Here is a 129915-nt window from a genome sequence, read left to right on the forward strand (position 1 = left end):
AGGTGCGTAAGAACAGCATGCACTGCAATGCAAATGGCATCGTCTGTGGTCTGTATGCATACTGATGCCTGTCCAAATTTGGGGAAATGCGTGATTTGATGTGAGATAGAACTGGCCTCTCAAAGCATTTTATGATTACTGGAGTGAGAGCAATTGGCTGGCAATCATTCATGCAGGTGACATCTGAGGTTTTGGGTTTGGGTTGGATTTAAAAGAGCTGGGAACAGTAGCCTTCTGTAGTGACATGTTGAAGATGTTTGTAAATACAGCACATGCCTTCAGTACCATACCTGTCACTCCAACAGGTCCTATGCTTTATTGCAGCTGAAATGAAGCAGCTCTTTTTTGACTTGGTAGTTTTGGAGAGTGAGTGGGTGTTCACTGTCCAGGGGGCAGATCACAGCAGATGGATGGAATTCTCATTTGGTGTTAGGACTGTCCTCGAAGCGAGCAAATAAAAGAATTCAGCTGATCGGGAAGAGATGGACTGACGGGAGCTGAGAGGGGATTGATCTGCTTGTATGAAATTTGAATGAAACAAACACAACTCACATTATAAAATAACAAAACAACATCATAAAATAGATCAGAAAATTGTGTATAATATGGGCTCTTTCAGTTATATGTAGATCATCAGTGGGGGTCACCTTTAATGACCCAGCATCAGCTGAGTTAGTATGCTCTCTAATAGTAGTAACAAAAGTATTAATATTTAAAATTCTGGACTGTATGTCAAAATCTAGCCTTGTCCTAATTTTTATAGTTTTTGATCCATAATGACTTTTTGTTGGCTGCTTTGTATGAAAGCTTCCCTTATTTGATTGTAGTAAATGCTAAGAAAACATCCAAGGCCACGCTGGCTTTACTGCTGAGAATGGTAGTAGAATCCGCTGCATCCACCTATACTCCCACTCATGTTTGCACAGTGGAGCGCTTCCTCATAGCGTCAGGGCTGCCGTTATGGCCAGGTAATCCGATCACGATGCAGACATAGCGATGCGTCCATATCATCAACGGAGAAAGACGTAACGGGATTGCAAGAAGAGGTGAGCAGAGCAAAAAAGTAGAAGTAGGCCTACAGCAGATGATGAGATAGTCTTGTCAATCAAATTACAGATCAATCATTTTAAGGTGGACCGCTTTGACCTAAAACCAGCTGGATTATATTATTGTTTGGTACATGTCTTGGCAATGCACTCAGCATCTCTACAGCACTGTATGGAGATAGATGTGTCTCGGCCTCTCTCGTGCTGGTCCGGTGTTAAGTGCTCGTATTAAGCCGTATCATGTATGTGCTGGGAGCGGCTCTGCGTGTGTCTGCGTGTAAGTAAGTGAAAGGGTCATAAGTGAGTGATGGATGGGCCATAATGCACATTTAGCCTGTCTCTGGAGAAAACGCGCGCGCTAAGATGTCTGGCCTGCTCTAACACATGTTCTGCCAGCAGGGTGGAAAGTAACTCATTACGAATAATCAAGTTACTGTAATTGAGTACATTTTTAAGGTAATTGGAGCTACTTTTAAGATAAGATAAACCTTTATTTGTCCCACTATGGGGAAATTACAGAGTTGCAATACAATGTTCTGAGAATATGAAACATGTTGGGATGTAACAATAACCGAAATATTGTGATATCGTATTGTCAGAGTTCTCACAATAATATCGTGGACCATCACAATATATCGAATTGCAAGTCTCTTTGCTTAAATTAAGAGTTATAGTGCAGCAATAGCTAAAAAAAAAGACAAGAGAGAACTACATAGACCATGATCCTTTGCTCCATTTCAGTGTAGACTACAAGAAGAAATAACATTTCTAAGTTTGTCAAGACATTATAAGAGGAAAAAGTAGCATATTGAAAGTTTTATTAGCCTCCACAAAATATCACAATAAATACTGTACTGTGAGATATGTATTGTGAAAATATCAAACCGAGATTTGGATATTGTTACATCCCTAATTGTGAGCCTCCCCACCATATCATGAGCTTTCCCATAATATAGTAATAAATATTGTACTGTGAGATTCATACCACGATGATATCGTATCGTGAGATTTGGATATCGTTACACCCCTAGAAACATGAAATCAGAATTAAGATAAATAACTTAAAAGACTTAATAATAGACATAAGATCTTTGTCAGTAGAGTGACTACAAAATGAATGTGTATAATAAGTGGCTATGACTATATATGCTATATCCAGTGCAGCATATGGACAGAATAAATAGCAGGTTGAGTGACTTGAGTGCATTATACACATGTACAGGGCGAGTGCTCATTTTACAGTCTGACAGCACAGGAAGAAAAAAAAAACCTCTCCTTCACAAAATAGAAGTAGAGTACACATACCTATACCTGTACTCAAGTATAATTCTAGCCCTATAATTGTATTTAGTTAAAATATAACTCATCACTCATGCAACTCATCACTTGCTCATCATCAACTTGTGGTTTAATTAATAAACTTAATTCAGATTTCAAGATCACGTTTTGTATAAAATAGCCTACTGAACTAAATGCTACTAAAACTGTGTTAAAAACAAACTTTTCAAGCCTACTTTTTACTTTTACTGAAGTACAATTTTGACAGCAGTACAAAACAGTCATACACATTCAAATAAGCTCCCACTCATTAAGTCCATACACAAACACCAAACGCTGTTTTACATAGTGAGGTTTCATAGTTACTCTGGTACATCTAGGATTTCTTATGAAGCGTCTCCCTTGCACTCTCTACCTCACGCCTAAGCTGTCTGTCTCTGGGTAATGGAGCTAATTTGTTTAGCGCACGAAGAGTGTCTGTCCATTAGTGCAGGCCTGTCTGTGCCAGGAAACATGGTGACAGATCACACAACATGTAACTGCAGCACTCTGAATTACAAGAGGAGAGGAATCCTACCAAAGGATCAGCACTTTAGATATGGGCTGGGTCAACAAATATGGACCTCACGAGTATATATTTTACTTCATTTACATGAACATTACATTACATAAAAAGGCTGGTTGGGCATCTGGTGTAAAAATCTTTTCCAAATAAAAATGTAAATACAGAAAAGCTCTGTAAAGCAAATGTAAAACTAAAACTGCATGGCTCTTCTGTATAAGATACTTGGTAAGGAGGAAATGAGTGAGCAGTGATGTTTGTGCCAATAGACCATTCATCATCAGTCAGTCCATCTCTTTATCCTCCATGATACTCTCTTTTTTGTCTCTGTCTCTGTCATGGTCATTGGTGACAAAACCTTGACCAAAAAATAATGGTCAAAGCCAACATACAGTTTATCATATACTCATTTATCTCATTCACAAACAGCTGCCATGATAAAGAGATGTTCTGAGTTAAGTTGTTTTAGCTGACTGGTATAAGCCACACAGTATTCACTTCACCCATGTGCCAGTAGTAAGTGTTTATATCACAAGACTATTTTCGCCCCATCTGTCGCAGTCTGTGTCTGTGAGGCTGGCACTAGAATGAATTAGGGTCCCTCCTCTTCTTTCTGTTGTCTGTGATGGGCAGAGCTGCCATGGCCAGGGTCATCTTCCATTTGAAAGACTGTTTTATGTCTCTCACCTCCCCTTGTCTCCCTGTTTCCCTCGGTCGCCCTCTCCCACTGTGTGCATGGAGGAACTGTCGGGACAGAGCCCCTGTTTTCCAACTGTCTGCAAATGTAATACAATGCCTGGTGGCCTTCACTGTACAATTCTTGACATTATAAATGTTTCAATCTAAAGTCTGGACAGATATGTTACTTCAGGAGGGAGTTCAGGGTTTGTAGAACTTCATAGGTTCACACTTTGTGATATAGTGTTATAATAATCTGTGAAATTGTAGATGGTAATAAATAAAAGTGTGCATGCAATACAAATTAAGATGAGAATAGAGATCATTTAATACATTTTACATGTATTTTTCTGTATGAACAAAACTTTGAAATCTAATTTTCAAATCTACTAGAAACTAGAAACCATAATCGTATGTACCCTAATGAGGTTTAAGTAATTTTTAACCATTTAATCAATGTGACTGATCCCATTGTCGAGTCCTGATGAAGTTGAGTTTATAGCCTCAGAAAGAACCATGAACTCGGAGAGTGCAGACCAGTGACACTGAGCAGCCCAGCCCTCGTAGCCTACAGGGTGGGGGTGCTGCATGTTGTGGTCCTATGCAGAGTGAAGAGAGGCAGTCGGGGGCAGAGCGTGCTTTGTGCACCAGCCCTTTCCCACACTCCCTTTCACCTTTTGTTGTATGGCAGCACCGGGGCTGTCTGACATGACGAATCACTGTGTATGCCCATAGCACAGCACACACCGCTGGACAGGAACAACTGCTAACAGAGGCCTAAAAAAGATGTAGCTCTTTTAATTGTGTCCAGTCTATTTCTCCTTCTGAGTTCTTTCACTTCTCATAAGCTGTCATTGTGCAGCGTGGAGCTTCACATGAGCAGATATCAAAGGAGGATGGAACAGTGCGAGTACAGGAGAGTATCATGGCTCTGCCCACATGCCAGCACCATGCACCAAGCTGCTGCCCAAAGTGTATGGCCTGTCACAATAGAGCCATTAGCACATGAGTGAGTGGCTCTGAATGGGGCGGGGGGTGTGGGTTTGGAGAGTGCAGGCAGAGGGGGGTGTTCTGTCATCACCTCTGCCCCCTGTCACCACGCTGCGCCTGCCAGTGCACATGGAGCCAACTCCTGCCTTTGCGCACACACTCACTTGTACTGACTTTCAAATGGGCTTTCCCCAGAGCTTTGTTTCTGGGCACTGGAAGACTGATACTCAAGTAAGTGAGCCAAACTTTGAAACATAAAAAAATAAATAAATGGCATATTTTTTCTATTATCAAATCAGTGTAGGTTTCACCACTATCTTGCCTAAGGTCCATAGTTGCTGAAAGGAGAGTGATGGAGGAGTTTCACTCCTGATTCAGTGCAAATCTGAGTTCATTCACTGAGCAAAGCACCTGGTATACACAAAATCATATTACTGTGACAAATATGTGTGTGTGTGTGTAAAGTAAGAGGCTAAAATGTAATATGTAACTCTGGCATCAATCTTATTTTAATGATACATTGAATTTGAAGTTTACTCTCAAAGAAGCCACAAAGCTCTCATAAATGCTCACAACACATTGTTGATCTCTATGCAAAGACTAGCATAGAGTTAAACCATTGTTGGCCAATAGGTTAATGAATGTCTCATTTAGTTGTAAAAGAGCAATAGTGCTCCTTAATGAGCAGCTGTGTCTCTACTGGCAGGGGGTCTGGGCTGGAATCTAAAAGTGAGGAGCCAAAATGGAAGATGGAGGAGGTTAATGTTTGACCTCAGCAGGCCACACAGGGTTAGAGGTGAGTTTTCTGAACAGGGAGAATGGCCTTAAAGAGAACTCCACATGCAAAAGGAGGATAGGAAGAAACGGCTTCCTTTTGCAATAAACAAAGACAGAGGAGGCAGACTTGATATTGTTGTGGGCTTTTGTCAGTGTATGTGAGACAGTCACGCAGAGGTGATGCTCTACACTGGCAGATTCACTCAGTCACACAGCATGAGCTGTGGGTACATGTTGGGGGCATGCACATGGAGTGTGTATGTGGGTGATGGGGCGAGCAAGCTTTAGAGTCACATTGTCACTTCTGGAATGCATGGCAGCCATGTTTTGTTAGGGTATGCATGAGTGCAGTGTCACCACAGCAGAGGGAGAACACAGGAGGAGGAAGAGGAAATAAGGAGTTGTATTTTAGCCCACTTTACATCTTCGCCCTGGAAATTAGGTCACTCAAGTATAAAGCCATTGCATAGAACAAATCATCATCATAATTGGACTCTTAACAAATGAGAGAAGGTGCAGGCAGCACAGACACACATGTAGAGCTGCACATAAGAGCCGCGAGCAGGAACATGGGACTCCAGCATAAATCACAGCACATGCCTGACACCTTTATAGCTCTTTCAGGAGCCTCATTTGGGACAGAAGCAAGATAGAAGAATGTTACCCGCGGTAAATATAATTGTGGTCATGATCTTTCCATAAATCAAGATGTGGTTGCATCACTTTTGACTGCTTATGCTACAGAGATGTCCTAAGGGATAGGTGACCTAGGGGCATCTAGTTGTCTCTTCATAGAAAAACAATTAGAAAACCATAGTCCATTTTATATATGTTTTAAATTAATACAAAGGCTACTCTTTAAGAATGGTCTGTATGGTTGTAGGATATTACACTGCAAAACGTAATATCTAGGTAAATTCAAATGACTCATTTAAGATTTTACTTGATTCGAGTAGATTTAACTTGACATGTAAAATGCTCTACCAACTGAATTATTACTTTTTTCTTAATATAAACAACATACTTATTTTAAGAGAAAAGAGTTCTTGATTTTCTTAACTTCAGTATCACTAGTTGTATTTTCCTATTTCAACTACAAAAAGTCTTGTTCCATTGGTAGATAATTTTATTTGTCATATATAACATCTTCTTAAGTCAAGTCATTTTAACTTGGCACAATATTAATTTTTGTAGTGTAGGTGCAGAGGAAACAGGGATTGGCGCCTGACACCTGACCAGATGAAGATGCACATCACTTCTCTGTAGGAAACAGATAATATGTTGTGGCAGCCTTGGTGTCAAACGCTATAGGAGGTAAGAAAAACTGTTCTGAACCACAGCAGCTTTCGTCTGAGTTATTGACACAGATTGACCTTGTATCTCGCGACTCTTCTGTGCTCATTTTACATGACAGAGTGCACACATCACTTATTCATGTCTGAAGAACAACAGGCAGGGCACATAAACACCAGAGACCAGTTTCATACATGGCATATAGGCTGAATAAATCTCCATACAGAAAATGTTATTGGATTCTCGTGTGCATGTCAGGAACGCTGCCTCCACCACATCAACCAGACTAAGACAGAAGGAAGCCCAGGCTGACACTAATCCTGTAATTGCCATGTCGCTTATCAAAATAATTGACAGTATTTTCCACAGTGATACGGGACTGTTTATCTTGACCATGGTGACTCTTAAAAACTAATGAGTACTGCTGGCTTTGTTGTGGTTTCTCAAGAATGGTGGGGCATGAGCGGTTTTGAAGATCACAACAGGAGATAAATAAAACAAATAAAAAGCGGTTTTAAGTTGTTGTTTTTTGTCATTATTTTATTCAGAATTATACTGTGGCCCAAATGACAGAGAAACATTTTAGCAAAATATTTACATGATTACTTTATTAATATCAGTTAATTAGGTAAATCAAGGCAAAAAAAAAAGGTCAGTACTGAAGAATACATTTTTGATTTGGCTACAAACAATGTCTTGTCCAATCTGCTTTGTGCATTGATTAGTCTTTACTGATTATGAAAATTTGCTGTAAAATATTCATATTTTGGTGTCAATTGTGATGTTAATAACTGACATAAAACAATATGTCTGTTATTTTTCCAAATTATCGTACGCCTACAGTAGCATGTGCTTTAAACTTTTAAATTGGGCACGGTTAGATTTTTTTTTGCACTAAATTAACAGTGTTCCAGATGGTTTCCAAATAATGATACAAATGCTTTACTTTTGTTGTACTGTAGACTATTTTAGGTCAGTGTGCCATGCAACCTATAGTATGACTTTCAAACAGCTCCTTTTGTAAACTCGATGCCAAACCGTATGATTGACACAACTTGGCTGAGCGCGGTCCCTCCTCTCGTCTCTTCCCGGCGTCCCCACCTCTCCTCTCGCCTCTCCTCTCTCTCCTCCTCTCCCTCCCTCGCTCGCTCGCTCTCGCTGCTTTCCCTACTCGTCAAACGCCGGGCTGCGCTCACCGACTCGACACCGCGGACCAGGGATGCAGCGAGGGCGCAGCGCAGCCTGAAAAATGGCACCGCCAACACCACCACGCGTACTGTGGATCTATCCCTCCTTTTACCTCTACTCTTTCCTGTTCGTTTCTTGTGGAGCTTTACGGAATTACCCAGACAATGAAGGTAAGGCGTGTTTCCAAAGTGTGTTCCCCAGGAGTGTGGCAGTTGTCACGGGGCGTAAGGACCTCTCTGCCTCGCTGTTTGACGACTCCCGCTAAGTGCTTGGGTTAGTTATAAAACATGCAAGAGAAATATAGTCACGTTTTTCATTTCCCGAGCATACCCCTATTAAAATTGCATGACATATACACAGAGCCACGCTGGATATAGCCGCTGCTCGCTTGTGTTTTCTTCTTTTTATAGAAGTAGTTCAACTTGTAATAATTAGCATAACGACATTAGCGCAGGACATGTGCGTCTTAATCTTGGATGCGTAAAGATTAAGTGGTGGTTTCCTGATTTGGATATATACTTGAAGAGGCGCAATTACGTTAAATTTGTCACACTGCTTCTGCGCGTCTCGGACTTATTATATTAACATTGATGCTCATCTTGGAACGAGGCAATGAATTTACTTATTAGCCTAACTATCCCCGTCTTGCGCGCACTGAACTGTTGTTGGTGATTAAGTTAAGTTGATCAAAAGACAGAAGATGCTATTACTGTTTAAACATTTTTGGCATGGAAAATGTGGCACTGGCACTGTTTAAAATGTGGATTTTGTGCTTATAGTGCCATGAGATGTGTCATACACTGAATTACATCTTTTTATGGCTCTATCAGTTAGGCTTGTTGGAGTGCACGCTATATCTCCACGGAGCAATTGCCAGTGGGAAAGATGCAGCGATCAAATCAAAAAGTGAGCACAGATGTGAGGTGACAGACCACACTGGGGCTGGCTAGGGCTTCTACCTCTGGGATAATTTAACAGTATAAGTCACTGTGTACATATAGACCATATACATCTGACTGAATGTGTGTCAGACAGCCCCCCCAGGAGTGGTAATAGAAAGACAAAGAGAGGAGAGGATGGAGAGGGACCAAGCAAGTATACTGTTGGAAGTAAGAAACAATGGATTTGAAATGTTGGTTTAAATAAGTGAATAGGTCTAAATTAGTCCAATAAAACAGAGAAACGTAATAAAAAGCAATTCACACAAGCTTGCACGCAATTTGTATTCAGAATTATTGAAATCTATCAGTCTCTCTCTTGTATTTCATGTCAGACTAAGTTTCAAGGTTTTAAGTAAACTACCTTTATAGCTTTGATCAAACTTACTATATTATAATACTTAACATCAGTTCAGTATTTGAAATTCACTGCAATTCTTTACTTGTGACTCTTCCCTCCCGGAGCTGCCACACTGTGTCACTTGCCCTTCTCACACACATTAATTTCAGTGTTATTTAGTGTTGATTAATGCTGATTTTGATACCTACACCAGATGCCCTTCCACCCATCTTAATTCACCCAGACATGAAACTGGCTCAAAAGAGAGGTTGCAGACGGATTATTTGAAGTTCATTTATACTGTTTAAATTCTTGCAAATGCACTGCTGCTTAATAATTGACATAATTGTTATAGCTATGATCAGTAATTAGTAGCTCTTAATGATTTTGATTAGCTTTCTCTGTGTCTTGCTGTTTCAGACTGGTCTAATTGGCACTTTGGAGGGCTCACTTGCTGCATGTGTGTTTAGCGCATGTCTCCATTGGGGCACAAACCGAATAACACCCCTTTGTGCCGAACACTTCCCACAGTGTTTTACCTTACAGCCTTCTATCTCGCCTTCACCTGCTGTGACTTCAACAGCTTCGAAGATTGCTCTTTTCTGCGTACCATCCTTTGTGTACGTGTGCCTATCACTGTGTGCATCTCCCACCCACTCCCTCCATGGAGCCTTGAGGCTATCTTATATCATAAAAAAGTCCAATATTTCTCTCAAAGCTCAATTAAGAACAAAAGGCTTTGAATGGAACAGAGAGGCCGAAAGTACTGTTAAGCTGTCAACAAGCCTGTTGTAGTTTACCAGTGCGGCTATTGATTGGGCACAAAATTGGTGACATTTTACAAAGAAGGCTGTTATGAGAGTTGGATTTGAGGTATTGATCAAATTTGAGAAAATTGCGTGTGACTGGCAAATCCATAGCGGAAACAGGCTTGTTTATTTGTTGTAATAAAGATGATCTACTGTATAAAAGAGATTAAATGAGTTGCGCCAGGGTGGTGGTGTAATTGTCTTGACCAGTAGAGGGAGCTCTCCACATCCCCAGTAAGCTGCCCCAGGCAGTATGATGCTCTCTGCTCTCCTCCAGGTCTCTTTTGTCACACTGTCCTTTCTGTTTGGATCTATTTTGGGATGCACAGTGACATCCTGACATTTCTTTTACCTCTACAGGTTTTGTTACAGCTATATTCTTTTCACAAGAAGTCCAGACTCAGAAGCAAATCTGGATATGTATTTTACTTTGTAAGGTCGTCAGGACCTGTGCAGAGTTACAATCACATACTATTACTCTTTATATTTACAACCCCAATACAAATACTAATGTATACTTTTCAAGGACAATAAACTTTCAAAAAGTCCACACAAAATTATATAATTTATGGCATTTTACTCTATTCACAGTGTCCAATGAAAATAGAAGAACTTGAGAGTACAGTATTTCCAACCACAGAGTAAAGCACATTACAGTGTATATACTTAATTTCTCAAATACATCTGATCTGAGATATAACAATGCTCTTACACAAGAGAAATTATGGCCAAAACTTTCTCCAAGGCACAGAGTGGATGCTGTCATGCAGCACTGAAATTCTATGCAAATGTTTATCTTAAGAATATGATTTTAAGGTTTAAGAAGAATTTAGAGCATTGCAAGTAACACAAATCATCATTGCAAGTCATACAAAAATGTAATTCCTTGAATACAACCACTACTGCCTCACCACTTGCTAATAATTCTACAAAAAAAATAAGCAGAAACTTTTTTTTACGCCTTCTATCAACAGCAATCAAGGCAACAAATAACTTAAATAATAGTCATCCATCCATTCATCACCTTTTGTATTTCTTGATTTAATTAAGAGTAAAGCAGAAAAACAAGAATGCCACAATACTGTAAAATCCTCCTGGGAGCGTGGCCTGTTTTATGGTCTGGGGCCTTACTGTAATCTGCACTTCATCTTGAGCCTACACATTGAGCTTTTCATTGGATTGGCCTCGGGGTGCTGCGGAGCTGATGGGTGCTGCGAGCAGGGGGCTCAGGGCTTATTGCTTGAGCAGGGTGAACATGAGGGTGAGCCGTTAGCGGAGAGTCAAACATATGTAAAGTGTGCCCCACGTCTTATGATTCACACAAGATCCGGACTACGTTATAATGTGGGGTCAGAGGTCGCCTTTGCTTTAATTGCTTTAATCTATAATGGTTGCTTGTAGTTATCGGCAGAGCTATACCTCATGTGTGCCTGTGTGTGTGCCTGGGAGATTGTAACAGCCATGACCTTGGGCAGAAGAGGATATAGATCTAGCTTCTCATCTGAGCGGAGAGAGTGGGCTGGCCGGAGCACCCTCTTGCTACTGCTTTATACTTAATCCCTGCCTTCATTGCGCCCCCCTGCCTCACTGCCTTCGATCTGCCCCCTGCTGAGTGGCCATCTCTCTGTAGTCCATTCTTAAGCTCTTCCTGAGATGTTTGTGGTCATGTTTTCTACCAAAGATTCTATAACTTTATAAACATAGTAGTTGCAGTACAATAATACAGTGCCACAGGAGATCAGCCACAAGACACAGTTTTTGACCTGTCCCAAGCTCGGAGAAATGGTGAGTCAAGCTTTGTGTCAAGAAGGGCCAGAGAAGGACAGGAAAAGAGTTCATGACAGATTTATTTAACCATCTGACTGTGTAGTACAGTTGTGCCAGACTTGGACTAGACGAATACCTCTCAAAGAGATTTCACAGGATGTGCTGTAGCCTATACACGCAGCCTTTTTCCAAGGACTAGTCACATTTTAGAAATCATGTCATCTCTGAACACTATAAATCAGATTTTCCTGGCATGCCAGTTTCATCATTGGCCTTAAATTCTGATAAACATCTCGATCTGAACTTGGACAATAGTTCAATAATCTTACAACTCCAGCCATGCAACTACGTGCCACATGCGCAAACTATAGAAATCTAATCTGGGAAAGGACATCTAAACTGTAAAAGCCGCAGTATGTAGATTTCTGCACAAACAAGACAACCTCACTTTCTGTCATGATAGTTTGTGAAATTCCTTCTCCTTTTGTTTTGCCCTTCCCCTCGCATGACCTTAAATAACAGTGTAACCACAGGAGCCATGCCTGCAGCCTCTGTATGTTTTCTGTAATGAGCTGTAGCCCGTATATATGCTTAACACAGGCTCATTCTGCTGCTCCTGCACACACACACACACACGCATGCAAACACACACACACACACCTACACATATCCTGGACTAATGTATGGCTGGAGGGCACTTAGGTGGTCTTGGTCCAGAGAGCAGTGTCACATATTCCCCCGGCTGCCTGATAGATGGCCTTATAAATACACTACAGTGACAGAGGGGGATCCTGCTACACTGAGCTTACCTAAGGATTAGTGAGTGAATGGAAAATAAACAATGATGAGAGGAACTGTTGTGTCTAATGCGATGCTAGGCCAAAGTATGTATTTTGGCCTGACTCAGACTTTATGACAAAAGCTGATATAGGAAAGGCAATACTTTCTCTTTGGTTGTTAGTATCCATTTAGTTACCCTTTTAATAACTGCACTTAACAAAGATTTAATAAAGAACAAAAAGAATGATTCAAGCCTGGTAACAACTTAATTAATACCCTAACCTTTACGCCTTAACCCTACCCTTTATTTAAGTCGTTACTAAGCATGAATCATTAATTAACTATTTGTTCATTATGAATTATTTATAAGTATTTGTTTCTGGTGTATTAAGGCTAATGTAGACGTGGTCAATATAAAATTGTATCATTTTTTGTGTATTTTCAAACTCAAAGTAGCAATCATTTGCTGGACTTAAAAATATTAAATGAATTGGGTTTTGTTAACCAGCATGTATGTGGTCAAATCCTGCTACCACTCATTAACTGTGTCCTCTTACTGTGACCTTCAACCAGGCACCAGTGGTTTTCTCTTTAAAAGCAAGGACTTGTATTTGTTATGTTTAGTGCTTGACTGATTTCTGTCGGGGTCCGTTTAGACACAGAGATCCTCAGCTCATCATGTGCAGTGCCTGGTAGAGTGAATGAAGTTGGATCAAAATACAGAGCCCCTCCCCCCTCCGCTCTGACCCTTACATCTGCTCACATGGTCACCAGGCCTTGACCACGCTGGTGCCCACTCACACACATCCTCCACCCTGACCTTTCATTTATCCAGATTGCACTGGGCCTCCTCACAGTTTCTTGGTGCGTTGTGTTGTTGTTTGCTTGGCGCTCCTCTCGTGCTGTGGCGCTGAAAGGCAGCATTAGACCGCTCGACAAACAGACCTGGATTTGGGTCAGATCTCCAGTGTTTGCTGACCAACGCTTCAATCTCTTTGTCTATCCTGATGAATGCCTGTGGAGGTAATAGAAAAGAGAAAGTCAGGGATTTTGGGGCACAAGTTTTATTCCTTGATGGAGCTTATACTCTAAACATTTTAAAGTTATTTTTTATTCAGTTTAAAGCAAGAAAAATAGTTATTTGGGCTATAGGCAATTTGACAAAAACAAACAACAACAAAAAAAGGATTTCTTTCCTTTTATTAATGAATTGCAAATTTCCATTTCATTCTCCCATGAAAAACAAATAAAAATGTTTTTCATTATCCTTTTATTGATACACACAATATACTTTAAATTTGCCTTTTAACATGAAGTCTTAACTCTGCTGGAACCAAATGCTTTTAATGACATCTGAAATTATACCTCCCAAACATATCATTGACAAGTAGAAATGACTGAATGCCTATTTCAATTAAAATACATTTAAAGCATATGTTACAACTGTTTATTAGACGTATTATTGATCTAAAACGACACCTAAAGTAAAATAAGTAAGTAAGTAAGTGTAAGTGTTTTTTGTGTGTGTGTTTTGGACATTCATTAACCATTGCTGTTTACCATAGTCCCACAGCAGCGTTGCTTGTACACATCTGCTTGTGTTTACTGTGCACCAGATTGGTTTATGTTTGAAGTGGTAGGAGCCCCGCAGCCTCCTGATAATTAGCCAAGGTGTGCTAGAGCTAAATATACGTGTGTCACCTGTCTAAGCACACTTTTATGTGACAAGTCTTTTCCTGGCTGTCAGCGCCACCTCACTACACTCCCAATATTCCACTCCAATTTTTCCTGCACTTCCAGCACCTGCTCCTCCAATCTCCTCAGTCCGCACATGCCATTGTAATTCATGTCTTTAAATGAATGATAGCATGCGTCACAGTTTGAGTGCAGAGGCTATGTGCAGAGGCTGTGTGCAGAGGCGTATGTGGCTGGCTCCATTTAGTTAGAGTTGTAGCAGGATTCTCAAGGTCGCAAATAGTGCAAGTATATTTTCGTGTTTGTTGCAAATGTATCTTATTAAAAAATATAGTGAGATTACTATAAATCATAGCAGCAGCACACACATATAAACCAAATAATTTGTACGTACTAGGGAAGGCTCTTTTCAAGTGGCATCCTTTTCAGTGAATATAGGCTATAAAGTTAACTAGACTTTCTGCCACATGTGTACAGGACAAATACGAAGCAAACATCATCCTCAATGTGTTACAAAAAGATAACATAAAATAATGGGGACATATAGTTCCAGCTTTTTATATTCCAATACCAATATCGATACTGTGAGTTTAAGTATCTGCTGATACCCAATAGCAGCTGGGGCAGAAACTGTAAATATTATTTCCTTTAAACACAAAATATGTATAAATAATTATCCAACTAAAGAACAGCTTTGAAAAACTCCAACATCAGTATTACAAGGTTTTTTGGACCAATACTGGTAAATAAATAAATAAATAAAAAACCCACCAATTTATAGACCATAATGGTATATCGATAACTTGGGACCAATATCCATTCCACCAAACTTTCCAGTATCTGATACCAGTATTGTATTGACGCATACCTAAAAATGTCTTATTAATTAATATTTTTTGCTTTTTAACATAAAACAGTTTGTAATTTTTTGCTAATTTAATATGCAATCTAGATGTTCATGTGGACAAATGCAACAGTTTCTAGCTGCAGAGGTAAATTTATAAAGAAATGTGTCTAAAATGAAGGTATGCTGAATGTAAAAAAGTGCTTGTTTGCTTGCTTATGTTAGGAGTGGTTTTACATTATAACCCAAACTCTGGAATGACTGAAAGTTGTTGTTTTAGTGGTTTGTGAAATCGCCAAAGTTCAGAGCTCAACTCCTTCACTCCATCATCTCACACTCTAGTCCACTGGTTGCCCCTGACAACCCTCAGAGTGATGGAGGAAGCTGCTCTCAGAGGAGTGCTGTGAGGGAAGGTCTGGCTGTGAGGGGGGTTGAGTGCGGCGCATGTGACCAACTTATGATTCCATGTCACAGAGACGCCGTATCGGGCAATCAGGAGGCAAGGCCCGGAGTGAATATATTTACTGTCTATAGAGGTCCATATGGAAAACACGAAGGAGAGAAGAGCAAGTTACAGATATAGATAGTATTGTTGTAAATGAACAGTTGAGCTGTGACTAGCCTGAGAAATATTTCACTTTCCACATAGAAGTTTTACAGGGAATAATATTATTATATTTTATAGCCTACTGCAATATTTTTGACCTTTTGGTAAGTGGGGGTTGTAATTTAGTATATATGTTAATAAGTCAGCAACAGATAGATTGGTAGATTTAGAACTATTACATAAATGTTGTTAGGGCTGTGCAGTTAATTGAAATTTAATGGCACTGAACTGATTCCAAATATGTAACGTGTAATAGAACATTTTATTCTGTTATAAATTAGGTGTGCGTTTGTTCTACTCCATAATCTGATCTTCAGTTGCTTTAAAACATGAACATAATAAAATATAATGAAATGTTCTTGTAAAGTTGACTTTTAACAGATTGTTTAAAAATGCACTGCGTAACTTTTCTGGTGGAGGATCCGTTACTTACTTAACTCCATAGAGATAGTACTGCTTTCCCTGGAATGTCTAGTATCTAGCATTTATTCATTATGGGTGTTTTATTGCTCAAAAATCCAATAATTTCTTCTGTGAATAGAGGTGACTCTGCACAGATCTGAACTGTAATATAGTGTAGTGTTGTAACCTGCTTGTATCCTTCGTGATAGATGGGTTTACTCTACACTGTCTATAAAGTACTATTATACAGACATGACTTAGGATAAAGATTTTTAAAAAGTTAGTTTTACTTGCGTCATAAAGCGGCATGCAACTAATTTTAAACGTAATAGGCTTTTATAATGAACTTGTTAGATATGGCCATGGCAGTGCTTTATTGTCTTCCTCTTCCAGTTTAACATGAGCTCATTCTGTAGTCACATATTGTGCGAGTGTGTATTCTAGGAGCGTCTTTGTGTGCCAGTCCGGCTGTTGGCAGCGCAGTTTGATTGTTGGCAGGTGGATCACAGCTTCTCACTGCTCAAGAAGTGGATGCTGACCAACAAGAGAGAAAAAGTGAGCGAGAGACAAGCCATTATGCAAATAGAAAACAAGAAAGACAAAAAAAGAGAGGAAGGGGTGGCAAAGAGATGCAGAAATGTTATTGAGCGGATTGAGTTTTCACAGCCCTGGTGGAGGAATGGTGCTGGGGAAAAGCAGGGCCTTCCTCCTCTGCTCCTCATCTTACACTCAGAAAATGTGAACCTGAGAAGCTGGATCAATAAGACAGTGTCTCTGTGTAACCCAACAAGTCTCCCACTAATCAGCACACATGATGGGAGCAAGGGATTCATGTATTTTTTTAATCTATCTATCTCACAAAGTATCTTTTGTTGTCACTTTAATCAAGTCTTCTTTCAAAATGAAGAAAAAATTTGATGATTGACTGAGTTGCTCTGTGCGACTGATCAAATTTTAATCAAGTCAAGTTGAGATCATTTTAAACTGTCAATGATCTGCTTGTTTTTTTGTTTTGGTTGTTTTGTTTTTTGGGGGTTGGGGGGGTCTTCAGCCCAACTTATGTTAAGAAAATGATATTGTTTGGTGCGGACTTCCAACTTTGGACTTCTGATAAAAAGAAAAAAAAGGAAAAGAAAATTCAATATGATGGAAAAAAAATGCTAATCTTTGGTTTTATTTTTTCCATATCTCTAAGCCTTATGATTGAGTTTGAGGAACATGTCCAAAACACCTTTGACTTGCCTCTGCGATTGATGAACCATAAGCTTACATTATTACCATAGTAACTGTAGTTTTGAGTGAACTTTATTTGTCAAATAGTGTCCGGGTAAGCAGACAGGAAGCTATAGCTGATACATTATGGATGAGGTGGTCCATTGATTACAAGTGATAAGTGGTATTGACAGGTGGTGTGAGGGGAGCAGAAAAAGTGTTGATGCACAGGTTTATGGTTGCACCGGTGTGTCCCTGCAGACCTACTGGACAGGAGCAGGCAGGAGCAGGCAGGAGCTCTAATGGCCTGAGTCACACATTAGCATAGGCCGCTGCTGTAGCACACGGAGCTGTGTTTTAATGAGAAACTCTGGGACCCTAGATGTAACAAAGTGGAGTCAAAGATTCACTTAGGCAAATTGAAGCACCTTACTCAGGGCTAACTGCTTTAAAACTATGTCCTAATGAAATGTAAGGCTGTGCTCTTAACACTGTGCTGAGCCACTTAAAAGAGTGGTGAGTGTTATTAAACCAAACCTTGAAATGTAAAATCTAAAATTTCACACACAAATATTCACTTGACTGATGTCTTTGTTTCTGTGAAATGAAGGACAAACTTTTCAGACTGCGTTAATTGTCGTATAATTACATTTGAATTAAAGATGTCGACAGGAGTTCAAAACATTGCATTATATAATCATTTAATCATTTATGTCATGTTTTCTTAATCTGTTTCAATATATGCTTTAAAGCAGATTTATCATGCAAAATGGACTTTTCAGAGCTTTTAGTTATGTTACAGTTATTTCCCCTTCTCATATCCCCTCTCAAAGTTGCATTTGGAGTGATTTGTGCATGTCTGAGTAATCTTTAATCACTTATTTTCAAGAGGGCATATTGGCGATTGACCCCTTTTTCACCCACTATTTTCTACTTACATTGTTTTCCAATTTTATTTTATTAAGTTGTGATACATGTAGGATTCAGTAGAGTTGCGTAGTCATTTCATTTCATTGGACACCGCGGAAACCTAACCTAATGTGGAAGTCAGCAGCCTTATTTCTTTTCATTTAGATGAATAATGCAATTCAACATGTGCAAATTATAACAATGATTCATGGGTGTCGTAAATTATAACTATATAGGCTCAAGCACTAAAGCAATATGTGTTCTTTAAACTGTTAGTTTGTGCTTCCCTTTTACACCATTGTCCATTAAATTTAATTCAGCTGCCAATCTCCATGTTTTCAACAATAAAATAATTAGTCCCCAGCTATCCCTATGTACCATGCTTTTGTGTTTATAGATTATTCAACAGTTTTACATGAGTCACTGTAGCTGTGTATCACTCAGGCAGAACTTTTAAATGTCAAAACTAAAGCCACTGAGAATGGAATGTTTTGTTCAATATTGTTGCAAAGCACTGTGGGAAAATTACCCAGGTAGCGAGAGTATGAAAGCATAATGGGCTGTGTTCGTGACAGACAATTTACCTAATTCAACAAACGCAATCTCTTTTATCTTTTTATCTGAAAATACTACCGCTCTCCATGGCGTCCTGAAATCATGTTATTATGCTATTATGTTCTGCTTGTGTACGCCACTCAAATGCCAATGGACTGAGTTCGCTCGCTTATATGACTGGCTCTATCTCTGACCTTTCGTTGTGCTACATGTCCCCCCGTATTTCCTGTTTGCATTATTCAATCTGGGCATATACCATTATTCTCACAAACATACCCTAATGCAGCATGACGTCGCCCCTCTCTATCACGGTGCAGACAGCCGTGGAGGGCCTATATTCACTTGTAACCACAGAGAATGAGAAAGACAGACAAAAATATGGGGCAGAGAGAGAGAAGGAGACTGCTGAATGTTTATGCTTTAGTTGTGAATACCTGCAGGCAGTGCTCAGCTCCAGAGGTGACTGTAAACATACAACTCTCAACTGCTTTCTATTAATTGATTAGTCTCATTGGAATGTGTGGTGGTTTCATTGCACTTATCCGGGTCGGTGCTTCTGTTAGCTCATAAAAAATGGATGGAATATGAAAGTGTAGTGGTTTAAATGCCCATAGATATACAAGGCTAATAAGGGATCAATAAAATATGCCATGCTCTAAAGTGGTGGGTGTTAAAGTGTTACTCTCAAATGAATTATTCAGACTAGAACAAAATGATGACTAGGGTTAGTTTTACCAGGCAGTTCTCTAAAGTTTAGTTCAGAGTCCAGTGAAAGACTGGAAGAAAGAATTTAGATTGGATTAAAATTTTAGACACTTTTTGTAATTTAACTTTAACTGACTAGAGCTACAACCACAAGTAATACCATCACTACTAGGGGTGTAATGGTACATGTATTTGTGCTGAACTGTTTCGGTATAGGGCCTTTGGTTCGGTGCAGAGCTGTGCACGAGATAATTCACGCAATTTAAGTAAGTAAGTGTTTACATTTCACCACTACATGTGCAGCTACATGGAAGGCTTGGTTCTTTAATATTCACGAGGGACGTCCGTGATTGGAGTAGCAGTGTTTCCCATAGCACTTTATAGTTAGCACAACAATTTGCCCCACTACACCGCCTAACCATGTGAATCCTTTATGGTCGTTTCCCCAGTCCTTTGCTGGCACAGAATCTCATTTATTTTATTTTCCCGTTTGTATAATTTAAAACAAATAGTTGGTTTCATAAACACACAAATAAACAACAAGCAAATGGTTTTGCATTTTGTTCCCATACTGTACCGAAAATGAACCGAACCATGACCTCAAAACTGAGGTATGTACCGAACCGTGATTTTTATGTACCGTTACTCCCCTAATCACTACACATATTATTACTAATAAACAAAAACAGGAATAAAATCCCTTTCTAGTCCTGAGGCATTTGTTGCACCCAATTCCTCACAGTGTAAGTATGAGTAACAAAATATGTTAAAAAAATGTTTTTTCTCTTGTTTTTCCTAAAAATAAACAAGCTGAGCTATGTAAAATTGTCGGCCTCTAGTGTTGCCGTGTCAACCTTTATTTATGCTGTTGATGTTAGTCTCCTCAGTGTCTGAGGAGTGTCTCATTTCCCAACATCTCTAATAGAAGAAACTAAAGAGCAGTCTGCAACAGTCTGGCTCAAAATCTATGCTCTGATGCTAATCTATACTGATACTAGTATTCAGTATTCAAAATTGAAATGAACAATGAGTTTTTTTGGTTTCAAAATTGAGTCTGAAATTTTAGTATCGTGACAACACCAACACCAAATCATCTACACTCACAGACCGATCCAATCTAAAACAACTCTTGGACAGACACAGGTGCAGAAACCTTTGCTCCTCTCTCCAAGCTGCTGTCCCAGTATGCCTCCTGCAGCCCGAAGCATCTCTCTGCTGCTTCCTGACTTTTCATTTTCACCTCCTCACAGTCTCCTTGTTCCTCTTCCTCCTGTCACCCTCACACTGCCAGCAGGAGACAGCCAGGGCAGCCCATGTGCAGGCACGTATGGAGGGTCACACTGCCTTATGTGAGCCTGCATGGGAGTACAAAGCAAATAATGTGTTATTCTTACTTGAGGCATATATCAGGAAGTGAGGGTCAAGTGTAAGTCAACAAACATTCAATGCATGTGTATGTTCACCTTAAACAAAAGGTCAAGTCATGGGCATTTAGAAAGATCAAGCAAAGAGTCTTGCTGCATTGGTTTCGGGGTAAATGCTGTATCCATTAAATCAGAAGTTCCCCCTGGTGGTGTGCTTCAGATTGCAGAGGGTCCACAGAGCTTTTTCATCATTAAAATTTTATCTGTTGATATTAATTTGCCAAAACAAAATGCAAAATCTAAAAATAATAGCTAAGTGTGCATAATTTTCTCAGGTACTTTCACTTTTATTTGATTGACATTATTTTTATTTTAGTTTCACCTCTGTAGTCTCGAGTATCTGTGAAAAGAAAAACTGCAAATTTTATGATCATCTATTGCTTTGACCATTTTGTGTGACTTTTTGTTCTCTTGGATCATAACAGCTGCGGCTATTGTAATCTAAAAGTGAAAATTATAGGTTTGCTAATTCTGCTGCTGTCTTACACACATACATCACAAACAAAGCGCTTGTATAAGTTTTCATAACAAAGTCTGGCCGCAGAAAAGAAGAATTAAATATGATTACAGTGTTTACATGGTTGCTTATGCCTTTGTTCTCTTCCTGTTTTTTGCAGTTACATTGTTGGATTCTATGTCCGCTCTGGCTGACCTGGGCTGGGAGGCATATCCAAATGAAGGGGTGAGTACACAGCACCGTACACTGAATACAAATGTAATAAACCCTCTGGATGAACAGAGTAATGCGCAAAAAGAAGAAAAAGTGTCATGCAACTGTGCCATTATTATCAGTACAATATTCATTTATCATATTTTAACATATAGAGTTGGGTGATGTGCAAAAAATCTATATCATGAATAAGCCTGTCATGTTAAATACTATATCAAATTATGATTCAAAACATGACAGATGGGACAATAATTTATCCTAATATTTATCCTGAGTACTTTTTTCTTTGTATAAGTTGGAAGTATACCATCTTATTACTAAAGTCTTGCATTTTGCCATTGCAGCTCATGTTTTTTTAACAATATTGTGCACTTAGAATACTTTTGGGGGATAATTCTGCTTTATGGTTTGGTTTCAGTATTATTCTTTATCATCTATTTTACTTCAGCGATATAATGTACTTCCAAATTTTTTATTGTGACAGATTTTCTTGGAGCCAGATTACAATTTTAACACAGTTCATAATATGCCATCAGTATCTTTATTTTTCCTTGAAGGAATAAATAAATAACTTTTTCTGAAAGTTCACATTTCACTGTAATTAGTTAAATCCAATTAAATGTCACTCAGGTGTCTGTTTGACTATAGAGTTGCCTTAAAAGAAACATTAATATTAACAGAAAAGTTTGTAATAATAATATGACAATTTATCAAATACTGTAGCATATCTTAACAGGTCACAATTCAGTTTTATTGCCATATCATCATTCCCCAATTTAGTAAAGCATAAAATTACAAACAACATGTGTAGGCCATTAAACAGCTCTTGAATCTGAGAGGCAGAAGTAGTTTTCAGGCAGCCCTTACTTGTTTTGCGGTCTAAACTGGGATTCAGCACTTGGGAATTTACAAATTATTTCCAGTGTGCTGAAAACGCTGTGCCATGGGAGAGAGCGTTTATTCACGGGTCACAGATTTTGGGGGCTAGACCAAAGGAGGACGCAGGACTAAATATCACTTATGTAACTTATGTAGACTGGTGCTGCTCTGAGAGGGTTGCATAAGAAGCCCTTTCGCAGGTATAGGGGTTGAGGGAGTTCAGCCATATCACAACAAGAGAAAGGAAGCCCAAAGCATTCAAGGCATAAATAAGAGCTCGTTCTGTATGTCAGTCCTGCACTAGAACCGTTGAATAGATCTGAATTAATTCTATTGCCCCTTGAGTCACACTTCCATTGCACCATTATACTATATACTGTGGTAAATCGCAGGATGCCACACAGTATTTCATGGTTTGGGCGCAGTGGGGAAACAGGGCTACAGTGTGGAGCCATTCAAGGATATCAAGTTCACGTAACTGACATGGTCTGATTGTGCCGCCACAGCGTGTTTATTTGCCTTTGATTGCATAGGTGCTTTCAGAAGAACAGAATCCTTTCCATCTGTGCCTAAGAGGGTCAATCGCATTTTATTTATGGGAAAAATGAACTTGTGCATGGACAAAGGCAAAACATGTGGTATAAGTTTGGCTGTTGAAGTCCTGAAGCATAAACTGTAAATGTTGTAGTTTCCAGTGTACAATGCCAGATTTACTTTGAGTGAAAAATGTAGCACAGGTTTTTGTAATAGCCCTCTTTTCAAAATAGTAAAAAACTTTGCAGCATTGTAAATTCACAAACTTCTTAAAAGGTCATAGCAGTGAATAGTGTCAGTTTTACAGTTTCTAAAGTTTCTCATCATAAATCATCAAAAGTGGAGGTCAAAGTACACTATAAACTTTATTCTATAAAGTATTGCGACTTGTATTTGAAGAACAGTGCAGCCATCAGTTTTATCCAGACAGTGAAATCCTATAGCAGTTGTATTATTATTTGTAATGACTAGGCTTGTCATGATGATTACTATATTGACTTATCGCTATATATGTGAGCTGGAATAATATATTTTGAGGCTCCAAGTTTATTGTGTGTACAATTTCTTTGGGAAAGTGGGGATATTTGGGGTATGTTTTGTTGTAATACAATGAAATCTGAGCTGTAAAAGTTTGAATAAGTGAATTATATGGGTAATTATTGGTTCATCATGTTATTTGTGGCAGCTCATGCCAATTAAGGATACTGTATTTTTTTATGGTTTACAAGGATTACCTTGCATTATTGTCATTGTATCAGGGCCATAAAGTAGTTTCAATATGATTTTTTAGTGCAGTAAATCTCTGTATCAGTTTATCATGCTTCAAAACTTGCTATCATGACAGGCCTAGTAAAGACTCAATGATCACTTAAGCTTGGCTCCCCAAAAAACATAAACAGCAACAAAAATGTGAAATTTCAATAAAAGCTACTGAAGTATTCACTAATGATTCTGTGCTCATTCCAATGCTGTAAGTTCAGAAGAAGAGTAAGAAATTCTAAAACTAAACAGCAGGTATCATTAGAATCATGGGATTGTATTTTCCCACAGTTAGCGCCACTAACAAGCCACACTGATAAAGACACAAGGGACAAGGGCTTCCCCATGTTTGTTCCAGCACTAACTATATCAGCTGCCTAATCTGGACATGGAAATTGCTATATTTAATAAAGCTGGTTAAGTCTGGGCTTTCATCTTTGTTGTCATTGACTCTTGAGGAACATGAAAGTGAGAAAGCTATTAGCCTACATGAGAAAATGGCTTGTGGTTGGTCACATTCCACAAAACACTTAATGCTCATTAAAGTTGCACCTTGTAACTTTTCTGGTAGAGTGGAAAAGTTACACAGTGCAGCTTTAATATTGAAGGATACTATTACACACTCAGCACACATAAGATCAATTTGTAAGATTGTTTGAAAATTATCTCAAAATAGTATCTTGCAAGAATGACATCTTGACCTGAAACTGTTTAAAATTATGTCAAAACACAGAATGATATCTGTCAAAATATTTCCATAGTTGAGTTGAGGGGGGCAGAAAGAGCAGCAGCTGAAAAAGGCTGGTGACACGACTAGTCGTTCTGAAGTTTCATTTAAGGAGGGATTATCTATTTGACCTTTCACATTTAGAACCACAGATTGGGCTAAACAAGAGCCAATTCGGACCAATCACAGACCACTGTCTACCTGAATTATCCCAAACCCACACTTGACCCCTGAGGTCATCTTAAATCCGAGCCATGCCGAGCGGCGGATGTGGTGGAGACGGGCAGAGCGACCCACTTCTGTCACTGGCCGGGGGTGTTCCCAGTGAGGGACATAAAACAGATACGATCTAATGATGCTTCAACATGGACGCCCCCTCCCTGGTCTCTCTGTGTTCAACTTCTGCTCTTGTCACCGCTAAAGCCATTCCAGACTTCGCAGGCCAATTATCCTCATAGGTGAAGCCATTGGGTGATTGCAAAAGCAGGGATCTTATGCTAAGCTGGTTGAACTTAGACTGATTCGACATCTCTGCTTCACTTCAAAGCAATCAGGCGAGCTGCATGCTGATTGGCTGAGGTGATTGAGGGTTCAGGAGAGTGGGCTTATTTTCTACATGCTAATTAGAGCCCGCCAACACAAATGTCAACATATTAACTGACAACAAGTTTTTTTTTTTTTCTTACATGCCAGAGGTCACTTTTGTTACAATGTCCAATTCAAATGTTCTTTTCTGGTTACAATCCATTGATGCACAAAGCATTGCTCAAGTTTTTACATTATGCAGCTTTCTTGCAGTGAAAAAAATCTACCTAAATGTGAAGTGCGTTTTATCTGACTGTTCTTGTCATATTCTCTTTCATCTTCATCATCATCTTCTTTCATTATCTTTCAGGAAGATGAATCTTTCAAGAATGGACATCAATTAGACAATGTGAATGAAAGTAAATTATGGATTTCACCTTTGTTAGGGCGTTTTTAAGAACTGTTAAAGCACAATAATTGCAACACAAAAATTGTATATATTTTGACATCCCTCTTCATACCCATGCTCATAGGACTTTACTCAAATAAAATATATATCAGATAATGTCACTGATGTTTGACTTCAGAGCTGGATTCAACAATTATTTCAGGTTTAGGTCTTTACCCACATCTCATTATTTCATACTAACTTCAGTGTAAGAAGGGTATTTAGGAAAATATTCTTAAGACAAATAAAAGTTATTTTGGCTCGGCCATCCCCTGAAAAGTACAAAGTACAGTATAACCCAACAAACACATAACCTACTTCCTATATCTGAAGATTCTGACTCTAACAACACACCTGTTCTTTTAGGACACGCTCAAGTGACAATGAACAGCCCTGCCAACTAGAGCACCAAGTCGTATAGCACAGTAAGTGGCAGTAATCCAGCCACTCCAAACTGGGCCCACAAAGAAATAAACAAAGACATCATAAAGCTCCCTTTATCCCTCAATGACTATTCCCATAACTGCCTTAATCACCACTCCCCGTGGACCTGGTTGTGTGTGTGTGTGTGTGAGACGTCCTGTGATGTCCGACTGGTCTCAGCTCTGCACAGATGGGTCCGTTTAGCTGCCAGACGCGGTGCTCGTAATTTCTAAACATTCATTTTCTTCTCAGTTCTACGCACCACCTCCGAAAATATTTGGTTTTCCAAGTAGATTGGACTAAAGTAATCATGGGCCTACACAGGTCAAAACCAAGGAAAAAAAATATGGAACAATGTGGAGAAAAAGTGTTGCTTAATGAGACTGAAAATGAATGGGTGTTGAAATTGTGATGATTTTCTTTTCTTTTTTTTTGACAATCCTGAGCAAGGGCAATACTGGAACTAACTAAAACTTAAACTAGTTGAACTCAGCTTAAACAATGCTAAGACTGGATTTAAGCAAGATTGATACTAATGTAGCACAGAGGATTACTGAACAAATAATTTAGACATAAAGCAGGACTAAACCTGGACTAAATGTCGAATAGGACTGAACTAGGTAATGAAAACCCCATATTTCATGCCTAAAACCAAGATAATAGCAGTTAAAACTAGAGCCCGACTGATATGGATTTTGTTGTGGCCGATATGAAACCGATATAATGGGAGTTGGAGCTGCCGATAGTCGATATAATCGACGATATATTTAGTGATGTAAAAATTCACTGTAAATCTTGAATTGATTAAAAAACTTAGGTTTGGCTCTAGTGGATTCTAAATTGGGTTTAGGCAACATTTATTGTTATTTTGACTCTTTACAACATATTTACATACAGTAGATTGGCCTAATGGCATTTTTGCATCACATTCTAGCTACTGTTACTGTCACTGCTAGTGATGGGTATTCCATTTTTTTTTTTTTTGGAGAACCGGCTCGGCTCACTAAAGCAGCTGGCTCTTTCGGCTCCCAAGCGACTCTTGACATTGTTTTGTTGCAAGCAGGACTAAACCAGAACTGAACCAGGACTGAGTGTCGGGACTCGGTTTCTATCTTTCTTCTTCACTCGTAACTCCTAGCTAGTAAACTAGCGCTATTAGGCTTTAGCCATAAAAACGTGCGCACCGCGGTAATTAAATATATGCATAAATGTGAATCATTCACACGTCTATTCACAGCTCATTTACATATCAATGCAGGTCCAGTAGTAAATATATGGCCAATATAATCACTTTACAATAGACCAATAGAAAACAGCCTGTTTATGTGTGGGAGCTACAGCAGCTAATCGCTAACAAAACCTAAACTAGCTTCAAAGTCGATGTATTTCCAACACTCACCGCTCACACAGGCTCCTCCTCACATCACAAGTCTGCACTAATAAATGTCCTTTTAATCCAGACTCAAACCGATTGTCCGAAAAAGAATATAATCTCAGTGTTGCGCACCGCTGCGGGTGTAAACGCACGCGAGTGAAGTGACGTCACTCTGGTGGTGTGTTCAGGGACAGTACGGACACAGACACAGACCAATTACACCATAGATAAATACTGATGCGGAGCCACATATTAGGACATTTATCTGTCTGTAAATTGGATTAAATGAACATAATGTAGAGAGTCTAAGCTTTATAACGAGGTATAACATGCCCACGTGAAATATCGACCCATATCAGCAAGCATATCGGCCGATAGCCGATATGTCTCCAGGTGCCCATATTGGCCGATAATATCGGCCAGCCGATATATCGGTCGGGCTCTAGTTAAAACAGAAGTAAACAAGGGCTGAAATGTGGTTACACTTTACTTTTGCATGCACCAAGTTGCTTTTGCCTGTAAAATTGTCATTGAACCACTCATTATGTAACTGAATAGGTTGTCAGTGACATTTATTCCAGCCGAGTGCAGCCCCAGCTCCCTTTCTCCTCTCTTTCTCATGGCAGAGTGCTTGGGTCAAGATCAAGAGGGCTTTGGGCAGGCCTACACAGTGGAGGCTGTGGTTCCACGTATAGAGATTATAATCAAGAGAGCTTGCAAAGAAGAAGGCCGGGCAGTTCTGTTTAAGAACACTGGATTTGAAGGTGAAATGTGACATGCTTTTGCTGCGCTGCTGGACCATCACATCAGATTAGGATCACAAAACCACACACAACTAGCTTCTTTTAACCTTTTATAGCAGCAGTCATTGCATAGTTGCCTTTGTTATACTATAATTTGGCATTTTAATTTTAGAAGTGTGTGGTCATGGCAGGTGCACTCGTGTCCATATGTTTTTCAGTGACCGAAAGACGAGATGCGCTCACCTCTATGCATCCTAAAGCTTCAGTCTTAGCATGATGACAGAAAGCTCGGAGCAAAGATGGTGGTCCACTCAAGTTTGACCACAATTGAGAGCTTTTGTGCCTTCGTACAGCTGTAGAGAATTTTGCGTGTGTCTCTAGCAGGATCCAGCTAGCTTCCCTTTAAGTGGATCAGAAGACATTGAAACCGCAACCGTTTATTTTCCTTTTTTAAGGCAGTGAAATTGGATTTGTGCTGTATGCAATTTTAAGTCTAGGGTATGTCTTCATGTTTAAGTGTGTGTGTGTGTGGCTGGTGTGTGTGCGTGTGTGGTTGGTGTGTGGACTGAAATGTTTTCCTGGTGCAAGAAGTGTTCTCAATTACTGGCCCATATTCAGAAGTGGAACCAGATGGCAGCAGATGACGGCAGACAAAGTAGCTCTGTCCTGCCTAGTCCTCCTTGTTCTCTGGCTTCTCTTCAGACCACAAACTCCTATAGAAGTGTTGAATATCGCATTGACTCTAGGAAAATATATTTGTGCACACAGACAAAGGCAGTCCTTCAGTCACTATGACACAGACCATCGCTCATAATCAAACAGACACGCAATGCTTTTTCAACACAGAAAAATGCGCACTTCACTGGAGCCTGTTTCCCATGAGCACTTGCAAGTCTCGAGATATTCTTTATACACCAACGATGAACAATCTTTTGGAGCCTCTCATGTCCAAGTGGCCTTGCATTTATTGAATTCCCTTGCAAGCATCACTTAGTCAACTGAATGAATAACAGTAAGGCCATCCAGGAACCAGTACACTTAAAACATATACAGTATTTGCTAAAGTTATACTGTGTAACTTTTCTTAAGGGTCTATCACCTGCTTGTCTCCACAGTATGGCATTAATTTATCACAATGTAGGCAAGCAGGTCAGATCTGTGGAGTGACAAGCCCGTGCATTTTTTCTGCTGCTATTTTGTGTGACAGTAGTACATTTCATGCTGTCTATAACATGACTTTGTGTTCCTCAGTGGGAAGAGATCAGTGTCATGGACGAGAGGAACACGCCTATGCGGACCTACCAGGTGTGTAACGTGATGGAGGCGAACCAGAACAACTGGCTGAGGACGCGGCACATCAGCAGAGAGGGAGCACAGAGAGTGTACATCGAGATCAAGTTCACTCTGAGGGACTGTAACAGCCTTCCAGGAGTGCCTGGCACTTGCAAAGAGGTCTGCACACAATCACACGCTGGCTACTGTTATATTACATTTGTCAGAGGCTAGCAACTGATCAAATAAGTGGTTAGATTTTCTTTGGGACATTAACCATATCAAACACAGATAATGATTAGACATAGTGATACTTGGGTTGAAGGCAAAAAACTCTTGGATATTGTATTGTTAAGTGGCTTATCATATCTTTGCCTGAACATGTTGTGGTATGATTCTAAAATATTTAAAAAATCTCCTTTTGGCAGGTTAAATAAGACAATTGAAAGTTTGAAACAGAGTTGAATTTACATAAAAGATGTGTGCATTAGTGTGTTGCATGGCACTAATAAAACAAACAAACAAACAAACAAAAAAACAGACATATACTTTTCCCCCAACTAAACAAAACCCAAATTAATACCAAATACATAAAAATGCACATCTCCAAATACCTTTAGACTCACAATTCTTTGACTATCACTTTGACTGTAATGTCCAGTCTCTCATCTGTGTGGTACCGCAGCTCTCAGTTTTCACTTGACCATCTGAGAGTGCCCCCTGCCACTCCACGCTCTCATTACTTCTGCAGAATGAGCTCCACACACTCTGGAGTTTGAATGCGGCTCACTGGCCATACAGACAGATGGGCTGAGAAGCAGGAGAGGCAGTGGATCAGAACTGCAGAAAATATATCACATTGGATTGATACTTGTTCCCATTGTCTCCTACGCTTTACATTGTCCACTTTAGGCCTTGTCTGATAACTTCAATTTCATAACTTTGACAAGTGCTTTCTCTTGCAGACATTCAACATGTACTACTATGAGTCCAACAATCCCAACCTGTGGTTCATCAAAGAGAGTCAGTACGTCAAGATAGACACCATCGCTGCAGATGAGAGTTTTACACAGGTATGGATGTAAATCAGTTACAGAACAGTAGTCAAAGAACAACTATTACTACATTAAAGTATGTCATGTAATGTTTTTGGAAAATACCATATGATTAAAAAAAGCTCTGGAGATCAGGATTTCTTTTTTAAATTCAATTATGCTTCTTTAAAATTTAGACTAAAAGTTCCTTGGCAATGTGATATAAACCTAACAGCAAGTGCTATTCATAGAGGAAGTCAATGATGCCAAGAAAAATAATTAGTTTGAAAAGTTTTATTTTCAAACTTATTTTACTGTACTTGTAAGTCTGAGTGTAGAATTTCCAAAAAGATTAATTTCATGGCTTACTCATACTTGCTGCTGCTCCACGGTTCTACATCCACACACATTTAGACATGTTTTTAAAAATACAATTGTCCCCATTTGCTCCCCTGTTGTACATTACAAATGCTCTGCTGTTGTCTGCAGGTGGACGTGGGCGACCGTGTGATGAAGCTGAACACAGAGGTGCGGGACATCAGCAACCTCAATAAGAAGGGCTTCTACTTGGCCTTCCAGGACCTGGGTGCCTGCATTGCCCTTGTGTCCGTGAGGGTCTTTTATAAGAAGTGCCCCTTGACTGTACTGAACCTGGCGCAGTTCCCAGACACCATCACGGGCGGAGATACAGCTCTGGTGGAGGTGCACGGAGTGTGTGTGAACGCCTCGGAGGAGTTCGAGGCGCCCAAAATGTACTGTAGCGCAGATGGAGGCTGGCTCGTGCCCATCGGGAGGTGTGTGTGCAAGCCCGGCTTTGAGGAAAACAAGGATGTCTGCCAGCGTAAGTAAACGAGACGCGATGTTCAGATTTGTGTTTTAATCCACTTTTTTAATCTAGTTATATTAAGTACACTTTATTATACTCTTGAACTGTCTGGCCTTTAGTGACAACTTACATTTACAGCCTAGCCTTCTAAAAACATTTGTGTCTAGAAACGTTACAGTCCAACATGAATTGAATTTGCTTTTAGTCATTCAAGTAGCTATCAAACTATATATAAATATTCTGTTATTCATTATCATAAAACAATTTCAAATGAATGTTTTGTAGAGACAGGAGCAAAACCAGCTCTTATGTGTTTAAGACTGCATTTGTATTTTAGTAGCTTTGATTCCATGGAGCTTCAAATACAGCTATTATATATAGCTTAACAGTTATATAATGAAAAGAGAAAATGTTCTTAACCTTGTGTTTGTCTGCAATGCCATAATGGAAACTGCCATTCAACACTGTAGAAGCTTTGGACACATTGTAATGCAGCTGCCTCTGAGTAAGGCCAGGGTGAGCATAACATGAAGGTATAAAGGCAATACCTGTGGTGTGGTATTGAAACAGGACTGAGAGCACTATTGTCCATTTACATCACAGCTGTTCTTTTTGCATCAAATTGTGGTCTGTGTGCAATTCCATTTAAAAACTGCTGGATTTCCTGTTTATTTTGAATGTTTGTGTCATGGCTGAATATTTTATTTCTCACTAAGCCCTGAGTGCTGAGGTATGTGTGTGAAAAAGTGCCTATTGATGTGCATTTGCCATGGGAGAAAGATTATTGAGTCATAAACCTCTACTGACAGCATGCATACCCTGCGTGTGTGCTGCCTTTTTTGTGTTCGTTTCTATGGCGGCATGAATTTGAGTGAGCAAGCTGTAATAGAGTCCTAGCACCGTCTCACCTGTCCCCACGGGCTCACTTCCTCCCAGAAAAAGAAAACGCCTTCCCAGATTCATCACTGCAAACTTCAAAATCTTGGGGCATAATGCAATTTCAGTTGTTTTGGAGGAAAAGCAGCACCCAGACGCCTAGAAAACTTGGCACTTGGGCCTTGGAGACAAAGCGAATCGGAACAAGCTGTACCCAGCAGACTTTGCATACTGGTAGAATGTGCACAGATTGCGGTGGGACTCAGGCTGCATCTCAATTAAGAAAAACAAGTGCGCCTCGTAAAATAACATGTCACGCTTAAGGTTGATTCTCTTTATAGTTTATCGGGTCAATCCGACACTGCAAAAGGGTTGACCTATGACCCCCCTATGACCTCATCAGTCTGCTCAGCAAGTCTTATCTCCCCGCAGAGGATAAATAAAGCGATGTAAGCATGTTTAACAAGCTAGCATCAACTCAATAAGGTCCGGCTTGTCTGCGTGTGTGCAGGGGTACTGATGGAGTCCTCCTGACAGGGTGGGGTCAGAGGTCCTCAGATTTATGTGTCTGCAGCAATAACTTATGGTCAGCACAAGCCGTGGATGAACAATTGCGTGGTATCATTAGCATAGTAAGGGACGTTTTCAAAGAGTAAAAACAAAAGGTTGTAATCCCTTAGTAATGAACGCTTAGCTGCAGGGAAGTGTGCAACACCTACGCAATTCGCTGTTGATATTAAGAAGGATTTGCATTCATTTATAGTACATATTTTGTTGGAAGTTGTTCTTATAGAATGCTGCTTATATTTTAATGAGGAATTATAATAGTTCTATTTTACTACATTGTTATTTTCTGATACCCTGTAGTAATTTTAATCCAACCAAAAAAAAAAAAAAATTATTATGTGACATGCAGTCTAATTGACCAGCTGGCAAAAAACTACTATTTCGAGGTTTATGGCTAAATCACTCAGCATTTGTTACAGTCTATTGCCCATAACATATATATCTCAATGTTTAATTACATTTCTGGGTTAAAGTGTTCCATACCATGTTATTTCTTATAAATTCTAGTTCCCTAGACCTGTACTTTCAGATCGCCAATGTCCAAAATGTCTCAATTTCAAAAACACTGTCCAGATTACTAAACATTTTCTATCATGGACCAGTAATGAATAAAGAGTTACATTAGTTACACTGACTAGGCCTGTCACAATAGCAAATTTTGCATAATTATCCACAAAAATGTTCCAAATGCACAATATTGTTAAAAAGTTAAAAACAGCAATAAATAAATAATGCAAGTAATTAGATTGTGGCTATAATAAGTCATAGAAGTTCATAATTCAACCTTCTACAGCTCAAATTTAATCATATAATAGAAAAATAACTAAACGTTTTCACTAGTACAAAGAAAAACTCCCCATGATAAATACTGACCTGCAAAAATATTGTTCAATCTGTCATGTACTGAACAATAAATTGATATACTGGCTTATTTAAACCTTGATCTTGGACAATATGCGGTTACAAATCACTGATACAGCGATGTTAATGCATTAAACAATTATAATTATTTAGAGCCACTGTAAATGTCTGTGTGACAGTAGCTCAACCAAAGACACCATCCTTATTAACACAGTCTAAAGGTCATACATGGGGGACTCAAGCTCACCTAATGCATTTAAACACAGCGCTATATAGAGGTGCTGAGGTGAAGAAAGGATGGCAGGGGGCATTTGTAATTATCACTATTGTGCAGGTGAACAAGGCTTTTAATAGCACCCTCAGATCCCTTTGTGTGGCTGCTCTGATGCTAACACTGATTCCTATAGAGTCTGTCCCAGCGTCCTGCCTCCCTCTCGCTCTCTGTCGGAGTCAGCCGCTAATGGAATCATTACTACTCTGTTAGACAAACACCAGACACCTCCAATTACGGCCATTTTCTCTCCCTCTATCTTTAGCCTCTCCCCCTCCTCCTCCCTGTTATTATCTGACCCTGGTGTATACCCCCCAACACCTACTCTACCAAATTACTGATCATTCTCACAGTGTCATTTTTCTGATGCTTGATTCCATTTTGCTGTCAGTTTAAATTGTATCGGTCAGATATTTTTCCTCATTGTCATTATTTTTTTATTCTATTATATTTTATTAGCTTGTAAGTGATTGAAGTTGTCTGAGCTTTTATGTGTATTTGGTTAATAGCAAGCAAGTACTAAATCTGTCAACAATATATTAATTACTGCATGAAGAATTGTAATAGGCCATACTGGTATCATACTGCAATTGAATTATAATAGGAAAAATAAACAAAACTACTAAATACTATTACTACTACTACTACCGCTACCACTGCTGCTACTACTACTACTACTACTACTGCCACTACTACCACTACCACTGCTACCACTACTACTACTACTACTAGTACCACCACTACTACTACCACTACCACCGCTACTATTACTACCACTGCTACCACTGCTACCACTGCTACCACTACTACCACTACTTCCACCACTACTACTACTACTACTACTACTACTACTACTACTACTACTACTATTACTACTACCACTTTAGAAACTGTTTCCAACCTGGTTACCTAGAGTGATACACACTTTACCAAGATAGATGGAAGAAATTCTCCTCCTCTTCCTATAATATGACTTTATTTTGATGTCTACTTGCTTGCTCTCTGAGGCCTTTTGGTAGCCCTCCTCTCCTCGCCTGCGTTCATTAAACATGTATAAATCAGGGCTTGGTTGTGTGTTTGAACGCGTGTGCACGTGTGAGGTTGCTAACAGCAGTGGCAGGAATCATGGGAAATGTGTTGTGTTTCCAGCCTCAACCTGCCGACATGAATGTGATTGGGAGCAAGCCGCAGTATTGCTCTGGGCAGTGACATAACCTGGCAGGCAGTTAGCAGCAGTGCTTTGATAAGGCTTTGAAATGGTGAGAAAAGGCCCAGGGCTCCATCAGATCAGTGTATTATCATGTAGCAACTGTATTATCAGGTATTTTTTCTCACAGTTTAAAATGCATTAAAGTAACCTGAATCATCTGTGCCATGGGGTTAAACATAGATAGACCTAAAGTGCATATGATAGGTTAGACTACTCACTTTGCGAAATAAAATATTTTGACAATTTTATCATTTTAGTTTAGTTAAGCAACAGACGTAACGTGAGTAGAGGTAAAACTACCTTGCAGTCATACTGACAACAAATTAAAATATATGGCAACACCTTTTAGTTAGTTATAATTTTAAACTTTTTGATTATGTAATACAGGTGTTGTCCTCCCAAACAAAGCAAGTAGAAACACGTGAAAAGCTATATCATTTGTCATATTAAAGCACAATGTACATGCTAATAAAGAGCCTAAATTGATACTTTGCAGCTGGGCGTGATGCCAACTGTGTCTGAGGCTTTGTCACTCAAGTTAGACTTTAATCTGAGCTTTGTTTAACACAATCTCACCAGAAAGAACTGACTTAGCTGGAACTATAACAGGTGAGCTGATTTGTGCTGTTAAACACGTCTCTCTCAAATACATTTAGAGTCACAAGTTAGCTTGTCAGCCAACAGTTTTTCAGTTAGTCACTCTCACCTTTTTGTTGAAAATCAAACTCATAAACACTCATATTCATCATAGGCTACTGAAAATGTGTTGTTTAAATCCATGTGTTTCTTGAGTTTCAGACTTTTTAAAATAGTTTTGGCTGTATTTGTTTTGTTTTTTTTGTGGATTGGTGTGTTTTTAATTATCTGGTTACCAATGCGTGAAACCTATGTATACTGTTAACTGATGTGTATGGCCCCTGTCACCTGTCAGGGACCTGTCAGTTCTAATGGCAGCATCATTCAGTACCCCTAAGAACCCTAATAGAATCTCACTTGTTCACCAGTGCTGTTTGAATTATATAATAATATTCATCTACTTCACATCCACAGTCCTCTCCAGCACTGTCACGACTTGTCACATCTCCTCCGCCTCTCTTTACCCCAAGCTAAGCCGTGAACAGCCACACTCCCTACCACTTACCCTTCCACCACCCCCATCTCCACCTTCATCCTCTCCCTTCTGTCTCTCTCAGCTATTGTGGTGGGCACTCCTCTCAGAAGACCATGTAGTGTCCCGTGTGATGCTGACATCCCCCAATTACAGCCTTGTACTGTTGAAGATGGAGTAGGAATGGACACCCGTCACCTCCTTCTCTCATCTCAGCTCCTTTACTCTTCCCTCTGTGTCTTGCAGTGGGCAAGAAACGTAATATAGGTCAATGTGACATGTTTCCAGGAGACATGGCTACTATTTAATGGTTTACTTGGAATCTGTTTTATTCCGGATTTGATGCAGCCAACACAAGATGAGAGCTTAGTCTAGAAGTGGGTACTTTTCACAGTCACACTACACTACTTGTACAGCTCACATTTGGCTCTCCCGCTGTTCTTTTTATGCCATTTGGAGGAAACTAGAGTGAGAATTATCAAGGAACAAATGTGCATAGTTTTATTAAATGTATTTTTACTTTGAACAAAATGCACGCAGTTTTAGACACCCGGCAAGCTGTTTACTACTTAAGGCAGGGGCTGTTTTGTTTGCACATTGACTATTTATTTAGTAAGCTGAGAATACTGGGCCTTTGTAGCAGTCGTGGTTTGGAACTTCCCACAGCCAAACCGCAAATAGTGTAATTAGTGCAAAACATTTATTTATTTATTGGTTTAGATGTAACTGTTCAGTACCAGCTGGATTCCATCTGGTATTGCTATTACATTTAAAGTAGATAATCATCTTTTAACTGGATTGATGATTTACTAATAAGTTTATTTACCCAGTTCTATTAAGAATTATCGATTGGTTAATGACAAATGCAGCACAACAAACTCTGCATTTAGTCTGAAAATATATATAGATACTATATATATTTAAATCTAATTTAAAGGTCCTTGTTTCACAGAATTGATTCTTGTGAGCTGATGCGTAATAAGTAAACATAACATAGCATAGACCTGAAAATGATGCTATATGCTCTGTCTAAAACAAGTCAAAGCTACATCTATGCATAGGCTTGGTGAAATACATCATATGCTTTCTGGTTATTACCTCTGGCTACATACTCAAGGAACAAAGGTGCCTAACATAAACTGTGTAACCACAAGAAACGTCAAACAGGAGTGCTAAGGGCTGGAGAACTCCGCTTGTAAAACACCATGTAAAATGTCTGAAAACCTCCTTTTTAGCTCCTTTACATGTTTAACACTTGAAATACCACCACCATGAGATCACAGAGACAGGAGGGGTTCTAACAGCACCCTGCACAATCTCACTTTGAGGAGCTGATGTATTTTTGGAAAATCTCCCTATACTACTTTGTGTTTCTGTCTCCTGGTGACAAGTGGGATCAAAGGCCTGCTGTTTAGCCATTCACTCGGCTCTGGCCCTAACCACAGTCCAGCAGGAAGGCATTTCGATTTGTTCAGTGCAGAAAAAAGACAAGTATGACACATGTCCTGAGGCTGGCTCCCATGCATGTACTGAAGAACACATTTGTAAGAGGATTGTGGCCCTGTACACAATAAAGGGCTGAACAGATGTGGGAAAGGCTAATCTCTGCACCTGTGAATGAGAAGGAGCTCATTTGGAGAGCAGCGTGCATTGTGTGAGCGCCCACGGCTCTACAGGGGCCTGGACCTTATTGGCTCCCTGGAAACAGGGTCTGGTCTTTGTATAGACTTTACAATGTATTCAAATGTGGGGATTGAGATATGGACAAATGTATATGGATATCTTAAGAGTGTGTGTTTTGTAAAAAGTTTTGATCTGGTTTAGTTTTGTTTTAATTCATTTAAGTGAGTCCTTGTATTGACTGGAAATAAATGTGTTTTAGACCTTAGCTTGGAGTTAGTGTTAGTCTAAGACAGGACTTTGTCTGGTTCTGATTTGGTTATGTCTTCGTGTTGCCTTTACATAATTATACCTGGTTCAGTATTTGATCCTGGTTCAGCCTTTGGTTAGGTATGGGTGGTCTTGCTCAATTTTGAAGTTCTGGTTAAGACCTGGTTTAATCTTGGCCTTTAATTAGTTTAGTCTGGGTTTATCCTGTATTTGAACTTAAATCCATGTAAGCCTTACCTTTACTGCTATATTCCACACACACCCCGCATTTTGCTAACACTATCGAGCAGCCTTTAAACCTTTGTAAAAATGTGTGTAAGATGTGGCCAGTGGAAATGCGTAAAGCCAGTATTTTTATGTTGATCACATCCAGACTGGTGAAGGTCAAGAGCTCCCTGCTGCATGCCTTCTTTCAGCACTCCTCTTCGTCGGCGTGGCAGCTCGGGGATCTGGAGAGGTGATGGGAGGCAGGCAGTGGGCGGCTAACACACGGATTTAGACAGCCAGTCAAGGGCTTTGTGGATGTACAGTACAAGAGGTGAATGAGCGCCAGGCATTAGGGTGTTAAGCTGCTTGAGAATCGGAAGGCCAAGGTGATATGGCCAAGCAGATGTTAGAGGAGGACAAATGCTGGTGTAGGGCTTCAGGCCTAAACCCTAATTTCTAAGGGAGTGAGATGGTTCTACTTAGAGCTCTGAAATACAACAAAGTGCCAGGAAGGCCAAAGCATGTTATGTTGGAGAGCACTTGGTGTGTTCTGTCTTAAAGGTGACTGTGTAATTTTCCAGTGGTCAGCCCACCACCTGCTTATCTCCATGGAGATGTCATTGCTTTATTAAAAAACGTTCCATGATATAGCAATAACCTTATCTACCTCGTGGGAGACAAGGAGGACACTAGGTTACATTACAAGTCAAGTCTGTGGAGAGGCAACCCTACTCACAGGGAAAGTTCATGTATTTTTGAGTAATAGAAACACCCTAATGAACAAAAGCTAGATAGATATGTTTAAGGTCATACTGTGGAACATTTCCAGACAAAGCAATAACATCTCCATGGAGACAAACATGTGGCACACCCTCCACTAAGAAAGTTGCACAATGCACCTTTAAATCCATATCTGTGAAAAATTCCAGACAATTCATATCTACTATATATCAACTGTTTATATTACAAAAAAGTGCATTTCACAGATTATAAAGGCTGTAGAGGCTGCACATTGTGACAATTATGGACCCCTGCAGACTGGTTCCATCTAACTGTATAGCATTTCACAGTTAAGAGTGGTAGAGTTAATAGTCGTTTAATAGCGGTTCTTGCTTATAATCAACTAAAACATTTCACTTTTCACATTTCACATTCAATAGTTCCTTAGATGCAATGAGGTGGTTCAACTTTTCAATATAACATTCCAACTACTAAACCATGAAGCTTAGATAATTACTGTAATAAACATCAACATATTCATTGCTTTAAATGGTTCCAAGCTTCCATACAACAAACTTTTTCTAATGATTAGCTATAGCTCATATTTATGTCTATCTGTTTACTTCACATACAGTTTATGTTGCTTTGAACACTTTTTTATTCTGCTATTCATAACGTCAACCTGAGCAAAAAATGACCAAACAGATATGACTATAAAAAGAAACTGTTTACAAGAGATCCAAAAGAAGCTGGTATTGGCCAAAGGGAGCATCTTGCCTTTTCAGTGTGACTTTTGGATTAGATTCTTTGCTCTCCTTCACATTTAAAACGACAGCCAACCTTTCCCTATTCATTTACCTTTATCTCAATTCTCTCACACGTCCTCACCTCAGATCCCACCCCTCTCCCCGTTTCTTTCATCTTTTGTCAGGGAATAAATGACACACAAAATGGCAAAAGGCTTAAACCCTCGACAGGGTGCATAGTCTCCTTTCTACATACCCACGCAGCACTGACCCAGATAATGTCTATTCACACAAAGAACCTCCTAGTGCTGCTGCTACTGCCATCGCCGATCACCTGCCAGACTTCGGCTAAAGACGCCAGGAATGCCCAAGAGCCAAGGAGGTATCTGCAGAGCCTTCATACACGAGCAGGAGCTAGAGTGGAGAAAGGGAATGTCTGAACCTAGTCATACAGCTTGAGCATTAAAAGCGCTGTACTTAATTTTTACTGTTTTCAAAATGTTAAAACAATAACTATAAAAACAATAATAAGTACTTTTTGCAACTTTCAGAGCAAAGTTTTATTGTCACATTAAAGCCAACAGTGATGTGCACTTCATGATTCTTGAACAATGAAATGCTTTATAATTAGATGTAGGCAGCACACAGCTGACTTATTTTGACCTCAAGAGCTGTTTATACAATATATCTGTGCTGGAACATGACAAGTCTTGCTCAAAAATATGGGGATGAATTGGATACATAGCCTTTAAGGAGAAACATTTTTGTTGACAAGAGGCCTTTCAGGTCTTGACATAAAAAATAAGTAATGTTATAAAAATAAGACAGTGTGTGCATATTTTAGAGCTGCCTATGATGCATTTAAAAAGCTAAATGCATGGAGGTGTATTTAAGAATAGCTTGAAAGCAATTGCAATTGGTGTTCAAATTCAATATGAATTTGAATTTGAACACCGAGTACCACCAAAAATATATTTGGTCTTCCATATACTGCCAGATCTAAACCAGGCTTGAAGTAAGACTATTCTAAAAAAAGACTACACTATTGCTATATTTGATAAACAAACAAGGACACAATGGTGATTAAACGGTTTCTAAATGACTAATTTACAGAATACAGATATCACCTTAAAGACTTTGCATACCATGAAAGGTACACATAAGCAACATTGTACACGGTGGTACACATACAGCATAATTCTAGCTTTTTAGTCTTTTTAACCATGACAACACACTAAAGCTGGGTAGTGTAACTTTAAGGGACAAAAAGGAAAAACAGGCCAAGGACTCTGAAAGTGTGAATGCACGTTTCTACTCTCCAGGTCCGTATATAGCAGCAGTATTCCCTGCAGAGCGCAGTCAGGAGAGTGAGGGCTGGAGAGCCAGGACTCCTCTGGGTACAGTTGCTATTAATTGGCTGTGCTCCTTATGCTCGTGCACTTCCACTCAGGGATAAACATGCACACACTCATGGGAAACTTTTTCAAGTTGCTCCAGTCAAAGTCAGCTTAAGATTGCTCTATTTAAGGTCCCCCAGATTTGTATGCACTGGCAGGCATAGGCCAACCAATCCAACAGGAAGCCAGGCTCAAAGGAAGACAGCCATTGACCCCTACGCCTCACTCTGCTTCACTCTTTGAATCTTAGGATAGCTTCCAGATGTACAGTGGGCCTGTCAAAAGACTGATTGGGGCCCTTTGGCGTACACATACATTATTGCTCACTTCTAAATTTGTCATACAGATGTGGTCGCAGGCCAATTTGTCTGTGGTTTCAAAGCGTACAGCTGCTCTATTGTCAAAGAGGAAATGTAAAGTACAGCTCTGAGGAACAAACAAAGAGCTAATGAGAGATTTGACACATTAAGTTTGTGATGAGTTTGTGCACTGCAGCTGCACAGAGATGAGTGATATTTCATGAAATGGGGAAGTTGGAATTATATGCACAAATGAGCAACAATAAACTTATGACTGAATGATTGCATTCATAAAGATATGCTTTGTATTCTATAGTGTGCATTCTATAGTGTGCATTGGACTTCAGTACAACTCTGACCTATGTGGCCCTGGTAGATAGAGCATTAACCCCTGAATTACCACCTACTTTTGTCTACTATCTTGAGGTTATTCTTCTTCTTTTTTTTTCTTCTTGCCAAACTTGACAATCATGGCATAGTACTTGGGGGCAACTGTAAGATACTGTAACTGTACATTTTCTGATGTCAGGCTGCGATTAAACTGATTTATGTAGCCAGCAGCATTATTAAAAATAACACAAAACCTGCATATACATTTAAATAATTACATGTTTATGAAAGGAAATCCTGTAGCAAGTAAGGAACCAGACTATAAATTTACTACAATGAATTGAAAAACAGCCTTCTAACAAGTTGCTGACAGGACAGTCTTACAAGTATCTGCCTACCTCTTTGCTAGTTTAACCACTGGGTGATGGAAGTTTCCGCTACCACTCATGAATAAGAATAACACATGGGGATTTTTCCTTTCTCTTTCTTTCTGCTGCTGCTCAATTTGCTGTGAGGTTGACTGACAAACTGCCCACCCACCAATACAAGTTCGAGAGAATCTGGCCTCCCCTTTGACAGCTACATCTGCATGTTTGTGTGAAGAGATGGCTACTGTGAGAGACAGAGGCACACGGCTTTGCTTTCTTCGCTGCTGCTTGAGACAATGAATTATTGAAAGTGATGAACTGAAAATACCGCGTGGCTCCTCCTACACACCACTCACCGGTCACGGGGCACGTTTACCGACAGGGAACGTGCGTTTGAATACATTTACCAGTATGAGATGTATGTTTAGACTGTGGGTTCAGTTTAAAAGCAGAAAGAATTCAAGACTGTAGTCAATTTAGTAAAAATAGGTTTGTTTTTTTAAAGAAATGTGTAACTTTTGCCAACATGAATGCACTCCGAAACAGTTGACATGCTATTCTTACCTCTACCAAGGCGGTAACTAACTGGTTTGTTTGTTGGTGTGCTCCTCTGTCCATTGGCAGACAAAAAAGACATGTCTTGAAATAAATTAAAATTAAAACATTTTGTATCAATGCCTGGTCCAACTTAACTCCACCCACATCCCTGGTCCATGTCCTGGTCTGGGCGTTAAACCAAGGGAAGAAAACAGCTCAATATGTAAGATTTGTAACATTTTAGGAGAAGCAATTTTCCTTCCCATTCTTTCAGATACTGTAATATATTTTTAAAGAAGTTTTTAATGGTGGCTGAATACTAATATTGACTAATATAAAAGGCCGATGTGATGGTCCCCGCTGTCCTGTTGTGGGTAGGCCTGGTAATCAGGAGCACCTAGGCCCAGTGTCACAGCTTCATATAACTGGGGCTGTCCTCCATGCTCCTGATCCTCTACACAGGACGTCCAACAACGTGGACACTGTGGCTCTTGAGTTAGGGGTCCTAACAGTGATCTTTGCCCTTGGGTTTTCGCCTATGGGTTTTACTTCTCATCGTTGATCTATACTGAATACCATTATCAACCATGAATTCCAATGGATTAAAATTACCTAAGCATTTGGATATAGTTAAAATAAGTAAATATTATTAGTGAAAGTTGATCAATCCACCACTGAAATATTTCTATTGAAGCCAGTAGCTTTAGTATTAAGATACACTGTTCTGCTGCTGGTCTTTTTGTACTGATGGCAAAACAGACAGCCAAGAATAAGCTATTCAGAGAGTGAACCCTACTCCCAGCAGACTCTGCAGAGGCCTGTCATGCTCTCTCCCACTCTCCCTCCTTCGCCCCTGACCCCAGCGGCACAGACACACACCTGGTATCTATTTAATGTGTTTTTAGACCTGCGGATAATCGTCACAGCTCCACATTGGAGGGCCATCAACTTGGGTTACCTCGAGAATGAAGCAAGTGTTAGATTTAATTGCGATGAATATGACACCACCCTCTTCCACATTTTTTCTTTTTGGACAGTGTGTGTGCGTGTGTGTCAGCAGCTGTCAGTGGTAGAGTAAATATTTGCGCAGGAGCTCTGGAGAAGGTCAGGGTCAACGTATGACAGACAGACCACTGGGAAATAAGACGCATGGATAGGGAGAGGCATAAATACGGAAGGTGCAGAGGACAGAGTATAGGGGAGAGAGTAGGCATGAAAAAAGTTGTGACATTCAGTGAAATGTAAATAAAAAAGATGTCAAGCATGAATTATCATATTTTAGGTCTTTAAACATCCTTGCATTAATATATTGTACTAGAATGTTTTGTTTTAATTATTGCAGGTGTTAGAATAATTGCATGTTTTTTTGTCTTAATTGGCAAATGGGAAGTTATTCACAGCTGCCCATTCCTCCGTTACAAAAAAACTTACTAAAAATTGCCCTTGCTGATGGAGGGTCTGCCATCTGCTTGTCCCCATGGAGATGTTATTGCCTTGCCTGGAATGTTCCACCGTATGGCATTGAACTCATCTATCTCCTCAGAGTCCAGCAGGTGACTCCACCAAGCCAAGTTACAGGTCAGGTGGAGACTGAGAGGCAAGCATAGTGAGAATGCATATGTTTAGGGGATTTTTGGACAATAAAAATCTGGAATTGAATAGATACAAGACGGATGAGTTTAATGCCATACTGTGAAACATTCCAGGCAAAGCATACATATTGGAGACAAGCATATAACATAGTGCATCTGTAAGTGTTTTAAGCATTTTTTGCCAGGGCTGCAACAGCTCTAAGTCTTTTGTGCCATGATCAAAATTGATAGCAAACAGGTCAGCTTGTGAAAAAATGATAGTTGATTGAATACATTTTGAACAGTTGCATTATGTATTCATTTACAAAAACATATCTAGTTCTCCTGCCAACCCTGGCTGTAGTGTAATAGTGAAAACATCTTCTCTGAGCTGGAGTGAGTGAAAGTAGAGGGCTCATCTTTTAGTTCCCCTCGGACGCCCTCGGTAATTGGCTGACATCAGAGGAACAGTCCGTAGATCAGACAGAGCCCGTGTGTATTGTGTGTACTCATGTGCTTCATGTAGTGGACATCTCAGATCTGCTTCCACTAGGGGAGAGTGCAGATGCCATAGGATGCCATAAATACACTGAGGGCCCATTGTGAGCTGTCAGTCACTGTGTGAGTGTCATCGCCTGGTCACGGCTCATATCTCATGTCTGCAATGTAGCCACAAGATACTGGTGAACCTGTCTGACTGTCTGGGCAAAATACCTAAAGCCCTAGCCAAGTTTTTTAATATACCTTTATCTATTAGTTGTGTTTATCAGTACAGATCAATGACTTTAGAAAGAGTTGAGCCTTAAGATCCTTGTTTGTAAAGATTGGAACACAATTGGCATGTAGATTATATCATATGCCCTACATGATTAAAATCTTACACACAACACAAAGGCTAATCTGGGTTCAAATTATTAAAATTAAAATTTGAAACTGCACAAATTAGACAGTCATACATTCACATAGGCTTGGAATGATAAATACTTGACTTAAATAATTTTGTGGGGACAGTATTTTTATCATAGGTACTTTTTCTTGATACTAGTGGGAAATATTTTGACATTTTTTAGTTCTACAATTAAATTTGAGCTGTAAAAAGTTGAATAAATACCTTCTATGACTCATTATAAATGCAAACTAAGAACTAAAGCATTTTTGTTCTTTATTTATTGCAGTTTGTATATTTTTATTATACATGTAGAATATTTTTTGGAGATAATACTGTTTTAGAGTTATTGTGTCAGTGGTATGAATTAGATTCAGTATTATTCAGTATTTATCACCTGTATTTTCTTCAGCAATATATCATACTTCAAATGTTATTGTGACTAGCCTACATTCACATCGTGCATTAGTTCAAGACTGTTTATTTGGTCATATCCATGGATGGTGGAGGCATGAGAATAAATTGAGAAACTATAGGGGAACTATATATTTCAGAAAATATATAGTCCCCTATAATGTCCTTTGGCTGCTATTCCCTCAGAAGATCTATACGTAAAGTGTCTACGGAAAAGGAAATCCTCTGTTTCCAGGAACTCGTCCTAAAGATGACACTGTGTGAAGATAAAATATTAATTCGACTAGTGACTAGTGAGTGCTAAACTGCAGATGTTACATCTCTACTGAGTTCTGACCACTGTTATGTTTGCTGACATTTCCCTACGTATAACAGTTGCTACAGTGATTCAGCCTTAGTCATCATTCAGTCATTAGTGAAGAAAAACTTAGCGCAGCATCTTTCCTTGTACTTTGTGCTTGATCAACACCTATTTACAAGAAACATTTCCTTCCTAATTGCCCTAAAGCTTTTTACATCAGTTCCCATGATGTAAAATCGCTCAATTATAATGACTGCTGAAATAATAAAATAATGTCCCTGGCAGCACTTAATGATCAAAATTTTCAGATTTTGGTTTTCAATAAAACTCAGTGGAGCTGAAGTGAAAATGAATAATTATCACTGCTTAAAATTTAATCTGCTGGATTTAATTATTTATTTTTGTTAGGCTTATCAGGAAATGAAGCAGTCTGAAGTAGTAGCGGTTTGATTTAGATATAAGATAAAACAGTTGACCAGAGCTTTTACCTGTATAACACATTGACAAATCTTGGATTGCGGTATGAATTCATTATGAGATGTACAGAATTTGTAGCTTATCTCTATTTTTTGTGATTTCCTTGTGAGGTTTCAAGAAATTGATGATCAAACAAAGTAACTTCTAAAGAAAGATCCTTATGTGAAGTCCAGATGAGATCTGGTTTTTCCACTGCCCTGTGGTAAAAGTGTATAAAAGTATATGCTCATAATTGTGTGGTTTTCCCCCCATACGGCGTTACACTGTTGTCTTTGTCTCATCATTTGTTTAGCATGAAAACATGTCAAGGGGAGCAGGCGCATGTTTCACGGACATGTACACAGAGCACAAACACACGGGCAGATTCGACCCCGGTGGCCTCCAAACACGCCACCTTCAATCTCGTCACATTTCTCCACTGACGCTTGATGTATCAATTTTTAAGGAGCTAGTCTCAACCAGCCCCGCGCTCACAGCAGCTCTGTGGCACTCCAGGGGCAGCCCGCACAAGGGCTTCATCCTGAAAGCCTGTTGCCATGGTGACCATTACAGAGTTCATCTCCCATGGGCCAACGAGCTTTACACAACTTCCCTCTCAAAAGAGCGCACACAAACATGGGCTATATCCCAGCAAACACTTAACACGAGCGAAAGGCCTCCTCCAGACTCACTGCATTTCAATCTGTCTCCTCTCAGGGACACGTGTCCAGTCCACTCACGGTCACACGTGCAATTGACATCCATTCTCCTCGGGCCATCAGCATCACCACTGTTTTCATTTAATGCATTACTCTAACTTTGTATTAAGTGGCTTTGCAATGTAAATGGTATATATGCATTAGTATTGAAATGTTTAACATGCACAATGTTCACTCTGATCCTTCGCAGTATAACTGTTTGCTGTGGGCTACAACCTTCCGTTTAATGAGAAAAGTTTCTTTGACAGTCTCTAATGTATATTAATGGGTTTATATTACGGCTCAAATAAGGCTATAAGTGTTACATTTAAACTGTCTCTGTGTGATGAATATTTTCTAACTTCAAAGTAAACTGAAAGGGCTTGACTTTTCACTGTGTTTCTTAGGATAAGGACAAAAAGGAGGTTGTTGTCATCTTTTTTTCTACTTTGAACATAATTAAGTCAAAACAGTTTTTCCTCCAAAGGACAGTTCCCGTCTCAGTGGGTGTGTGGTGACTGAGGGAGTGTCTGGAGCAGTGGTACTATATCATATCTAAGAGCTATCGATCGGCACAAATACACTCTCTCTAGTGACGAGATGAATTTTTAATAAGACACTGGATCTGATGCCACACTTTGCATTTGGTGGGAACATGTCCACACACATGCTAACATGCTAACACTGCCCTTCTTAAAAATAATAGTTCATAACATCGTAACTCTCTAACTGAATACCTATTTTATGTGTTTTGGTATGTTTTTATAGTTTGCGATCCACGCCTACACCCCTTCATCATAAGGGAATCAAGTCAACTATCCTGTTCCCATGAAGTAGTGACTTGGGAGTACACTTGAGAAAAAAGAATACATGAAGTATATTTTAGAGTGAAGGAAAGGAAACAAGTGAAAATAGGGTGCAAAAGAGGACCCCAGAAAAAGGAGGAGTTGGCCCAGTGGATTTGGCATGGGGGTCCATCTGTCGATCTTTGGGGTCCTTTTTGTGCCTGGATGAAAAGTGCTCTAGAGAAAAGCTAGTTGCTACATCCTCGCCAACACACATGGCATCGCATAGGCACCCTTTACACTGAACCTGACAGGAAGGAGAGCTTGGTAACCCTTGGAGAATTATCACTTCTTTGCTTCTCTTGCTTCTCTTTTGTGTTTTTTTTTTTCTGTCTACTATTCTTTCTACACACATATCCCCCTTCTCAGTGTTCTTTCAGGTCTATGGGGGATTGTGCTAGTGGACTTTGCTCCCCTATGATGAATGATTTGCCTAAAAATACTGTCTGCTGTATTGGAGCCTGCACAGCAACCAGGTGGAAGTCATACTGCCACACTGAGCAACCACTCTGCTTTCAGGCCACTATTATATTTGAGGGTTTACCACTGCCAGGAAATTACAAGCTTGTAAAAAAACAATATGGTATTAAAGTCCCATATTACACTAACTTCTGGTCTATGTTAGGTTTGTTTCAGTCACACATGTTTAGCACACAAACCCTTCCTATTTAGCCTATTTAGAGTTCTTCTCTCAAACAGAAAACACTCTCTTCTACCTTGTGATGTCATGTGGTAATACATGTTTTTAAACTCCACACATTGACTAAAATCATTTGGATGATTTCAGCCCTGGGATTTCCAATCTCTACTGAACTTAAGGTAAAAGGAGCTGTTCACTTGAAAACTACAGCTTTGTGACATCACAAGGGTGAACAGAGTATTTTGAGCTTTAGATGTAGACAGACTAATAATGGCAATAATAAAGAGTTACTCAAACATGTGTGACTGAAAACAAACACAACTCCAGGTATGTTTTTGAGGAAATAACAGCAGCTAAAAGTTCACAAGAGTCTATTTTAAATGATAAAAGACCTTTAAATAGTTATTGTTTGTTTGGGCATGGAAATATCTTACATCGTGGCAGTTGAGGCAGAGAGAAATGTTGGAATGACAACTTCTTTTAGTGGTAATTCATGTAGTGTTCAAATTTTAAAAAGCATTGTTTGCTTTAAAATAGGAACATTTCTTATCTCTGCATTATGACAAAATCAAATACTCTAGAGTGCAGTGGTTTGCATAGTGACTTGGCACATCATATACCCATTCTGACGCAACAGGCCAAGTATACAGTGTGAGACAGGAGCATGACAGCAGTAGAATTTTAGCAGGCACACATATATGTCCTCATGGTGCTCTTCAGTGGAGGGATCAGTTTCAGATTTAGAAAAGAAAAAAATTAGGTACTTAAAAAGGTAATTAAATTTTAAAGCCTTATTACTATATGGCAAGTAAGGTTAAAATGCCAACGCGTTTTGGCCAGATTTAAAGCTGAGTGAGCCGGAGGAGTATAATTTAGTGGTCGTTAGCTTGCTATCCTCTCAACTATAGCCCCTTGTCCCTTTGCATGCTAGCTTCAGGGACAGTTTTAACATTTGGAAGTCCCAAGGTCATCTCAAGCTCTATTGCTACCCATTAGTTGTCATTTTAGAAACTCAAATCTATTTTATTAAGTTACATAGACTTTTTCAAACTTCTGATCAGGTCAAAAAGACAAGTCTGTCCTCTCAAAGTCCACTGTCTTGTTCATTATGTTGTGTATCCTAACATTTTATGTGTGTATTGGAGAGAAAATTTACCGCTGCTCTAGGCAGAGTGACGTACGGCTTGATTAAATCCCTGACCTTCAGATCCAGAGCAGGCAATCAGCGCTCACACACACCCAATCAGAGCGTACTTAACACCTTTGTGTAGACCAGGGCCAGCACACAACAACTAATCAACACCTGGAGCATCTGTCACACCTCTGATCCAACCTCATACACAGTTCACACATTCAAGTATTACTCATTTTAGTAGTCTATGTGCAATGTTTATCCTGTATATTAGGGCTGCACTATTAATTGTAATCAAATCAAATTATCATATCACAAAGGCTTCATAAGGTAATAGACTGTCCTCTGCAAGAAACAAAATATCCCTTTATCTTTTGAGTAAAACATGCTTACCCTGTAGTTAAGACCTCTACACACGTTTATCTAATTAGGGTAAAAAAATTGTGCTACAGGTAAAATATGTTTTTGCTTATTTTTTGTGTATTGCTACATTCAATTCAGAGTGTTAATGTTAGGGATACACCGATACAACATTGGTAATTGATATCTGTGCCGATATTGCACATTTTGGTGGATTGGATATCGTCTTCCAAAATATCGTTTCAGCCAATATCCCACTTTGGTCTATAAATTGCTGTAAATAATATTATAGTGCTTAGATTTATATAATGTCCTTCAAGACACAAAAAGCGCTGGGGTTGATTCAACTTTTTAGAACTTTTTGGTTAGTACTGAGTCACACCCAAGCCACATATTCAATTAAATTCTTCGAGCAACCCTAATTTTCCTTACTTTTGCACACTATAATGCTATTTACTGCTTGTGGCCGGAAAAGGGCTTATGAGAATAGGAGACGCAACCCTGTGAATGTAAAAATAAATGCATGTGTAATCTATATTCAGATTACCAAAGAGAAAGCCTGGATTGCATTTTACTGTCAGGAATGCAAAGGGAAATCATTCAGGTCCCCAATCCATTTTGTTGCTGTGTTGAGCAGCCGCGCAGATTTGCCGCCGCAGTTTTATGACTCCACATAATGACTAATATGCACCCGGTGTAACAGCCGCTGCACTAGTCATATTATGTTATTGTTGTATTTGAATTCCCCACAATATATTATATAAGATTGGTGCTGCTGTTGCTGTGTTTTTGTTTGGTCGGAGCCTGTGGTAAAACTGATCGTCCGGGTCTCTCACGTCACATTACATTACATCGTGCGCTGTTGTTGCCATTGGTGCTGCATGACACGGACTTATGACCTCGCCGGATCTGTTCTACCCACTTTAGATCAAACCACAATCTGCTGTTTGTGTATGCTGTATCCATGCGTCTGCTCATCCTGGTTTAAGAGTGGGTCAAAACAGTGACATATGTGTGATCATTTTGGAGGTTTATCAGTGTCGAGCTGTCAGAAGGATGTGGTGTGTCCGACTGACCAGACAATATGTGCTAAAGTGGGTTTCTTAACGCAAGTGTTTATACTTAATGGTCAGTGGTGTTGTAACCAGATCATCTTGATGTATTGTTTCTTACGAATGGGAAAAATCAAATAAAATTAATGATTATTTAAAGGTGGAGATGTTATTGCTTTGCCTAGAATATTCCATGGTATGACAATAACATATCCATCTAGCATTTATTCATTACAAGTGTATCTATTGTTCAAAAATGCAAAGATTCCTTCTGTGAATTGTAACGTAGTGTAGTGCTGTTACCTACTCGTCTTCCTCGTGATAGATAGGTTTAATCTATATTGTAGCACAATCTAGAAAAAGAATTGTTACACAGTGCACCTTAATGTCAAAATCAATGACTTGATTACCTATTTAAATATACATGGTATAGTCCAAAAAGCACACTAATGACAACTGGACAATTACTAAAGATTTTAAAAGCTTAAAAGACCATCGATTATGATAAAATATTTATGATTTAATACCAAACGTTAATGCAGTACTCTAGTATTACACAAGAAAGCCAAGAAAATATTGTTGACTTATTTTTTCCATCGTTCCTTGCAGCGTGCAGACCTGGTACATACAAGGCCTCAGCCACAGACGCCTACTGCACCAAATGTCCTCCTCACAGCTCATCTCCTCAGGAACAGGCCACTGAGTGCATGTGTGAGAAGGGCTACCACAGAGCCGAGACTGACCCGCGCTCCATGTCCTGCACACGTGAGTCTACACACACTTACACTAATTTATGTATGCTGTATGAAACTTTAAGAAGTCATGAAAGGCTACAACAAGTAGTAGAAAAAAGAGTTTGAGTGGATTTGAGTGGAAAAAGAGTGGATTGCCAAAGATATGGTGAGGGTCTGTGGCCAATACAGAAACAGTGGAACGTATCCCGTGCTGCTCACACCGCCATTATCAGATTATGACAGATTAAACGTATTAATCGCTACAGCAGGTTGTCACCTGCTACACCTGTGACAGGTGTTCAAGTGGAAAGAGTGATTCATCCAAAAATGTATGGGCCCTCTTTGGCTCTCTTGAGCTTTAAGGAGTAGAGGAGAAGAGTGAGAGAATTAGTCATCAGCAGACAAAGGAAATGAGATGGAAGACTAGAGCAGCAGGGGAAATGTACAATATCAGTGGAATAGTCCCAGTGTCATAAAGGGCCAATCAGTGGTGATTATGATGGACAGTTAAGTGTGGCCTAGTGTAAGGAGGATGGAAAAGGGCTGTATTAGCAGGATCAGAGAGCATCTATTCAACAGATATATGAGTGACAGGCTCAATTATTCTCAGTCAGGCCCCCACCCCCATGGCCAGAAAACCCCCATCTCCTTTATTCTTCTGGGGGCTGTGCCACGGGGAGGCCTAATCAGGAAAGTTGCAGGCTCTGCCAGGCCCCCCTGGGGCTCAGGCTCAGCCTGGCCTGATGACATGTCAGGCTTAATGGGCATCCACTGACACATTTCCATAGATACCTGCACTGCAGCATGCAGCAGGGGCCAGCCATAATCAGCGCTTTTCCATATGAGCAGCTCCTATAGACCAGCCATCATAATGACATACATGACAACTCTGTGCTTTGTAGGTTACCAGACAATCCTGCAGGAATGTAATATTTAACACTACTCTGCCAGTAAGGCAGAACTCTGCCCAGAGGATATATGCTTCATATAATAGAAAAAGTGTTGTAACCCTGTGAGGTGAGGTTTATACAGTACTACATTTGTTAAACACCTTGTCTTCAGCTGTGGTTCTACTTTTAAATAGTTGTGCCTTCATCAAAAGAACTAAACTAAACAACAAAAAGCATTTACTAATGTTGATAGAAACAAAGACCATGTCTCTCTGGTTAAACATCACTACACAATGGAGACAGTGGTCTTAAGTTCTTATACCGCTTTGTTTTGAGGATCACATGGGTGGCATTCGCAGAGACAAGATCCAGCTTTATTTATTGTAAACTCGGATCAACACTAGATGTATAAGTCTGCAACACTTGTTAGGACCAAACATTTGAGGCCTTCACTATGAGTCAGCAAAGACGAACACTTTATATGTTGGGTCATGGTAATGTGGTAACTTGGATCACAAAATCAGTTTATGCAATTTACAAGTTATTATACTGATGTTGCAAGGCTTCTATACAACACAAATAAGCAAGGCCAAAGTCTCCACTTCCAAAGCATTTAAGTGCTTGAGCGTTTATTTTAGTCATTGTAAACTGTAATATAGATTGGCAGTGGGCACTAAGGTGAAGCTTAGTTGAGTTTGCTGAAATTGCTTTTTGACAAAGTGGCACAAATAACCAAAGTGACCCTGAAATAGACCAAAGCGTGCTCCACAATCATAATTTGATCATGTTTTGCTGCACAGGTCCTCCCTCTGCCCCTGAAAACCCCATCTCCACTGTGAATGAGACGTGTGTGACCCTGGAGTGGTCTGCGCCTCGGGACACAGGGGGGCGGGGTGACATCACCTACAGCCTCCACTGCAGGAAGTGCTCTGGCGACGGGAGAAAATGCTCCCCCTGTGGCAGCAGTGTGCACTTTATCCCCCGACAGTTTGGTCTCTCCTCCACAACTGTGCTAGTCACTGACCTGCAACCAGACTCCAACTACAGCTTCACCGTGGAGAGTCAGAACGGAGTGTCCGATTTAAGCCCTACACCCCGGGGAACAGTGGTCATCAACATCACCACCTCACAGACAGGTAAACAGTATTTTCTAAAGCACCATTGCCTTACTAATCAGTTTAACAGATGGCAGAAACTATTGAAAATTAAAAATATTCAACCACATCTAAAACCTTTGCACCCAATAATTCAATAATTAGAGAGAGAGAGCATATTCATATTTCAGATATTCATTCATTTTACTAATGTTAAAAACAAACGAACAAACGAACAAAAAACAGGTGTTGGTGACATTTTGGTTCTGATTACAAAATTCCAAACATTGCAAGATTAGTTTATCTATACAAAGCAACACTCCAACAGAGATATTTATCTGAAGTAGATGTTTTTATGTCAGAGAGGATCATGTGACAGGACGGTGGAGGTGGGGCCTTTGTGGGGGGTGGGAGTAATGAACCTGGCTGTTAACCTCATTATGACCACACATGTCATTTGTAGCACTCTTGACTCTGGTATATTTTCAGGAAAACACACTTTGAACTGCACCAGTGTAAGATCTCTGTATATTAATGAGTATTGCCATGCTAGGATACACATCACACTAACACTACCTTATGCGTTAGAGCTACACACTGTATAAAACATTAGTAGCTCATTAGCAAAGATTGATGACACTGAGCACATGTATACTGTAAGCAAAGCACAGTGGGTCTCAGTCAAAATTAATTTACAAACACAAATATCTATATCCACAATAACAAGACACTTTATTATTAAGTGTACCTGCTCTCATGCTTCTCTTGATACATTTAAGACAGATCTGTAGGGCTAGTCGGCTAAATAAATGCTTGATTGACTAAAGAGAGTGGTGTAGCTCTAATTTTTCGGATCTTGCATAAAACCAATGTGTTTAAAGAGAAATACCGGAACACATCTTTTTAAATGAAAAGGCAGATCCAGATTAAACTGTTTAATCACTCCAACTAACACACTCTGCATGCTCTCCCCTATTGGCTGATGTGCATATTAATCCTCATAATATTAGAAAAATTATCATGAGAACTGAGATCAAATTTAATAACAATACTAAAATGTATGAGGAGAACTCATCTGATCCAAGTTAAACTGGCCCAAAAAGAAAAAATAATAATTAGTGTTCAAGATATCAGAAAGGAAAGAAAAACAAAAAACCCTCATCTCTACAACAATGTTGAAACTAAAATCTCCATGGCCACTGGGGTGCTTCAGATACATTATGCATTTGTGGTTAATGCTTTTATTCTATTTTTGTTTCTTACAGTGAGCGTTGTGCTGAAGGAGAGGCGGAGCAAGGACAGTGTGACTTTGGCCTGGCAGGGTCCGGAGCGACCCAATGGAGCCATAGTGGAATATGAGGTCATCTATTACGAGAAGGTGAGACACATTTAGAATTGCAGTGTAATAAAGACTTCAAGTGGGATTAGAAAAACATCAAATCTGGCATTAAATCCCCCAATAAACTTTTCCCCCCCTTGTTTACTATACTTGGACTGTCTGCGGCCTTAAGGTATCCAAGTAATGACTTCTTCATCCAAAAAACTCACTCTTCCTCTCTCCCTCTGTCTTTATCTCCATCATAAGCCTCCCCTATTGCTCCCACCAAGCCAATTACCCACACATCTGTCGAACAAACCTTGTAAAACACCAGCCAAGGTGATGAAATTAAGGCTGCCTGTACGTGCGGCCGGTGATTAGCAGTAAAATAGTGTTAATCCGCGTTGTAGAGTGTCCTCCATTAGGTAGTGTATCTAGTTCTCTGCAGGGAATCATCTTACAGACAGACACACATTTGTTCTTTATTCCTCCACGCACACCTGGGGGAGCAGAAGAAACATGGCAGGGAGTGAGTTGAAACATATTGCCCCAAAGTGTAGATTTGGCACGGCGAAGATTTGGGACAGCGCAGATGCTCATGTATAAATGCATCTAAGTGGTGCAATGATGAGCAGATGAAAAATGTGAGGTGAACTTGGCCCATAGGAAGGTTGAATGCATCGTCAGTTTCATTAGCATATTCTTCTACCTTAATTTTTGTTATGCTATGGTCTGTTTAATATGTATTTTCAGTAGCCCACTTTGTTTGACCTTGATTTTGCAGATATCTTTAAACTATAACTTTTCTGGTAGAGAGTGTGCCAACTGATTACCTCCATGCAGATAATGTTCCACAGTATGGCATTAAACTTATCATGCCTTTACTCATTCACAGGTGTTTTTTTTTATAGTGAGTGGGCTTAACTCCCCACAGATCTTGCCTGTAACGTGGTCTGGTTGTGTCACGTGTTTTCCTCCAAGTATAGATTTAATGCCATACTGTGGAACAATCCAGATGTTAGAATTCCGTCAGAAAAGTAACAGTGCACATTCAACTAAAATATTATAACTTTTAAATGTACATTGTCAAACTAATGCGGTGAGTTCTTTTATTTTTAACGCTCAGCATTTCATGACTGTAAATTCAATGGAACTCACTTTAACTAATGCTCTCTGCCATGGGATGAAAATATACACACATTTCAGCTTTATATTGTGGTCGGCCATTTTTTTTACATGTATAAATAGTGCCCACTTGCAAGTCTTTCTTCATTGCAGAACCAGCGTGAGCAGAACTATACTGTCCTGAAAACTCGCTCCAACATGATGACAGTGGACGGCCTCAAGCCAGGGACCACCTACGTGTTCAGGGTCAGGGCGCGCACAGATGGGGGCTACGGCAGCTACGGGGGAGAGATCGAGCTGGAGACTAGTCACGAAGGTACGCGACAAGCTTGTACATATCAGCTTATTCTGTCCACATATTTCATTTCCCACTGGCTTTTGGTCTGGAACAAACAATAAAACACATGCTTGATAGGGTGGATAGAAATAGTTTGCATGCCGGTGTGGTAACGGTGACGCTCACAAAATAAATGCTACGTAAATTGGATGCTGAAGGTCAACAACAAGGAGAAAGATGAGTGATTATATCTGGCCTAATGTATTCCTCCTGCAGATTAAAGAGTTCACTCACACAAAATAGCTTTTATATCAGCACTGAAACTCATTTACATTTTACTAGTGAAAGATGATAATGTAAAACACAGTGTGATTTTATGTTTTCATGGATTCAGGGGACACACTGTTAACTTTTACCCTTTCAACAGAAAATATCAGAAAGGACAAAAATATATTAAGTAGTGAATTTAAAGCAGCATGGTAATTTGCCAAAACAACTAGAACTACAAACAGAGTACAATGGTTTTGAGAACTGTGTCAAGTTTGTGTAATAACTAATAATAGTCCCATATTTAGATTTCACACAGTTACATGTTGAAAAATAAACTATTTTTGGATCTTGTATTTTCATATATAAAAGTAAAGATATAGTTCAAAAAGGATGGATAAATTGAGGCAAAATGTTTAAAATCAAAGGAAGTTATTCAAATTAGCTTTGCTAAGGAGAAATGTGAATACTCACACAAGGGCCCCTCAAAATTCTAAACCTTCAACCTTCAATATATGCTGGAATGGTGTCACATCTTTCTCAAAACAATACTAAGCAAGAACAAAATACATAAATCAATAAGGCACTGTGTCCCAAACATAAAAAGTGCAGAAATTGCCCTGATGCTGGAAACATTACACTGCAGATCTCTCTCCCTCCGTCTGTCTCTCTGTCTCTCCCCCTCTCTCTCTTTGTCTCTCTCTCTCTCTCTAACAGGAGCTGCCGTTGTAGAGTAATGATCTTTCCATTTTGGGTTATAATGGGAAATGTTCCACAAACTGCTGCTGTTGTGCCTCTGTCTTGTTATGTCAGGACCCTCTGTTAACCGTCTCTTATTGCCTTTGTAGTTGTCACATTGTTTCATTATGGTGCCATGTTCTCTGGTGCTAAAGAGAGCATTGATTCTCACACAGAAAGACAGTGGGGTCAATCATTTAATGTATATAAAGTGCAACTATATTTTAGATGCCTAGTGAAGCATGAGGCCTATACATTAGTCACCCAATAATCAATGGTAGCAGTTTAAAGGACACATTCTGTCCTTGTGGGGTGAATAGTGGCAGAGTGGTTAACAACCTATCAGTGTAAGATTGATTCAGTTTATCTGTAATTGTGCATATTCAGGTTGAATATATTATAACATCTAAAAATAATAATCATACGAATTTTAGAAGTAACATTCAGCAGCACAAGTCTTTTAACCACGATAAAGTTGTTTTCCCTTCTCATTTCCCCTCTCAAAGTTGTATTGGAGTGACTTGTGCATGTTTGAGCAATCTTAAATTACTTATTTTCAAGACATATTGCTTATCAACCCCCCGTTTTCACCGCCACTGGCGTGTGCCCAGTGCTCTGTACTTACTTCATTCTCCAATTTTATTTTCTAAATCGGTGATATGCATAAAATTCAGCAGCATTTTGCCATTTTGGTACAAATGGAAAAAAAAATCTGCTACTCACTCTCATGATCTACAGCTATCCAGAGGAGTTGTCGACGCTTTGTCATGATAACGTATACTATGACATCTGCTCTCAATGGGCACTGCAATTTTCAAACACAGATATCAGTGGACTTGTCTCTTTTATTAAGTCATTTTGGATGAAGGGTAAAACACAATATGCATTCTTTAACATCTATATTCCCCACCCTATCATTTAGAAAAGTTTGATTTCATAAAGATGGAGGAGAGGAACAATGATGGAGAGAAAATTAATGTTAGAAAACAAAGGATCACGGTGCCAGTCATTGTGAGGTATCATGAAATTATTTCTCATCAATATAATGGTACCACATAAAATTGTATATTATATACGATTCCTAAGAAGGATCCATAAATCTTCATTGTCACATTTCATACTTGATCTTTGCATTTAATAGGTAAATCAATTTCTTACGTTGAAACAGTATCCCTTGTGTAATAGAGCTATTTGTAACACCTGCTCCTCTGTCAAGTTCATACTATAAAATGTAGCATGTGCCACATTTGGCCAACCTGCCAGCAATCATACAAGGGTTATCTATTCTGATCAATGCTATCGATCCCTATAGAAGTGTGTATGTGTGCGCCGGTAAATGTAATAGGAGATCAATGGTTATCTGCGGCAGCCCTTGGGCATTCACTCGCTTCTTCAACACATTGGGGTATATACACACACAGGCACACGTGTCCGCTCATGCTTAGCTAAGTCAGATAAATGGGGTATTTGTTTTGAGTAATGGCTCGATTGGTGTGGCGTAAAAATCAATGCGTCTTTGCAGAAAGTTCTCGGCAGTAAGCCTTGTTATGTGCAATGTTAACATATCCATTTGGACAGCGAGGCCAAACGGGGAACGGGTCTCGTGTCGGATCTCATATACACAGAGAGAGAGGGCTTTTCATCAAGAGCCGTACTTATTATTCAATTCACTTCCTCTGCTCATTTTTAGTTCCTTCTCCCTACTCCTCCTTCAATCTAGTCTTTTATCTTCGTTTCAATTGCTATCATCTTTCACTTGGCTCCAGCTCCCCTCTAAAAGACTTTTATTTCCTAAAGTTGTAAGATTATGAATCCACTGTCTCTTTCTTATTCCTAGATGTTCTGGCCATTGGAGACCCAAATCAATCCACTATCCTCGCTGTGTCCATTGCTGGGGGTATTGTGCTCCTCATCTTTCTGGTCACCTGCTTTGTTGTGAGTGGAAGGTAAGACCAAAAACATGTCTAACATGTGTTACATGGATAGTTACATGGACAGTAATGTAAAGAATACTTAAAAATTTATTTAGTTACAAAATACTGAATATCTGCATTAAAATGTATTTTGTAATGCATTCTGATACATGGTCCAATCAGAGTACTGTATTCTGAACATTTTTAGATCGAGTTGCATTATATTGTGTAAAAACATGACATACAATTAAGAAGAGCTAGATTTTTTGTTTTGCATTAACTTGTGTCTAATTACAGATCACACGCACATACATTTCAAGAGTTATGTTTGCTTTTTTCTAATTAATACCATGCAGTCCAAATCTAAAATTGCATAATCAATAATTGCTATGTATTCCTTTTAATTTAGAAAAATAACTGTATTTTGAATACCAACAAATGAAAAATAACTGTTCTGGAATTAGTATTCAGAATGTGTATTTTCGGTACACGTATTAGTACATGGATACAGCTACATTTCCCAGCAAAACTGCTAAGCAATAATAATATTTTTAATGAGGTGCATTGCATACAAGATCATCTAGGCCTATTTAGGGTAATATTTCAAGCATACTCAATAGCAATGCTGAAAAGTTCTGATTATGTGCTCTACCCTCATGTTCTCCAAGCACAACTTTATTTTTACAAGTGCTGCAGGAAAGAACTGATGAGTTTATGAAATATTAATTCTTGTCAGTGGAATTCAAAATTAGATACCGACTTCAAACCAAAAAAAAAAAAACCCTGGTATAAAAAAAAGCAGGAGTGTGGGTGATCATCTTTTTCAGTGTTGATGATGATGATGCTAGGAGCCAATGACAGACCAGGGTCACTTTGAGGTTCAGACTGACAGGTATAATCTTATTGGTCATGTAGCAGAAGGTCAGGAGTTAAGGAGATTAGAGAGAAAGTGAATTTTGAGTGCAGCAGCTTAGTGAACAGGGAAGTTAGAGGCATCCTTACAATCAAAATGAAGAGGCTACTTTTTTATTAAGTTGTTTGAGTGCTGACTCAGTATATTTTAGCGATCGTTTTAAATCGCGTATCAAATACTCATTACAGTATAGAACCAAATTTTATTGATTTCTGTGGTGTATATAGCCTATTGCATTATACATATAGGCCAGTCTTGCCACTTAGGGCAATATCAGTTCAGACCAGGAAGACAAACTGAGGATTAAAAGGGCTTATGATCTGTTTACATGCTTCAACATTATTTCATGTTTATAATTATTTGAGACTTCAAACATACATAGGTGATAGGATTGTGCAATGAACCATTTTTTAATTTTTAACAGTGACAAAAACATGTGAGTAGGAGTTCAGACTTTTAAAAGTATTTTGTTTATGTTTAAGAAATGCACATTGTAAGCTATATTTGTTTTTCTTTAATGAGACAAAATAAACTTTAAAATTGTTATTAAAATTACCACACACGCACACACATGATTTTTTTTTGCTATATCACCCAGCGTTACAAGGTCACCAAGACTGGCTAGGAAAGTCATTGAAAAGTGTTGCTTTTATTGGTGCCCACTACCTGCAACAACTAAGACTAAAAGGAACATCAATAATTTACTATACAGTGCATGTACGAAAATGTCCCCACTTGGACATTTTATACACTGCTAGATGAACCAAAGCCTGGTTTGTTTTGTACGTGGCAGTCCCCTCTATGATGCGCCTCTTTGAAGGTTAATGCTGTGTCTCTAAAAAGAGGCCAAAGTGGCGACGGAGATGAGAGGCAGAGAGGGGAATAAAAGAATACAGATTGTTGTGAGAAGATGAAAGCCCAGTGAAGCTCTTTGGAAGGGGACGACAGCCTGCTCAATTTACTGCCGCTGCAACTGTTTGTCTACAATGGGCCCCCGACTAGATTAGCCACATGTTAAAAACTACCCATACACACACACACTCACTAATGCGGCCAGGCTAAAAACATTAGTATTGATTCAGGTGATTGCTTATCAGGCTGAGTGCTCTATTCACTATTGACTCAGAGGGATGTAATCAGCAGAGACTGTCTTCCCTGTTGTTCAAGTCACTGTTGTCTGGGAGTTTTTAATCAGTGGGGAATTACTATATAAGCCTCAACATATATGCCGCCAAAAAACCCTGTTAAACATTTTGTCCCAAGATGACAGACACTTGACTTATCAGGTTTCCCAGGCTAGGGAGGTGTTATCTAGGTTAATTGCACCCCCGCCAATGTCTTAACTATGTTTGTGGATATGTTGACATCCCATAGAGACAAAGGCGTGTTTTGTCTGAGAATTACTACTAACCAGTAATTGGCTGTGTAAAATATGACAACATATGGTTTATGAACTAAAATATACAGTACTATAAAGCAATAGTACAAATGATTTTTCTAAGTCACTGTGAGCATTCCTTTAGATAGATACTTTATTGATCTTGAAAAATAAGGAAATTCATTCATTTATGCAACAAAATTTCAGTTATTTAATTAATGGTTGAGAAGTCATTTAAACCATCATCCCATCCCATATTTCAGTTATAAGTAATGTTGACTACCAAAGAGTATACGTTGAAGTAGTACAGGCCAACCACATGGAACTATTATTTCCATTACTATTCTGAGTACACACAACAGGTTTTAATATATATATATATATATATATATATATATATATATATATATATATATATATATATATATATATATATATATATATATATATATATATATATATATATATATATATATATATATATAATTTATTTATTTATTTATTTAAATCCTTGTTTCAGTTACTTTATTCATGCTGTAAACCAGCTCACCAACAATACCTTTTTCTTTACACATAAGCCGAGGCATAGGTATTGATATTCTACATAATGGCTTATGTACCATCATCAAACCCCAGCGTTTCCTTCCACCCATATACACATACCGGTAAATAGATTTATATATACATGAAGGTGAAGGCACTCGGGAGGAAGTAGTGTTGATTGCTGTTTCGATTAAACAACCTGTGTGCTTCCAGTGGTGTGAAATGGCACAGGGGACTAGAGCAAGAATCATGCAATAACAATGACTGGATGGTATAGATATTGGAGGAGGAGGTGATGATGGAGAGAGCAGTAGAAAAGCTTGAGTGGTGAGTAGAATTTGTGAAGAAAGGCTGTGAAAAATGAAAAGAGGGAGAGAGGAAAATGGCGGGTGGCCGATTGCACCTTTATATGCAACACAAGTGTCATCCGGTGCGGTTTCACAGGAATTTAGCGAAAATGTAAAAAGAAAAAAACATATATCATCCTGTATCTTCCCCGTCTGGTGAAGTCCTTGCCTCCTGCTTTTCATCTATCAAAGCTGCCATCTTATCCGTCAATCACACAAGAATCCATTTTTCCAATGTGTTCTCATTTCACTCCCCTCAGCCCTGCTCTCCAACACGTCTGTCTGCCTTTCATTTCCTGTTCTGTTCCTGAAATTTACTTTTGGATGAGAATTTGCGCTGCAATTCACAGCCCCGACTGGTGTAATGTATCTAATATTGGATGCATTTGCCCTCGATGTGGATCATAATGAGATTCAGGGGAAAATTGACAGTGAGGGCTTGGGCTTATTGAACTATTTCCCACCAGAGATTTTAAAGACTTTTCTGTCCAAATGTCAGCAGTTCTAATCATTGTCCGAGAGCTCTTGTAGTTTGATTTTCCATTGACTTCATGTTCCCTGGTCATATGGGACCTGTTGGTTGTCAGAAAGGGCCAAATGGAGCACTTAAAGTAAAAGGCATTGAATCACATTAAAGTTTAGAGCTTACTTACAACTTTTTGGTGAATAATAATTGTACCCTGGCTTTTGGTGATCATTCAACTGATCCAAGTATCCTTAAGTACAAGTTTGACAGAGCCACAGCATGTTTTAAAAGTTGTAGAACACAAATTTTAGGTTTGTTTCACAATGCAGTGAGATGTTATTGAGATACATGAAAAAAGTAAAAAGTCCTGCCTATAATAATTTGGGTCAATTCAGTAGGATCCCTGGGGACCAACAAAAATAGTTTGAAGGCCGGATTGGCAATATCTTGTTTTAGAAAGGGTGGTCAAAAGTACTGATACCCAGACTTAAAGTAAAAGTATTAAGTATCATTATCAATATTGTAACTGAAAAAGCTTGATCCCTAATTATGGTATAGAAATCAGAATTAAGCCTTTTCCTTTGCAGTGAAATCAAGATTGAAATTGTAACAACTGTGACAGCCCTTCTTACAAGTACACTCTACTTACGAGTGCAGTTGTTTTGGCCCTACTTGAACAACATGCATTTACTTTTAAAGAAAATTACTGCTTATTTTCTAGCTAATAACAAACTAAAGACCTGAATGCAGCGTGCCATTATGTGATTCAACAGTTTCCCTTCCAACACAAAATGGTTCCAACATTATGCTCTATTGCAGTTTCCTTCCTGGTTTTACATCCACATTGCATTTGTGCTGGCAGCGTCCCAAACAGCACCACCTCATAAACGGCCTGATTTGCTGTGCCACTCTGGTCTGGTTTAATACACCACTGTTATGCTATTGTTACCGCAGGAGGGAAAACACTGGAAAACATCAAAAACCTCTTCAGACGCCACACGCCACTGACAAATCACTCTAGTTACTGCCACACGGTCGCCATTATTGCCCTGTGAGAGAATGCCATAGCTGATAATGTGTGTGTTGGAAGTTTGTCCCTCCCGAGGCACAGACTTGGCAGGTGCGAGCTAGCTAAGGACTGGCATTGCGACGGATCCGGCAGATGGCCTTTCACTCAAAAAGCGTTCTCCTCTAGCTTCTTGTTAAACATGTTGCAGTTTCTCCCTCCCTGCATCTGAGTATTCACTGCTTTTGTCTGCAGTCTAACGATACACTCTTTTTAATAGCTGGAGGCTTGGGTGGATGCCAGACTGCTGTGTCTTTCTTGGATTTTGCTTTCTGGATGAAACTGTATATTGCACTTAAGTTAACAGTTTTTCTTATGGAACTGCAATCCATAACACAAAAACAATAGTATGTACTTATGCTTTCAAGTAAGTAGGATGGTCAAAAACATCAATACCCAGATAAAGTAGATACAGACAAAAATTGATAATGCTTTTGATCTAAACCCAAACAAGACCGCAGGAAAGTAAGTGACATGAAGTTACTATTATGTTGTGTTAAATTACATTCTAATGTCAAAAACATTTGTGTTATCATGGTATTGAGTATCTAGCCTGATATCCTTAGCATTGAAATCCAGTTTGAAAGTTCATCCACCCATGCGTGACAACACAGTAGATACAAAGTTTCTGTTCTTTCTGGGCCGGATTTTTTGTGGTTAGTGCTCTTGACTTATCCAAAGTGTTTGAGTGAGTGTGAGTGTAATTGAGTGCAGTTGTATAAAAACTTAATTCTGTGTACAAAGTTATTACTGTACATCTTTTGTGCGTAGGATCCTTGCCTTTTTCTGCATCAAGAGACATGGTGTGAAGTCGGCATGAAGTTACTCTGTTCATACTATTCCCTCTCATCTGCTGCATCTCTTAATCTTGCCTTTGTCGACTACATCTGCTGTCTGACTCTGAGACTTCCAACAGTGGGTCAAGGGCCACAATCTGTTAAGAAAAATGTCTGGAAATTTAAACAAGAAAGGAACCATGGCTAATATTGACTTTTTAATGTAGGCATAAAGGAAAAGGTCTTCATTGCAAAAGCTTATGTCTGTACAGTGTTTAAGTAGAGCCCTTTAAGAAACGTATAACAAAGCACAAAGTAAAACATCAAGGGAAATGAGATGTCTTTGAGCGGGGGGAGACAGTAGAGCTAATAGAAGGAGCTAACTGTTTTACCTTAACACCTCCTGATAACATGCATGCTAGTAGAGGTAGCATCTGTTGCAGCCTGGGGTTATTCTTAAAACTTAATGACTGCAAAGAGAGAGGAGCATTGTAATGGGGAGAGTTGATGAAAGGTGTGGTGAAAAGAACAGGCAAGTTAAAAAGGTAATGAGAGACTGGAATGAAATCAAAGAACTGCCACTAAACAACTGCTTCTTTGTGTTTGGAAAAGAAACTGGGAAATGGTAGAACCAAATGAAGGGCCCTGTGTGTTGTGAGTAATCGTTCATTTTTAATTTGTGTGCGCTGTTGTTGCTGCTGGGAGACAGAAATATACAATGATGTCTGGAATGTGTATATCTATATTTCTATATCTATATCTATATCTATACACACACACACACATTTTATATATATATATATATATATATATATATATATATATATATATATATATATATATATATATATATATATATATATATATATATATATATATATACACACACACACACACACACACACACACACATATATATATATATATATATATATATATATATATATATATATATATATATATATATATATATATATATATAGATAGATATAGATAGATAGATAGATAGATAGATAGATATAGATATAGATATAGATATAGATAAAATGTGTTTCTCACCTTCCACGGTGGTTAGTCTCTCTCATCCTCATCCAGCTCGGGTCTGGACTGAGATGTCAGTTGTTTTTCCCGGTATCTGTTGTAGCCACTCTTCCAACTTGGGGGTTATAGCACCAAGTGCTCCGATCACCATGGGCACCACTGATGCCTTCACTTTCCAGGCTCTCTCCAGCTCCTCCTTGAGGCCCTGGTATTTTTCAGGTTTCCTTTTTCCTGATATTACCATCGCTTGGTATTGCAATGTCCACCTTCACAGCTCTGCTCTGTTTCTTATCCACCAACACTATGTCTGGTTGGTTCGCCATCACCATCCTGTCAGTCTGTATCTGGAAGTCCCACAGGATCTTGGCTCAGTCACTCTCCTCAACATTTGGAGGTGTTTCCCCCCTTGACTTTGGGGTCTCCAGCCTGTACTCTGCACAGATGTTTCTGTACACTATGCCCGCCTCTTTGTTATGTCGCTCCATGTATGCTTTCCCTGCCAGCATCTTACACCCTGCAGTTATGTGCTGGACTGTCTCAGGAGCCTCTTTGCACAGCCTACACCGTGGGTCTTGTCTGGTGCAGTAGATCTGGGCCTCTATTGCTCGAGTGCCCAGGGCCTGCTCCTGAGCAGCCAGGATGAGTGCCTCTGTGCTGTCCTTCAGACCAGCCCTCTAGGATTTCTTGATATCAGCCACTTCAGTTATGTTCCGGTGGTACGCCCCATGTAGGGGCTTGTCCTGCCATGATGGTCCCTCCAGCACCTCTTCCTCTAGACCCCACTGTCTGAGACAACAAAACAGCTCCAGGTGTGTTGTGATGAGGAAACAACATTATAACATAGATTGGAAAATAGCGCAAATGGTAAAAATATTTAATAAAATTAGGCTTATTGAATCCCTTAAACCAGGGGTGTCAAACTCAAATTCACAGAGGGCCAAAATTAAAAACTGGGCTTAAGTCGTGGGCAAAACTATATATTTATTGAAAAATTTCAACAACATCTGCATTTTTTCTCTTCTTTCGCGATATGTAATGTTAAACCTTTTCTTATTAAAATAAATGTTTAATAATAGTTTTGCGAAAACATTGAATCCAGAGCAAGCATAATATAAAATAATAATAACATTTTAAATAAATAATGTCTCTATAGCCTATCTGTAGCCAGTGGGCCAGCTCTAATACATATTTGATATGATCTTGCAGGCCAAATATAATTGTACTGCAGGCAAAAATTTGACCCCTGAGCCTGAGGTTGACATGTCTGCCTTAAACAAAGAGAACATACAGATAATAGCAACTTTAATACATGCTTAAACTTTTCCAAAACAACCACAACAGCATTCAGGCAGTGAAATTGAAATAATATGTATAACCAAAAAGTGATGGTGCCAATCTGAATTAAAATTACCCCAAATCCAGTCAGATTTGTGGTGAAAATTGAAGAAAATGATGGAATCTATTTTGAATTATGCAAAAATAAGAAGCCGAAAACACAAACAATAGCTAGCGTCTTGCCAAATTACTTGCCAAATGGAAGCTGCGCAGAATTTGCTCGAGATAGGACTCATCTCATATACCCCTGTGGGTGGTTTTGGGTAGTTTGCTTGATAATAACAGTAATAATGCTTTTGCAGCCAAAACACTGCGAGACAAAGCCGCTGCGCACATGACAATAACGTGTGTAATGGTATTAGCCACTTTTGTATGTGTTGCTTATGGGCCACTACTTTCAATTAAGGTTGCTAAGCTGTGGGGTGCATCTGAATTGAGCTTTGTCTGCAAAATGCCTGGAAAAGTAGCTTACATCAAGCAGTGAAATAATGGCAGCATGTCATTTCAGGTGCAAGAATAACTCTCTGTGCTTTATGCAAATGAGCAGATGTCTCAGTGGTATGCGTCAGATTTCCTGTAAACATTGCATGGACACTTTTTTGGCTTTGGAAACTTTATGGTGCGTTTTACCACACATGTTAGCACCGTGGCCTAATCGAGTCCAGTCATTACGCTGATTGGTTTCACACCTACCTATTAGCAAATATATGGCCACACTTGAGTTAATTACACCAGACACACTCCCTTGCTTCCTTGCCTTGTCTCCTTGCGTCCTCGAGTCGCGTGACCTTTTCGCCAGATCGTTAAAAATCCTTCTACATTACACCAATTACACACGGGTCTATCCTATTCTATCTTTTATGGCTTTTTTTTGCTTTCCATGTTCCTTTCTGCCTTTATTAGCAGCGCCTGTAATGAGACGCACTAAATTAAATGTTTCCCAACAGCAAGCTAATGAAACAGACAGATTTATTAGTCATAACTCTACAGCTAATCATTTCTCCTCTCTAATAATTAGCCCGGGCCTGGATAAATCTTGGTCACATAGTATAGCCAAGTATAAACCAAAAACCAAGATGGCGTCAAGTTCACTTACATCAGTCGCACTGCTCACACCACACCCCATTCTTAATTAATTAGCACTAATCAGCATTTAGAAAAACCACAGAGTTTATTAGTGTCCCGTCAATTTTTATTTTGTTGCCTGTACACGGTTTAATAACACAGAATGATTTCAATTCATTGATTTCTGTTGCAGCAATTATATTTTATTAAAAGGCTTAATATTAAATAAAATAGCCATTAATATGAGTAATGAGCAGCAGAGATGGGCACAGCGGGGCGCGAGGTGTCGTTTTATTGTGTTGTGGAGCAAGGGTGACTAATGATGTAGTGATTTTTTCATTTTCATTAGCCAGAGGAAAGTGCAGGAGAAAGAAAGAAAGAAAGGAGGAGAGAAGGAGGTGAGAAAAAAGACAACATTCTGTCTGCGTGAGTGATCTTACTGCACTGTACTGGTCACTTTTCTACTGTTCTCAAAAGCCCACTTTGTTTTAAGATCATTGTAGCTTCAGTTTGTTGTGATTTTAATAATACGTCGATAATGTTTTGGCTTCGTGATGAATATGGTTATCATTGGTTGTCCTTCCACAGTGTCGTCAATATCCACTCAAATTTTAATATCAATAACTAGGTCACTTAAAGGATATTTGTGCCATATTAAAACTACCATACCACATGATGATTCCTTCTTTGCCTTTCATGTCCACATTGTAGATATATAAACTCTTTCCTTTAGTTGTTGTTTTTATCTATATTATTTGCCAAAAATGCAGTTGCACTTTTTCAAGTTTATTTCCAAAGCCCCGAGTCTATCTTTTTATTACTATGTAAATCTTTTGTTGTGTCCGCCAAAGTCCTCCTGCTCTCTCCCATGTTATTTGTTCCTTAGGGCACTGTTGCAACTTCCACTGTCTAATAAGAAGGACTTTACACAATGCATAACACTCTTTGCAAAGTAAAAAATTAGATTTGAGATATGATATATTATTCAATCTTTTGTTGTCATATACAACCAGATTGAACCTATCCAATAGCATTTCCTTCTATCATTTTCTTTCAGAAGACACAACAGAGCAACCATGGCACTGTGAGGGGACAGAAATAGCAGAGGAATAATGGTATATGTGGGCTATTGGACAAAATGATTGAAGCTAAAGCAAGGATTAACGCTGACTATAACATCCCACGAGAGATAAAGGCCAGTGGGAAACAGAATGGGAAAAAAGCGGGAAGTGCAAGGGGGGAGGGGCTGGGGTAATATATGGATAGAGCCCTATGAAGGTGGAATGACAAATGGGTCTCGAGTGACAGAGTCTTATATTAAAAAGTAAATTGATATGCAAATGTGCAGTGTGTGGCTTTGGAGGACTGGGATCGCCTGTTGTCCGCACTCAAGTGGAACAGAATAAAAAGGGAAAAGTGAGACTGATATGGCCGGGTTGGATTTGCATGTACGTTTTTGCCAGTGTGCGAAAAAAGTAAAGGAAAGAGCAATGCGATGGTAGCTCAACGCAACAGTGGTTTTTCAACAGCAAGATACAGTCCAACTTCATAGTGCAGCAAGGCAGTACAAAGTATCAATAACAGATGTAAATAATGCTTGTATGTATTGCGCAGTCATGTGGCGTGCAAATTATTGTGTGAAAATAGGCATTTAATCACTAAAATAGTAAACTAGTAATAGAAAAAGATTGCAAAAGTAACAAGTCAAATTTTCTTTTGAGAAACTGCTGTGAATATTTCATAAAAATATTTTAAAAGTTATTTCTTATAAGCAAGTTAAAACGAACTGTACTACTACTCTCACCAGATGTAGAGGTGGGTGGTGACCGGGGCATCCTGCGTAACTGAAAAAGCCATCTGGTTGATAATGACACATTGGCTTCAAAAAACTACGTAAATCCAGTTGTTTTTGTTTTAACTCGCTTAGAATATCTTATTCCTGGCTGTCTCAAAATTTGCATAAATTAATTCAAAGTTCTTTCTTATTAGAAAATAACTAAATCAGCTAAAATGATCAATTTAGCACTAATTATTTTTCTGTATTTTGTTCCGTTAAGGCTTACGGAAAAGGAAAAATACGTGCAAAAAAGAATTACATGAATTACATTTTACATTGACATTTTTTTCCAACTAACATTCATTTTTCCAACATGGATGGCATATGCAATACATGATCTACCTGTAGCCTCCAAACATGGCCCCCACATAGTACTCTCCTGAGTGGTTGTAAATTACAGGTCAGGGCATTTCAAAGATATTAAACCGAAGATAGATATGTGTGAGACAGAGGCACAGCTGTGGAGGGGAAAAAACAAAAGCCAGCACCATGTCAGGGGTCCGCGCCATGTTTAAGACTGCGGCGCTAATGATTCATGACACTTCTAACTGGAGAGGAGAAATGAGTCGCTATGTAATTACTATGGAAATGTGTTCATTCCCTTTCAGACACCCACCCGTAAAGCCAGCACCCATGACGACACCCTAACACATGCAGCCGTAGCGCTATAACAGATTTTGACGATCACGCTTGGTGCAGAGGTGTCACCCAAGTCCGTATTCCCCATATGTCGGTAACACATGTCCCACGTGTGTCAGGGGTCTAATGATCGGCTGTGGGTTCGCAGCTGAGAACCAGGTGGGGTCCTCAAATCCCCCTTTCAGGACACTCTCTGTCCCCTCCTCTTTATGCTCCAATGTGGGTGTCTGCCCATGTATTCCCAAGAGGCCATATTGACGTCTGGTTGTGGTCTGGTCGAGCAGTCAGCTGTGTAAAGGCAACATGGGATTAACCACCAACGGACTGAGTCTCATTCTTAGTCAAACCCATTACACCAGTCATTCACCCATTATTCAAAATATGTTTCTTTTTTAATAGTCAGCTACTTCAGTTTGTAGCATAAGCGGACAATATAAGTAGATGCTAGTGGGAAGGTGAAAAGTTAAAATAAAGGAAAAAGTAAATCATGACAATTTAATATTTTAAACAGTCTTTAATATCATCTTATAATGGCCAAGAACACTGTATTTCTGTGTAGATCTGAAAAAAAAAGAGTGGTTCTATAAATTTTAAATTGTATTAGTTTGTAATACAATACTCAGAATAGGTCAGTGAAAAAACACAAGATAGAAGTTTGGTGGATTCATTATCGCTGAAAGCTTTATTGATAGTACAGTTTATGCACAGGTCTTGTGCTGTATTTTTATCATTGTGAAATAGGGACAATGTTTTGTGCTCCCACTGCACTTCTAGTTTTATAATAAAGCCAAACAGAGACTTGTTATTTAATATTGCTGCCAGTTACATTGGCCAACAGCCAATGTCTGGTACAAGTTACAACCACATAGGTGCATATAAAATGGAAAATAAAATGTTAATTAAATTAGGTTCACCTTTATATTTGCCAGTGGAGTGAAGAATATTAATGATGGACATATATTATACACTAAAAACAAATTGAAGATGGCTGCTTCTGTGGCAGCCTTTTATGGTAGACCACCAACAATCTCAATTAGTCTGTTGAATTTGAGTTCATTCCATATTTGCTTGCATACTTTATAGAGCAATATAACAATTAGCATACATGCAATATAATTTAATTTCAAAAACTAATTTCATGCAGTTCATCGTCTCGTGGTTGTATATTTCACTGCAACTTTATAAATGCTATACTCATCTAACATAAAAAAATGATTTACAAATACTTGATTTGCACTGCAGTATAACATGTTTAGTTTTAGCTAGCAATAAAAACCTCATCATATAGTTTTATGGTTTTAGTCTCAAACACAGAATGAGCTGAATCAAAGCTGTTATAAATCTCTTGGACAGGGTTATGGTTGATTGGAGCTATTATCCTCTTTTTCACAACAAAAGAGAGAAAATGGGCTGACTTGAACATATGGCATTCAACATTTTCTTTATCCCACTGGGTTTGTAAAAATAAAAACTTCCTTACGGCCATAGGGCAGCGTATAAAGACAATCAATATTATCAATACTTTGGTTTTGATCAGTGACCTATAGTGTTTGTATGCAGATGAGCTGAGTGACCAGGCCATGGTGCTGGAGGCAGTGGTTATAAGGGCCAGAGGGGTCCACAGATGTGCTTTATCGAATGAATTGGAGCCCCTCGGACAAGTAGTATCTGTGGACACATGAAATCTCACTCCACCCGCGGCGCCAAACAGCTCAGAGTGAAGTGTGGAAGTGACAGGTTGAAGAATAGGAGAAGAATTGGTTGATTTGCTCCAGGCTTGTCTTAGTAAGAGACAATGGGGAAAAATCGAGATGAAAAGATATTTTACAGACTCCAGCGAATGCATTTACAGAGGAATTCTGTAGATTGACAACAATAATTCACTCAAGTTTTTTTTTTTTTTCCCCATTTTTCCTCAGGCATTGTGGCTACATCAAGGCCAAACAGGATCCTGATGAAGAGAAGATGCAATTTCAGCATGGGCGAGGTAAAAGAAAATAGAGAGAAACAAACTATTAGTAACACAATAGTGATTACACACTGACTCATTTTTAAATATTTAATGCAACGTACCAAAGCACATTACAGAAATAGTGAATTATGTTTGATGACAGTTGCAGTAAAGCATATATGTATATATGTATGTATGTATGTGTGTGTGTGTGTGTGTGTGTGTGTGTGTGTATATATATATATATGTATATATATATATATAAGAGATATAAGCAGCAAACGCAATTTAAGTGAAACCATTTATTGTCAGTAACGAGGCTGAAAATAACCAAACATGCAGGCCTCAGATGTTGTTATAGTAAAATTTCTAAATCTTTTTAAGTGTACTCAATCTTGTTAAGCATTTTGTTGTTTTTTTTTTACATCTCCATAGTAAATATAGTTGTGCTTAAATATATTTTGAGCATTTCTTCCTCCTCTGCAAAATCAGAGTTGGAAGGACACTACATTCAAACACAGGTGAACGCCTCATTCAAATTCACTGCAATGTTTGTTTATTTAGAACATACTCTGTTGGTACACCAAGCTCTATATGTATAACAAGCGTGAAACATCATGTAGCTGACTTTTAGTGGAGTTGCTCTTCACAGTTTTGAAAATCCACATTGGCTGACAGAGCGTTGCACCTTATGCGTTCCTGTTAAAACGTTGAATCATTTTTATGCACACAAAGAAGTTAATGTGTTGGAATTATGTAACCATTTTAGAATGTCACTCAAAACACATCGCCCACATCCACACTATACAAATATACCAGCTGGATGTAGCATGTTCTACAATGGCATGAATTATATTTGAATACATCTTTCAGTTTCTTGTATTATTTTATCTTTCCACAGTCAAACTTCCTGGCAGCAGAACGTACATCCACCCTCACACCTATGAAGACCCCAACCAGGCAATACGGGACTTTGCCAAAGAGATTGATGCTTCCAATATCCGAATAGAAAGAGTGATAGGAGCAGGTGAGTGCAGTGTTAAAAACTACAGGAGCTATTTTTCCTCTTGCTTAAAATGCTTTGTGTAACAGGAGAGTTTGGAGAAGTGTGTAGCGGTCGCCTGCGGGTGCAAGGAAAAAGGGAGATCTACGTAGCCATTAAGAGCCTCAAAGCAGGATACTCAGACAAACAGAGGCGGGACTTCCTGTCAGAGGCATCAATCATGGGACAGTTTGACCACCCCAACATCATCAGGCTGGAGGGAGTCGTCACCAAATGTGAGTTTCGATAAAGGCACCACCTCAATAGTGCAAATAATGACAGAGACCACATGAGTACATTGCACACTGACACAGAAGGTGATTGAACAGCTCGCAGAAATGACCACTTTCTTACCTCACATGATTATGTCAGTGTCTGTTGTGGTGGGCGTGCTGTTGGTAAGGTCTGGATGGAGCAGATATGTGATGTGTTATCAGCTGCTCTGGGACAAATACCTCCCCACGCCATGATTTCAGCTCTCCACATATCTCATACCGCTCCCTCTCCCTTTTATTGGCACAGATTCTCTCCAGATTTTTGTTGACCATGTCCACTTGTCGACACAACATTAAACTATAAAAATATGAACTATAAAACACCCCCAGTAAGGCAGTAGAGTGTATCCTGTAAAGTGCTGTCACATGAGCAAAAACATAGTCCTTGTAAAACAGTATGGTAAGATCGTATTAAAGGGTTAGCATCTACTTCAAACCACTTACAAAACTACAGAAGATAAGACCTTTTGAACTATTGTTGCATTCCTAAAAGTGAATGCCACAAATCAGCATTAAAAAGTGCTCGTCTTTTCCTCAAAAAGATTTCCTGTCCACCCACACAATGGCACAAGGGGCTGTAACAAAAGAGCAAATGCATATGCATAGCCTCCACTAATGAATATTAATAATTCATAGAGTTAATTGGATGTGTTTTAGCCTCATGAATATTCAGAGGCCAAACTGCGTACCACATTCATTCCCCTGTCCCTCTCTCTCTCTGCTTGTGTAAATAATGTTTGATGTAAACTGTGACCTTTGATTTCCAGCAGTTTGTCGAGAAAACTGCCGTGGCCAAATGTAATGTGTTTTTCCTGACAGCCAGACACGCAATTACAGGACACTGACAATTCTGATGAGAATAACCAAAATAATTCAGCTGTAACTGCCAGAATCCTTCAACATTTCACGACTGGGGACAATTGTCGAATCAGCAAAACACGATGTAACTGCCATACAAAGTATTCTGTTTTCTGTTCTGTATGAATATAAAGCATGTTTCCATTTGGAGCTGCATCTAGCATTTTTATGTATTTTTTGTGGGGTTCCTTTGTCTCTCTTCTCACCTGTCTTTACGGCGCATTGAGGAGCTGATAGAGCCCCTCAGAAACAAATCTCACTAGCAGAGCAGTAATTTCACAGGTCACAGCTCTGGCTAGATTTGGGGTGAGAGTTGAGATGGGTCAATAATTCCTTCAGGACTTTTTTTTCCTGCTACACCAGCTGGTCCCTTCACGCCGGGCCGAGGTCTAATCAAGCGGGCTGACCCTGACTGGTCCGGGCTCAGGTGGGACGGGGTGGGCTACATGGGCGTTGTGGTATTAAAGTGTGCGAGCATATTGCCCGTTGTTTGTGTTGTTTGGCAAAGGGTACTATACGATCTAAATTGTCGGTGGCAGGTCTTGATTAGATATCTGAAGCTATCAGCTGCCTGCAATGTGAAATGTGATGCGACAACTATTTTTCAAGTAAGCAAGTAATATTAAGCATGGAACTGAAGAAAATACACATAGGAGCTAGAATAGTACAATCTTCTTGTGGTGGTAACAAATTGTCTGGGTCAGATTAATTTGCGTAGTTAGGTCATGGGTATTTTATAACTGGTTATAATGAAAACTTCAGTCTTAATAGTTGTAATTTAATATTTTGCAAGCCAAATCAAAAAACTTAATAAAGTCATCTCGCAACTGGAAATGGAAAAAACAAAAGTTGATCACAGGGAGGTTAAAATTCTGCCAGCAACAAAGAAAATACAATGGAATTCAGCACTGAATCATTTAAAAAGATAAAGCTTGTTGGCTAAATCTGACCAAATCTAGTTGCATTACAATTGAATTTATTACAGCTTATAGCTTTATTGTTTAGTATACAGAAAATGTAATTAGTGAATTTGATGTATGTTAAACTCTGTTAATGGGCTAAAATGTCTGATGTTTAAAGGCAAAGTGTTGACCCTGGCAGTTACAGCTAGAGCATTTTGTACAGTATAATTGTTCAGAATATGTGTAGAAAAGTGACGGTAACAGTGGTGCGAGTAGGGCGAGGGCTGTTGTAGGATTATTTATGCCGACATTTGTGTGAAAGTGCATTGTGCACGCTGCACTTTAAGAGGCCCCTGCCGCGTGCCATTCCAATAAATTTCTCTGCTGTCTGTCACCTGATTGTCGCTATTGTCATGCTAATTACAACCCCACATGCAGAAAAGCAGAAAAAATAGATCTTTTTGAGATTCTGTCGCTCTGCCACCCCCACCCTCTCCAATCTCGGCTTCATCTACCCCATCCCGCATTCTCGACATAGGTCCTTTATGTGGTGCACAATCACTGCAACTATCAGCTCATTTAAAAAACCCTCAATTACCCACAGACACACACTTACAAACACCATTCCAAGGTGTTGTTAAATCAGGGGAAAAATGCTAACATGCGTTTTCCATTCAGTCTTCTATGGCGAAGAAACTAGTCATTAGTTCTAACTGCATGTCTTTGTCCTAAGAACAATAGTGAGAGTGATGTAAAAGGATCGATTCTGAACGTGTATACAGATGTGGAGATTACACAGCTGAGACAATGGAGGACAGAAGTATATGTATATGTATAGTACTATATGTATGTATAGAGAGAGAGAGAGAGAGAGAGAGAGAGAGAGAGAAAGAGAAAGAGAGAGAGAGAGATGATTTCTTTGTTCTTTCTGGGTTTCATTTGCCATTTAAGTTAAACACAATGACATATACTTCCTGTAACAAACTTCTCCAGGTTTGGGAAAGGTACAAAGAACCTGTGTCTCTGTAGCTGACTAAAAAACATAATAAAGGATTTTAAATATGAATGTTAAATGGAATAGCAAAATCAGAAGATGTAATTATACATAAACAAAATATTGCAAATGATTATATTGAAAACACTGCCAAAATGTGTGTATAGATCTTCTAAACATACATATAGAGGGTAGATTATACAGCCAAGACAATAGGGCAGTAAAGGTTGTGGGGCAGGGGGGTAAGGAGTGAGGAAAGATGAGATAGGATACAAGAGGGGAGGAAATGAGGAAAGGATTCAGGAACAAATGAGGCTGTGGAGATTCATGGTGAGGATAGACCCGAGGATCCACAGTGAGGAGACAAACGTGAGGAGATGAGCAGAGGAGATGAGGAGAGAGGAAGAGGGAGAGAGAGGGGATGAGGGGAGGAGGGGGGTGGGTGGGGTGTAGAGAAGATAAGGTTATTGAGTTTCTGTCTGTGTGTTCCCAACGCATGCCACTTCCTCAAACCAAAGATCTGCCCTGTGTTAAAAGCATTGTATCATTTAGTCCGGACTCTTAGCATTAATCAATACAGCAGTTATTTAATTTTCTCATTTGTACCTTGGGCCACCTCATTCAATAATGTGGTAATGCTGCCCCACAGATAGCCGCTCATAATGTAATCGTCCAGTTGTGTACAGTCCCTACCGCTTCACATCGACACGCCCACAAACAAACAGGCGCTCATAACAAGCTCCCATAATGTCATTTACCAGGTTTAGACTGCACGCTTCACTCATTTTCAAACTGAGAATGACTGACAACGCTTTTACTCCGACCTAATGAAGAGCTGTTTGCGTCTTTTTGTTTTCTTCAGTCTCTTCTCTGATCTATCCTATAACACACTCCACCTGGCACAACATCAATAGCCAATCTGCACACACATCCATTCCTGGGGAGCCAGTGGTTTTAAGCTCGATGTTAGTGTTATTTCTGAAGGCAATGAAAGCAATACATCTGAATGAATATGAATGTGATTAGTAAATTAGTTGCTTTCAGGAAGAAATGGAGGCTTGTTTTGTGCTGGGAATTTAAAGTGGCTTCTCTGCTGCTGAGATGTCTGCATTTCAAATGTATACACAGCGCGATGGAGCATGCTGTGTAGACTATAGCAACCGACAAGTGCATTTGTGCAAGTTATTGTGTGCTTGATATACAAAGTACCGAACAAGTTAATACACAGCATGAGGGGGGCCTATATTGGTAACATCTGTTATCTTTCAGTGTTGTGGGGATAATTCTGCATGGCAGGTGTCCAGATGATGGCTAGCGATAGCATGAATAGTGTGTCAGTTACTACATGGGAGGTTTGTGGGGCTTTCCAATAAGAGACAAGGAGATAAATGGTTTTCATAGAAAGTCTCTCTTGACTCCTGCCGCTCACAACCTGGGCTTCAAGGTTATATCCTAAACACACATGGAGTGCACAGAAACACACAAGAGGGACACTGCAGTAGCAGCCACATGCACACACATGTAATTGGTTTCCAGTGTCTGTTTCTTAAAGATGGCTTCCATTTCAGAGCTGTCTACAGTGTACAATATGAGATTTAGATTGCCCTATCCATGTTCAAGATAAACACACGGTATAGGATTGCACTGGATGACTTTCTATAGAGCGAATGAATGAACACCTTGAAACATTTGTACAAAAAACAAACTTAAGGGAATCCAAAACTACCTTTTATGAGCCTTTAACCATGCTAGACGGATTTTCAATCACAACTAGGGATGGGCATGATTAATCGATTAATCGATAATTGATCATTAAGAATTTCATCGATTACGTTAATTTTAATCGACAAACCGAATGTAGGTTGCTGTGCGTAGCGTGACCAAACAGGGGTCCGTACATGTAGCTCTCTGCACTCAGAAGGAGCGAGCAAACACAAACAGTAGGTCAGCCTGCAGCGTGCCGAAGCACAAATGTGTATTTAACGATGATTTGTACAAGAAATTCCACGCTTTCTGTTGCGTTCGGGACAAGTGTGAGTCCTTGTGCACAGTGTACAAAGCAGCACATATGTTTCGGTGTCCAGTGGGAAAAAGTTTTACCAGGTGAGAGTCGCACAATGTCGATGACGAGTCCCCCACCTCCCACCCCCCATACAGTGTCTTGGTTTTGACAAACGCAAATATGGTCACACTAACCTGTATTCCACTGAATAATGTCTTTTAATCCGACAGAAATTGACCACATGAGCGACACAAGAGCTGTAGTTTTATCTTCGCTGAGTTTATGCAAATTAGCGATGCGGTTTTAAGTTTCGTTTCTGTGAGAGTTGCGCAAAACTGAATTAAACACATTATAATGTCAAACGGATTGATGTGGCTCTAGAGTCATTACGGTTTATATGTCGTAAAGTTGAATTTATTTATGCAGATTAGTAGTGCAGATAGTAATAATAATGATGATCATTTTAATATAAAAACGTTAATGATTAATCGATAATCGATCGTTAATTCTTCCGACGGATCGATTAAAAAAATTTCATCGAATGCCCATCCCTAATCACAACCAGATTACTTAGAGTCGTATTTTAAGTGATTCATGCATGTTTGAGTGATACTGTGTTGTCTTGCATTTGCGAATTGAGCTCTATATAAAAAAAAAAAACTGTATATGCATTTTCCAAAATACAAATTAAATAAATAAAAATCTGCTGCTTGTTACAGTGAAATGCCACTATGGAGAAGCATTAGAGAATTAGTTATACTGTTTCAAACAGCTGGTCAATGGAGTTTTATATCTTAATAAGAAGCCATTTTAGACATATATATTTATGAACAAAATACAGTTGACTATTAACACAACTCAATTAGTTGGTCCTTTCACCTATTAAAAAGAGCCCTCTCTCATAACATGCAGAGCAGGCTCCCTCTCTGACTGCTGGTGCTGCCCAGAGCGGAGCGTGCCTCTGTGCCACACATGTCCACAGAGTCACAGTGCAGAGCCTCGTGTGCAGATAAATGCTGCAGCCATCCTCACCCGCAGCACAAGAAAATCCAATTCTCTTTCACTTTTATCCCTGAGACTAATGTTACTGTCACAGGCGACACCGCACCAGGAGCCCGGGCCCCTGTTTGTGTGTCTGACCCCCACTGTTGTACGTGTGCTGTGGGAGATAGTGAATTCATTTAGGCTGATGTATTGCCGTCTTTACCTGCAATCTCTCAGGCCTCAGAGCGGCTGTTGTGTCTTCACCGTGACGAGATGTGGACCAGTTGAGCTCCCCCAGTATGCCTTTGTTTTCTGGATACAGGTCTCTTGTTGTGGACATCTGAAAAATAAATAAATATTTGAAATGTGAAGATAAGGGGGAATTTTTAAGCATCTGTATTGATGGACCAAAACAAGAGACCCAAATATTACCACGACAATGCATAGAGGGTCCTCCTTTGCTTAGACTCAAAGTGAAGGTTTTCAAGTTTAGTGGCAATACTTCAATACAAGTGTTATTAAGTGTAGGCACTCAAGAGCACTTATCAAATATCAGCTTATATGCTTATGTTTGTGAATACTTCTCAGTCAACATCCTTTTTAGAAAGTGAAAGAAATACACTGTAAGCAATATGAAAATTATATATGACATTTTAAAATACATAGTTTAGCCTTTAACAGATATGAACGCAATACATACACATATTGACACAATACTGGAAAAATTCCATAGTGTAATTGCATCCTAATGAAAAAAATATCCTGGACACCCTTCTATTTTCTAAGTTTGCACTGTATCCTAGCGTGTTGTTTTGTGTTGTTCTTATAATGTCCTGATAAAGCTCTCTTCTCTTGAGCGTCTCTGCAGCCCTGTGACCTATTCATCACAGTTGTCACTATCTATGCCTTTACAAGCTCCCCTCTGACACAGACACACCATCATTTGTTACTACTCTTACCCATTTTGTCTTATCCCTGGTGGGGGGATGGTTCACCAAATGCTTTCCCTTTCTTTCTATGGCTACATGTACTTGTGACCACCTATTCTGTTAATCATTTGTAAGCTCCGGCAGATGCCATGCAGGGATCTCAAGAGTGCACGGTGGTTGTCAGTCAACACAAACACACAGGTGCAAAGAAACCACAACCTCTCTTCACCCCCTCCCTAACCCCCCCTAGTGGCTGATTAGTATTCATGAGATCTCTGGAGGCCTCCACATACACACACACACACACAGGAGTGGCTCGGTCCATTCTAATTATCTCGTGGCGTTTATGGCAGCGCCTGATTAGAACCTGTCAAAGTGACTGATGACGACATGCTAGTTATCCCAAGGGAGACACAGACCGCAGCTGTGCAGACTACCCCGACCCTGTGGATTTATAGTTTGTTGCTTGTAACTCTGGTAATAATATTAATAATTCGTTGTTGTGTTCTTTTGCAGGTAAGCCCGTCATGATCATAACAGAGTTCATGGAGAATGGGTCACTGGACACGTTCCTCAAGGTGAGAAGTGGTGTTCACATCACAGCTAGGAGCAATACAGGGATGACATTGAAGGCAAGGTTAAGGGCTGGCAGGACTGCACACAAAAGCCAGGTGTAAAATGCTGTTCCAACTGTAAAAAGGAGGTAAAATTGAAGGTTTTATTTGGTGTTTTTTTAAGTAATAAAAGAGGGATACTGTCATAAAAAGATCAAGATAAGTTTAGACCAGCACAAGATTCAATAAAATATACTGGAATTGAGGGTAACAAACTACCATGCCCCCCCTCCCCTTTTAAAAAAGTTATTATTTGTTATATTTGACAATGATAAAGGGTGTGAACCCTTGTAGCAGTAGTTAGTCAATAAAAAGCTTTTTTAGGTTTACTTTGTTCTCTGACTGAACAAAACAATGAGTCAAACTACACTATTTCACTGAAAGACAGTGTTTTAAAATGTATCAAGTTTTCAGACTTTTCCCTCAAAGTACCAAAGACAGACATTTGAGATATAGTGGAGGTGAAGGTCTCGTCTGTGACCAGATTTTCAAATCAAAGTATTTCTGTGTTATTGAAATCGACAAAATGACAGCAGTTGGAGGAGACTGTCACTCAATATGCCATTAACAGAATTGATGTGTTGAAGGAATTAGTCCTTCAAGTCTGGCTCTGGAGCAAAGAGCTGTGAGAATAGACCCTATAAGATAAAATCATGACTGACTTCACAAATGATGATTCCTTTAATATTTTACAGTCTTATCGCTTCACCCTCAACTACATTTAACACAACTTTGCCCCAGTGTCTTGTTTCCTGTTTCCTGATTCATATTCAGCGTTGTTTGTCTGCCAGTAAAATCACTGCAATGCTATTAAGTCAGTGATGATAGTCTGAGCGCTAAGCAGGCACCAATCCCATCAGCAACACTGAAGCAAAATAAAATGAATTCTGACAGATGAAAACAGCCAAAGAATGTAATGTCGGGATACACAGCGACACACATGGGGTGTGTGTTAGCGGTGTAAAAATGACTCGTAAAGAGGCAGTGCAGTGGCACAATATAATTATGGAAACAGTTTTATAGTTTTACAGCCAGTCAGTGCTACTGCCCACCATGTGTCTTTAATTAGACTCACTGTTTATTAAGCAGCTGTCCCACAGAAATAACAAAATACTAATATGTGAGGAGCCCTCTGACCCTACACAAAGCAAAGTCCACAAGTACACTAAAGTGTTAATATAATTTAAATATAATAATGTGGAATATATAACAATATGAAAAACATCATGACAAATCTGAATGATAAATATCAGTGTTATAGGTGTATGGTGTAACTTTTCTGGTGGAGAGTCTGCTGTTTGCTTGTTTCCGTGTTGTTATTGCTTTGCCTGAAATGTTCCACATTATGGCATTAAATTTTTTGCCATAATGTGTAATAATAATATTTTTTCCTGGCATTCCTTTCACGACTTTCTCTCTGATAAAATTGTTGTACTAAAAATGCCTTTATAAGATAGGCAAACCTAATCGTGGTTGTATCATTTTGCAAAAAAAAAAAAAACATTTCCATATCCCGTCATGCATCTTACTCATCACCTTGTAGGACTTTGGTGCCCTGCTTTTGCCCCCTGCCCCCCTCTCTCCCCCCTCTCCTTCCTGGCAGTCCGGTGTGGTGGGCAGATTGATAGAGGAAGTCTGTAGGTTTGTTAGACAGTCCAATCAATCAGCATCTCACAAAAACCACGGGCTAATTAACTTACTCCACAGCTGCCCAGTGAGAGTGACGGGGACAGGAGGAGAGGCACCCGTACATGCAGAAAGAGCGCACGAATCCAAGACGTAGATGAATGAAGCTAGTGTAACAGAGATGATGTATAAAGCAGAGAGGGTGACTGATAACATGGATGGCTTTTTAACAGAGACCATTGGCCCAGGGCTGAAATAATTGGCAGGAGAAGATGAGGCGGACAGTCATTGATCAGACATACGCTACTCCCTCTGCCAACTCAAATCGGGGGTCTACGAGAACACTTGGCAACGCAGGCAGGAGCTGAAAGCAAAGTTTAGCCTGCACCGATTTCACACTTGTAGGATTCTTTCAGATCTTTGCTTCAGTTTGATTTGGGAGAATTCATGTTGCTTGTTGTCAAAATAAGTTCAGACTTGGTACAATTCGATAAGATACAAATACTACTATTTCTATTCTATTCTATTCTATTCAATTCTCACCCTTCATGTGAATAATGCATTTTACAAACATCACTTCTGCTCCTATCTTGCAATGGTGGCTAATTATTTTGTCAGAAATTTATTAATTTCATCTCATTTTATCTGCACAGTCCAATGCCAGAGCCTGAATATTTAATCTGCTGTTAACCTTTATCAGTATCTACAGATCTGACCATTCAACCACTTGTGTTTTTTACGTCACTAGTGGGATTAGAACTGCCAACCTTCGAATCAGAATAATCATTCTACAAACTGAGCTACTGTTTACTCATCACTCAATAAATACATTTTTTATATATTAAAAAAACAGGCAAGTTTGAGCTAAGTACACCCAGTTAAGCATTAATTGTTCTTCCTTTGTGCAGAAACACGATGGTCAGTTCACAGTGATCCAGTTGGTGGGCATGCTGCGTGGCATTGCCTCTGGGATGAAGTACCTGTCAGACATGAGCTATGTGCACAGAGACCTGGCAGCGCGCAACATCCTGGTCAACAGTAACCTGGTGTGTAAGGTGTCCGACTTCGGCCTCAGTCGAGTTCTGGAGGACGACCCGGAGGCTGCGTACACCACCAGGGTAAGAACCAGCTCGACATGTTGTTTTTACTTGTACATTCACATTACATGTTATGTTTTACTTTCGTGGGGCAATGGTAAGATTATGTTGTTGTCTATCTATGTACTGTCAATATCCACATAGTAATTGATACTAAAATCAAAATTTGATATTTTTTGAGCAGGTATCAATAGTGAAAAAATGACTTATAGGAAAAAGTTGGACCTTCCTGAAAAGTTTGAATGGTCTTGGCATAAGACCACATGGTACTGTTGAGGAAGAATTATATTATATTTGTAGAATGGTAAGCTCAGGGAATATTACTTATATTACTATAATATAATATACAACTAATACTAATATCAGAAAAAAACATTTTTTCAAGTCACTACGTTTGATGAAAAAAGTTAGCAAAAAAGTAAAAGTACATCTCCTACTTTAGCATTATATATGAGAAAAATGCCTAGTCTTTCAACTGAATACACTTAATCAAATGGCAATAATGTGTACCTTGACACTGAAAAGTAAAGCTCTATCATAATGCACAAAAGTATTTAAATTCAGCCTCCTCCCCCACCAGTCTATTGTATTATGGAAAGTCTTCAGTAATATCAGCATCCACACTCTGAAACTCAAACGTCAGTGAGTTAAACCACAGCGGAGTAACTCATCTAAAATGCCCACGAGGAGTTGGCATTATTCATATTCATAGGAAGTGTTGAGGATGTTATTTTTAATATGGCATTAGCATTGCCCTGGGATGAGTGTATCAAGCGCTGACTGCTCTATTGCAATCACACACACGCACAACACACACCCCACACACACACACACACATACACAGGCTGATGTCAGGAGTCCTAGAAGGAGAGCTGCGGGCGCTGTGGGGGTGTGGTGGAGATGGGGGAGAGACGGAGGATATCAAATAAGATCCAAGGATGAATAGGAAAAGCCAGGGGAAGATTCAAGCCAGCATTGTCATATAGAGAAAAGAATGGGTACTGTTGGACTGGGGGTGATGGAAGTACAGCATTGAGCTACTTGACAACTTTGTCTTTTATTTGACTTTGGCCAGGCAGACTCAGGCAGTGTTAGGTAGTGCAGAGGCAGTAGCAGCATGTTAAAAAGAAAGCCCTATAGGTACAGTGAGTGAATGGTGCGTGCGTGAGTGTCAGACAAAACAAGTTCAGAAGGAGGGGGCATGTATTGTGTTGCCTATTGAGGCCATACGGCAAGCTTTATAGAGTCCTTTTGATCTACGCATCAGCAACAAAGGCAAGGGTTCAACAGCGGGAGAGGTTAATAAGAGTAATGCTAGAAGGGAAGAAAGACGTGACCAAGACAAAGCAGCAGGCAAGGGGAATCCTCTTATATGAGTGCAGTAGACTAATACTGTATAATCACATTGGCTCTCAACGTGGACTCGCCTCTCTACACCAATACATCCCATTATAATTCATATTTTCTTCTTTGTCATATTATTATTCACGCCACTAAACCCACAAACAAGCTCACAATATACCGAAATGAGAGGGACCTACTTAGACCATGATTTTTTGCTCCTTTTCAGTGTTATTAAGTGCTTTCTGAACTCTTTGAATTACGATTCACACTAAAGTCTTGTCAAGACATTTTAAAAGGAAAAAAGTTAGATAAATAATTTTGTTAGCCTCTCCAACAATAAATATTGAACGATATACATTGTGAGATGCATATCTTCATTATAATGTACTATGAGATTTGGATATCATTGACATGACTAGATATAATAATCCTGCTATTTTACAGAGCAGCATGCATGTTTTAACAGTTTGTTCCCATTTACAGGGAGGAAAGATCCCCATAAGATGGACAGCCCCAGAAGCTATAGCCTACAGGAAGTTCACCTCCGCCAGTGACGTGTGGAGTTATGGCATAGTCATGTGGGAGGTGCTTTCATATGGAGAAAGACCTTACTGGGAGATGTCCAACCAGGATGTGAGTCATACATGAAGCACTGATTGATAAACTGTTGTTGATAACGCACTGATTCATTATATTACTTTATTCACAACATTACTTTGTCTTCCAAGGTGATTAAAGCAATAGATGAGGGCTATCGTCTTCCAGCTCCAATGGACTGTCCTGTGGTGTTACATCAGCTCATGTTGGACTGCTGGGAGAAGGGGCGCAGCGAGAGACCCAAGTTTGGACAGATTGTCACAATCCTGGACAAACTCATTAGAAACCCAGCCAGCCTGCGTGACCTGGCCAACAGTTCAGTGTGGTCAGTATGCCAAACATTATATACATGTTTGTTAGATCTGTGAAAAACTACTCAAGATTTAAAATGTAATTATACAGTGTGAAACAAGAAGACCTCTGCCAAGCCACCAGTGTTCCAACATTCATCCAGACATACGGAGTCACACCAAACAGCCCATTTCTGACCTTTCCTGTAAATACATCAAATCCAGAGACACAGGCAGACCAACAAACACATGAAAAGTAACCTAGCAACCAATTCTATGTTCTACAAAAAAGTAGTAGTCCACAGTGACCTTTGGCAGAACCTGACTCAGATGTATTATCTTTAGCAGGGAGGACCCAACGACTCCAGAGTTCAGTGTAACCACAGTGGACGAGTGGTTGGAGGCCATTAAAATGGGCCAGTACAAGGAGAACTTCTCTAGTGCGGGATATGTCAGTTTAGACTCAATCCTCTACATCAGTGTCAGGTAAAGTGGCTTCAGATTAAAGATGCACTATGTAACTGCTTTTGGTGGAGTATCTGCCACTTGAACTATTATGAAAAAAAAAAAAAAAAAATATATATATATATATATATATATATATATATATATATATATATATATATATATATATATATATATATATATATATATATATATATGATTTATTTTCCCTTTCAGTGAGCTGTCTAAGATGGGCGTGACTCTGGCAGGCCACCAGAAGAAGATCCTGTCCAGTGTGCAGGGCCTGCAAACGTCGGGAACACATGTTCAAGTATAACAGTTTCCCTATAAACACACAGTGGGACTGAGCCAAAATGGAGGTTCCTGTGAAGAGTACCCCGCTGAAACAGAGGCGTGATGGATACTCTATACTGGGGCCACCATTGATTTGGAGACGCACCACTATGGAGCCAACATGGACGCTTGACTCCTTCACTTCTCCTCCTGCAGTCTCACCTTTGACTCTGGTCCGAAATGGCACTACCGGCTTTAGCACTCAATACACAATAATGAAGTAACAGAGAGACACTCGCTCAGCAACATGGCGTCTACTGTACATCCTTCAAAATCACACCATATCATCGTTGAAAAAGACAAAAGAATGACAAAATACATCAAAAGACTTCATTTGATCACTGTCTGTGAGGTGTACAGTTGGTTCCTACTGTTATTTTGAGTTCTCACTTTCAAAGTTGAGTAGGCCAGATCATATGTATTCTGTGTAGATATGTGTTTATATGGGCTGTGTGTCCCACAAGCATAGAAATGGACCTAACGTTTGTATTGGTGGTGAAGTTTATAAGCGTAATAAGATTTATAACCCAGTACATGTAAAGGCCCCCCCGATGTTGCTTGGGAAGGAGGCAAGTTTCTGAACGATGAATGTGTGGGGTATAGGGGAAACAGGACCTTAGGAGGTAGAGAGGGGTATAGCTCAAGAATGATTTGTTTAGTGTGTATGACAAGGATAAGGGCTTCCCATTCCCAGTGGCTGCTCTTCAGAACACTTCCTTATAGAAACTAGATCAGGGGTGCGGGTAAAACTGTTACTACTCTTCCACAGCTATAGTGGTACCTCCCAAGCTTGTGTATAAAAAGAAGTATGTATTATGTTGCAGGGAAAATGCCAGCACAGGAGTTCATATCTTTCAGGTGTAACAAGAGAGTTTAAGTGTTGTGAAAAGGTGATACAAAATGGTCACGTTAGAGTTGACACTGTTAAGAACGTGTAGCTGTTTTTTCAGTGTGGTGCCATGTACAGTAACCTTCAAAATGTTCATCTCCCATTGTGCATCGTTCACCAGCTCCCACTGCTTTTACAAGGAACACAAGGCCAACCAACTGCACCACAAATAGATGAGTAGTAGGAATATTGACTTAAAAACTTGCCATTTCAATTTGAAGGTTTTGTCTAAAAAGATCTGAGAGCCAAGTATTCTGTATAATTACTATGGCTAAAGGGTTTTCAAAATTTTTTTTGTTTTATTTCTTTAGGTTTTCTCCCATTTAAAAGGTACAATACAATCTTTTGTGTCCACTGCATCACTAGCACTGAACTTGCTTTGAGTTTCTCTGGTACTCTTTAGGACCAACCATTGCATAAAGTACAGTATATATGAAACATGTATTATAGTGTAAATTCTGTACAGTGTTGATTCCAATGTTAGAATGTTTCTAATGATGATGATAATGCCGATGATGTACTTTAATTGTGAAAAAGAGATTTTGGCGTTCGGGGGCGGGTCACGCTGGAGCATAGTGTTGTGATTTCATTTGACTGAACAATGGAATGTAGCATGGTTGCAAAGCTTCTGTGTTGACTGACAGGTGACAGTGACTGCAGTTTCTACCATAGTGTTACATTGAGTAGAATGAGCTTTGACTCCTTTTGAATTCATATTTAAAGAAAGTTGTGTGATATCAACTGGTAATGGTTTTAAGTGTTCATATTAAGAAATGTTAAATTATCCCTAACAGAGACTAAACAATCAAAGTTTTATTTATTAACTACAAAAAGTCAAACCTAGGCCTGTCACGATAACACATTTTTAAGTACAATATATTAATGCAATAAATATAGACGATAAACGATACTATTGAAAGTAATTTATGCCACTGAAAGTAATCAGCAGATTTATACCACAAATTTCTACAATATTGTTAAAAAAACACAAGCTGCAACAAATAAATAGTTGAAGGAAACACTTTAGTACTTCATTTGCATCTGTAATGAGCCATAGAAGTTATTCATTTGACTTAAATCTCATCATATAGCCAAAAAAAAAACCAACAAAAAATGCACCAGAAGTACAAAGAAAAAGTACACATACTGATCCCAAAAATATTGTTCCAGCTTTCGTATGTTGAATGATAAGTCAATATAGTATTATTTATAGTATATAGTATTTATTTATTTATCGTGACAGGCCTACTCAGACCTAATAATTTGGTTTTGCAACAACAACAAAAATTACCTCCAATTTCACACATTAACACTGGAGACCTTAGTCTACACCATAGCTCAGACATCCCACTGTGCATGATCTAGAATCTAAAACAAAAAATAGACATTAAGTTTCACATGAACATATTACAAGACCCATTATGAAAGCTCCCTTACACATACGTTCTACAATTTCTATAATTTCTACAATAACAAAAGTCCATTCTACTCTTGCTAACACTATGACTTCACTCTAGCGGACTTCCTTTGTGCCGCTTGCCTTTTAGATGCCTTATTTACTAAGCTCTTGTTCTTTTCTGTTGTCCTCCAGAGGCAATATTAGGAGTGAAGTGTATGTACAGGTAGTATTTATCTGTGTTGCTTTAGGCTACTTCACATCCACACACCCTGGTTTTGTAACAAGCCAACCAGCCAGGCTTTAAATAGCACCTCCACCACTCTGCAAACTGAAGAAAGAGGTTTGTAAAATATTCATTAAAGCGATGGCCAATAAAAGCTGACGATGACGATGCTCTTATTTATTTCAGTATTAATCAAGACAAAGTGGTGTTGTGATTGGCTACACTTGATATATTGGTTACACAGTTAAGGACACGGAAAAAAATATGTCCTTTCACAAGCTTTGGAAAATCACCAAAATTGACGCACTACAGAGCTTGTGTCACTCTTCACTAGGCCTGTCACGATAACATGTTTTGAATCACGATATACTGCTACAGAGAAGTATCGCGATAAAGGATAATACTAGTATCCCAGTAAAACATTTTTAAAATACATTTAATTAAAAACCTGAGCTATAACAAATAAATAGCAGAAAGAAAAGAACCAATAATTAGTCTAAAGCTCAAATCTCCCCGTATTACATAAAAAATAGCAGAAACCACCCACTATTGCAACAAATATATGCTGGTGATAAATATCGTGGCCCAAAATATATTGTTCAAGCTATCATATATTGAAGATGATATAGTAATTATCGTGACAGGCCTATTATTCACCATTTCAAAGTTAGCTGTGATCATTAATTCTTCTTGTCTGCCATTTTTGCACAAAGGTCAGTATTGTTCATGAGTGATTCTGAGCTCTTTCTCTCCTTCCTTTGAACACCTCTTCTGACCATACAATATACATATTTGTCCACTTGCCAGTTCCCTCTGCGTTGCCTGCTGTAAAGGGTGTAGAAACTCTAATGTCTTTCATGTTGCTGTAATAAATATGCTAATATTTCTAATTTCTCACCTCCAGCCTGCCGTGAGTTTTCTTTCACACTTTCACTATTCCTGTGGCACACCTTAAGCGAGTGACAGAATTTAAATTTGTTTGCACATATTATTTTCATCAAGCATGGTTGCCAACGGGTTCCAATTACTGTCTATAAAAAATAAAGAAAACCGTTGGAGTTCTTGAAATAAGATAAGAGAACCTTTTGGCACAGAAATACACTTTACCTATAGACATCATGCAATGGCTATTTACATGAAAAGACATGAAAATATGAGTATTTGTACTTGGGCACATTTTGGTATTAGGTGTTTTAGAGTCCCAAAAATGCCTTGTGCAAAGAAATGAAGTTGTGTAGCTGAAAAGAGTTAGGCTAAATAAGGCTCTATGAGCAGATGGTTATGATGCATTTAATACTGTGCATTGTCTGTGCATAAATATGGTGGGACTAGGATTACTGAAAATATTTTTGGTTCACACAATCTATTTGCCAGTTTTACAAACAAAGAAATTTATTGTTTAGTCACTCTGTCTAGATCATTCAAAACTGGTTCCCACATGTCTGCAACTGACTATCAATGTATTTTCCCCAATGCAATTATGCTGAATAACATTTTTAAAAGGTCCTATATTATACCTACTATACCTACCTAGGTGCATACTTGGAATTGTGTTCTGCTTCATTCATAAATGTTTAAGTAACCCTTTATTATTAGTTTGTCCACATGGCCAAAGCTCAAAATGCTCTATTCCACCTTGTGATGTCATAAAGCTGTAGTTTTCATTTTAATAGCTAACTTTTACCTTTAGTTTAGTAGAGATTGGCTATTCCTGGGCTGAAATTATCCAAATGATTCTGGTGAAGGTGTATGAAAATCACAGTGGAGCATTTCCTGTATTACCACATGAGTGTTTTCTGTTTGAGAGAAGTAGTCCTAAATATGCAGGGTTTGTGTGTTAAACATGTGTGAATGAAATAAAACAGCTCGAGGTATGTTTGTGATGAAGAAACTGCATTGTAACATAGAATAGAAAATAGTGGGACCTTTAACTGATTCTTTCATTGCTGATTCCATACGCACGTCCACCAAACCATTTTTGTGTTTTTACTCAGTGCATCTGTTTGCATGACTGGGCTATTTTGCTCCCAGCTGGGATCGGGTGGTGACAGTGGTGGTGAAATTCCCATCATAACATCCACAAATGGTAAAATATTGCCTATTCCTGCAACCACCATCATCATTATCAGTGCGTGTGTGTGTTCCTTTCTCTGGCAGATAATTCTCTCTCTGGGGAGGGGCTGAGGTCAGTGACTCCTGGCCTTGGTTAACCCCTTAATGCACTGCTCCTCTCGCTGTCACTCTATGTTAGCGCCATTACACCTCATTTAGCCCATCATATAAGGCCCCATATTCCCCTATCACCCGCAACCATACCAACCAAAAAGCCAGGCACCATTTTGCTCTATCTACCCCCACTGCCTTCCTCTTAATCTTTGGGTTTCTTTTCCAGACAGACAGAGGTTGCAACTACCTCTGACCTCTCTCTATCTCTTCTCCCCTCTGCTCACTGCTTTCTAATTTCCCGTACCGCCATCCATCAATCCAAAAGTTTTCTTGGCATGTAGCTCACTCACTATTGACAGTAACATTCTCCAACACAACAGTCAGAAAAATACATGGCTTTACTTTTATATTTAACCCAAAAATGAATGAATCCTCACAACACAAGTTACAGGATACCCTAACTCTATGTTTCTATATTCCACCAAAACAAAATGCACTATATTGCTCAATATCGGAAATGGCAGGGTACATATTTACTGGCTGTAACAGAGAGGCTGCAGGGAGCTAAACACATATGCGATTGATTCGTCATACAGTCGCTATTGGCATCATGTGAAAAGGTCAGGTGTCCCCATGGAGAGCACTTTAAAAGGCCATTGGTGACTGATGAGCCTGTCATGTTTGAATCCCTCGTACGGACAAGCACCCCAGTGTACGGGTCTGTCTCTGCGCCTCCTGTCTGCTCACTTATGACACACACACATACACATATACACACAGATGGAGATAGTCTCACGGGGCCAGTAATTGGGGCCCTCAGTCATGCTGTCAGGTGTAGCTTCGAGTGTCCCCGCATGTGCAACACCAGACATTAAAATAACACAAGAGACCCACAGGCCATGATCCAGTGACCTCCGGAGGGTCAGACATATGTGGACGAATTGTGTTAAGTAAAGTGAGTCTGTGTTTGAGAAGGACTAACATAAAACAAGAGGTATTACCAATAATTAATGCACCACAATAACGCACCAATGGACTATGAAAGGATATTGCAGTAACATCAAATTGGTGTTTAATTAAGTTTGTAGAATTTTTGTGTGGGCCTTTCCCAACTAAATAATTAATGCAATGAAATTAATATTTACCCAAGAAGCTAAAGAGTTGATGAATTCAATACAATCTCACGATTACTTAAAGGGCCAAATATTACTCTATTCTCAGACCTATGTTATAATGTTATTCTCTCATCATAAACATACCTGGAGTTTTGTTTTGTTTCATTCACATGTTTAACACACAAACCCTGCATATTTAGGCTAGAAAACACTGTTCCACTTTGTGATGTCATGTGGTAATACAGGAAGTACTCCACTGTAGATGGTAAATGTTAACTTGAAAACTGCTACTTCATGACATCACAAGGTAGAACAGAGCATTTTTAGCTTTGGAGATGGGCCCGGCCAAGCAGAAGTAAACAGCAAGGCCAAAAATTCAAGTTAATGCATCTGATATAAAATGTATTCAAAAGACAGCATATGTACTCTAGTTTATGAAACTGTTTACCTTTTTTCTGTACCATTTTTGGTTCTAAAGTTACATACGTTTTAAACAGACCATGTATGAAACATGGAACAAAAATTATTTCCCAAATTTCAAAGACCTGCAAATCATTTAAATAAACAGATGTTTTTCATAATATCTTGTGTTATTCCATCTTTGAACTGTTGATGACACCTTCTACTTGCTTGCACAATTTTCCCTCCGTTACTTTTCCCTCCGTTACCATGACCTTTCTTCATCAAAAATCTCATTACTCAAAAGTAAGAGGTTTTTCAACCTAATCTTGTACCATATGGTAGAAAACTATATTAAGCAAATATTCAAACCAGTTTGTTAAGGATATGTAAGTGAGAACCGCTAGTTATCGCTGTTTGTATTTATTGGTCAAAAAGTGCTGCATATTTCATTCCCTCCGTTACCGACATGAGTTTTAAAATTTTTTGTCAACAACTTGAAAGAATATCACAGGGTTAACTTTACCCTATTGGAGTGCTAACTCTTTCCTACATTCTAATACCTTACTTATTTCACTAGTCCCTCTAGTTTCTGAATAAGAGCTATTTGAATGTAAAAAATCTGTCCGTTTCCCTTCGTTTCCGCTTGACCGGACCCAGATGTAGACAGACTTATGATAAAGGGTTACTCACTTCATGTGTGAATGAAACAAAACACAACTCCAGGTATGTTTTTGGTGAGGAAACATGGTCTAAAGCTCACAATTTCCATTTTCATTTTAAATAACAATCACTAACATTTTCTAGGTATGGTATGCTAATGTTCCATGATGGAGATGATAATAAAAGTTAGTTTCAAAGCCAACAATCTGTACATCTGTCACTCTTATCCACTTATTCAATGAGGAATCAAATGCAACATCATGAGGCATGCACTAAATTTACAAATATTAATACTATATTAAACTTTTGATCTTGATCCACTTCGTCAGTAATCAGTGATCTAGGAAACACCCAAACTTCCCAAAGCCTTCTTCACAAGCTGCAACTCAGAACAAGTAGTGACATGTAAGGCTCAGCCGGTATTCCACCAGGACTGTGCAATAAATCATTTTAATTGAATCGAGTCAATTGTTTCAAATTGTCAACGATCAGCTTGGGGCTTTTTAATTGTCCTGTGGCAATGAAAGTGTGTTGTTGGGAGCAACAGCTCAGACTTGACTAATTTTACAATAATTAAGTGTTAAATGGCACAAAATAACTAAAGTTAGTTTTGTTAATGTTCATGGCATTAAAATTGAAAGCCATATATATTATTTGTTTGTAAAAATCTAACTATCACCCAGCCCTATGCCACACAATTATCTATTCTAGTGAACAAACTTGCCCTCTTTGGCCTCTATATTTTTCCATTAATCAGATATTGCATGTTTACTCTCGCCTGCACAGCAAATACAGAAAGCACACATCCATGCTATAGTGTCTCATGAGGTTTCAGTTTGCTATCAGAGCGATTTCCTGTCTCAAATTTTCATCAGTAATCAAAGTTCCTGATTGAATTTGAAAAGTGAGTCCAGCTCTATAAATCACATTATATGCCTCGCTCCACACAGCCACAGGAATGAGACGCCACCCCTTGTGTGCACATAGCCGTCCCGAACATGCTTGAGTGTGTGTTGTTTTGAACAAAAAAATGGATGCAGGCGCAAGTGTGATTCGATCCATGTAATTTTTTGGTCGGGACATAATGGAGACTATAGAGATATAGATAACACACTGGGAGATAGCTGTCAGTGCTCCTGTTGTTGTTGAATGACCTCACACTTGATCAATCAAATTCTACAGGGCACTGTATTTTGACTGCAAAAATGAAACAAATCACTATCCAAAATGATGTATCAAAAACATTTTATTTATAGAAAGATGGATCTAAATTTTGTGACAGGCAAGAAAATATATATACACAAATGAATTGAAATAGTGGTGGTCATGGGTTGGCTGATGTGATTCCAGCTCCCACAGATGAATGCTGTTGTGGTGTCCTTGGGCAAGACACTTAACCAGGGTATCCCCATGTTTGACTACCACAAATTTAAGACAGTTTAAAGACCTTTTTAAGACCACTTAAATGAAAATTAAGACCAATTACCGCACCCATTATGCAGGGGGAAAACACCAGATCCAATTCTATTAATGACCAACCAACTACTGTACTAGAATCTAGAATCTAAGAGCAACTGTGAATTAAACCTTCATTTCCCCATGATCCATCCAACCTCTTCCTCCACTGTACTGATTGTTTACTCACTGCCGCTGCGCCAGAAACCAAAGTATTGTTTGCACATACTCCACATTAGACCTTAATTCATATTACATGATTTTGCACTGCAGCCCGGTTGAGTATACAAAAAATAGGCTACTGAAATGTAAGACTTTTTAAGGCCTTAATTTGGGAACATGAAATTTAAGACCTTTTTAAGACTTTTAAGACCCCGCAGTTACCCTGTTAACCCACCTTGCCCCTAGTGTCTGCATACACTGGTGTATGAGTGTGTGTGTGTGTGTGAATGGGTGAGTTGTTGTAAAGCGCTTTGAGTGCCTTGAAGGTGGAAAAGCGCTATAGAAAAATGTGACCATTTACCATACCTTATTATATTGCAAAATATTTGGAGTTTTTCTGTCCATTTTGGGGTGTGTATTGCTACCATAAAATTTAAAATAAGCTATAATAAGTCATACTGTAGATAGAAAAACAAAAACAAAAAAAAAACAAGTCACAGATTTGTAGAACAAAGGCATGCTTAGAAAATGTTGTTGGTGAACAAAAATTGGAGGCTGTAGAAAAGCAGCGATAGTATTGACTACAAAATCCTTTACAGATGTGTAAACCCCAGTGTAATGTCTGGAAGACGGGACATGCTGAATTGCTTTTGAATGACTTAAGGTCCAGATCTTTTATTGGGAGCAAAATTTAGACCTTGTTCACTTTCCTCTGTGCCACACAAAGTGATGCATTGGTAGTTATGTGTTTCAGTGTGATTCATATACGTTCAAAGGGATGCCATTCATTTACAGAGGTGATGTATAGTGACAGCTGATTGCAGTGCATTGCGTGGTTGTTGCTTGTTGTGTGCCTGTGCGTACATGTGTAGAGACCTGGTCTTTCTGTTCCTGTGTGGCTCCTATCTGCTATAATCAAACGGTAGCTCCTCAAGTGCCATCAGTCAAGCTTTGATGTTACCAAGGAACCGTTTCCAAGACTCACCACCTCCACTCAGGAACGCGCTGGGCTGATTGGGTGTATTCTGATCAGAAGAGAGGTATAGGACTTAAGCACCCAAGTACAGCTTTTACAGTATCTTTTAATAGAATGTACAATAACATGTCACATTTTAAATGATCTATAATATAAATCTATAGTAAAAGAAAGTTCAATACGATGGCCTACAACATGTAAAAAATAGTTGAACAGTAGGTTTAGGAAGTATCTAAATATCTTTTTAAATGCTTTAAATGTTTTATTCATTAACACAAAAAAAAATCATTCTTTATAAAAAGGTAACAAGCCTAATAAAAATGAAAACTTTCATTAAATTAAACCGAGAAGTAGTACCCTTGTTGCACATAAAGATAATGTACACAGCAGACAGTATCCTATATTTCAGATAGTCAGTGGTTTGAAAGTGACCACACACCAAAACTAAAAATATCTGTGTCTCCATTCTGCAAAAATAGAAAATGAAACACATACAATTGTCAATATAAAAACAATATGTGAAAATAAGCCAGTGTAATACTGCGGATTTAGTTAAAAATGAAAATCTCATGATTATGTGAAGCTGCCAAGCCAAACAATAAATCTACAGACACTCTGCACTATGGTCTTAATATCCTCCAGAATTCATAATAAAATATCATATTACTTCAATATATAAGATATTACTTACATTTTAATAATACCCGGATTATTCAAGTGTAACTGCCACAGGAGACTCCTAATAACCTAAAGTGCGTTTCCTCCTCTAAATCTATGCGTCCTTTAGTCATGTGCGTAATGCCCAGAGGTGACATGTGGGCATGGCTGCTTGGCATTGATTGGTGAAGGCCTCTGGGGAGCTGACTTGACATGCAATCTTTGGGAAATGGCTGGGCAGGTTTGCATGTGTATGTCTTCACACAGCCATTTAGTGGTAAAGACAGGATATTAAGTTCTTAAATAAATGAAAAAGCTTTACAGTGGATCACAGTGAAGTTAAAGCTCAGCTCAAAATCGACTAAAGCAGAAGAGGAATGAGAAATAGAGCGCCGTGTGACAGAGTGTTCAATGAGCTAAGGGTGACGAGCAGATCACATTGGTCAGGGGTCAATAGCCCATCCAGAATAGTTCCCTCTTCATCTGCATCTCTATTGGAAACATCAAATCTTCTCTGAATATTCAATTCAAGTTTACATTTCCATCAAAATCACTATAGTCCATTTAACCCTAGGCCAGGGTTACAAAACTACTCAATTTGAACAGCCAGTTTGGCTAATGTGAATTATTATGTTACTAAGGCACTAGTCTTAAATAAAAAATGTTCAGATTTATATAATACTTTTCTAGTTACATGGGGCACTCAAAGTACCTCACATTAAGGAATCACACACCCATTCACTTACATTCAAAAGCCAGTGTATGCGGACACTGGGGGTCTTACTCAAGGACACAATGAAAGTATTCACCTGTGGGAGTGGAATCAAACCACCAATCTGTATCCCCCTTTGTTATGTTCTCCTGTATCAGCCACATACAGAATACAGAATATTATCTAGAATGGGTGCAACAATAAAATCATCTAAACTACCCCGATAAGACCAATCCTGAATAATAGCTATAGCTTGTTGAAGAAAAGCAGAATAAAAAAAGGAAAATATTGGAGTATGGGGTAAGACAGCAGGGCATTAAAATTACTACTACTCTAGGAAGCCAACCACTGTGGGCAAAACCACTAAAGCTTGGTTTGTAGACTTGTATTGGAAAACTAATACAATCTCTGGATGAGCCCCAATACCAATACAAACTTCCCAGGCAACACTGCACACCCGGTGAGAAGGCTGCTGTCTGACCAAACCAGAGTTAGAGGCAAGGTTGACTCAAATCTAACTGTGCTGTCTACAAACACCCAGCACTTTGCCTCTTCTGGTTTGTGTCTCACATGAATAAACATGCACTGGGTTAATTTAAAATAAGATTAAATGAACATTTTATAATAGGGATACTTCTCCAACTTGTATGATAAATATTTTATATAAAAAACATTGCTACAGGTGCACAATAAATAAAATATGCTACATTGAATTTGAACTCCGAATAAAACAATACCAGAGTGAGAGTACAGTGCTAGTGCCAAATCCATGAAAATTTCAAATGTGGAAGAATGATTCAGAGGAAGAGCACAAACCTCTAGCAAGGCACTGAACATTTCTCATCATTTTAATGACCACCAGATATTACCTTTTATCTGCTCGCTAAGTTGTAATACTGGATCCTTTTATACACAGTAGCAATAAAGGCACATTTGGCAGTATTATTATATTTTACTCAATCTGCAGTCCATTTTTCTTAAAGGTGCTCTAAGTATTTTTTCTGGTAGAAGGTCTTCCACCTGTTCATCTCCATGAAAATGTTACAGATTTATCTTAAATGTTCCATAGTAACTTCTATGGCTCTTAGGTGACAAGCAGATAACACCAGGCCATGCTAAAGGTCAGATCTGTGGAGATGTAACTCATAGTAATGCAGTTTTTGCTCTGAGGTCCGAGGTCCAGCTTGTGGTGTCTAAGACAAGACTTAAAACCAGAGGGGCAGGGACTTCTCTGTGACTGGCTCCAAAGTCTGGAATAAACAGCTCCACAATGGAGTTTAAGTCTTGTCTTAAGACCCACTTTTATTCTCTGGCTTTTAACACCGTGTGAGTTGTGTGGTCCTCTGTGTCTTTAATTTATTTTTTATGGTTTTTACCTTTAGTATTCATTGGTATTCTTACTCTTATTTGATTTTACTAGTTTTATTGTCTTAACGAGGACTAGTGGAGTTAAATAGAGCTTTATTTTATATTTCTGTTGGATATGTTGTGTTTGTATTGTTCAGCACTTTGGAAACTTTATGAAATGTGCTATATAAATAAAGTGGATTTGACTGCATTTTTGGCCCCTAAAAACACAAATTTAATAATATAAAATATTATACTGTAGAATAATTATACAGTAAGTTAAATGCCACGCTGTGGAACATTGCAGGCAAAGAAATAACATCTCCATGGAGGCATGCAGGTAACGGACCCCCCATTGTGCACCTTTATTAACATTGCTCAAACCCCACTGGTGCATCTCCACACTTCCATGCTTTTCTGTTTGTCACCATTACTGTGCCTTTCAAATACATGTACACACATGTGTATGGCTCTATCACATGTTATCTATACGTGTGTGTGTTTTTGTGTGCACACATGCAGTGCTAAATCAGAGCTAAGGACAGCCACTTGGGGCACTAAATCAACCACGTGCTTACTAACAGTGGTTTGACCCAAATAACAATGTAATTTATGGAGGCTTTTAGGCTCCCAGGCAGCCATGGAAATAGAACAGAGAATAATGGGCAGTGTGACCACGGCTGTTTATGTCTCAAGTCTTTTACTAGGACACACGTCTGTGGTTCTTAATGACACACAAGACAGTAAATGCAATGTTAATGGAGGCTCTAGGATGTGGCGCACAGGAGAACCCGATTATGGGCGAATGGTAAACAGGTGCAGTGTCTGACAGAGGCAATTACAAACAAAGATGGCGATCAAATGGAGACGCTGTGCAGTAAATGAGGGGGATGTGGAGATAGGGCTGAGCAAGACGTGTGAATAATGGACACAAGGGAAGAAGTAAAAGTCTGTATGGAAGTGAAAGAAGTAATAATAACATAATAATGAAGAAATCCAGTACTACCACAAAAATACAACTGCAACAATATATTTAAACCACTGCTACTATTATTGTAAGAGGTACCACAAAAACAAGACAACTGCTTCATCAGCTCCAATACCTCTTAAACACAAATGCATAGTGGTGGAAAGAGTTGCATAACTAGAAATGTACTTAATTACAATAACAAGTACTGCTACCAAAAGTATAAAGTATGTATAGAAAATACTACTCCAAGTAGAAAAACACAGAAATATACACAGAGAAGAACAAATATATACTGTATAGTATCTTTCAGATACTAAAAAAACCCTCAGCTAAAGACATCATTAGAATTGGGTGTAAGCTAGCCCCCGGGCAGGGTTACAGGCTGCACTGGACTGTTAGTAGCAGCTGGCAGAGATGACATGCTAGGCAGACCCACAGGAACAGTTAAGACATCGTCCTCGTGAAGGCCTGAGTGTGTGTATGTGTGTATGCGTATATATACTATATGTGTGTGTGTGTGTGCATGTGATGTTGTGCACTACCTTGTTGTGGTGCAGTGGGTCATTTGCCTGAGTCTTTGAAGTGGAGATGGAAGCTTCTGTCACTGCTTTCCAGATCAGAGCGCCAAGCGACAGGACGCCACTAGAGAGGAGGGAGGGGAGGCCACGACGCACAAACCAGATGAGATCAGGCCTTTGCCACGCAGCGGAGAGAGTATTTTAGAGTCTTTCTTTAAGGTTTTAGTTTGACTGTATTTTTCCTGGAAATGCACAATCAGAGGTGTAAGACCCCACTTCGTACATCAGATGGTTAAAACCGAAAATGTATTATTAACAGAGAGAGAAATATATTTCACATTTATTCAGTGTGAAAATTTTTATTTCATCGATATAATGTTCCAAGGTAGGTTGTTAAACTTTTTCAATTACAAGTGTTTTAATACATTGACAAAAACAGTGTGGCCTCTCCACAGATCTTACATATAACTGGGGGTGTGGCGGTCAGATGCTTGTTTAATGCCATATTGTGGAAGATTTCAGACAAAGCAATTACATCTCCATAGAGACAAGATGGTGCAGAAGCCTCCAATAGAAAAATTGAATAGTGCACCTTAAAAAAACAAACAAAAACACCTGGAGATGGTCTAGTTTATCAAGACCTAAAAAAGTACAGCAGCTTATACAGCAGCCATCTGCTCAACTCTGCTTAGTTTTATACATACAAACGTATTACATATTACTTACAACTGCTTTTAAGCTTTAAAATTAAGGTGAAAAAAGGTTCAGTGTAAATAGACTGAAGTAAAAAGCAATATATTATCATGTATAGAGACGTTTATTTGAAAACTGCTCACTGAATGATCCGTAATATTGGTCTTGTTGGTAACTATTGGCATAGTAATAAACAGGTTCTTAGTAAGTCAGTCAATGTATCGGAGTGTCAGGCCATAGTATTATGGTTACACAAATGCACTGATCAAAAATACATAACTGAACTTTGGAAACTCTAAGAAATAACCTTGTAGCCCTATTCAAATGCACAATTTTAACAGAGGAAAATACTGCACTGCACATATTTTTTTTTTTACACCTCTAACTTGACATTGTATGCCTCAGACTTTATTTATTTGAAAGTTCAACTTGCTCTCTTTTGTAACCAAGAGAGGCTGCAAACTAAAACAGAAATAGTTGCACTATTTTTAATTGAGCAAAAACATGTATGTTTGTCACTTCAACTACCACAGGTACAAATATTACCAGGGATTTCAATTTCAAACTTATGCAAGTCAACAAAGAATGCAGCATGATGGGACTGGCACATTAAGAAATCTACATCTTAACTAGCACTAATGGTGTTTTCATCAACATTAATATTGTCTATACATTCATTCATTGAATTAAACATAAAAGTAAGTGAACTAGATCTTTCATGTCCACCACTGACATAAATTGCACTTGAAACTGAGAGATATTTAATTTAACACATAGCTTCTAGACAGTAGAATGGCAGGAGACACTGTGGAAGAAACAGGAAACAACCAGGGCCAATTTGCACTATGCATGTTTTTCTCAGACTTATCATCGCACAAATTAGGCTCTGCTTTTGCTGATAAGGTCAGCTGTCAGTCTAGACCTAGTTTAAGGAGTGGGTAGGCTCAAACTGCTTTCGCCTCAATGCATGCTGATTTAATGCACTGATTCTGTATCATTAGCACATTTACTCATGCACATTTTACTACATTTTCCACATACACCTGTGATATAGCACCATCTCATATTGGGCATGCATAAACAACTCAGCTTTATTACAGCACTATGTTTTCTGGTAAAAAAATACATGCACGCTAATGAGTCAAAACCTGTAAATTGAATTAATCCTGTCTTTGAAATGACTAACGTGAGCGCTATGGCTAACAGGCTAATGCTTTCGTGTAGAAATTCAGAGGTGCCAGCTGCTGTCACCCTGATGTATTCATTCAAAGAGCTGCATAAAACTATTGCCAAATGTTGGTTAAATGAAGATGAATGCAGCGCTTTGGACTGAAGGTGATATTTTATTTAAGATCAGACGTTCTGTGTTTTGGTAATGCAACAGTCACTCTACAAACAACATGACAGCCTGGGGAAATGGATATTGATTAGCAAAGGTTGATGCGTTTTTTGTGCGCTCCTGCCACCATCTCCCTCTCTCCCTCTCTCTGCTCTGTCTGTGGCACTTCTGGTCGCTTTTTTCTATAGAGTGCATGGTCCCTTCTCTACTGTCAGGCTTCAGTATGTGATGTATTATAAAGCAAGATGGATGGTTTGTGCAGCGTTTGAAGGTGCACAGATGAAGGTGGAAAAAGAAGAAACCTGTTCACCCTTCAGTGCTCTATGGGAGATGACGATGTGGTAATGGTGGGATACTCATTGACTTAACAACACAGAAATAAAGACTTTTTGCTCAGATACTTAAACTGTAATAAACTATTTCAAACTGTAATAAATGCACGCACAAAGCTGGTGATTGAAATTTCTCATTTATAACTATTAGCTGCATATTGTCAACAAATTCTCTATACTATAGGATGTCTCAGGGAGAGCATCTGGTTTAAAGCTAGCAATCAGTAAGCACATTATTAAAAGCCAAAATGATTAATCAATCACAATCATTATCATTATCAAGGGCACCTTTAAGTAATAACCATTTCAATGTGCGTTTCCATTTTGTATACAGCTCATATTTATTACTGGCAGGCAGTCCCATTCCCAATATAAAGAGTGTTAAAACAATAAACCTCCCAATGCAACAGTTGAAATTCAAAAGAGACTGCATTCTTCTGTAAATGTTTGTTAAGCCACTTGAGGGTGAGCACTAGACAACAACAGCGCAGGTGGTGGCATCATTAAGATTCCAGCCACACGTGCATTGGCCACAGTGATGTGTCCACAACAGCACAGACAGACAACACAAACATCTGAGCTTTATCTCCTGCGGCCATACTGCCTCATTACCATTCAGCACTGATTGTCTGATAAAGCACACCAGTCCCTCTAGTCCAAAACACCAAATCTATGGCATTGATTAAACAAGCTGCAGACAAAAGTTAGAATTGTGTGAAGGTGAAAGGTTAAAGAGACCTTACGAAAAACTCAAACAAATCTCTTATCTGTCATTGTTTCATTCTCATGTAGTTTAGGGAGAATTGACCCGCACACATGTAATTACAGACTTCTTTTTCCTCCTTACGTTATTGTTAAGGACAACAAGTTCAGGCTCCAGAATGCAGCATCTGGACAGTATTGTTATCTCCGCAGCTAATGAATAGAATAATTACAAACACTTGTGCTGTTATTTTATTATTGAATAATTTATCACAACAGTGCAGCAGTTAAATGTTTAATTTCACACCATCTGACCTTTTCTAACAAACAATGTAAAATAAATGTGTCTGCTTCTGTATCTCAGTGATCGCTTTACCAGCTAATATTTCCCTTTCTCCTCCTGAGCTCTCAGCAGGCGTCCCCTGCAGCTCTCTGAACTGCTGTACAATCTCAAAAGAACCTCACAAGAACCAGTTGGAAGACAAAGGGAAGTGACTGGTGAAGGGCAGGCTGCCCAGTGCAGTGCTTTGATCAGGTCTGTGAGTCAGACACTCTTAAACACAGCAGAGGCTGGTGTGAGGGCTCCACACAAGTGTGGCTCTCTACTGACTCCGCCTACAGCAAAGAAAGGTTCTTAGGGATGTGGAGTAAACAATTAAGCAGTCATAAGTTCATAAAGCCATAAATTGTTGTTCCAGGTCATTTCTTTCTCTTTCTTCACTGTTCAGTACAATTTAGTATGTGATTAGTTGTTTTACTTGTTTAAACGTTTACTGATGAAAAGTACTTCAGTTGATACATACAGACTCTAAAATCATCAGGCAGGAAAGACAGCTCAAAACACATGACATGTGTAGAAAAACAGGTACTAGCACTAGCCTGTACAGCGTTTTACTATGCACATCTAGCAAGGATTGTAGCTGTACCGAAAGTCGACTGTACATTACAGTAAATGTGTTTCAGCCAAATGGGAGAGCTGTGAGAGCCTTTGCCAATCTATGCCTGTATAGTCCCAGTACCTAGGCAATTATCCATAATGCAAATGGGAGTATGCGCATACATAGTTCCATATAGCAATCAACCAGTTTAAGTGCTCTCAAAGTGAATTTACATTTTCAAAGCATTATGCTGTTGATTTATTCTGCTAGTTTTTCAGGACTAATACTTGTGCTTGTGATGTCCTTTTTATGCACTTTGAGTGGCTCTGTGTGTTGCTTGTCAGAAAAGGGCAGCCAGGGTCCGAAGGTGTCAGGGGGGGACAGCGGGTGACACAGAAAGGTGAGGCTGTGGGGACAGTCTGCTGACATTTACCCAGTGGGAAGTTTCCCGGTGTCAGCTATAATGAACAACACAGACCACTTTTATTAATGAGCTAAATCATTTCCACACACATATAAAATACAATTTATATAAGCAAGATAATCATATTAACTTGGCAAGTATGTGCTCCAAATACAAACTTATGTTAAAGACCACTCATTGTGCTTGAGCCTGCTATTTAGTTATAATCTAATCTATCTATGGATCATTATGTTATAATTTGCACATTTCAAATCACAATATTCATATCAAAATACCTAATAAAAGAAACAAGTCCACAGCCTTCCATGTTAAAAAAATGCAGTGCCCAATAGGAGTTAACGTTGCCGTAAACATCACAACAGAGAGTTGGTGTTACTGATCTGTTGGGGGTGATGTGTAAATAGCTCATACCACGCACACAACACAGAAAACCGTTCAGTTTCACAGACGTCTGCAGTCAGAAGCACAGGTATCTGTGCAGACACCTGTCCTAGGGCTGCTGGGGCACTGACTAAATACGATGTGAACATTTTTATGTGGCCTCCTTATTGCCCTATCTGAAGAGGAAGTGTGGATTTACATACTCGTCCGCACTAAAGGAAAGCAATGAGAGGTTTGTCTGTCTGCAGCGCTCTTTTCAGGCAAGTGAACCACAATGCAGTGTCTAGGCTAGGGAGCATTCGTCACATGGACACCCTGAGGAAACTTACCAACACACTGAGAGAATACGCAAACTCCACACACAAAGGCTCCACCCCACTGAGAATCAAACCTTCTAGCAGTAAGAGTGACATTTCAAACCAAAAAACCATCTGTGTCAACTTGTGATGTCATGTGGTAATACAGGAAGTGCCCTGTGTTTTTAACTCCATACAACTTCTCTAGAATCATCTGGATAAATTCAGCTCAGGAATTGTAAATTTCTATTGAACTGAATGAAAAGGTAAAAGTAGCTGTTCACTTGAAAACTACCACTACATGACAGCATAAGATTGAAAAGAGCATTTTGAGCTTTGGAGATGTGAACAGACTAATAATAAAGGGTTTCTCAAAAACGTGTGAATGAAACAAAACACAACTCCAGGTATGTTTTTGATGAGTTAACATGGCTTCTACCATGGCTTAAAGCTCACAAGAGTAAATTTAGCATAATACTGGACCTTTAAAAACCCTTAGGACAAACAGCCTCTTGGATTAGGAGAGATACGATTAAGATCAGCCACTCAAGCATTATACAAATTACAAAAAGATGACTCAGAAAGTAAAAACATTAAATAAAGGCATTTTTTCTCTGAAGACAAGGAGAGATTCACTTGCATAGTAAATGCAAACAGCCAGAGTTGGCAGAGTCTATATTTGGAGTGAGTATCGAAGTATCACATGTCCCATAGCTGTTGATGACTCACACAGAGAGACGACACTGCATAAGAAAACAGTGTGACCTTCTCCCTGACACACGCTCTAATGCTATATCTATTTACAAGCACTAGTACGCTTTAGCTACTATTTGATCTAGTCAAAATACATTATGTTTGCAGCAATAATAACTGATTACTCATAGGCAAGTTATAGATATTTTGAAACAGCATCTATGCATGTATAGTACATTATATAGTACATTATGAAATACTTGGGTTTCAATGTGACACTTTGACAGCATATAATATTAGAATAGTAATATTACGCAGCACCATTGTACAAAATGCAGTAGTCTAGTTGTGTAACAGTAAAGCCACAGTGCATATTCTATTGTGTATGTGTGTATGTGTGTATGTGTCCTACCAGTCACAAGTTTGGACTCACCCTCTACTAAATAACTCAATACATCTTACTTCACATATTTTATGTCTTTTATGTGTACATCAAATGTAGAATGTAATAAACACATAGAAAAACAATGAGTGAGAGAGTGAGTCCAATCTTTTGACACGCGCACACGTACACACACACATTTTCTACAGAGCACTTTATTATTTAAATGTTCTACTGGGTAATTAAGTGTTGCAAATGATAAGTAACACATTTTTTAATATATATTCGCATAGACTGTATTGCTACTTTTTGGTTTCCTATACATAGTGTTCTGCTTCTTCTGATGGCTTCTACCTCAGTAATAGTCTTTAGAGGTAACAGTACTTTTACTTGAGTACTTGAGACTACTTTATATGAGGCCTTACCTGTGCTTTGAGAATCCTTAGCGCTAACAACAAGCACAGAGAGAGAATAATGCCCCTACTTTAAATGTGGTGTTCAAAGAGCGCAGTGACTTGGGCGTCCAGCTCCTCCATTAAAGAAAAGGTTTTCATTCAGATGGATGAATGTATGCTTCATTGTTGTCTGTCAGTTCGCTTTGTCGGCCAAATGGATAAACAAGCTATTATGGAGCAAAGGTGTTATGGAGGTTGAGGGAGGCAGGGACAGTGGGGACGGGAGAGTGCATTTATGGCTGTTGGAGTGGTTTGAGTGCTATTCATGAATATAGGACAGACAGACAGACAAGCTAGTGGCTACATGCTGTACAGCAGTGAGATGAGCAGTGTATTGATCTACAGTTTGAGTTTCTTTGTGTAACCGGATCCGGGCACACCAAGTGTAAGCCTTATTTAAAAGTCTCCTTATTCCCATCCATATCTATTGATCCGCACACACTTTTATCCAGCTTTAAGTAAGTCTCTGCTTCCCTGATTCCTTCCTGAGCCGTATTTTGTAGCTATCCAGGCTCTTTGGAAGAGTACCGTTTTTCTTCATGGCACACTTCTGGTTTATTCATGTCCCGTGTGGTGCCTGTTTAGGGTTTATCTGGTCTTTTAAGAACATGCACTATTTCCTGATCATGTTTCTATGCCTTTTATCCGTAAGTGATGAAAAAACACCTCTTTATATTTCTAATGTAGTATTTCATATCCTCTGAATCCCTTATCTCTGACAGGAATAAATTGCATGGATCAAGTCAATATAGCTCTGTCAGATTCACCGTAGGTTTAAATGAAAAGGAGATAACAACTTTGTTCTGGTGCAGATTTGATTGGCCGTACAGTGCTCTTGTCAGACAGTGGCTGTAAAATATGGTGTGGGTTATTGTGTGCTGTCATAACTTACCCTGTAAATCTCTCCCCGAGTGAAGGTGCAGAGCAGGAGGACAGCATTGATTCTCTTTTCGTACTTCATCTTTGGAGCATGTGCTGCTGGTGCGGAGCCAAAGGCCGTGGAAGCCGTCTTCATTATGTCCCCATCTACAGGAGCAGATAATGTTAGCGGCGCCATCATCTCATGTCAGTTTAATTAGCCTGCGCGCACACTTAACATGCCGTTGGCCTCCTTTCCTCTCCTCGCTTTTCATTTAGTGCACCTTCCACCCCTAGTGAACTATTTAGAACCTTATTATGCTGTGTCAGTTTTTCTATTCACTTTAATATGAAGACCCTCCAAACCTTTGTCTTGTTAAACCCGGCGTTCTGTTATTTAGTAATGCAATCAGAAAACATGTGAGGAGAACGTAAGGAGTGGGAAGGCTTATGACTTTGCAAAGTGCCATTCCCTCGCTGCCTCAGCAAAATCTTAATGGCCATTTGAGGTAATGCTAGAACGTAATAGCCCAGAAGAAATGATTCCATAGCTTGCTATTTAGAAAGAAAACACATGTAAACTTGAGGCACTCAGAGATAGAGAGCTAAATTGTATAACCACGCATCTTATATTTTTTGGTTAACTGATGCATACCTTTTCATAACTCCTGACATTATGTTCTGCATTAATAGTTTTCTTAAAGTCATGACTCCTGTCGTGATGACAACCTAAACCTGCCACAGCTCTTTGAATGAATCAGAACACACAGGCCAGTTTGTCAGTCCATACTTACCGTAACTAATAGTGAAATTGCAGTATAGAGCTGGAAGGAAATATCAATTGGCCAATAAATCAGGCCAATATTTGCACGTTTTTAGCATATCGGCTATCGGCCTTAAATCTCCAGCAGAGGTTGATATTTTGTTTGCCTCAACCAGCTGCCTCAATGTGCATGAAAAATATATGCATAAAAATTTGTTTTAACACCTTAGTTTAGAGTTCTGCAAAAATGTGACTATACCTCTGTCTACATAGTTTGTATTAAAACAAGGTTGTTTGTACTGAATTGTAATTAGACAATTTTGGGAAAATGAGCAAATCGACCCTATATATCAGCCCAAAAATATCAGCCCATAAATATCATCAGAGGTCATTAGCCAACAGTTCTTCTGTATTGTAAATAACTTTTGCCATAGTATCTGCCATGAAAAAATGCACATCGGCCAATTGGTAAAATAAATACAGCAAAATAAAAGTATGGTATTTGCCACATGAAAGAGGGTATACATTATAGACAATGACAAGATGTAAGTGCAGATGACCAATGAGTGTGGATATGATTCAGATGGACTTATTACTATATACGTGATTGGATAGTTCCTTAGGTTCTGACAACTAAAGGAATAACATTATCTTCAAGAGAGTCCTTTCCACAGATCTCTACAGTCTCTATCCGCTGGTCCCCTGTCGCTCATGTCCCTGTACTTGCTGGTGGTTCAGAGCAGACCTCCTCCGTTTAAACGGGGTAACACTGATAACGTCAGGCCCACTGCCGCTGACTGACAGCTGGGTAAAGCAGCAGTGGCAGCACACAGAGCCACGGAGAATCCATTTTCAGGCAGCACCAGGCCTCCATCTGTCAGCCCAAAAACAGGAACATGCAGCATCAGTCACAGCTGACCCTCACTCACCCACCCAACACACTGGTGAGAGAGAGCGTAAACAAGCTAGACAATCAACAGATGGGTCTATGTCAATCAGCATGTCGAGTGATGCAATATTCTTTCATAAAAATATATTCTAGTTTGATTGTCAAGCATATATTGTTGATACAGGATTACATTTATACCATGCAACTGTACTACATCTCACCCTTATGTAATAGATAACTTTCTGTCATGTCTACCACTATTTGATCTAATCTCCTTACAACCTCTTGTATATAGCTGAGACATGTTTGTAATACTATTTCTATATTTTATTTTTATTTGTACATAAACATTTATATTATTATGCCTTATTTGATACCAGTCTCTTGCTTTTTTTGCTGCCTATTTTGAATTTATTATTATCATTTATAATTTTTGTCTTTGTTATTATATTATATTGTGATGTGTGAGCTACTGTATCCAAATAGTTTCCCTTGTGAATCTGTAAAGTTTGTCTAAGTCTAAGTATATGAGGCGGAAAAAAATGCAAGATTGCTCTGGGTTCAATTCCTGTCCTCAGTGTCCTTTGTGGTTTCCTTTTATTTGCTTTTACTGGTTTTATTATTATTTTCTATGTTTTTGCACTACTAAGATCAAATTGAGCATTTAAACCTTTTTTTTATATTGTCTGTCTTTGTGCAGGACTTTGGAAACAGTTTTGTTTATAAAATGTGATATATAAATAAAGTGGATTTGGATTCTCAATGGGAGTCTGCTTCGGTCTCCTTTGGGTGCTCCAGTTACACCTACCACTAAAAATATGTACAATATGATCCCCTCTGAGGCCAAAAGTTCCCCTTACACGTTTTCACAATTTATTGGCCCTCGCCACTAACAAAGTTAGGGACGAGGGGTATTGTTTTCGCTCGGTTTCTTTTTTTTTTTTTATTATTCCCTTTTCCGACCAAACGATCGCATTTTTGACCCCCTGAACATCGACGAAAAGTCCCCAAACCGGGGTCCAGATCGATCGGCCCGGCGAAAAATTTGATAAAATGGACATTGTGACAATGACCAAAGTGACCCGACTCAACAGCGCCACCTAGAATTGGACCCCTATGGGAGTAGGGACATGCAAAGTTTGTCGCAGGGAAACGAAATTCGGAACAGTGATAGAGAACAATGAGACAAGCCAAAAGATGAATTGGAGCGTGACCCTATGACGAACAGGAAGTCGGCCATATTGGATCAAACATTCGGCGCCGTTTCGACTTGCGTGTGTGCACAATGCTACTAGTCCGTGGTGTTTGGTCCAAATGAGCTCAGATCTGACATGTCACATCTACAGACATAGCTTCACTGAAATCTTCCATGTTTTTGGGATGCTCCTTACAGTTCGCCCGTAGCACGCCGGCGAATAACGCCTTCATTTCCTGTTTTTTCGGTGACCTGTCACGGCCACAGGCATTGTCCTAGAGAGCTCAAATTCAAATCACAATTGCGTGATCCAGGCCTGAATGTAATGAAATATGAAATCTAATAAAAGTGAACTCTATAGCGCCCCCTAGCATAGACGTGAAACGTCAACATTATCGGATTTGTACCAAATTCGGGAATAAAATTCTATGCATGTTTACAAGCAAAAAAGTCCATTACGGACATGAGGTATTTTTCACACTTGGCCACCAGGGGCGCAAAGACTCCCCCCAGAAATAGTAAAAAAATCATTATATGCCCATGTTTAATCGGATCGCGTTGAAATTTGAATCAATGATGTGTGATCTCAGCCTGAATATAATACACTATAAAACATATGAAAAGTGAACTCTATAGCGCCCCCTAGCATTGACAAAATTCAACATTATCGGATTTGTACCAAATTCGAGGATTAAATTCTAGACATGATTACAAGCAAAAAAGTCTATTTACGGACATGATGCATTTTCCACCACTGGCCAGCAGGGGCGCAAAGACTCCCCCCAAAAATAGTAAAAAAAATATTACAGGGACATGCTTAGTCCGATCGTGCTGAAATTTGAATCACTAATGCGAGTTTTTGGCCTGAATATAATACACTATAAAACATATGAAAAGTGAACTCTATAGCGCCCCCTAGCATAGACATGAAACGTCAACATTATCGGATTTGGACCAAATTCGGGAATTAAATTCTATCCATGATTACGAGCAAAAAAGTCAATCATTGTGCACCCCTATGACGAACAGGAAGTCGGCCATATTGGATCAAACATTCGCCACCGTTTTGACTTGGGGGTCTACAAAAAGATTCAAGTCCCCGGGGTTTGGTCCAAATGAGCTCAAATTTGACATGTCACATCTACAGACATAAACTCACAGAAGTTGCCAAATTTTTTTGGGATACTCCTTACAGTTCGCCCGTAGCCACGCCGGCGAAAAACGCCTTCATTTCCTGTTTTTTCGGTGACCTGTCACGGCCACAGGCATTGTCCTAGAGAACTCAAATTCAAATCACAACTGTGTGATCCAGGCCTGAATGTAATGAAATATGAAATTTAATAAAAGTGAACTCTATAGCGCCCCCTAGCATAGACATGAAACATCTACATTATTGGATTTGTACCAAATTCGGGAATAAAATTCTCATGATTACAAGCAAAAAAGTCTATTACGAACATGCTGCATTTTCCACGTTTGGCCAGTAGGGGCGCAATGACTCCTCTGAAACAGGTTCACGGCGCCGATGACATCATACATGTAAAGTTCCATAAAGCCTTGTTACCATGGCAACTCCGGAACTCAAAGCTAAACTTCAAAGCTTTGTTTGGCCTCGGGGAGATTATAACAGTAGGCAAATCGCAAATCACAAATCGAAAATCACATATCGCTTAACGGAAAAGGCACATTTAGCTGAGCTTGACACAGAGCAAATCGTACAAAGATTTCAAACAGTAGACTTCACAGAGGAGACTTTACAGAGTAGATTTCACAGAGTAGGTCACACTTTTTATCTGCGTAACAGTAAGTACAGCAACACTTACAAAACAACTCAATTATAAAACAAAAATGGCCAGAAATAACAGAGGAAATATACCCTTGACCTTAAACCATGACCTTAAACTAAAGAACTGTGGTCTTCGTGTGATAAAGAGTAGAGGGGTGTGCAAAAATATTGAAATATCGATATATCGTATCGTTTAATGTGATGACACAGTATCGATATTGTGGGCTGCTCTATCGATATATCACCAAGAGTATTTTTGGTTTATTTTACTAAATGATTTTGTTACAGCTACAGTTTCGTTGTTTGTTTAGTGGAAGGAAACTCGTTTGACATTTTCGCTGTTTTTGAGGATTAAAATGTTTGTGTTTCATATGAACTTTGCACAAGAAGTGGTTTAACAAAGATTTTCCATGATTGGCCCTCGCCACTAACAAAGTTAGGGGCGAGGGGTATTGTTTTTCGTCGGTTTCTTACGTTTGTTTGTTTATTACCATCGCCGCGCGCGGCTTTAATTTGTATTTTAATATTTTTTTAAACTGTGCAGGACTTTAAATTGGTCTAACTATATTGAAAATAGTTGGCTGTTTTGGCTACTTGCCGAAGAAGTAATCCACATTTTTAAGAGTTTTTGTAATTAGGGACTCAACTTTCAATCTCCAAAACATTTAGGAAGGAATCAGATTTTAACCATTTTAATTTCCAGGTGCATTTTAGGTAACAGTGATATCCAAGAAGGTTTATGTAATCTGTTTTAAGTTCAAATATTTTCATCTTAACATTTTTTAAACTTTACAGGATTTTAAAAAGGGTCTAACTATATTGAAAATAGTTGTCTCGGCCTTCTCTGCCTGCCCGCTCGGAAGAGAGACAGCACCGTCCTTGCACACAGTTAGGCCCGAAAGATCCAGAAACATGTCTATTCTGAAGGTTCACGCTCGTGAGATTTTCGACTCCCGTGGCAACCCCACTGTGGAGGTTGATCTCTATACCAAGAAAGGTGTTTTCAGGGCTGCAGTGCCTAGTGGTGCTTCCACCGGCATCTATGAGGCCTTGGAGCTGCGTGACAATGACAAAACACGCTACATGGGCAAAGGTGTCTCTAAAGCTGTTGAGCATATCAATAAAACTATTGCACCTGCACTGGTTAACAAGAATGTGAGTGTTCTGGAGCAGGAGAAGATTGACCAGCTGATGTTGGACATGGATGGAACAGAAAACAAATCCAAGTTTGGTGCTAATGCCATCCTGGGAGTGTCCCTGGCTGTGTGCAAGGCTGGTGCAGCAGAGAAGGGCGTGCCTCTGTACCGCCACATCGCTGACCTGGCCGGTAACCCTGAAGTCATCCTCCCAGTCCCTGCTTTCAATGTCATCAACGGAGGTTCTCATGCAGGCAACAAGCTGGCTATGCAGGAGTTCATGATCCTGCCTGTGGGAGCCAACTGCTTCAAAGAGGCCATGCGCATTGGTGCTGAAGTCTACCACAACCTCAAGAATGTCATCAAGGAGAAATATGGAAAGGATGCCACCAATGTCGGAGATGAGGGTGGCTTTGCTCCAAATATTCTGGAGAACAAAGAAGCCTTAGAGCTGCTGAAGAATGCCATAGCCAAGGCTGGCTACACTGAAAAGATTGTGATTGGCATGGATGTGGCTGCCTCTGAGTTTTACAAAGGTGGAAAGTATGACCTGGACTTCAAGTCACCGGACGACCCTAGCCGCTACATCAGCCCTGACCAACTGGCGGACCTGTACAAGAGCTTTGTCAAAGATTATCCAGTGGTATCCATTGAGGATCCATTTGACCAGGATGACTGGGAGGCATGGAGCAAATTCACCGCCACAACCAGTATTCAGGTTGTGGGCGACGACCTGACTGTTACCAACCCCAAGCGTATTGCTAAGGCTGTGGCCGATAAGGCCTGCAACTGCCTGCTGCTCAAAGTGAACCAGATCGGCTCTGTCACAGAGTCTCTGCAAGGCCTGCAAGATGGCTCAGAGCAATGGCTGGGGTGTGATGGTCAGCCACCGCTCTGGAGAGACAGAGGACACTTTTATTGCTGATCTGGTTGTTGGTCTCTGCACCGGACAGATCAAGACAGGAGCACCTTGCCGATCTGAACGTTTGGCCAAGTACAATCAGCTGCTTAGGATTGAAGAGGAACTTGGAGACAAGGCCCGTTTTGCTGGCCAGAACTTCAGGCACCCCATCTGAGCTGACAGTCTTCCTGACTGGGCCCCAGTGTGTTCATTGCTCATAAATAATCCCCACACATATACGCCACACTAGGTTGCCTTCCCCGTACAGGGAGAAGAAAGTGAAAAGAACACCACTTAAATCTAAGGTCCAAGTCTGTGGTCTGTGGCGTATATAAGCAACAGATGTCTTAGTACACCACAGCTCGGCTCATCCCAAACTCTGCTTAAGCGCCTGAGTAGTTATGTTCCTATGTTTGTGTCTGTATAACTGTGTGAGAGATTTTTGTTGAGCTTTTCGTGAGTTGTAGTGAATACTGCCTCTACTGAATATCTGAACTACTGTAACTTTAGGGTGGCTCTGTCTCCAGTAGGAGTCAGAGTCAAGTTATGTGCAGTGTGTTCCATTCAAAAAGATCTTGTGTTACTGTAAGCATTGGCACTATATGTATTATTAAACAATACAGTTTCAAATGTTAAAAAAAAAGAAAAAGAAAATAGTTGTCTCTCTTAAGAAGTAGTCCATGTTCACATTCAAGTCTCTCTGGACTCAAGGACTCTGATCCATTTTAACCATTTTAATTTCCAGGTGCATTTTTGGTGACAGTAACCAAATGTCACCAAATGACATTTTCGGACAATCCATTTTAGGTCCATATATTTTTGGAGTATTTTAAAGAGGTCTAGCTATATTGAAAATGGCTGACCGTCTGAAGAAGTTTTAGATTTAACCATTTTAAAAAAGTTTCACAATCTATTTTAGCTGCAGATATTTTTGGAGTAATAGAATATAGCTGACCGTGTGAAGTAGTCGTCCGCATTCACAAGGGTTTTTTGTAATTAGGGACGACTTGGATCCATTTTATTTTAATTTCCAGGTGCATTTTAGGTAACAGTGATATCCCAAAAAGGTTTATGTAATCAGTTTCAGAGTTAATGTAAGGACTGTTTCCATGAAACAAATTGTATTTGACTGTCCATCTACAAGAGTGTGACAGTTGTACAAAGATTTGAATGTGTTTGTTCCAGACTGACAACAATCACATCTTTGGGATGGACACCACTTTCTGAGGATATTGTGGAAAAAAAAAAAAAGTTTTTGTTTCATTTATAGACAGAACAGCAATTACAGAGAAAATCATAAACCAGGTGAAGATAAATGCAAAAACAGCAGATCCTGTGATTCTAGAGGGATTCTACGATGTTCTGTCTCGTGATCTGTTTTAAAGTCACACTGTGGAACATTCCGGGCAGAGCGACGATATATCCATAGAAACAAGTAGGTAATCGACCCCTAACCGAAAAGTTACACAGTGTACGTTTAGGAAATTCTCTTTTTCACCCACATTTTTATGACGAAGACCAGAACTGCAGAGATTTTAAGAGCGAGATATTTGTTTTTTTTTGTATTTTCGATTCTCTTGATAAATTCACTTTGTTTATTGCTTTTCTCCAAAACTGTCAGAGCTCGTCCGGGGGCTGCTCATGCTCATTTTCCTTGGCTTCAAACACTGTTGATTCTTTCATTGTTAATCTATGTTTTTGTATCCACGTAAATAAATTAAAACTCTGACTAATTAACTATTAAAATAATTGACGGACTATTTTAACTCTTAAATGTGAATTACTTAATGAACAAGTTTTTCATCAGTAAAACACCATTATGCAAAATTCAAATATTCTCTATCTTCTCTAGCCTTCAGTATTTTTATTTTTACAGTTGTCTGGTAAAATATACTTAAAAAATTCACTAATAAGGCGACTAATAAAAAAAAAAATAAAAAAAATAATCACTGCTGATGGTTAATTTCAGTCCTGATGCTAGAATGAGTTTTGACGGCAAATGAAATGCAGTTGTTATTATTTTTCTTTATATATATTTTTTAGTTTTAGTTAATTTGTTTTTTTTTTTCTTTTTTCATATTGCACAACCTCAGTTCATGTGTGGGTCCCATGAGTAAAAGTTGTTGATGTTGTTCCTGGTTAAATTCTGTTTTAGTCCTGGTTTAGAACTGATTTTAGTCCTGGTTTTAGTTGTGGTTTAATTCTGGTTCTAGTTCTGGTTAAATCCTCTTTTAGTCCTGGTTTACAACCGATTTTAGTTCTGGTTCAGTCCTGGTTAAATCCTGTTTTAGTCCAGGTTTAGAACTGGTTCTAGTTGTGGTTTAGTCCTGGTTTAGTTGTGGTTTAGTCCTGGTTAAATCCTATTTTAGTCCTGGTTTAGAACTAATTTTAGTCCTGGTTTTAGTTCTGGTTTAGTTCTGCTTTTAGTTCTGGTTTAGAACTGATTTAGACATGGGTTAATCCTGGTTTTAAATCTGGTTTTAGTTCTGGTTTATATTTTATTTTTACTGTTGTCTGATAAAACTTACATAAGAAAAAAAATAAATAAAAAATCACTAATAAGGCAACTAATTAAAAAAAAAAAACAAACAACACTTCTGATGGTTAGTTTCAGTCCTGATGCTAAAATTAATTTTGACGGCAAATGAAATGCAGTTGTTATGGTTTTGAATTTTATTTTTTTAGTTCATTTATAGTTGACAAAATCATCTATTTTCTTTTTTTCATATTGCACTACCTCAGTTTGTGTGTGGATCCCATGAGTCAAAATAATTAGAGCTGTTCCCTGTCCTCTCTTCTGTTCATTTCGATGCCGTTGTTGTTTGTTTGTTTGTCTCACAGGTGATAAAATTATCCACAAATGTGATTAATGGAACTGTGCTCTTACGCATGGTTTAGTCCTAGTTAAATCCTGTTTTAATCCTGGTTTAGAACTGATTTTTGTCCTGGTTTTAGTCCTGGCTTTAGTTCTCGTTTCAATTCTGGTTTAGTCCTGGTTAAATCCTATTTTAGTCCTGGTTTAGAACTGTTTCTAGTCATGGTTTAAGTCTTGGTTTAGAACTGTTTCTAGTCGTGGTTTAGTCCTGGTTTAAGTCTTGGTTTAGAACTGTTTCTAGTCGTGGTTTAGTCCTGGTTTTAGTTCTGGTTCTGTCCTGGTTGGTTAAATCCTGTTTTAGTCCAGGTTTAGAACTGTTTCTAGTCATGGTTTAGTCCTGGTTTAATCCTGGTTTTAGTTTTGGTTTTAGAGCTGGTTTATACCTGGTTTAGAACTGATTTTAGTCCTGGTTATATCCTTTTTTAGTCCTGGTTTAGAGGCGCGGGAAACGCAAGAAGAGGCACAATCCACGCGGAGTATGAGAGGAGGGGTTTGCACTTTCTCAGCCCGGTACTGGTCCAGGGCCTGAGTATTGGGGACCCCTGATCTCCCAGATAGATAGATAAATGCTTTATTAATCCTGAAGGAAATTCGTTTTTCAGCAGCAACAATGAAACATAATAATAATGTATGTACGGCAAATCCCAGTCCTTTTACCCCCTGTACCCGTGTTCCCATGTTCTCGAGTTCCTGTGTACCCGTGTTCTCATGTTCTCGAATTCCCGTGTACCCGAGTTCTCGTGTGCCCGTGTTCCTGTGTGCCCGTGTTCTCGTGTGCATTGGAGATGATGTCGCGTCGAATGTGGCAACTTGCACAGGGAGCCAACACCGCAGTTAGAAACTACAGGCCTTCAGAAGAAGCAGGGAAGAAGACCAGTAGACAAGTGTTGTTTCTTATCAGTGAGATGACCGTGTGGTGAGTTCAAGCTATGACTGTTCCACTGTCAATAACCCAACGCACAAGAAAAGCACAAGTATATGGTAATTTTCTTTTCCTTTATTAACTGTAGCATTGGTCGGGGTGCCTCTGTTTTTTATTTCTCTTTTTTACTTTAAAGAAAAAAAAAAAAAAAAGGGGGGGAAAACAAGGACCAAAACAATTGTAGGAATGAACAGGGCCTTAAAAGGCCAAGAGGGCCCCCTGCCTCCTGGAGCCAGGGGCCTTCCCTCGGAGCTGGATGGAAGCTCTAAAAAGGTCGCTTTTCAGACCTCATGTTTGGAAGTTCAGACTGGACAGATCGGACAGAGAAAAAAACTACAATATGGCGTCTGAATGCAAGCCTGTTAAATGGTCAAATAAGAGAGGAAATTGAGAAAGATATTTGTAATTATATTGAACAAAATGATAATGGGGAGGTATCCCCAGCAGTGGTATGGGATGCTTGCAAGGCAGTACTGAGAGGGAAACTGATTGCTAAATCAGTTCACTTAAAAAGATTAAACAAGCCTCACTCCAAAAATTACAAGAGGACTTAGAAAAATTGGAAAGAGTTCACAAGAACAATGGTGACAAAAGAATTATGAATGATATTAAAACAAAAAGAGCAGAAATAAATAATATATTATCACAAACAAGAAATCCAGAAAAAAAAGATTTATACCAAGCAGCGATATTATGAGGCTGGTAGTAAATCTGCAAAACTTCTGGCCTACAAACTTAAAAAACAACAGGCAACGAGACATGTTTACAAGATAAAAAACCCACAAACAAATCAAACGGTATACAAAACCAGTGAAATTCATAGGTGCTTTGAAGACTACTACAGCCAACTATATGCACAGACAAAAATTGAAAATGAGCGAATTGACAGTTTTCTAGAGGAGTTAAATCTACCACAAATTACAGAAGAGCAAAACAAGAAATTATTGGCAGAAATTACAGTAGAAGAAATAAATTCTGCAATTTCAAGGCTAAAAAATGGTAAGAGTCCGGGGGGTGATGGTTATTGCTCAGAATGGTATAAAATTTACAGGAAAAAAATTACTCCACTATTACATAAAACATTTAATTGGATTCTTAAGGGAGGAAAAATTGCAGAATCTTGGAGGGAAGCTATAATCTCAGTAATTGCAAAAGAGGGTAAAGATGTGACTAATTGCTCAAACTATAGGCCAATAAGTGTGCTTAATGTGGATTATAGGCTCTTCACTGCAATACTGGCCAGGAGAATGGAGAATATCTTGACAAAAATTATTAGTTTAGATCAAACAGGTTTTATAAAACATAGACAAACACATGACAATATTCGCAGAACGCTACATATTATGCGGCATATTAAAGATGAAAATAAGGAGGCAGCAATCTTGGGAATGGATGCAGAAAAGGCATTCGACTCTGTTAGATGGGAGTTCTTGTTCAGGGTTATGAAGAAGTTTAATTTTCATGAGGGAATTATCAGAACTATACAGTCTCTGTACACAAATCCTATTGCAAGGGTAAAGGTCAACGGTAGCTTGTCTAAGGTAATTCAATTAGAAAGGGGGTGTCGTCAGGGATGTTCTGTCAGCCCACTCTTATTTTCTGTGTTTTTGGAGCCACTCAGCCAATGGGTAAAACAGCTCAATAGTATGAATGGAGTTGTCGTGTCAGGAGTGGAGCATAAAATAGCCCTGTTTGCAGACGATGTACTGTTCTATTTGGAGAAACTAAACTTATCATTACCAAACTTGATGCATTGTTTGACAGAATTTGGTAAACTGGCAGGCTATAAAAATTAATGTTCAAAAAACCCAAATAATTGCTTTTTAATTACGAGCCAAGTTTAGCTATAAAACAAAATTACTTGCTGAAATGGGACCAGCAGTCAATGAAGTATTTAGGTATAACATTAACGAAAGATTTGGACAACTTGAAAATGGCAAATTATAATTCTGTAATATCTAATATAAAAACAGATTTAGCTAAATGGAATTTAATTCCTTATCTAAGTCTTGCATCTAGAGTGGAAATAATTAAGATGAATATTCTGCCTCGACTATTATATATTTTTTCAAAATCTCCCTGTTGAGGTGACGGATAAAGACTTCAAAGAATGGGACAAATTAATTTCTAGATACATATGGCAAGGAGCAAGACCACGTACAAAATTTAGAACTTTACAATTGGCAAAAAATAAGGGTGGTCTGGCGCTTCCATGTTTAAAAAGTTACTATCAAGCTGCTCAGTTAAAGGTGTTGCTGAGTTTGTGCGATCCAGATTATGTTGCAAAATGGAAAGACATCGAGGGTAATATGAAACCACCAATACAGGCGTTAATGTTTGATGTTAAATTACAAATATTGAAGAAACAAAAAGGTTAACCCTTGGCTGTGGGTGTCTCTGTCAATCTGGTCCAGTCTCTTGAAGAAGCATAATTTAATAGAGCAATGTAGATTATTTAGATTGATCGCATACGATACTGATTTTGGTCCAAACCAGTTGGATGGCACCTTCAGAGCATGGGAAAATGGTCCAAAAATGCATTGGGAGATAATAAAAAACAAAGAAATGCTAAGTTTTCAACAGATAAGGGACATGTTTAATCTTGGTAAGCAGGATTTTCATGGATACCTACAGCTAAGGCACTATTTAAAGCAAGAACTTAATAAAGTAAACTGGGACCTATTTCAATCAGGGATTCTTAAAATATTTCTGGATGCACTTAAATCAGAGTTAATCAGTAAAATTATATCTAAACTATATACAGCTTTGGAAGCTTTAAAAGGGGACACCACAGAGTATGTGTAAGAAAGATGGGAAAGAGAAGCCAACATTGTAATTTCAGTAGAGGATTGGGAACAAATAAGTTTAAGTCAGTGGACAACCACAAACTCTGTATTTTGGAGGGAATATGGATGGAAGAACATAAGTAGATTTTTTTCTGACCCCTGCATAGAGGAAATATGCAGATACGAAATGTTGGAGATCTTGTGGTACTTCCAAGGCAGATCACTTTCACATTTTTGGGGGATGCCCACTATTGAAATCATATTGGACAGGAGTTAAAATTATTATTGATAAAGTAGTAAATTGTAGTGTTCCCCTAAACTTTGAAGTTTTTTATCTGGGTAAAACTGATATACTGAACTTAACTAGAAGGATTGATTATAATATACTGAAAATTATGCTGTTGGCGAGCAAAAAGGCAATCACCAAAAAAATGGCGGACGGATCAAATACCTAAGGTGGAAGAGTGGGTGGATGTAATGCTCAATATATACAATATGGAGAAAGTGACGGCATCAGTTAGGTTGGAGAAAGACAAATTTGAAAATTTATGGGGGGGATGGTTAAATTATATTAGACAAACACGTTCTGACTTTGTATAGAGTCTGAAAATTAGCAGTCTGTTTTGAAATATGTCTTTGGTGTGATGTAGAGTAATGTATAAAATAACATCTTAAAGCACACCCTGGTTCTATGCTACAATGTTATTTCTACAAAAATCTGTAAATAAATAGTTTTCAGTATCACTGTCGTGTTACATAGGCATCACAGACAACACTGGCCTTCCTTTTACAGCAATGTAATGTGATTGTAACAGCGCATTGTTCTTGACAAAATCCATGTTACTGATATTAGCAAATATCCAAAACAGTTAACAGTATAGAGCACTGTAACAATTAACAGTATAGAGAATTGTAACTATGATTGTCAATGAATTTTCAAACTAAACCTTAGTAAACAATGACCAGTTCGGGCTTGAAGCACATGTAAACTAAATTTAAGTTACAATAAACATAATTTTTAATGCATCAATAATGTAATTCTCTTCTCTCTTTGTCAAAGGAACAGCAGCACTTGTTAAGTCCTTTTTTTAGCCTTATTTAGACGTGGATTAGTCCTGTTATAGACTTGGTTTAGATCTCTCTATTACAGAAATCCAGCAGACAGAGGACAGGAGTTTTAGCCTTATGCACTCACTCATATAAAGTAATGTCAGTAATGGAAAACTCGTATCTCATTGTTGTCGTCCAAACCGAGCTGAATCAGATCAATCAATTCCTTTTACAGCAATGTAATGTGATTGTAACAGCGCATTGTTCTTGACAAAATCCATGTTACTGATATTAGCAAATATCCAAAACAGTTAACAATATAGAGCACTGTAGCCCTGGTTCTATGCTACAATGTTATTTCTGGTTTATTTAATTTACATATATATATATATATATAAAAAAAAAAAGTATGTAGGTAAATGTCAAATGTAGGTAAATGTACCTAGTGTAAGGTGAATGTCTGTAAATGTGGGTATAAGATATGCCTTTATTAGTCCCACAGTGGGGAAATTCCAGTGTTGCAACACACTATTACAGAACAGCAGGAAAAGGTAACACAGATAATAAATAATAGCTTAAAAATAATTTAAAAATAGACTTAAAAAAATAATTGCACATGGTTATGATTTACTGGTACATGTTCAGTGTTGACAGTGTTTATTGTAAAGTCTGACAGCAGCAGGAAGGAAAGACCTGCGAAACCTCTCCTTCACACAGCGAGGGTGAATCAGTCTGTCACTGAAGCTGCTCTCCAGAGCAGACAGAGCGTCCTGCAGGGGGTGAGACTCATGGTCCAGCATAGAGATGACCTTAGTCAGGACCCTCCTGTCCCCCACCTCCTGCACTGAGTCCAGAGGACAGCCCAGGACAGAGCTGGACTTCTTGATGACCTTGTCCAGCTTCTTCCTCTCCCTCTCTGTGATGCTGCTGCTCCAGCAGACCACACCGTACAGGATGGCTGATGCCACCACAGAGTCATAAAAGGTCTTCAGGAGTGGCCCCCCCACTCCAAAAGACCTGAGTCTCCTCAGGAGATAGAGCCTGCTCTGGCCCTTCCTGTACAGTGCATCTGTGTTGTGAGTCCAGTCCAGTTTATTGTTCAGATGAACACCCAGGTACTTATATGAGTCCACTCTCTCAATGTCCCTTCCCTGGATGTTCACTGAGAGGATAGTAGAGTGACGTCTGCGGAAGTCCACCACCATCTCCTTGGTCTTCCCTGCATTGATGATGAGGTGGTTCTGCTGACACCAGTCCACAAAGTCCTGTATTAGTCCTCTGTACTCCACATCATTATCATCCTTGATGAAGCCAATGATGGCAGAGTCATCAGAGAACTTCTGCAGGACGCAGCTGTCCGTGTTGTGTCTGAAGTCTGCAGTGTAGAGGGTGAAAAGAAAGGGCGCGCGAGGACAGTGCCCCCACACTACCAGTCAGGAGGTCAGACACGCAGTTCGTGGATCTCACAAACTGGGGCCGGTTTGTGAGGTAGTCCAAAATCCAGTCTGCCAGGTCACAGTCCACACCAGCAGTCTCCAGCTTGTCCCTCAGGAGCAGTGGCTGGATGGTGTTGAAAGCACTGGAGCACTCACTCATATAAAGTAATGTCAGTAATGGAAAACTCATATCTCATTGTTGTTGTCCAAACCGAGCTGAATCAGACCACCGTTTGTCGCAGGACGATATCGAGTCAATAAAGGTCTGAGCAGCAACATTAAGGGATAAAAAGGTGTAAAAGAAATGAAACAAAGACATAATTGCCAAAATGAGCTTTAAAAGTCCTATATTTCACAAAATTGACCCTTGTGAGCTTTAAACCATATTATGCTGTTAGCTCATCAAAAATATACCTGGAGTTGTGTTGTGTTTTATTCCCACATTTGAGTAATCTGTCTACATTTCCAGGCTCAAAAATGCTCACCTTGAGATGTCATGCAGTGGTATTTTTTTTACAGCTACTTTTTACCTTTAGTTCATTAGAGATTAGCAATTCCAGGTCTGAAATAATCTAAATGGCCCTTGTGAAGGTGTATGGAGTGTAAAAAAAAACAATAGCACAATTCCTATATTACCTCATGACATCACAAGTTGGAACAGTGTTTTTCAGTTTGAGAGAAGAACTACAAGAACCACAAGATTTGTGTGTTAAACATGTGAATGAAACAAAACACAACTCCAGGTCTGTTTGTGATGAAGAAACAACATAATTTAGAGCAAAAAATAGTGTAATATAGGCCCTTAAGTCTCATTCAAATTGTGGACATTAATATTTAGTAAGACAATATTATTTTACTGAAAGGATACATGTTGGTGTCTTTGCGTCGGCTCTCGAGCCACCTCTTGTTACTGTCAATAAAGTCCTGAAGTCTGTGTCCGTCTGCCTCTGTGGTGCTCTGCCTGTAGGGGGCGCTCCAGTTGCTTTGACTAAAACACAAAAACATGAGTCCACTCCAAAAATATATCTAATATATGACACAAGCTATTATAACAGTAACAACACAATAACAGTGTATTACCTGAGAGGAGTGTGAGAAGAGTAGGAGGTGCTACGTTTAGAAACACTTGGCCCCATTGCTGCTCCTAAAATATTCCAACATAATATAGATTTTTTTTTACAATAAGAATTGCTAGCATATAATACAATACAATAGTAATTAAATATTCATGTAGCTTAAATTATTTTAAATGAAACACCACAACAGATCTATCATGAAATATGTGATCCCTGTATCAAAAGGTATAGATGGCAATTGTCTGAGCGAACACAATCTAACTTAATAAAACAAAACATATTATTGTGTACCAGGAAATATCTGCCTCCATCTGCTGTTGATGAGGTCCTCTGAGGTCTTCAGTCCAGTGTTGACAGTGGAGCTGAACATTGGAGGTGGCGGTGCCCAGTTTTCAGACATCTGTGAACGCCTCATGTGGGCTGTGCTGAAGTCCAGCCCGGGCTGAGGTAGAGAGAAGGCGGGGTTTGGTCTTTGATCTAAAGAACCTAGCACTCCCACCGCCGTGTTCAACTGCCCTGAAATCACCTGCAGGGACTCCTGCAGGGACTCCACCAGGTCCTGGACTCTGTGTGGGACTGCAGCCTGATCTGAAAACAAGCATTAGATTAATATAGTTTACTGTTAACATTTGAATCAATCTATATAGACTAATGGTTAAAAAGTATTTTATTATTTCTTTAAGTAAAATGTAACTTTTCCAATGCCACCTGCTTTTGCGGACCCTCCACGAGAAAAGCTATATAGTGCACCTTTAAATAACGCTTTTTACTAAACTAAACTCATACACCAGTGTAACACTGGAAACTGGAATGAAGTGTCTTGCTCATGGACACAATAAGAGTATTTCCTGTCAGTAGCAAGAACCGTCAATTATCAGGTTATTGGACAAACATCTGTACCTTTTTATAATGACATGATAGATTCCTTTGTGTTTGTAATACTAAAGGCTAGGTAATTCCAGTGTCTTGCTCAAGAACAGAAACAGAATATACTTCATCAATAGGAGGAATCAAAACCAGCATAACTGCAGTTAGTGTGCTCTACAAACTCATCTGTTATTGCCCCTAATAGTACATATATTTTTACCTCTGGTGAAAGGTGGGTCCACAGTGCTGCTCACATCTGACTCACTCACATCAAAAGTCACAGTTCTTTCAGGTATTCGAGAAGTATTTTCAAACAAAGGCTGTAGAAAAAAAACAAGTTCAGTTTGACAGACTAACATCCTTGTCAACAAGAATACAGGACAATTTGTAACAATTCAAACTAAAACTTTATCAAGTAGTGATGGCTGCACCTTATTGGTCAAGGAGCTCTCCAAATGCTGAAGTTTCTCCTCTTTTTCTCTGTAGAAGTGAGATACCTTTTTGAACTGTCTGTTGCAGATCACCCACAATTTGGGCTTCCTGAAAGAAAAAATAGGAGAGCATAAAAACAATTAATTCTTGTTTTAACAATATACCTATTGTTGTATGCTAATGAACCCTTTTATTGTTTGATTATGTTATTGTTGATTGTTTATTGATTATGTTATGAAGGGCAGGGCCTAGTATTACAAGCAGATACTTTTGATTCGATTTTTAATACACTGTTGTGAAGTAGAAAAATACTACTACAGCTACTGCAGCTGTTACCTTGGACTGCAGCATAGCTTCCTGGCTCTGCAGTCGGCCGGTCCGTAGCTCCAACTCATTTGACAAGTCTCTAAGTTCATTCTCCTAAAAATAAATGTAAATATAAGAATAGTTTTGTTCACTTGGTTAATTCACACAACATATTCATTAATAAAAATATCTTTCTGCTGGTGTTACCTTGCGTGCGTTTTCCAATTGTATTTTCTCGATCTGAACATTGTGCTGTATTCTGATTTTCTCCAGTTCAAGACCATGAGAGGCCTCCAACTGGTGTATTTCGTCTTTAAGTCTGATCATCATACGTTCCCTCTCAAGGCTCTCCTGAAAGAGGAGATTCGATTTTATGTCATACTTTCAGATGAGACAAAAAGGAGCTAGAATTCATGTGCAGACTACATGGTATTTTGGTATAGTATAAGCAATAGCCCAAAGGAAAAAAAAAAAACACAAATACATAACCAGATCATTTAAATCAGTGTCTTGCTGTGCACATTGTGGGTGTTGTATTGTGAGATTATAGACCTGATCACTTATAAATGATTCTAGTTCAGTATTTGTGGTTATCACATCATTTTCCCTTTAGCCAAATAATAAACCAAAGGAGACCCAGAAAAGTTAGATACAAAACATGGTTTTGGTGTAGATAAACACTGAAAATATTTGTACATGATTAGGCACAATCTAAATGTGCCTAATATGTCCATGCCAGTCTCCTTGCCTCTTGTCTGAGGGCGCTGAGTCTCTTCTCTTTGTTGCTCTGAAGTCTCTCTTTCTCCTCCTCTATCTCCTCTTCAGTCTCAACCTTCAGTCGCTCCAGGTCCTGCTTCTTTTTGACTTCAAGCTTCTTTCTCTCTGCCTCTTGTTCCTCTTCTAATTCAGTCTGGAGGTTTGCGAGGATGGCTTTTCTCTCCTGCCTGAATAGGATGACACAATGTACACCAAATTTTAATGCCCTTTCATTCAAACCACAATTATGACATACCACTATTATTATGTTATTATACAGGTCTTATAATCTCCCCTTTACTTTGTCTTTTCAGATTATAGAATATTATTATGTCATACTCATGGTGGACAAGAGACATTTTTCCCTATTTTTATTGTTATGATAATTTCATTAAAATATCCAAAAGATGAATTCACAAATGTTGAACCTGAACATGCTATATTACCAGATATATCAGCATTTTAACAAAATTTGTTTTACCTGCCCCCCACCTCTATTGCATGATATTGTGTTATAGAATGTTGTGATGAAATTCTTTTTATACTTTACTGAATAGCTTTAAATAAACTTTGATGCATCTCACAGTTATATTATCAATTGTGACAACTATAATCGGGATTAGTTATAAAATCAAATTATCAAATCAAATTCTGCTATTACATTTTTGCAAATATATTTTCAGTGAACCACAATCGGCTCAAACCTGATTTTTTGTTCCTGCTCCTCACAGTGGGCTCGTATAGATGCTCTGAGCTCCTCCAGAATTTTTTCAGACTCGTCTTTAAGTTTGGCTTCTTCCTCTTTTCTTTTCGTTACCAGTGACTCGCGTAGCATCCTGGGACGAAAAAAAATTTACATATGGTTTCACTTTCAAAATGGTTTGTTTTGACTGGTGGTGTGTGGGCAAGTGTGAACATACTCTATCACATCATAATTTAGACTAAACGTGATTAAACCCAGAACTAAACAGGACTAAACCCAGTCTATATCATGACTAAATATTTTGTTTAACTTAAATTTACATAAAGCTCCTCATTGAATAGTTATTGGATGGGCCTCTTGTATAATTAAAACAAATAATTTCAAGACAGAATTCCTTTATGGTTTTCATAGCTTTCACACTGGTGCAATATATACAATGTATAACAACAAAGCTACAAACTGCATACCTCAGTCTCTCCTCACTCTCAGCCTTTAGCCTCCTCTCCTCCTCTTCTTCTTGTCTCTTCAGTTCGTCTTGAAGTTTTTGAATCCTCTTTTGTTTTTCCTTCATCAGTTTCTCTCTCTCTCCTCCTGTTCCTCACGATCTGACGTGTGTTCATGTCTCTCAATAGGCTCATCTTTCTTCTCTCGGCTTTGAATGGACAGCTTTGTATCTTGACTTCGTCCTGGGCGGCCCCTTGAAGTTTCAGGTCTCTTAAACCCAATGGAAGACCCCAAATCAGTGTTTTTGGGGAGGAGGTGGTCTTTTGTGTCTGAATGAGAGGAGTCTGAAAATGTAGGAGAAGGACTCGATTGATGCAGCTTCAGACGATCCACTCTGGGAGCAGGTGCCTCCTTCAGCTTTGGCCTAACAAAATACCCAAAATTTACTATGAAATGCAAAAAAAATTAATAAATAAAGAGTATTATAATATAATATAAAATATTAGGCTTACCTGGTTTCAGCAGCCTTTTTCTCTAATGATGGACTAATTGAGCTCAAGAGGTCTTTAATATCTCCCAGATTCTTCAACAAGAAAATATATTTTCATGAATAAATATTTGAACATTGTAAAATACAAGAAATATATAATGTGTGAAGGAGGAAGCATCACTGTTTATACTGTCATCCTGCAAGGGTAGATGGTAATTTAATTTTAAAAAATATAATAATAATAATAATTATGATGATGAAGTTACTACAAACACACAACTGCACAAAATCAAAGCATCTACATGCAACACATCTCAGGCAAGAGAAGTGGCATGTAAAAAATGAGACGGCAAAGCAAGCTGTATAGAGGGAAAGCAATTCAACTAACAAAGCTAGCCAGTCTAAAGAATTCCTTATGATCTTACAAAAAGAAATAATAAGGTACTCCTCATGGCTTTGCACATTTTGGACACAAGTATTATTGTTCCTAGTCTTAAATTGCAAAAGTCCACTCCTAAAGGGCATTTTGCAAATAACGTTAACCACAAGAAGAATCATGACAGAATCATTAACAGGAGATGATTAACAGACAAAAGACAACACATATATTGACAATTAAGATTAAGATCGTACTACTCTAGTAATAAAAGAATGTTTCAATTATGTCTACTTCCTCCTCATGCACATAAAAAATCTACGAAGGGTAAAATCAATATGAAAGCTGTTTAATCTGAATTTATGAGATTCTGTAGAGGTTTTTCTTGCTCTGAATCTGCAATTAAGGCGTGACATTTATCAGCACTAGAACAGTTGATTGATAATAAATTCCTGTTAGCCCTCATAATCTATAATAATAATAATAATAATAATAATAATAGTAATAATTATAATCATAATTGTGTCTTACTTGATGTGAAGGTGGCTCTGGGCTAAGGTCTCTAGAAAGGGCAAGATTTTGTAACTCTGGCTCTGGAGCTTCTGCACTGCCTTCACTGTCCTTAAAACATAAAAATATGTTTAGATTATTAATTAAAAAAAGAAACATCATAAAAATCATAAAAAATAATTAGTACCTCATACTGTAGGCCACTTCCAAGATCATCTATATTCAAATGGAGGGTTTTCAGTGGACGGTCTGAATCATTTCGACTCTGTTGTAAAATGTTCAGGCTGATCAAACCTAATACACATTTTAAA

General features: G+C 39.0%; 2 protein-coding genes and 1 pseudogene across 4 annotated transcripts in view; 2 read left to right on the forward strand and 1 right to left on the reverse strand.

The window, feature by feature from the left end:
• Positions 1-7819: 7819 nt before the first annotated feature.
• Positions 7820-86804, forward strand: epha4b (eph receptor A4b). 3 transcript variants are annotated; one of them, XM_055151851.1, is made up of 22 exons: positions 21417-21481; positions 29134-29334; positions 30120-30227; positions 30678-31029; positions 51366-51521; positions 53181-53516; positions 54740-54852; positions 56071-56233; positions 59037-59145; positions 61341-61361; positions 63498-63520; positions 63977-63997; positions 66346-66355; positions 72438-72505; positions 73371-73496; positions 73562-73747; positions 80972-81033; positions 83604-83813; positions 85620-85769; positions 85865-86058; positions 86369-86509; positions 86705-86804. In XM_055151851.1, exons 1-22 carry the CDS (start codon positions 21434-21436, stop codon positions 86802-86804), a joined length of 2898 nt encoding a protein of 965 aa, XP_055007826.1. In that variant the 5' UTR covers positions 21417-21433. The 3 variants fall into 3 exon arrangements, with proteins under 3 accessions (XP_055007824.1, XP_055007826.1, XP_055007825.1); XM_055151849.1 differs by lacking the exons at positions 61341-61361; positions 63498-63520; positions 63977-63997; positions 66346-66355 and adding an exon at positions 7820-7982; XM_055151850.1 differs by lacking the exons at positions 61341-61361; positions 63498-63520; positions 63977-63997; positions 66346-66355 and having other exon boundaries at positions 86372-86509.
• Positions 86805-113381: 26577 nt separating this feature from the next.
• LOC129408423 (enolase-like) lies at positions 113382-115205 on the forward strand (annotated as a pseudogene).
• An 8610-nt stretch (positions 115206-123815) lies between these two features.
• The window catches only part of LOC110173384 (centrosomal protein of 164 kDa-like), an 18219-nt gene continuing 12119 nt past the window's right edge, over positions 123816-129915 (reverse strand). The window contains 15 exon segments of the mRNA XM_055151928.1: positions 123816-123909; positions 124513-124632; positions 124725-124788; positions 125012-125308; positions 125808-125907; positions 126019-126063; positions 126065-126127; positions 126356-126439; positions 126533-126676; positions 127074-127269; positions 127786-127917; positions 128252-128381; positions 128465-128652; positions 128741-128811; positions 129626-129715. Coding sequence (XP_055007903.1) covers positions 123816-123909; positions 124513-124632; positions 124725-124788; positions 125012-125308; positions 125808-125907; positions 126019-126063; positions 126065-126127; positions 126356-126439; positions 126533-126676; positions 127074-127269; positions 127786-127917; positions 128252-128381; positions 128465-128652; positions 128741-128811; positions 129626-129715 — 1818 coding nt within the window.

The sequence above is a fragment of the Boleophthalmus pectinirostris genome, unplaced genomic scaffold, assembly GCF_026225935.1.
Source record: "Boleophthalmus pectinirostris isolate CB_2022bp ecotype Guang Dong unplaced genomic scaffold, ASM2622593v1 HiC_scaffold_16, whole genome shotgun sequence".
Taxonomy (NCBI): Eukaryota; Metazoa; Chordata; class Actinopteri; order Gobiiformes; family Gobiidae; genus Boleophthalmus; species Boleophthalmus pectinirostris.

Excerpts from the sequence above, each read along its gene's own strand:
- epha4b (XM_055151849.1), top strand. The coding sequence starts at position 7,874 with ATGGCACCGCCAACACCACCACGCGTACTGTGGATCTATCCCTCCTTT. Across the intron at positions 7,983-21,416 it reads GAATTACCCAGACAATGAAG|TTACATTGTTGGATTCTATG; the intron begins GTAAGGCGTGTT and ends TGTTTTTTGCAG. Across the intron at positions 72,506-73,370 it reads GCAATTTCAGCATGGGCGAG|TCAAACTTCCTGGCAGCAGA; the intron begins GTAAAAGAAAAT and ends ATCTTTCCACAG.